Raw genomic sequence first — 135,559 nt, 5'->3', positions numbered from 1 at the left:
CAGGCTCGAGGGGCCAAGTGGCCTATTCCTGCTCTGATTTCTTTTATGTTCTTGAAAATTTGATGCTGAGCCACATAAGATATTGGGTCAGGTGACCAAAAGCTTGGTCAAAGAAGGAGGTTTTAAGGAGCGTCTTAAAGGAGGAGGAGAGAGGGAGGTTCAGGGAATTAATTCCATTCAAATCTTGAGGTTCTCGCCAGCCTCGTACAAAGACAGAGATTGTGACTCCTGCCCCCCCCCCCCCGCCCCACCCCTCAGTTTAGCTTCAGTAAGTGGCCGTGTGCGGGTATTGGCGTCTGAATGCTTAATAGGTTAGTGCCAAATTATATCGGCCGCTGAACGGCAATATTTCTACAAACCTGCACATTGGACCAAAAATTCAAACTTTATACGTGGGAAAGGATTGATTTTGTACCCCAACTGGTGAAGTTGGAAGGTGTGGAGTCACTGAGCATCGCTTAACTCGAGGGGACAGACCGTACAACTGATGCTCATCAACGAGGTTTGCAATGGGCCTTTCGCACTTGGTCATTTTATTTTATTACAGGAAACTTTCTGTTATCCGGCATGGACGGGACCGACGTGGTGCCGGTTCATCAACAATTCCGGATAACCGAACGCTATAGTAAAAGATACGGAGCTCAGAGCGCCGTATAAAGCAACAAACCCTGTTGCAGCTTCAGAACAATCGGCACAAGTTGCAAGCGTCTCTGTAGCTTAACAACAGCTTCAGCTACACCCTTGCACAGCAACAAATGGAGTAATAAAAGTAAAAAAAAGTTACCTGAACCGACTCCTGAATTTTGCCGGTTAACCGACATTTCCGGTTATTTAGGGGCCGGTTAATTGAAAGTTTCCTGTACTGTCTGATTCTAACAATATAATTAACAGTGTGACCAGGGTTTTTATCCATGGAAGGCAACTAATTTCAGTTATCAAAACTGGGAGGGCAAAGCCAGAAGTAAAGCACAATGGTGTGAATGCAGTGAGCGAGTGCAAGGGGAGAGATTCGGCTTCACTCTGCAGCCTCTCCAGGAGGTGTCTTCTGTACATCCTGGAGGGGATCCTTGCTGCTGATGGAGGCGGTGCCTCAGAGCCATCTGGGGGCCGATCTGGAGCGCTGACGAAGGAGATGGGGTGGTGGGAGGGGGGTAAATCAGAGGGACGGGGGAGTTCCTCTTAGCCGAGTACCACTGCACACTGAACGATAACGAGCTTTCTTGGAGCAGTTCCTGGGTTGGGTACGGTGGCATAGTGGTAATGTTACTGGACTAATAATCCAGAGGCCTCGACTAATGATCTAGAGACACAAGTTCAAATCCCACCACGGCAGCTGGGGAATTTAAATTCAGTTTAATTAAATAAATCAGGAATGAAAAGCTAGCGTCAGTAATGGTGACCATGAAACTACCGGATTGTCGTAAAAACCCATCTGGTTCACTAATGTCCTTTTAGGGAAGGAAATCTTCCGTCCTTACCCGGTCTGGCGTATACGTGACTCCAGACCCACAGCAATGTGGTTGGTTCTTGACCGCCCTCTGAAATGGCCCAGCGAGCCACTTATTCAAGAAGGTGACTCACCACCACCTTCTTGAGGGCAATTAGGGACGTGCCATAAACGCCGGCCTTGCCAGCGATGCCCACATCCCGAGAATGAATTAAATTGGCCTCCAAGCTGCCCTGAAAGCGATACTCGTCAGTGGAGCCAGACACGGATGCACTTTAGATTCACACAGCACAGAAGGAGGCCATTCGGCCCATCGTGCCTGTGCCGGCTCTTTGAAAGCGCTCTCCAATTAGTCCCACTCCCCCCTGCTCATTCCCCATAGCCCTGCAAATTTTTCCCTTTCAAGTCTTTATCCCATTCCCTTTCAAAAGTTACTATTGAATCTGCTTCCACTGCCAATTTCAAACCATAACTCGCTACGTAAAAATAATTTCTCATCTGCCCCCTGCATTAGTTATATAGTTGGGGTGGGAAGCAGAGAAGCAAAATGTTATCAGTGAGGAGAAAAAGTCCAAGAATTTTGAAGATGTTTAGTACAAAATGTGTGGGTTTTTTGGGAAGCGCGAGATGATAAAGGTGGGGGTTTAGTACTTTGAAAGTACTCTCCAGGCAGGTTCCTCCTGCCAACAGAATTTACTCTTGGTCTCGCGATGCCTGGTGCTGTTTGTCTCTGATCCCCCACCCCCGTCTTCCCTTTCTCCCGTAGGTTTCTCCCTTACTGAAAGGCTTCCTGGACCGACTGCTGGTGCGCGACCCCTCCCAGAGGGCCATGGCGACAGAGTTGCTGAAGCACCCCTTCCTGAGCAAGGCTGGGCTTCCGTCCTGCATCGTGCTACTGATGAGAATGAATCGCGTAAAGTGAGCGAGCCGTTTTTGCATGTTGCTCCTCGCAGCAGAGGGAGAGAAAAGAAAAAGAAATCTGTGATTTAAAAACTTTGAAGCGTATATCTCATAAATAAATCATTTGGCATTTACAAGAACAGGGTCATTTGCTGTCCGCTCTGAGCCTGTGAGAGATATGGCTTCTACCTGCGGTGAATTGTTGCCTCGACAACACCTGTTTCAACTGGATCTGAACTTTGACAGTACTGTTTCTAAGGGGCCAGAACCACAAAGGAATATAGATACTACTGAACACACAGACTTTCCTTTTTGATTTGTGAAATGTAACTTAAAAAAGACTGCTAAAGAGTTGATTAATGCAGTTTATACACAGAACAACTAAGAGGATCTACACTGGAATTTTATATATATATGTATATTTCACTACTTTCAAATCACGATTTGATTTTAAAACACTGTTAGATGTAGCGACTGCACCAGTATGAAGCATGCATCCGGGGTGAGGGCAGGGGGACTACCTGTGAAATGATCTTCTGACCTTTGACTTGGCAAAGACTGCTGGGATATTGGCGGGGCCCGAGAGCAATGATGCTCGTGTCCAGTGCCCCTTTTTTTGCGCACCGCATTGGACTTTCGACAGCGGTCATGCATGTTTATTTTTTTTCCCAGTAGGTCAGTTTAAAAAAAAAAAAGAGAATGTGTGCACAGTTATAACTAACTGTGTGGAGAGACGGAGCTAGTTGTGTGGAGAGACTGGACTAGTCTAAAGTTTGGACGATTCCGTTCCGCGTTTTGTTCGTCGCCGGTGCTGGCATTGCAAGCGACAATGCCCTGAAATCACGTCAGGCATGGTATACGGGGGAGATAGATGCACGTTTTAGTGGGCACTGTAAGTTACCAAGCATTAAGCACCCCATTATAGTAAAGGAAGACACTAACTAGACAAGATGAAGTAGGGCAGGTGTAGTAGGTGAGGCCTATGCTTGGTACCAAGGTAACGAGATACTGTATCCCAACAGGGAGACTAACCTGTTGCATAAAACTTAAGTTTCATCTACAAGAATATTCCGATGCTTGAATATTCTGGCTCTTGAGATGAGGCTGTTTCTTTGACGTTGCTTCATCTTAAACAAGAAAAAAAAGTTGTAAAACACTAATTATATAAGGCCTGTTTTCCTCAGAATCTTGCCAGGTGTAAGGAGTTATTGATGCACTTTTCATATGCAGGTCAGAAGGATTAGCTGAGGGAAGGTATTTTCCTTTAGCACTGTTTACTCTGCATACTAATACATTTTTAGCAATGATTGAGCAGTGGGTGTGGTTTCAAAACTCAAAGGCTGCACATTCAGGGAGGGCAGCAGATAACATGGAGTGTAAATTGGGAGGTGGTTTATCGAAGAATCCCCGCTAGTTCTTTAATATCCTGACAGCCTTGCTCCCATTTAAAAAAAAAACCTTTAAAGACCATTACAGCTGCATGGTAGCAATGACTCCCATTCTTTTACCAGTCAATATTGCTGCTCAGCATTGCTGTGGTAAAGGTTACGGGAGGAGTACAAGGTTAATGTGAAGGGGATCTTTTTAACACACATCTCCCACACAAGGTGGTTTATGTCCCTTTTTGAGAGCGGCCCTTTTTTTTTGGCCTCTTCATAGGCGAAGTGCTGAACAGTCCCTGGCGGGTGCCACGCTCCTGAGATTCTCTCCTGATCAAGGATTGGGTTAACGGTCAGTGCAAGGGAAATGGCCACTGGCCAAAACTCACCAATGACTCTGTCTGGTGCTGATTACGATTCCCGGGGGGGGGGTTAAGGGGAGACCAGACCGGACCCCACCTCTGGTCTGTTCACCAAGGGCTGGCCCTGACATTCCCCGGCTTTAGACGGTCGCTGTGATAGCTAGACCACAAAATGGACAGCGGGAATTAAACAAGCCCATGTAGAAGGTCGCAGCTGAAATAGGCAGGTTGCTCGCCCCAAGGTCAATATCCCAACAGCTCATTGCAGTAATGTCCTTGAGTTTGAGCCAGTGTCTGGCATGCAGCTTCTGTCTGGATGGATGGAGTGACTACTGAATGGCTTTGCCTGGTTTTGTTTAAGGATATTTATATTGTAATTTTTTTGTAACACAATACAGTATTTTTTTTTGAGAATGCAACACCTTATTTTCTTGAGTAGCTCCTTTACAATGAGATTTACTGTTTTAAAAAAAAGTGTTTTTTCATTGTGCCAAGAGGTTGAACTTATAAGGTTTTTGAATTTTCTAATTACAGATTAGAAAACCATTTTATATGGAGTTTTCTGTCTCTGTTGTGTTTCGTGCTGTGTGTGTGCGCAGATGATTTTGTTTCTGTAACACTGAATCCTCATAAAATGCTGATCAAAATGGAAAACTGCTACTGAAGTTCCCTCTCCCGATCTCGCGCGCGCTCTCTCACTCTCACTCCCTTCCTCGCTCTGTGACTCCGTTCGTAGCATTCTCGTCCAGGTCAGGAGGTTTGTTTGTTCACACCCCACTCTGACTTGATCAGGTACACCGAGCTGACAGGCCAGTGTAATAATGTGAGGGAGTGCTGTGTTGTCGGATGAGGCGTTAAGCAAAGGCCCCGTCTGCCTGGTGGATATTAAAGATCCCACGGCGCTATTGAAAGGAGAGCAGGGAGTTGTGCTGGTTTGGCCAAAACTGATCATTCTTCTCGCTGCTGTTTATGGGATCTTGCTTTCTACAAAATGGCTTGTGTGAAGTGAAGGTGAAACAATTTAGAACTTCTGAGTTGATGCGCTATACAAATGCAAGTCCTTTTGACTGATTATAAACCTTTTTATTTAACTTCCCCCTCCCCTATAACAAGGACACTTGCAGGCATGTTAATAAAAGGTAATATTGCTAGAAAGTCCCACCCCAAAGTCTAGTGGCAGGTGTTGGATCCGTGATTCAGAGGATATGCTGTTATTAAATAATCACACGGATGCTGGAATACTGCACACCGCACCTGGAATACTGCATACAGTTTTGGTGTCCATACTTAAGAAAAGACATACTTGCTCTCGAGTCAGTACAAAGAAGGTTCACTCGGTTAATCCCGGGGATGAGGGGGTGGTCATATGAGGAGAGGTTGAGTAGATTGGGACTCTACTCATTGGAGTTCAGAAGAATGAGAGGCGATCTTATTGAAACATATAAGATTGTGAAGGGGCTTGATCGGGTGGATGCGGTGAGGATGTTCCCAATGACGGGTGAAACTAGAACTAGGGGGCATAATCTTAGAATAAGGGGCTGCTCTTTCAAAACTGAGATGAGGAGAAACTTCTTCACTCCGAGGGTGGTAGGTTTGTGGAATTTGCTGCCCCAGAAAGCTGTGGAAGCTACATCATTAAATAAATTTAAAACAGAAATAGATAGTTTCCTAGAAGTAAAGGAAATTAAGGGTTACGGGGAGCAGGCAGGAAATTGGACGTGAGTCTCGGTTTGGAATGGTCATGGCCCTGTGGGTAGTGGAGTGGGCCCAGGGGCTGTGTAGCCTGGTTCTGCTCCTACTGTGTTCTAATTCTGTTAGATTTCAGGAGATGGTTTTATTCCTGTTCCTGGCTGGGGTGGAGATCGCCTTTACAGAAGGTAAGTACTGTAGAAAATATAGGGACAGAGTGATCTCCTGGAAGAATTTCGATCGCCTAGATGGGTCAGAGGAATTTCCCAGATTTTTTTCTCCCAAATTGGCCATTGGGTCTTTTATCTGGTTTTTCGCCTCTCCCGGGAGATCACATGGGTTTGGGTGGATGGAGAGTGATAGAAGATTTGAGGTTAGGATCAGATCAGCCATGATCTTATTGAATGGTGGAGCATGCTCGAGGGGCCGATTGGCCTACTCCTGCTCCTATTTCTTATGTTCTTATGCTGTACATTAACAATAAACAGGTCTTTACTGGGGGGAGGGTAGTCTCAAGACAGGGGGTACAGAGGCATGCGCAAAGCTTATATACCGGTGTGGTCACTGCCGGTACTACATTATACAGGAGCTGTAAAAGTAGTTCTGACTTAAAGGCACATACACTACAATTCCTCCCCTTTTAGATTAGTAGTACCCCTAATATTCAAATAACAATTAACATTTCAACATGTACATTAAACAACAAAAGTCCATTTATAGATTCAGTCTTTGGGGCGGCTTCCTGACCCTTTCGGGATAGCGCCATTCCGGAGGTTCTTGTTCTTGGTGCAGAGGCGATTCTGACCCCTTTTCATCGGGTAGTTCATCGGGTTCCACTGCTACTGGGTCTGAAGTAGATGCTACCGGTATGTCGGGTTCATCCCCAGGTACTCGAGACATGGGGTTGACGCGTTCCTGTGACGCTAAGATCTGATCGACGTGGCGTCTCACAATGTTCTCCCCGACATCCACTGTGTACATTAATGGTCCCTGCCTTGTACATATCGTTCCGGGTTGCCATTTCTCTGTTCGATAGTCACGGGCCAAGACGGGTTGCCCTACATTGAAGCTCCTTGTCGGCTTCTCATTGATGTGCTGGAATTGTTTGTCCTCAACATTTCTTCGCACATTTGGTCTGAGCAAGTCCAGACGAGATCTCAACCTTCGGTTAAAGAACATCATGGCCGGGGTCTGGTTGGTAACTGCATGTGTCGCGTTTCGGTAGGCGAATAAGAAATTGTCCATCTTATGCTGTAGTGGAATTTCATCGTCGCACATGGCCTTTATCGCCTTCTTAAAGGTTTGTACGAACCTCTCGGCCAGTCCATTTGTGGCTGGATGATACGGGGCGGATGTGTAATGCCTTACCCCATTTCTTCTCTCAAATTTTTGGAACTCGTCGGACACAAACTGTGGTCCATTATCAGAGCAAATCTGCTCTGGCAAACCGTTTCTGGCAAATATGGTCCGTAGGACTGCAATCGTTTTCTCTGTAGTGGTTGAAGACATTTTTATCACCTCAGGCCACTTTGAATGAGCATCCACTGCTATTAAGAACATTGAGTCCATGAATGGACCAGCGAAATCAATATGCACCCGTTGCCATGGAGAGGAGGGCCACTCCCATGGGTGTAGAGGGGCATGTGGTGGTGCATTTTGGACCTTCTGGCATCCTGAGCAGCTCTTGGTTAGGTCTTCGATTTGTTGATCGATTCCCGGCCACCACACATAAGCCCTAGCAAGGCTTTTCATTTTCACTCCCCCCAGATGACCTTCATGTAGCTCATTTAGCACTCTCTCCCTTAACTTGGGTGGAATCACCACTCTGGATCCACACATCACTGTCCCCTGGCATACTGACAGCTGTTCTCTTCTGGATGAGAATGCTGGCAACAGTGAGTCACCATTTGTTGGCCATCCCCTCACTGTCAATTCATATACCCGCGACAGCGTCGGATCATTGCGGGTCTCCTTCTCTATATCCGCGTTTGTTACTGGCAATCGTTCAATTATTGACGAATAAAATATCTCGATAGGGTCCACTACTGGTGCTTCCTCCACAGTAGGCAGTGGCAGGCGCGATTGCCCATCAGCGTTCCCATGCTGTTTCGTGCCTTTATATTCTATTTCATATTGATTCGCCCCTAGAAACAGGGACCATCTTTGTAACCGCTGTGCAGTCATCACTGGAACGCCCTTCTTAGGATTAAAGATGGAGACAAATGGTTGGTGGTCAGTCAGCAAGGTGAACTTCTGCCTATGCAGATAGTGGTTGAATTTTTTTACTCCCCATACTAGGCTGAGGGCCTCCCTGTCAATCTGGGCGTAGTTGCGCTCGGCTGAGGTTAGTGACCGAGACGCAAAGGCTACTGGCCTCTCCAACCCGTCTGGCAATTTGTGCGACAGCACCGCTCCAATACCATAGGGTGATGCATCACATGCCAAACGAATTGGTAGTGCTGGGTTGAAATGGGCCAACACCTCTTTTGATGTGATCAATTCTTTACACTTCTGGAAAGCTCGTCTACGTTCGTCATCCCACTTCCATGGTACCCCTGTTTGCAGTAGGGTGTTCAGTGGGTGTAATACCGTAGACAAATTTGGTAAGAACTTGTGGTAGTAGTTTACCAGCCCGAGGAACGACCTCAGTTTTGACACATTTTCTGGTGCTGGAGCCTTGACTACTGCCTCAATCTTGTCAGGGGACTTATGTAACCCCTCTTCATCGATGACGTGGCCACAATACGAGATCTGTTTCTGGAAAAACTCGCACTTGTGGCGATTTAGCTCGTAGCCCATAATCCTTCAATCTGGTGAGCACCTTCTCCAAGTTGGCGAGGTGATCACTCTCATTTTCGCCCGTGACCAGGATGTCGTCCAAATAACACTGGGTCCCTGGAATCCCTTGCAGGACTTGATCCATTGCCCTTTGCCAAATAGCCGGAGCTGATGCTACCCCGAACACCAGCCGGTTGTATTGGTAGAGACCTTTATGAGTGTTGATCGTGAAGTACTGTTTCGAGGCTTCTTCTACCTCCATTTGCAGGTACGCCTGGGCCAGATCAATCTTAGTGAAGCGTTTCCCTCCAGATAGCGAGGCGAAAATATCTTCAATCCGCGGAAGCAGATATTGTACCGTGTGAAGGACTGGGTTCACTGTCACCTTAAAGTCCCCACAGATGCGAACCTTCTTTGGTTCCCCAGGCGTAGTACTCAACGACCTCTTCATTACAAGAACGATGGGTGTAGCCCACTCGCTCCAGTCCACTTTGGATAGCACTCCTGAACGTTCCAAACCTTCCAGCTCTGCTTCGACGGCTGGACGGATCGCATAAGGTACCGGTCTGGCCCTTTGGGCTTGCATTTTCCTCTATTTTGATCGTTGCCGTTATGCCTTTTAGTGTTCAGAGTCCCTCCTGGAACACTTCTTGTGCGTCAGTTAGCATTTTTGACAGTCGTCCCGGTGTGACGTCGTCATCCTTTTTGGCATCTACAGTCAGTGCTTGTATGGAATGCCAATCTAGCTGTATCTTCCGGATCCATTCACACCCTAGTAGTGGCGGTCCTCCATCTGGCAATACATATATGTCCATTTTTGGTGTTTCCTTGCCGTTGTATATCACGTTCACCCTTATTTTTCCTTTGGGGTAGACTTTTTGCCCCGTGTACGTCTTCAAGACAATCTCTATCTCTCAAGGGTATATGTGAGAATAGCCGCTTGTAGTCCCTTTGGTTTATGACTGTTAGGGCTGATCCTGTGTCCAATTCCATTTTCACTTGGACTCCGTCTATCTTGAGCGTGACCCAGATAGTCTGGTGATCCTCCATTTTGATTACATGTAGTTTCAGACAACCCAGCTCCTTGCTTCCGGAGTCTGTATCACTTTTCTGTTCGTCTGAACTACTCTCCGTCACCTTATGTACCTTTTTGTACTTCTCCTGTGGAGATTTCTTGCTGCTGGTTTTTTTTCCCGACCTGCAGACACTTGCTCTGTGTCCTACTTTTCCACACTGTCTGCACACTTGGTCCTTGAACCAACAGTCCTTGTGGTCGTGTGTTGTTTTGCCGCAGCGATAACACTTCACTGCTCCATATGACATTTCATTTGTGCCATATTCTTGCGATCTCCATTGTATCTCTGCAGCACCCCGTGTGGCTGCTTCGTGTGATACTGCCATGCTGAAAGCCTTGTCCAGCGTAAGATCCTTTTCTGATAGAAGCCGTTTCTGGGTTCCTTCACTTAGAAGCCCACACACAAACTTGTCCCTTAAAGTATCTGCTAGTCCCGTTCCAAACTGGCAGTGTTTCGATAGTTTGCGCAGTTCCGTTAAATACTCAGCATTACTTTCGTCTTTATGCTGGTTCCTTTTGTGAAACTTAAATCTTTCGGCTATCAGCAGCGGTGTGGGGTTTAAGTGGTCCTGTAGGATTCCACTATGCTTTCAAAATCCTTTTCCACTGGCTTCTCTGGGGTTATTAGGTTTCGCAGTAAGCCGTACGTTTTTGCACCCATGGAATTCAACAATACCAGTGCTTTCCTGGCATCTGGCACTTCATTCGCCTTGCAGTACACTTCTACACGTTCTAAACATGTTGCCCAATCTTCGACTTCATTGTCGAACGCTGTGACACTGCCACTCTTCTGCATCCTTGGGTGTGGTTAGACTGGCTAAAAATGGCGTCTCCCGCACTCTCCCTTCGCCGCCGGCTCAAAATGGCGTCTCCCGCGCTTCTTTCCTCCCCCGCGGACGCTGCTCAGCCCTTGAAACCCCGGCCGCGCTCTGCATGTTTTCCCTTCTCTCGTTGACGCCGCTCGGTCTTCAACCCCAGCTGCGCCCTGTGCGCTTCACCCTCTCTTACCCCGTCGATGCTGCTCAGCCTTTTTGTGTGCCGTCGATCGGCTCCAGCCGCTGCCGTCTGGGAAGGGTCTGCGCCGTACCTGCTGCCAGCCCGCTGTACTGGATCGTCTCGACTGGGGAACCAAGCCCAGCTCTCCACAGCCTCCTCTGCATGTTCAAGTCCTCTCCAGATGGTCGACGCCCGCACTGGTGGAATCGGCCGCCTTTTACAGAATTGCAGGTAGGTTCGAATCAACTCGTCGTTACTGTTGAATCCGTGAATGTTAATGTATGGCATTCTTCAATAAATCGACAGAGACTGCAGAGGAACAATTAACAGGTGTTTACTGGATGCAGGTTACTCAAAAAACTAAAGTACAGATCCCTACTCGGTTTATATACCGGTGTGGTCACTACCGGTACTACAGTATACAGGAGCTGTAAAAAGTAGTTCTCCCCTTAAAGGTACATACACTACAGGGAAGAGCATAACTGGAGGCCATCAATATAAGATTGATTTCCACCACCCTTTGTGTGAAGAAGTGCTTCCTGACATCACCCCTGAACGGCCTGGCTCTAATTTTAAGTTTATGACCCCTTGTTCTGGACTCCGCCCCCCCCCCCCAAAACCAGAGGAAATAGTTTCTAATAGTTATTGATTGCCCAATATATATATCCCTCACCTTTATATATTACAAACAGAACAACAATTTGCATTTACATAGTGCCTTTAACGTAGTAAAACGTCCAAAGGCGCTTCACAGGAGCGATTATAAAAGAAAATTTGACACCGAGCCACAAGGCGATACTGGGATAGGCGACCAAAAGCTTGGTCACAGAGGTAGGTTTTAAGGAGCGTCTTAAAGGAGGAAAGAGAGAGGCGGAGAGGTTTAGGGAGGGAATTCCAGAGCTCGGGCCCGGCCCAGGCAGCTGAAGGCACGGCCACCAATGGTTGAGCGATTAAAATCAGGGATGCTCAAGAGGGCAGAATTAGAGGAGCGCAGATATCTCGGGGGGGGGGGGAGGGGGTTGTGGGGCTGGAGGTGGTTAGAGATGGGGAGGGGCGAGGCCATGGAGGGATTTGAAAACCAGGATGAGAATTTTAAAATTGAAGCGTTGCTTAACTGGGAGCCAATGTAGGTCAGTGAGCACAGGGGGTGATGGGTGAACGGGACTCGGTGCGAGTTAGGATGCGGGGAGCCGAGTTTTGGATGACCTCAAGTTTACAGAGCGTAGAATGTGGGAGGCCGGCCAGGAGTGAATAGAATGGAGAATGAACAAAAGAAAGGGAAAAACATTTAGTTAAACCGTCACTCAGCTTTGCTGCTCTATTGAATTAGAAAGGTAGACAATATCGACCCTCCTGCCAGTGGAAACAATTTCTCCTCATTTACGCTATCACTTTAAATGCAAAAGACATTGCTTGAAAACACAGACTTTACAATTAAGTCAACCTCCCCATCTCGGGTTGTGGAAAAAAGGTAACCTTTAGCCTGAATTTAATGCAGGAAATCCGAATTGATTCCGTGTTTTACAAGCTCAGCGATGCTCAGAACTATGCTGAGTAATTAATTGGTTGATTGCAACATGCAATTGACAGCGAATTTAAAATGACCATTGAGCTGTTTTATACTGCCCCGGGCACAAGGATCGGAGAAAATAACGACTGCAAAAGTAAATTCAGTACCGCAGTTTATTTATTATCTCACCAATTAACAAACCTTAACTGAAAAAAAAAAACCCATCATTTGAACTAACTTCTTTCCCCAGAGAGTGGTGAGAATGTGGAACTCGCTACCACAGGGAGTGGTTGAGGTGAATAGTATAGATACATTTAAGGGGAAGCTGGATAAACACATGAGGGAGAAAGGAATAGAAGGATATGTTGATGGGGTGGGAGGAGGCTCGTGTGGAGCATAAACACCGGCATGGACCAGTTGGGCCGAATGGCCTCTCTGTGCGGTAAATTCCGTGTAATGGGGGATTGGGTGCTCTTCAGCATTGCCAGTGCTGTGTTGAATGTGATGCTGCCACCTCGTGGAGATGAGGTGCAAGAACCGGTTTCTTCATCTGCATCAGTGGCAATATAATTCATTATAGCCCAGGAATGGGCGGTATCTTTAGAAAAGTTTGAGAATTAGCAGTAGGCGCTAATGCTTTAGACTGCACGCAAAATTCATTCTCGCTGCTCAAAGAAATGATTGGGGCACTAAATCAAGTCTTAAAGGTCTAACTCAGTGGTGTTTACGCTCAAAGGGTGGACCAATATCCGGTGCAGTCTAATCGCAACTCATCATTGCCACGGGCTTTTCCCAGTACTTAAAGGGGAGGTTCATTGATGCTACAGCACCTCGTTCTCCGCATTGCTGGCTGTGCAGCTGCCTCGGCAAGGAGAAGCACAACAAAGAGCTGGAGGACTGAAGCAGGTGTGCTCATGGCAGATCCACCTCAGTTGGGTGGTCAGGTGAGAGAATGCTTCAACAAATGCTGCATACCACCATCTGTACCACAGGCTTCACACACTGCCCAAAGCACCAGACTCCCAGCGCTCACCCACCAACAATCTCCACCTACCAACACTCGCACCCACATCTCACACCTTGCACACAAAGACAGCTATTCAACTATGGCAGGCACAAGGGCCATTAGTTGTTAGAATGAATGTGATATGTTTATGCTTAAATTTATTAATGGAGTTTGCAATATTTTGTGGTCTCTCTCATTTCACCTTTGCGCCCAGGAGGACGCTGTGATATGGCACGACACAGAGCTGGTATGAGGGGCATGTGGTGAGCAAAAGGGATCTGGGGTTTAAGTCATCCAGGTGTGAGGCTGGAGGTCTGTTTGGAGGAGGTGGCAGAGTTCTGTGACCACCACCTTGATAATATGGAGCCGTCTGATCCACTGCTCCTCGCTTAATTGAAGGTAGGAGAAGTGCTGTTGGAATACCCTTGGAGGGTAAGGCCTTCTGGTGAGATACCCTGATGTCCCTCCTCATTCCTCTCCGCACATGTTCCCATATTTCTCGCTGCCTACGCTCCCTCCGCTGTAGATCCTGGAGGGCGAGGTGACATGCCAGTACAGCCCCCATTAATGTTGCCAAGTATAGCAGTTTGAATCTATGAGCAATAAATGTAGCTACTTTGCACTTGCCAGAAGACTGCTGATACAAAAGAAGCTTGAAATTACTCATACAAAAACTGTTCTACTGGGTGAAACTGAACCAACCATCGAAACTAACTTGCCCTGACAGCTGTGAGTGATTAATGCTGATGCCTTTAAATAACGTCGCTGATGCCGGCTTCCTGCAGCTGCACGCCAGCTCTCCCTGTTGCTATCTGGTCGAGGCGCTAAGGTAAGTGGTGACGATGAGTTTTCCAGATAGGGCGCCCAGGGAGCGTTGCACGCTTACTGACGTCACGATCTGCCTGACGTTGAAGTCCCCGGCAGTACCTCGTACCGGTGACGCAATGGGGGGGGGGGGGCGGATTTGCCATGCGGCGCTGGATTCACCTCGCCCCCAATGCGACTGCATCAGTGCCCCGTTACTGCCATCTGCAGGCGCTAATAGGAGGCGCTAAGCTACCGAATCTTTCCCCCAATCTTCTCTCCTACATGTCCGGGTGCAGATGCAGATGCATCAGCGGCTCTGGTGCTTTGCCCAGGTGCCCATTCTTCATGGCTGAGCCTACATATGGAGCGTTGGCACTGCAAGGCAATACAGCCAAGATAGCAGAAGTAACCAAGAAAGACTTGCATTTCTATAGCACCTTTCACTGCCTCAGGATGTCCCAAAGCGCTTTACAGCCAATGAAGTACTTTTGAAGTGTGGTCACTGTTGGAAATGTAGGAAATGCAGCAGCCAATTTGCACCCAGCAAGATCTCACAAACAGCAATGTGATAATGTTTTTTGTGATGCTGATTGAGGGATAAATATTGACCCAGGACACCGAGGAGAACTCCCCTGCTCTTCTTCGAAATAGTGGCCATGGGATCTTTTACATCCACCTGAGAGAGCAGACGGGGCCGCGGTTTAACGTCACCTTCGACAGTGCTGCGCTCCCTCAGTACTGCGCTGGAGTGTCCGCCTAGGTTATGTGCTCAAGTACTCATTTCGTGTAGGACTATTACAACCAGAACAGAGTGGAGACCTTGATTCCATCGGTCTGGATTCAAACCCATAGGTGAAAAAGACATTGTACAAACTCACTGCACCACCCAGACCTCCTTGCGGTGGCCCCTTTAAATGGTCACATAATATATAATATAACTGGGACCAAGATTGTTATTTCCACACATGTGATCATTTTTATTTTCATAATAAGAGTACCTGAGAATGAAAATAACACTGACATGGATACAATAAATTATTAAAAATATACAGCACAATAGGTGTGATATTTTGCTTATAGTCTAAAGGAACATAGGACCACAATGCACAAGTTTGTATACGGCCATTTGTCTTATGACGAAAGGTTGAGCAGGTTGGGCCTATACTCATTGGAGTTTAGAAGAATGAGAGGGGATCTTATTGAAACATAAGATTCTGAGGGGGCTTGACAGGGTCGATGCAGGGAGGATGTTTCCCCTCGTGGGGGAATCTAGAACTCGGGGGCACAGTTTCAGAATAAAGGGTCGCCCATTTAAGACGGAGATGAGGAGGAATTTCTTCTCCGAGGGTCGTGAATCTTTGGAATTCTCTTCCGCAGAGAGCTGTGGAGGCGGAGTCGGTGAATATATTCAAGGCTGAGATGGACAGACATTTGAAAAACAGAGTCGTCGAGGGTTATGGGGAACAAGCAGAGGCCAAGATCAGATCAGCCATGATCTTATTGAATGGTGGAGCAGGCTCAAGGGGCCGAATGGCCTCCTCCTGCTCCTATTTCTTATGTTCTTATGTACCTGTACCCAGACTTTACTGCTCCCTCCAGTACCTTGACATTATTCTGTTTGTAATTTTTGCACACCCCAGGAGCTCTTCAAATCCCTCCACTCCTCCCCTCCATACCTCCACTCCTCCCCTCCATACTCTCTGTTCCACTGGCTCAGGCCCCTGGTGGATTCCCGCTACCCTTCGCTCCATCATTGACGGCCGTGCCTTCAGCTGCCTGGGTCCCACCCTCTGGAATTCCCTCCCTAAACCTCTCCGCCCCTCTCTCTCTCCTCCTTTAAAAGACCCTCCTTAAAACCCGACTCCTTCCTCTCCCAATCCCTCCTTTGGTGTGGAGGCTGTTTCCCTGCCTTGGGATTTTTTTTCTGTATTAAAGGCACTGTTTAAATTCAAGATGTTGGTGCTTTGGCAGGCCACTTCTTTGAGTGAGTGAGATTGTGATCTAAAGTAATGTCCATTGTTCCACGTTTTTTTTGATGTCTAAAAATGAAAAGCTTTTAAATTGATAAAAGAACTGAGCTGTGGCAATCACATTTGGAATTATGATCAGGTTCTTGTTCACCTGCCGCGGGATCTCCCTCTACTTACATGTTTTTGTTATTCACTTGCCGAGGTGAAAGTCAGAGACCAATACTGCAGGACACCTCCAAGGCTGCGGAGAGTGACAACCCCCCCCACCCCCCACAAACTCCTGAGGTCGGTGCTTTCTGTGTAATTCACGACATGCTAGATGACCTCCTGCGGCATTGCTCGCCGTTTGGAGGGCGGTTGCGGAGTTTAACTGTCGTGTGCCTGCCCCTTTAAGACCTCTGCTCAGGCGCCCACTCTGGTCGAAGCAGGCGCATCCTGAGGTAAATCAAACGGCCAGTGCAGCTGCTTATGAATCCTTGGCTGCTCCACACTGGGTGATGCCAGGATATCAAGGTCATAGAGTCATACAGCACAGAAAGAGGCCCTTCGGCCCATCATGTCCGCACCGGCCATCAAGCCCTGTCTATTCTAATCCCATTTTCCAGCACTTGGTCCGTAGCCTTGTATGCTATGGCATTTCAAGTGCTCATCTAAATGTTTCTTGAATGTTGTGAGGGTTCCTGCCTCTACCACCCTTTCAGGCAGTGAGTTCCACATTCCAACCACCCTCTGGGTGAAAAAGTTTTTCCTCAAATCCCCTCTAAACCTCCTGCCCCTTACCTTGAAACTATGCCCCCTGGTTATTGACCCCTCTACTAAGGGGAAAAGTTCTTTTCTATCTACCCTATCTATGCCCCTCATAATTTTGTACACCTCAATCAGGTCCCCTCTCAGCCTTCTCTGCTCTAAGGAAAACAACCCCAGCCTGTCCAGTCTCTCTTCATAGCTGAAGCGCTCCAGCCCAGGTAACATCCTGGTGAATCTCCTCTGCACCCTCTCCAATGCAATCACATCCTTCCTATAGTGTGGCGACCAGAACTGCACACAGTATTCCAGCTGTGGCCTAACTGGTCAGAAAAAAACCAGTGTGAGATGACTGGCTTTCATTATTACTTATACTTTGGACCCTTTGAAGGGTGATACCTGGCGTGTGCCAAACACATACTAACGCCAAAGCCTTTAAATCTATAGATGGGTGAGGGCAGATGAAAGCTGCCCAATGATCTTTGTTTGCCAGCACACTTTAACACAAGAGTCAGGTTGCACCCTGTTAAACAACCATAACAACTTGCATTTATATAGTGCCTTTAACATAATAAAATGTCCCAAGGCTTCACAGGAGCGATTATCAGACAAAATTTGACACCGAACCATATAAGGAGATATTAGGACAGGTGACCAAAAGCTTGGTCAAAGAGGTCGGTTTTAAGAGGTGTCTTAAAGGAGGAGAGAGAGGCGGAGAGGTTTAGGGAGGGAATTCCAGAGCTCGGGGCCCAGGCAGCTGAAGGCGCGGCCGCCAATGGTGGAGTGATGGGAATTGGGGGATGGGCAAGAGGCCAGAATTGGAGGAGCGCAGAGATTGTGGGGCTGGAGGAGGTTACAGAGATAGGGAGGAGTCGAGAGGCCATGGAGGGATTTGAACACCAGGGTGAGAATTTTAAAAATCGAGGCATTGCTGGACCAGGAGCCAGTGTAGGTCAGGGGTGATGGGTGAATGGGACTCGGTGCGAGTTAGGACACGGGGCAGTGAGCACAGGGGGTGATGGGTGAACGGGGCTTGGTGCAAGTTAGGACACGGGGCAGTGAGCACAGTGGGTGATGGGTGAACGGGACTGGGTGTGAGTTAGGACATGGGGCAGTGAGCACAGGGGGTGATGGGTGAACGGGACTTGGTGTGAGTTAGGACACGGGGCAGTGAGCACAGGGGGTGATGGGTGAATGGGACTCGGTGCGAGTTAGGACACGGGGCAGTGAGCACAGGGGGTGATGGGTGAATGGGACTCGGTGCGAGTTAGGACACGGGGCAGTGAGCACAGGGGGTGATGGGTGAATGGGACTCGGTGCGAGTTAGGACACCGGGCAGTGAGCACAGGGGGTGATGGGTGAATGGGACTCGGTGCGAGTTAGGACACCGGGCAGTGAGCACAGGGGGTGATGGGTGAATGGGACTCGGTGCGAGTTAGGACACGGGGCAGTGAGCACAGGGGGTGATGGGTGAATGGGACTCGGTGCGAGTTAGGACACCGGGCAGTGAGCACAGGGGGTGGTGGGTGAACGGGACTGGGTGTGAGTTAGGACACGGGGCAGTGAGCACAGGGGGTGATGGGTGAACGGGACTGGGTGTGAGTTAGGACACGGTGCAGCGAGCACAGGGGGTGGTGGGTGAACGGGACTGGGTGTGAGTTAGGACACGGGGCAGTGAGCACAGGGGGTGATGGGTGAATGGGACTGGGTGCGAGTTAGGACACGGGGCAGTGAGCACGGGGTGGTGGGTGAACGGGACTGGGTGTGAGTTAGGACACGGGGCAGTGAGCACGGGGTGATGGGTGAACGGGACTGGGTGTGAGTTAGGACACGGTGCAGCGAGCACAGGGGGTGATGGGTAAACGGGACTGGGTGTGAGTTAGGACACGGGGCAGTGAGCACAGGGGGTGGTGGGTGAACGGGACTGGGTGTGAGTTAGGACACGGGGCAGTGAGCACAGGGGGTGATGGGTGAACGGGACTGGGTGCGAGTTAGGACACGGGGCAGTGAGCACAGGGGGTGATGGGTGAACGGGACTGGGTGTGAGTTAGGACACGGGGCAGTGAGCACAGTGGGTGATGGGTGAACGGGACTGGGTGTGAGTTAGGACACGGGGCAGTGAGCACAGGGGGTGATGGGTGAACGGGGCTTGGTGCGAGTTAGGACACGGGGCAGTGAGCACAGGGGGCGATGGGTGAACGGGGCTTGGTGCGAGTTAGGACACGGGGCAGTGAGCACAGAGGGTGATGGGTGAACGGGACTGGGTGTGAGTTAGGACACGGGGAACAGAGTCTCAGCAGACCCTCCAAGATGCACAATGCAACATCTGTACATTACATCAGTTGCTGGACAATGGTGATCATGAAGATGTTAAGAAAATAATGTCCTGCAGAAAGTCTTTCTTTCCCCCATGTCCCTCAGTCCCAGCCGGTTTCATCCATTGCTTTGGGTGAAATCAAATTCACCTTTGGCTCCGCCGACACTGGGTTTCCCACCAGCCCGGAGAGCTTGCCACGAGTTTGGGAAGGTCTCGGAGCGGGACAGCTTCCCGCCCCTGTCCATGTCTCCCGCAGCCTGCCCCTCGAACCCCTCCTGGGCCTCAGCGGGGGTCTTCAGCTGGGGGACCGTGAACCTGCGGAAGAGCCGGAGCATGCGGAAGGGGTGGCCGGCCTTGGGCGCGGGCTTGCTCCGTGTGGCAGGCGGGCGCGTTGGGTTCTTGGGCTTCCTCCCAGGGGTGCAGGAGCCAGCGGGCAAGCTGCTCCTCTTCCTGTAGCAAGTGTCATCCAACACCTGCAAGCCCTCCAGCTCACAGTCACTCAGCTTGAGGATCAACTCCAGCACCTCATCCTCTGGTCTACAAATTTCACTCAACATGCTGTCGATGTCCCCGGGAAACGCAAGGTTGGTGGTTGATCCTGCAGCCGGCTGGGTGTCTGGACATTGAGGGGCGACTGGGGGTAAAGACACAACAGCCTCACTGTTGGGGATGCCAGTCTGAACATAGCTCAAGCACATTTTTAGTTCTGATTCAAGACCCGAGGTGCTTCCTTGACCCTCAATGTTCCCCATTGAACCAATGTACACATGTGAGGACCTCAGTCCACAGCCCCCAGTGATCGGGACCAAAGTATCTTCTCTGAAGCAGCTGGATAAAGATGTCACATTATGGATTTCTTTCTTGTGTATCTGTGGTGTAAAGGGGGATGATTCCTCTTTTCCAACAGTGGGCAGGGCGATGGAGTTGCCCATGTGAGACCACAATGACAGTCCGTCCAGACACCCAAGAGTCTTGTCCTGTCCTTTATCCCGACGTTGTGACAAAGCCTGAGGTCCTTGCACGCATGTGTTTGAGTCCTGCTCACCGCGGATGGGCTGATTCTCTGCCTCTTTGTCCAGGGCTCTGATGTCCCGGGGATCTTCAGAGTGACCTTCATTCACCTTCTCTTTAACTTGGACTTCCCTGCAACTTTTGGACAAGGCTGGAGCGGATTCGGGGGACCCCCGCTCTCTAATGAACATCACAGAATTTAGATTGTCCCCATTAATCTTGGGGATCTTGAGTCTTTGAGTTTCAAGCTGTCCCTTGCAATCTGCACTGATTTTGTCCCCTTTGGCCACCTGTGGTAATAAAAGCTCCTGACCTTTCCCTTTGAGTCCATGGGATGAGTTCTCCCATTCCCGTCTAACAGGGGATTCAATGAGTTGAGTCAAATTGCACAATTGTTCATCAATGTCTGAGAACATTGCGAAAGCCTTTGGGAAACAATTAAGGTTAAGGGAGATATCATGGCCGCCAATACAGGAACGGTTTGGTGGACCTCCATCGTATTGGAGGGATTGTGTGCCGCATTGACACTTTCCCTCTGGTGCTTTGCCATTGGAGACTGTGAGTAGCTCTTGGGCTCTCCTCACTCTTTCTCTGTAACGTGTAATCGAAGGACCTTGGTTCTGCCCATATGGGCTTCCCTTGAACGTAATGTCTTCAAGAGGATCCCCATTGCTCGGCTCCCCATCGGACCATTTCCTGCCGTGGCTTACCAAAACACGGACACAGTCCTGGTGCCCCAGGTATTCGGCGACCTCCATGGCTGAATTGCCGGCTAAGTTGGCTCTATTGAGGTCCAGCCCCAACCGCTTGAAGGACCTCACCAGAAATTCGACCACAAGCGTCTGCCCGGCTAAAGCCCCATAAATCAGAGGACTGTTGCCCCAAACGTCCACGATCTCCGGGTCCGCGTTGGACTGGACCAGAAGTTTGACCACCTCGACAGTGCCGCACTCGCAGGCGTGGCTGAGGGCGGTCCTCCCGTGCTCGTCCTGACAGTTCACCTCGGCGTTTCCCCCCAGCAGCAGTTTGACGAACCTGAGCCGGTGCCAGACCTCGGGTAACAGGGCAGCCCGCATCAGGGGAGTCCTCCCACACTCCGTCCTCTCGTTCACAATGCTTCCGTCCAGGGCCTCCAGGACCAACCTGGCCAGGCGTATCTTACCTTGCTCCATGGCCTGGAGGAAGGTCTCTGCCCCCGAGTCCTCCTGTCTGGCCCTTTCCGTAACTTTCGACATCTTTTCCCTGTTAAACCAGGTGCTTCTCTCTCTCTGGTGCTCCAAGCAGCTGCATGGACGGTGCTTTATAGTCCTTGAGTGATTCCGTAACCATGGTGAGCCACAACAACCAACTGTGCTCACACGAGTTTCATGTAAAGATAGAACTGAAGACAGAATATATTTCCGCCCTCTTTACAGAAAGGAATAAAATGGAACAATTAACAAGAGGTTGCAAAGTGGATCGCTGTTGACAAGTTGTTGAGACTTTGTTTGCAATCTGTGGATACAGGTTCACCATTGTGCTTCGATCTCTCAGCTGAATCTTGCTGGAGATACAGTTCCTCGACCCTCTGCTGTGCCCGATTCGTCACGCGGACTGATGTTTGGGGAACACAACCACTGAGCAAACCTGTGGGACGGACACCCGTGTAGGGCAGGTGGAGGTGAGACTGTGGGGTAGGTTAGGACGGGCTGAATGGCCATCTCCATCCACAGTTCTGGTCCCCATGTTCCACAAAGGATATCGAGGCACTGGAGAAGGTGCAAAATAAGATTTACAAAGATGATACCGGAACTGAGAGGTTCTACCCATCAGGAAAGGCTGAACAGGCCGGGGGCTCTTTTCTCTTGAAAGAAGAAGGTTGAGGGGTGACCTGATCGAGGCCTTTAAAATTATGAAAGGGTTCGATAGGGTAGACATAGAGACGATGTTTACACTTGTGGGGGAGACCAGAACTAGGGGCCATAACCAATGTTCCCTCTTATTGTTTTTTGGGTGCGCGAGCCCTTTAACCGGCTGCGCGGCCCATTCAGATTTCCGCTTACACGCAAGAGCCAATGAACGGCCTGCGCGGGATCTCAAGACTGCTGTGCAGCCTCACAGCTTAACAGGAATATTGGTCATAAGCCAGTTACTGATAAATCCAATAGGGAATTCAGGAGAAACTTCTTTCCCCAGAGAGTGGTGAGAATGTGGAGCTCGCTACCACAGGGAGTGGTTGAGGTGAATAGTATCGATGCATTTAAGGGGAAGCTGGATAAACACATGAGGGAGAAAGGAATAGAAGGGATATGTTGATAGGGTGAGATAAAGAGGGGGTGGGAGGAGGCTCGTGTGGAGCATAAACACCGGCACGGACCAGTTGGGCCGAATGGCCTGTTTCTGTGTTGTAAATTCTATCTGGTGATCCGATCCAAATGAGTTAAATAGCCAATAATAACATCACTAGTGGATCATCCTGTGCACTGTAGCAGCCGTTTGATTATATCCTCCAGTTAATTTGCCTGTGTTGATTATTCCAGGTGCAAGTCCAGCGTTTTATAAATTTCAATTATTTTTTAATATACAAATAATAAACCGGGTAATGTACACATCATGCTGGACGATCAAATCACAAGGTAGGGAGGGGGTGAAGTGGGCCACAGAAGAGAGAGGGAGAGGACTAAAGAGAAAATAATTAAATAAAGGCAAGATTTAACCAACAAAAACAGCAACTTTATTTATATAGCGCCTTTAATGTAGTAAAACGTCACAAGGCGCTGCACAGGAGCGATTATCAAACAAAATTTGACACCGAGCCACATAAGGAGATATTAGGGCCGGTGACCAAAAGCTTGGTCAAAGAGGTCGGTTTTAAGGAGCGTCTTAAAGGAGGAGAGAGAGGCGGAGAGGTTTAGGGAGGGAATTCCAGAGCTTAGGGCCCAGGCAGCTGAAGACACAGCCACCAATAGTGGAGCGATGGGAATCGGGGATGCTCAAGAGGGCAGAATTAGAGGAGCGCAGATATCTCGGGGGGGTTGTGGGGCTGAAGGAGATTACAGAGATAGGGAGGGGCGAGAGGCCATGGAGGGATTTGAAAACAAGGATGAGTAGAACAACTACAGTACTAAGATCTTCGTATTAGGACATTTGCTAGATCTTGATTGTAGCTTTACCAGTATGAGAATGCTTACCTGCAACAAAAGCTGTTGTTTTCAATATTAAAAGTGCAGTAAAAGTTTTATTATATATTAAATGATATCCGTAATATTGCCCGTCTCCGCCCCACCTCAGCCCAGTTGCTGCTGAAACCCTCATCCCTGCCTTTGTCACCTCCAGACTCCGACTATTCCAACGCACTCCAGGCCGGACTCCTATCTTCCACCCTCCGTAAACCTGAGCTCATCCAACACTCTGCTGCCCCGTGTCCTAACTCGCACCGAGTCCCGTTCACCCATCACCCCCTGTGCTCACTGCCCCGTGTCCTAACCCGCACCAAGTCCCGTTCACCCATCACCCCCTGTGCTCACTGCCCCGTGTCCTAACCCGCACCAAGTCCCGTTCACCCATCAACCCCTGTGCTCACTGCCCTGTGTCCTAACTCGCACCCAGTCCCGTTCACCCATCACCCCCTGTGCTCACTGCCCCGTGTCCTAACCCGCACCAAGTCCCGTTCACCCATCACCCCCTGTGCTCACTGCCCCGTGTTCTAACCCGCACCAAGTCCCGTTCACCCATCAACCCCTGTGCTCACTGCCCTGTGTCCTAACTCGCACCGAGTCCTGTTCGTCCATCGCCCCCTGTGCTCGTTGCCCCGTGTCCTAACTCGCACCAAGTCCCGTTTGTCCATCACCCCCTGTGCTTGTTGCCCCGTGTCCTAACTCGCACCAAGTCCCGTTCGTCCATCGCCCACTGTACTCATTGCCCCGCGTCCTAACTCGCACCGAGTCCCGTTCGTCCATCGCCCACTGTACTCATTGCCCCGTGTCCTAACTCGCACCAAGTCCCGTTTGTCCATCACCCCCTGTGCTCACTGCCCCGTGTCCTAAATCGCACCAAGTCCCGTTTGTCCGTCACCCCCTGTGCTTGTTGCCCCGTGTCCTAACTCGCACCAAGTCCCGTTCGTCCATCGCCCACTGTACTCATTGCCCCGTGTCCTAACTCGCACCAAGTCCCGTTCGTCCATCGCCCACTGTACTCACTGCCCCGTGTCCTAACTCGCACCGAGTCCCGTTCGTCCATCGCCCACTGTACTCATTGCCCCGTGTCCTAACTCGCACCGAGTCCCATTCGTCCATCGCCCACTGTACTCATTGCCCCGTGTCCTAACTCACACCAAGTCCCGTTCGTCCATCGCCCACTGTACTCACTGCCCCGTGTCCTAACTCACACCCAGTCCCACTCACCCATCACCCCCTGTGCTCACTGCCCCGTGTCCTAACTCGCACCGAGTCCCGTTCGTCCATCGCCCACTGTGCTCACTGGCTCCTGGTCCGGCAACGCCTCAGATTTAAAATTCTCACCCTGGTGTTCAAATCCCTCCATGGCCTCTCACCCCCCTCACTATCTCTGTGACCTCCTCCAGCCCTACAACCCCTCCGAGATCTCTGCGCTCCTCCAATTCTGGCCTCTTGAGCATCCCCGATTATAATCGCTCAACCATTGGTGGCTGTGCCTTCAGCTGCCTGGGCCCTGAGCTCTGGAATTCCCTCCCTAAACCTCTCTGACTCTCTCTCCTCTATTAAGACGCTCCTTAAAACTGAACTCTGTCTAAGCTTTTGGTCACCTGCCCTAATATCTCCTTAGTTGGGTCGTTCTTACGTGAAATAAAAGCAAGTTGTGCTTATTCAGAGCTAGATTACAGGCACCATTTGTTACATCCAATCGCTCCTTTCTGATGGAATCCTCACTCCTGCCGCAGTATTTGGTACAACTCATGTCCTTTCATGTCATTTGTTGTACCGCAATACTCACTGCAATCCGTCGCAAATATTTGAATCAGTTTCTTTCATTTAAGAACAGGAGAGCATGTTTCCCACATTACAACAGTGACTACACTCCAAAAGTACTTCATTGGCTGTAAAGCGCTTTGAGACGTCCGGTGGCCATGAAAGGCGCTATAGAAATGCAAGTCTTTCTTTCTTTCTTTGATCCTTGATTCGATTGGTTTACTGATTTAACTTCTTGGTGGTCGCATCAATTGTAACGAGCAAAGTTTCTGCATTCTGTCCAAACCGATTGTCCGCAGGGAATTTCTTGTTGGTTTTAGACAACAAACCGACTTGTCTGGAAAGTGGCACTGTGAAGACACGACAGAATATTCTTGCCAATTAGGTCTCTTGAATCCTATTAAGATCTCTACCTTATAGTGATATTTGTATGGAATATCGTTGAATTTATTTGAAACCTGACCTCAAAAAAATTAGTAAGTGAAAAGATAGAGATTGCTTCAGTTCTGGTGCCTGGTTGGAGACACTCTCTGTATGAATTCCCTTCACATTATAAATCCAAATGATGCTTCAATACCGAACGTGGTGTGAAAGGATAAACCAGGTAGAATTTGCAAAACGTTTTCCAACAAGTGTCAGAACTTTATTTCAAAGGGTAATTGACCCATTGCACACTTTTGTATTTCTGTTTATATTTTACACAGTTAGTGCTGAGACGTTAAACCGAGGCCCCGTCTGCTCTCTCAGGTGGACGTAAAAGATCCCAGGGCACTATTTCGAAGAAGAGCAGGGGGAGTTCTCCCCGGTGTCCTGGGGCCAATATTTATCCCTCAATCAACATCACTAAAAAACAGATGATCTGGTCATTATCACATTGCTGTTTGTGGGAGCTTGCTGTGCGCAAATTGGCTGCCGCATTTCCTACATTATAACAGTGACTCCACTTCAAAAAGTACTTCATTGGCTGTAAAGCGCTTTGGGACGTCCGGTGGTCGTGAAAGATGCTATAGAAATGTGAGTCTTTCCACTGGCCCAACTTTTGTGTTCATTACACTATGTAACTACTGTACACTAGTTGGAATATGTAAAAACTGATCTGAGTTTAGCATTTTCATTTGAAAGTGAGTTTGGCTATGAGACAACATTTAGATTAGTAAACAGATTACTGCGGGTAATTATGGGTCACATATGCTGCGGAAGTAGATTATTGGACAAGGGTTCAAGAGAAAAATAAGAAAGACTTGCATTTCTATAGCGCCTTTCACAACCTCAGGATGTCTCAAAGTGCTTTACAGCCAATGAAGTACTTTTTGAAGAGGAGTCACTGTTGTAATGTAGGAAACACGGCAGCCAATTTGCGCACAGCAAGCTCCCACAAACAACAATGTGATAAATGACCAGATCATCTGTTTTTGTGATGTTGATTGAGGGATAAATATTGGCCCCAGGACACCGGGGAGAACTCCCCTGCTCTTCTTCAAAATAGTGGCCATGAAATCTGAGGGAGCAGACGGGGCCTCGGTTTAACGTCTCATCCGAAAGACGGCACCGCTGACAGTGCAGCGCTCCCTCAGTACTGCACTGGGAGTGTCAGCCTAGATTTTGTGCTCAAGTCTCTGGAGTGGGACTCTGCCTTACTGGAGCTGCTGTTGAGAGAGAACGTGGTCCTATAAACATCTCAAATTGTCGCAGAAGGTTTATATTAAATATGCTGGCTTCTTTATTTGTCAAAATGTGTTTTCTGTTAAGGCTGTTGCACTCTCCCCTTACTTTTGTGATTTGGGAATTGTGAATCTTGAATGGAATTTGCACCATCAACAGGAACTACAGGCTATAACATACAAACTCTGCTTTGTTCACAGGTTTCCAAGTCCTCAGTTTGACATTAACAAATTTCAGAATTTGCCAACAAATGTGTCAGCCAGTGGCCCAGTGGGCAGCACTCTCTAGGTGGGAGGGGCTAGGAGTGAGCCAGGTGTGACTGGTTGCCTAATTGCAGCTGGGTGTTGGAGGAAGTTTTGTAAAAAGTTGGTGGAGGGTTTTGTTTTCAGGTTTTAGGGCCTTTTTGGCCCACAAAAAACAGCCAGATGGCTGCTGAGGGGTCCGGAGTGCTGGGCCCCTCAGAGGACAATATTCCCGAGAGGAATTTTATTAGGGAAGAAACTGTGGTGGGAAGGGGAAAAAAAAGGCCCAAAGATTTGGGCCGGGACCTCAGGAGGTTTGGTAAAGAAAATACGGTGGTGGTACAATGTGAAGATAAGAAGATTCGAGCCTGGGATATAATCCAGGTGGTTCATGAGGACTGTGGTGAGGGAAGCTGTTTTGCCTGCCGACCAAAACCAAATGTGGAATTTGAGGTGACGGTCAGTGGCCGTGAGGAGGTGGAAAAACTGCTGCTCAGTCTGAAAGTTGGGGAGAAATTTTTGGAGGTGACTCTGCTATATTCAGAGGAGGTGGTGGTTTCATTTTTGAACTTGCCTGTGTACATCGAGGACGAAGTGCTGAGCAAAAAGTTGGAGTCGTGGGACATTAAAATCTGTTCCGAAATAAAGAGGAGGTACTATCCGGGAACACGGGTAGCAGACGGAACCCGGTATGTAAAGGTACGGTTCCCAGAGGGGGTGAGGTCTTTGCCTTACAGTATGAAGTTTGAGACACTGGAAGGAGTACAGTACTTTCGTGTGCTGCACGATAACCAAGTAAAGGTATGTTACTATTGTCTGGGACATGACCATCTCGTAAGAAGCTGTCCTGATTTGTATTGTTACAATTGCGGTGAGTCGGGACATATCGCGCGGAGCTGCAAGGCGGAGAGCTGTGGGGTGTGTCGTAAAGGCCCCGCCCGCTGTGAGTGTGTGGCAGAAGGGAGCGAAATGAGTGATGAGGAGATGGGAGAAGGAGCAGGAGAGGAGTGTGGAACGGCCGGAGGTGCGGTGCAGTCGGAGGACACAGCCGGTAAAATGAAGGAAAAAGGAGCACAGGAAGAGGCAGAGGTTGGCAGAGCGGAGATCGAGTTGGAGATGGCGGAAAACACGGCGAGTGCTATGGAGGGGAACAAAGACAGCAGCGGGCAGCAAGGGTCGAGTGCAGACTCGAGCCTTAGTGCAGTTCGGCTCCCCCTGGGGAGTCTGGTGTCTGCGGGGGGAGAGGAGGCAGGAGCGGGGTGTGTGGTGGAAGTGAGTGCTCCGGGGAGAGGCGGGAAGTCGGATATTTTGGTGAGCGGGAGGGGGCATGGCGGGGAGAGGGTGCAGGAGGCAGAAGCCTTAAAGGGACAGCAGAATGGGATCGGCGAGATAGAGACGTCAGAAGGGAACAATTTAGGTGCGCCATTGTCCCATGGAGTGAGGGAACAAGGTGCAAGGGTCAGAGGTAGAGACGTGGTCGAAGGGGGCGGCACAGTGGGAGAAACTGCGATAGCAGGAAGACTCTCTATGGGAGATGAAGTATCTGACGGGGAGCAGGATTATGTATCTGACGGGGAGCAGGCACAGGGGTTGCAGAAGAGCTTGAGTGTGAGGAATTAGAGGGGGACAGAGACATGGAAGTCGGGGGTGGGGTGGCAGAAGGAGGGAGAAAGGGCAGCTCCTGGATCCAAACTTAAGGCAAGGAAGAGGCTGAAACAGCAGGGAGGGGTCAAACAGGAGGGGAAAAAGAGCCGGAGGCTGCAGGAAAAAGCAACAGCTGCCTGAAAAGTTGAGAAGGAGCATGAGAGGAGGGAAGAGCCAGAGATTAAATGATGGGGAGATTATTGGGCATACTTCCCTTCTTTGGAGCCATGATTACATTGGTCTCGATCAATGTGAACGGACTGAGGGGTGAGAAGAAATTGCAGCAGTTGTTGCAGGGTTTTAAAGGCACGGACTTGTTGTGTCTGCAAGAAACCTTTTGGGATGAGGATATTCTAGAAAGAGTTCAGAAGGTTTGGAAGGGAGAGGTGTTTGCAAGTTGTGCAAACAATAACCGTAGAGGGGTGGCTGTTTTGGTGAGTCCGTCCATAGAAGAGAACGTTGCCTTGGTGGACAAGGACACTGAGGGGAGATTTTTATGGCTAAGGGTAAAATTGGAGGGATTTAATTGCGATCTTTTTAATATCTATGCACCGAACGACCATTGCAAGCGTCGCGAGTTTTTTCGGGGGTTATTCACTGAAGTGGCAGAGGTGGAAAATCCTTGTATTGTGGGGGATTTTGATGTATTTTTATCCTGGATGGACATTTCAGCCCAGATGACCTTTAAAGAGGATAACTCCAGAGGGATGATTATAAAAATGATGGCAAATTTAAATTTGAGAGACTTATGGAGGGACCGGAACCCCATAAAAAGGGAGTTCTCCAGAGCAGGTTGGGTGGGTGATGTTTTAAAACAGAGCCGAATAGATTTTGTGTTAATGCGGGAAGGGTTAAGTTCGGAGGTGATGGAGATTTATTATAAAAAAGTATTTTTTAGTGATCACTCGGCTTTGGTTCTTAGAATTAGGAACAGCAGAGTTAAGATCGGTTCAGGGGTGTGGATTTTAAACAATCAATACCTGAAGGAAAGTGCTTATAAAGAAGGGATTATACATATAATAAAGAATGCTCGGAAGGAACTTTTGTTCTTGAAAGAAAGAAGAGTTTGGTGGGACAGTTTCAAATATGAGGTAAAAGTTTTTTCGGTACGTTATGGGAAAAAGAGGGCGGCAGCTAACCGGCATCGAGAAGAGAATATAAACAAAAGGTTTACGGATGTCTGTAAAGCAGTTGACGGAGGGGATAAGGGAGCTGAGACTAAGTTCCGGGTGCTAAAGGAAGAGTGGGAATTATTGCAAGCTGAAAAATGCAAGGGGGCCATTCTCTGTGCAAAGGCTAGAGATGCATTGGAGGGCAAAAGATGCACTAGATATTTTCTAGCGCAAGAGAAGCTGCGACAGAGATTATTGTTAATTGAGGAGTTGAAGGTTGGGGAGAAGATCATTCATGAAAGTGGGGAGATTTTGGAGGCGGCTAGCAGCTTTTATCAAGAGCTATATACAAAAGAAGACATTTCCAATTTGGAGATGGAGAGGGTTACTGCTTTTATTGAAAAGGGTTTAAAGGAGGATGAGAGAAGCATGTGTGATAAAGAAGTAGGATTAGCAGAAATAAAAATAGCAATAAGTGGAATGAAGGGGGGGAAAAGCCCAGGGTCCGATGGACTAAGTGCAGAATTTTATAAGGAATTTTTTGAGATTTTAAGTCCATTGCTCTTAGAAGTTTTTAAGGAAATTAAAATTGAGGGAAGCCTGGCCCCATCTATGAGGAGAGGGATCATAAGCTTAGCTTATAAAAATAATAAAGGGGATAGACGGGATCTGAAGAATTGGAGGCCCATCACACTATTAAATGTGGATTATAAGATCTTGGTGAGGGTTATGGCAAATCGTTTGAAGGAGGTGTTACCGGAGATAGTTTGGCCCTCTCAGTCCTATGGAGTCATAGGTCGGGACATCGCAGACTCTGTGGTCTCAATCCGAGATGCGATAGAGCTCATGGAAGAGAGTGGGAGGGAGGCTTATGTATTAAAGATAGATCAAGAGAAAGCCTTTGATAGGGTCTCTCATGAGTTTTTATGGAAGGTTTTGGAAGCATTTGGTTTCAAGGAAAATTTCATTCAGTGGATAAGGATTTTTTATTCAAACATATTTAGCTGTGTTAAATGTAATGGTTTTTTATCTAAGTATTTTCCGATACAGAGATCAGTGAGACAGGGTTGTCCGCTGTCCCCACTGCTGTACACATTGGTAGCAAAACCATTAGGGTACATGATGCGAAAGAAACAAGGTGTAGTTGGGATTGTGGTACCCAGTTCCGGGCTGGTGTCGGTGATACACCAATATGCAGATGGCACAACCTTAACATTGAGAAATGGGGAGTCAGTGAGGAAAGCTATGGAGGTAGTGGAGGAATATTGTAGAGCTTCAGGTGCCAGAGTGAATTATAGTAAGTCCCAATGCCTGGTTGCAGGGAGGGGTAGGGGGGAATGGTTGGGGGAATGTCTCTTTAAGGTGGTGGAGGTTTTGGAAGTTCTGGGGGTGCATATGGGGTGCAAGAAAGACAGGGAAGAAGTGGATCGATTAAATTGGGAACCGAAGGTTGTGAAAATTAAAAAGATTTTGGGAAGATGGGAAAGAAGGTGGTTGAAAGTGCAAGGAAGAGCGACAGTGGTGTCTGCTCTCCTGCTATCTAAGCTGTGGTACTTATTGACGGTGGAGGATATTCCTGAGTGGGCAGAAAAGTCCATCCGAGAGGCTTGTGTGAGGTTTTTATGGGAAGGGAAACCAGCCTTGGTGGCTTACAATACCATCATTGGACGGAGAAATCAGGGAGGACTCAACTTCCCAGATATTGATTTGAAGAAAAGATCCTTTAGAATCAAATGGGTGAAAAGATTTCTTCAGAAGTCAAATTCAAGCTTTTGGAAGAGTTGTTTTGAGCATTTTTTAAAACGAAGTGGGATAAGAGGGCAGGGGATATTGTATATGGAATACAATAATATGTTTTTGAAATCAATTAAGCTTCTCCCTAGGTTTTATAAGGGAGTTGTAGAGACTTAGGCTCAATTTTTAAAAAGTGTGCAGTTTACGCCCAAGGGGGCTGAGGAATTTTTAGAACAGCCTTTATTTTTGAACAGGTGGGTCAACATCGAAGGAGAGGTTTTATTTAATCAAGCTTTTATAAAAGCTGGGATTATATCTGTGAAAAATGTATTATACGAGGTGATTCCAGGTTGGTTGCCGGAAGCGATAGTGAGGGACATGGTGTGGGAGGAGGATCAGGAGGTAGAAGGAAAAGCAATAGAAATCATGTATGAAAAGATTGTGAGGGCAATGCCACAGGATTGGATGGAAGAAATAAATGCGGAAATCTCCAAAGGAAGTAAAATGCGTCCTGCTTTTCCAAGCTTTGTACTGGAGAAAGGGGGAGAGTTAGTCCAATTTGACAACTGTAATACTCGAGATTTCTATGAGGTATTTAGAGAATGGAGATTCAAGACACCTGCTGGTCAGGAGTTTTGGCAGAGTATATACCCACAGCTGGACTTCAACAGGATTTGGAAGGGAGCGTGGGCGAATTTTAAATGCCCAGAATGGATTGAACTGGATTTCAAATTGGCTCATAACTGGATTTTTACCATGACGGTCTTGTGCAAGATTGGACGAGTGGAGGCGGCAACTTGCCCAGTGTGTGGGACACGGGATGAGACTCTGTCCCATTTACTGGTGTTATGTCCGCAGTTAAATGACTTTAAGTACTATGTTCGACAGTTGTGTGAAACTTTTTTGCTGGGTGGGGACCGAACAGCAAGAATGGGAATCCCGTGGGACTCAATTTTGAGATGGGGATTGCAGGAGAGTCTGCCCGAGTCTAGCGGAGCGGCAATTAATTTACTGTTCAGTTTGGCTAGATTCGTGATTGTGCAAAGAAGGAATGCTCTGTTTTTTAAGGGGAGGAGAATCAATCTAAAAGAGTATTTTAAATATAAGCTAAAAGACCATTATAAGGCTCTGTGGATGTTTTATTCAGAAAGGAATTTAAGGACAGTATTTTACAACCAATTTTTAAAGTACAATCAATTAATATATGTTACAGGTGACAAATTAAACTTCAGGTTTTGATGTTAAAATGTGGTGGCGGAATGGCTGTGCAGGGTGGTGGAATTGATTCGTATCATACAATGTAATGATCACGATGTTGTAAATGTTCTTAAAGTTCAATAAAGTATAATATAAAAAAAAAAGTGGGTAGCTCCCTCGCTCTCGGAGTCAGAAGGTCGTGGGTTCAAGTCCCACTCCAGGGACTTGAGTAAAAAAATCCAGGCTGACACTCCCAGTGCAGTGCTGAGGGAGTGCCGCACTGTCGGAGGTGCCGTCTTTTGGATGAGACTTTAAACCGAGGCCCCGTCGGCTCTCTCAGGTGGACGTACAAGATCCCACAGCACTATTTCGAAGAAGAGCAGGGGAGTTATCCCCGGTGTCCTGGGCCAATATTTATCACTCAATCAGCATCACTAAAAACAGATGATCTGATTGCTGTTTGTAGGAGCTCGCTGTGCACAGATTGGCTGCTGCGTTTCCTACATTACAACAGTGACTACACTTCAAAAAGTACTTCATTGGCTGTAAAGCGCTTTGGGACGTCCTGAGGTCGTGAAAGGCGCTATAGAAATGCAAGTCTTTCAAGAGATACAGGGGGGGACGTGAGGGAAAACTTTTTTACGCAGCGAGTGGTGATGACCTGGAACTTGCTGTGGAAGCGGAGACACTCAATATTTTCAAGGGGAGACTGGATAGGCACTTGAGGGAAATAAACTTGCGGGGCTACGGGGACAGAGCGGGGAATGGGGCTGACCGGATTGCTTTACAGAGAGCTGGCGCGGACTCGATGGGCTGAATGGCCTCCTGACTTAGAAGTATATCGGCCGATCCTTCATCGTCGCTGGGTCAAAATCCTGGAACTCCCTCCCTAACAGCACTGTGGGAGTACCTTCACCACACGGACTGCAGCAGCTCAAGAAGGCGGCTCACCACCACCTTCTCGAGGGCAACTAGGGATGGGCAATAAATGCCGGCCTTGCCAGCGACGCCCACATCCCATAAAAATGAATACAAAAAAAGATTTGAGAAAACATCAAGGAGGAAATGGTGAAGAAATATAACTATTTTTAAAAACCCACTATGGTGAAGTTTCAGTGTCTGAGGAATTTAAGTTTGAAGGGTTGAGTGGATGCAAAGGTTGATTTCTCCAAGGCAGCGCTCCCTGCCTCTGACTGAATTCACTGTAACTTTTAAGTGGAAAAAAATATAAGTCAATGAGGATGATGGGCAGGCACGGTGTTTCAAACCCTGTTATTTGCAGGATACAAAAAGGACTTCAATTTCCTTAATGCAACTCTCCTGTTGCCTGACCCTTCCCACACAAGTGAACTCTGCCCTCTACCCCATCACCATGACAACTTGTCATTCTCCTTGGCTCGTTGTGACATTCAAAGCGTTTCCTGTAACAGATAAAAATAGCAGCTCACCGCAGCATCTATCCAGTAATTGTGAAAATATTAAGAGCTGGAATGCTGTGAAGACCAGGAGTTGGGCGGTTTCCCAGAATCCGACTGACAATACTTTGATCCCATTATCGTTGCTTCTGTCAGAACACATGAAATCTATTATAAATATTATTACTCATACAATAACCCATACATCTGAAACTACTTAAACCTCTCATACATGTATTTTTTTAACAATTTTCTAGGACAAGGTTTTCTTCCTATTCTCCTGACTCTTTGCTCAGGTACAAACCCAACCAAACACTGGTGACCAGCCTCTGGGGACCTTCGTAGGCCACTCCAACCCTGCTCTCACCTGCACCACACCCGCACCACACCAACACACTCACACTCACACCCGCACCACCCCCCAACACCCCAACACACCAAACACACCAACACACCCCAACACACACTCACACTCGCACACCCGCACACACACCCCAACACACCAACACACTCACACACACACACTCACACACCAAACACTGGTGACCAGCCTCTGGAGACCTTCGTAGGCGACTCCAACCCTGCTCTCACCCGCGCCACACCCCAACACACTCACACTCACACTCACACCCCAACACACCAAACACTGGTGACCAGCCTCTGGAGACCTTCATAGGCCACTCCAACCCTGCTCTCACCCGCACCACACCCGCACACACACCAACACACCCCAACACACACACTCACATTCACACACACACCCCAACACACACACTCACACACACACACACACCCCAACACACACACTCGCACACACTCACACTCACCCGCACCACACCCGCACACACCCCAACACACACACTCACACTCACACACACACCCCAACACACACACCCAACACACCCCAACACACACACCCAACACACACCCGCACACACACCCCAACACACACCCCAACACACACACCCTCACACACACACTCACACCCTCACACACTCACTCACACACCCAACACACACCCGCACACACACACCCCCCAACACACACCCGCACACACCCCAACACACTCACTCACACACACCAACACACTTATTCACACACACCAACACACACACACACACACTCACTCACACACCCCAACACACTCACTCACACACACCAACACACTTATTCACACACACCAACACACACACACACTCACTCACACACCCCAACACACTCACTCACACACCCCAACACACTCACTCACACACCCCAACACACTCACTCACACACCCCAACACACTCACTCACACACACCAACACACTTATTCACACACACCAACACACACACACACACACTCACTCACACACCCCAACACACTCACTCACACACCCCAACACACTCACTCACACACACCAACACACTTATTCACACACACCAACACACACACACACTCACTCACATACCCCAACACACTCACTCACACACACACACACCAACACACACACCCCAACACACTCACTCACACACACCAACACACTTATTCACACACACCAACACACACACACACTCACTCACATACCCCAACACACTCTCACACACACACACCAACACACACACACCCAACACACTCACTCACTCACACCCCAACACACTCACGCACACCAACACACACACTCACTCACGCACACCAACACACTTATTCACACATACCAACACACACACTCACTCACTCACACACACACCAACACACACACACACAACACACTCACACACACACCAACACACACACACCCAACACACACACACACTCACTCACACACACACCAACACACACACACCCAACACACTCACTCACTCACTCACACCAACACACACACACACTCACTCACACACCCCAACACACTCATGCACACCAACACACACACTCACTCACACACACACACACACACACACACACTCACACCAATTCACAAACACTCACACTCACACTCAAACCTCCCCAACCCATCAGTAACAGAACTTCCAGTGATTATTCTGGGGGGAGGGGTGGGTGGTAGACTTTATGTGGGGCTCCTCCTGAACTCCTGCCATAACTTCAGTGGAGGGTCAGCGGAAACCCTGGAGAAACAGCATAAATTAGTTGGGAGACGCCTGTCCAATCCCCATCAGAAATCCTACCCCATAGAGCAGTGCCTGAAAGCTCTGCCTCTGATGGGGTGGGGAGGTGGAATAGTGGAAAGCACATGGGGATCACAGAGACTAGGTGGAGCCAGATCATGGAGGGATTTGAAGACCGGACCAATTTGAAGCTGTGAGACCCCCGCCCCCCCCCCCCACACTGAAATTCTACCCCCGAACCTCTCCCCTTCCCACCCTCTCTATCTTCATTCCAACGCTGCGACCTCCTGCTTGCTGCTCCCTCTGTTTTTTGTTATATGAAACGTTGTTGTTGAATCAAAGGCTGCGGTCGATTGTCTTGTTTTGAGCCTTTATGATGAACAGCCTGTACCGTTCATGGGCGCTCTCCTCTCCGCTGTGAAAGGTCACACGTGTACAGGAGAGCTTCTGCCAACATCTTCCCTGGGTCATGTTGCTGCACAAGAGTGCTCCTGATTCTGGTTACTCGGCAACGGTTGTGCGTGCTTTGTTTATTTTTTAGCAAATACAATAAGTTGTGACTCAGTTATGCCTCGTTTTCTTTTGGGTACATGTTGACATTCGTGAATAAAGAACAACAGCCCTGAACGCCACTTATGGAGTCTCGCTCTCAGCGCCCCTCGACGGAAAACAAATACAAATTACGCTAAACCAACAACTAGTAGCAATTTACACTTCATCTAGAGCCATCTTTTGTTTCTTAACTTGTCCCATTACCATCTCCTTTTGCCTTGAATATCTCTCAATGGGGGCAAAATTCGGTATCGCCCCATTTGGGGCACCGTTGTCGGCCGTGCGCAAAGTTTAGCGCCTGGCGCTAATTATCACCTCCGACAGCAAACTTGGCTTTTATCGCCCCTGGAGGTGATTGGGGCGCTAAATCAGGCGCTTTACACCTGTCTTAAGGCACAAAGGCCGAGGAGCGAGGCGCTACCTCAGAGCGCTGGTGAAGCAAGGAAGGGCAAATCAAAATAAACCCGCAAAGTGCTGCTCAATACTCAAAACTCCTCCACACAGCGTTGAATCTCTCCAGAAGTCTCTCTCTCTTTCTCGGACTGCGTGGTGCAAAAATGTCACAGACAAAAAAAGGCAGGAAGCGGTCCTTCATTCTGCCAGCGCAATTCACACTCCATCTCGAGCCATCCTTTGCCTCTTAACCTGTCCCATTACCATCTCCTCTTGCCTTGAATATCTCTTAATCTCTCTTAACTTCTCCTGCCTTCTATCCTATCACAGACCTTCCCTTTTGTTCTTTCGTCCCCTCCCCCCTTTCCCAGCCCCGACACTTGCTTAAAAATCTGTTCCATTTCCTGCTTTTTTCCAGTTCTGACGAAAGGTCATCGACCTGAAACGTTAACTCTGTTTCTCTCTCCACAGATGCTGCCTGACCTGCTGAGTGTCTCCAGCATTTTCTGTTTTTATTTCAGATTTCCAGCATCTGCAGTATTTTCTTTTCGAACTAGTAGCCCCTTCGGGTAGAAGACGTCTCTGAGCATTTTACGTGGTGCGGAGGAGATGGGAAAGATTTAGGGGAGATGGGGACCCAAATGTGCGATCGAAGAGGCCGGATTGTCAGAGAGAGTTTTGAAAGAAGTGGATATAGTGAGTGAAATAAATGCTTGAAGGAGAAAACACTGCAGGGATGTGGGGAAAGAGCGGGGGAGTGGGACGAACTGGATTGCTCTTCGAGAGAGCCGGCACAGACCCGATGGGCCAAATGGCCTCCTCCCATGCTAGACTATTCTCTGATTCTACGATTCCTATTGTATCTTTAACTAATTCTCTTGTTTTATGAATACAGTCCCCATTGCCTCACACCGTCCACACTGATCACAGGCACAACCGCCTATATCAGGCAAGTGGCGCTAACCATCTGCCAGTGCCATAGGAGTTCATTACATGGACACAGGGCTAGACAGACTGGATGCAGGGAGGATGTTTCCCCTGGCTGGGGGGTCTAGAACGAGGAGTCACAGTCTCAGGATACGGGGTAGGACATTTAGGACTGAGATGAGGAGAAATTTCTTCACTCAGAGGGTGGTGAACCTGTGGAATTCTCTACCACAGAAGGCTGTGGAGGCCAAGTCACTGAATATATTTAAGAAGGAGATAGATAGATTTCTAGACACAAAAGGCATCAAGGGGTATGGGGAGAGAGCGGGAATATTGAGATAGAGGATCAGCCATGATCATATTGAATGGCGGAGCAGGCTTGAAGGGCCGAATGGCCGACTCCTGCTCCTATTTTTTTTCTATTACAAAGGCTCCACATATAACCTATTAAACACGCCGGCTATTTCGGCCAGTTCAATAAGTTTTTTGTACCTCATTAATCCCCCCTGTATTTAGCCGATTTACACTCCGCTTCGCAACACACCCTGCTATCCATACCATGATCGTCTTTTATGAACCGAATACTCTGTGACTGAAAGAATGAACTTGCATTTCTATAGCGCCTTTCACATCCTCCGGACGTCCCAAAGCGCTTCACAGCCAATGAAGCACTGTTTTGAAATGTAGTCGCTGTTGCAATGTAAGGAAATGCAGCAGCCAATCTGTGCACAGTAAGCTCCCACAAACAGCAATGAGATAATGCTCGGATCATCTGTTTTAGACGGGGCCGGCTGTGAATAATAAAATCCACACTGAGAAAAACAAAGCTCAGCTCTCAGGCTACATGGCGTTGGCTAAATGTTTCGCTAGCGGCAAACAGCAGCGGAAAACCGTATTCACTTCTTTCACCACTGGAAGCAACGCGAGCACGGGGTTTTGTTTCTGGTGGTCCTATAGCCATTGTAGGGGGGAGGTGGGCACAGGACCTAGAGTTCAGATCCTCGCATTGAGCGATAAAAAGAAAGAAAGACTTGCATTTCTATAGTGCCTTTCACGACCACCGGACGTCTCAAAGCGCTTTACAGCCAATGAAGTACTTTTTGAACTGTAGTCACTGTTGTAATGTGGGAAACGCGGCAGCCAATTTGTGCACAGTAAGCTCCCACAAACAGCACTGTGATGATGACCAGATCATCTGTTTTTAGTGATGTTGATTGAGGGATAAATATTGGCCCCAGGACACCGGGGAGAACTCCCCCTGCTCTTCTTCAAAATAGTGGCCGTGGGATCTTTTACATCCACCTGAGGGAGCAGACGGGGCCTCGGTTTAATGTCTCATCCGATAGACGGCACCTCTGACAGTGCAGCGCTCCCTCAGCACTGCGCTGGTGTGTCAGCCTAGATTTCTGTGCTCAAGTCTCTGGAGTGGGACTTGAACCCACAACCTTCTGACACAGAGATGAGAGAGAGTGCTGCCCACTGAGCCACGGCTGACCCAGCGAGCTCTGCAAACCCCTCGAACTGGAAAGCAGAGTGTGTTTTTTGAATATTAAAAATCAGTAACGGTGACCCCGTCTCCCTTTTGAAATGGTAGCTGAGTGGAGCTGACTCATAACTGACTGTGGAGAGACATACATAAGAACATAAGATGTAGGAGCAGGAGGAGGTCATTTGGCCCCTTGAGCCTGCTCCGCCATTCAATAAGATCATGGCCGATCTGCATAGTGTCTTGTGCTCCTTCACTGCCACTGATGTCGCACCTACCTGCAACTATTGAGAATGCCTCTTAATCTGAGACTAGTCTGTAAACAATTGCAATAAGAACCTTGAGCCAATGGAAAGGCAGATAGATTAACAATCATCTCTGACTGCAGGGAATCAAGGGATATGGGGATCGGGCGGGAAAGTGGAGATGACGTAGAAGGTCAGCCATGATGCTGTTGAATGGCGGAGCAGGCTCGAGGGGCCGTATGGCGGAGCAGGCTCGAGGGGCCGAATGGCGGAGCAGGCTCGAGGGGCCGTATGGCAGAGCAGGCTCGAGGGGCCGAATGGCAGAGCAGGCTCGAGGGGCCGTATGGTGGAGCAGGCTCGAGGGGCCGTATGGTGGAGCAGGCTCGAGGGGCCGTATGGCGGAGCAGGCTCGAGGGGCCGAATGGCAGAGCAGGCTCGAGGGGCCGTATGGTGGAGCAGGCTCGAGGGGCCGTATGGCGGAGCAGGCTCGAGGGGCCGAATGGCCTACCCTAGCTCCTAATTCTTTTATAAGACTGCACCATGATCTGTGGACGCCAGTAACATCACTCAGCTAAACCCAAGTGCAATGCTGACCAGGCTTATTGATGCCTGTTACCTCTGTCTTGTCTTGCTAAACCCCTCTGCCAACATTATCCCAGGTTTACTCAAAACATAGAAACATAGAAGATAGGAGCAGGAGTAGGCCATTCGGCCCCTCGAGCCTGTTCCACCATTTAATGAGGTCATGGCTGATCATCCAAATTCAGTACCCTGTCCCTGCCTTCTCCCCATATCCCTTGATCCCTTTAGCCTTAAGAAATATATCTAACTCTTTCTTGAATATATTTAATGAATTGGCCTCAATGGCCTTCTGTTGTAGAGAATTCCACAGGTTCACCACTCTCTGGGTGAAGAAATTCCTCCTCATCTCTGTCCTAAATGGCTTACCCTTTATCCTTAGACTGTGACCCCTGGTTCTGGACTCACACCTCAGTGGTCACTAACCTTACCCTCAGTTCCTGCTCAGTGTCCAATTCCCTGCCTTCTCCCCGCCCCCCCCACCCCCACCCCGCCCTTTCCAAAGCACAGTGGGAGGCTTTGCTACATTCGAGGTACAAGTTCTGACACTGCGCTGCCCGAGTCATTGAATGTGATTCTTGGGCTGGAGTTGCTTTTCTTAGCAGGGATTGCCAGAAGAAACATTCATGTATTGAAGAGGAACAGGAATGATCCCAAGTGTAAAGTGGATGAACTTTGAGAAGAGATCGGAGAAGTTTAATTGCTATATCGCTGGAGGTTAAGCAGGACTGACCTCACTGATGTCCAAATAATAATGAGTGGGACTAGGTAATCCGATAATATTGATTTGTTGGATCAGGCCAGTGGAGCAAGAGGAAATACATTTAAATTAGAAAGAGATATTAGGGCAGATGATCAAAAGTTTAAGGAGGAGAGAGAGGTGGAGAGGTTTAGGAAGGGAATTCCAGAGCTTAGGGCCCAGGCAGCTGAAGGTACGGCCGCCAATGGTGGAGCGATTAAAATCAGGGATGCTCAAGAGGGCAGAATTGGAGGAGCGCAGAGATCTCGGAGGGTTGTTTCCACTGGTCAGTGAGAGGGTAATGAGCGGACACAGGATCATTGCGAAAAGAATTAAAGGCGATTAAAAAGTAAAAATGTCTTTTGCACTGCGGGCGATTAGAATGTGGAATTCTCAGCTACAAACTGCTGTTGAAGCACGGCCCATAAATTCTTTTAAAAGTAAATTGGTTGAAAAAGCGGAATATTAAAGGATACGGGGAGCGAGCTGGAGAGTGGCATTAGACTAGGTGGCTCATACAGCGAAAGGCACACATTTGGTTGGCCAGATTGTGCCGTCTCAAAGAATATTGGAATACAGAGTAGAATTTCTAAATTTGTCGATGTCACCAAACTTGGGGGTGTGGCAAACAGCGAGGATGACACCAATCGACTGCAGCAGGACATTGAAAGGCTAGCAGAATGGGCAGACAAGTGGCAGATGGAATTTAATGCAGAGAAGTGTGAGGTGATGCATTTTGGAGGAAGGAACAGGGAGAGGCAATATACACTTAATGGCACAGTTTTAGAGTGTGTGCAGGGACAGAGGGTCCTGGGAGTTAATGTGCATCGGTCCCTGAAGGTGGCGGGACATATTGAGAGAGTGGTTAACAAAGCAAATGGGACCTTGGGCTTCATAAATAGAGGTATTGAGTACAAAAGTAGAGAAGTTATGCTGAACCTTTAGGAAGGATGTGAAGGTCCTTGAGAGGGTGCAGAGGAGATTTACCAGAATGGTTCCGGGGATGGGGGATCTTAGCTACAAGGACAGGTTGGAGAAGCTGGATTTGTTTCCATTAGAGCAAAGGAGGTTGCGGGGTGATTTGATAGAGGTGTACAAGATTATGACGGGTTTGGATAGGCTAGACGGGGAAAGGCTGTTCCCACTAGTTGATGGTACAAGGACTAGGGGTCACAGATTTAGGGGGAAAAATTGGGTTGCTTTGCGCCTCTCATCAGCGCCCTAAGAGGGTCCTCAGCTGGACCCCGGGTCACACTGCGCAAGGCACTTCCCCTTTAAGAAGGGGAGGAAGACCTGCAATGCCACGGCGCGACCTCGCAGTGCCCCAAGAGGGTAGCGGGACGCTGCCAGTAGCACCCCGCTACCCTCTTGGGGAACTACCACTCAATTTCCGTCAAGGGGGCGCTAGTTTTTCTGGGGCGATAAAAGGGGGCGCTACTCAATTTTTAGCCCTTAAGGTTTTGGGCAAGAGATACAGGGGGGAACGTGAGGAAAAACCTTTTTACGCAGCGAGTGGTGAGGACCTGGAACTCGCTGCCGATGGAAGTGGTGGAAGCGGAGACACTCAGGGCTCGACTTTCCAAGCCCCGAGGAGGCGGGTTCGGAGGCGGGAGTGGTGGGAAAATTGCAGAATCGGGGGGCAGGAACCCATCCCGCCCCAACCCGCCTCCGTGCCAATGTCCCAGGAGGCGGGGACCCGCCCTGTGCTGGGAGCCGCCTCCCCGAGGCGGGAAGGGGATTAGTGCCAATTAACTGCCTGTTAACAGGTGAAATGTCAATTGCTGACGTCACCAGTAACCAGGTGTCCCTTAATTGGCCTTCTGAGCCCGCTGGGCGGGCTTAACAAGGTCAATCGAGGGAAAATAGCGTGGGTTGGCCACAAGTCGATGGAGGTGGGACTACAACCCAAAAAGTGTGAGTCCCACCTCCAAAAGCTCCCCATTGATAAAATCGAGTCCTCAATGTTTTCAAGGGGTGACTGGATAGGCACTTGAGGGAAATAAACTTGCAGGGCTACGGGGAAAGAGCGGGGGGAATGAGACTGACTGGATTGCTCTACAGAGAGCCGGCATGGACTTGATGGGCCGAATGGCCTCCTTCTGTGCCGTTATGACTCTATGGCCCCGATTTTCCCCGAGCCGTTGGGCGGGGTTACTGTTGTATCCGTGTGTTAATGGAGACACGGAATGCAGGAGTTGGTTTACAGGTGTTTACTGAACAAAGTCTGGAGGTGAACTAAAAGATACAAGACACTATACAGGCTTATATAGCCTGAGTGGCCACTACTGGCATTACAGTACACAGGGGCTCTTAAAGGTACATACACCACAATTCCTTCCCTTTTAGACAACCAGTACATAACATTTTAAGTAATCATTAATTAACATGTTTACAAGAACAATAATCTACACATTTGCTGCAGTTAATCAATTATAAGTCAGTCTCTCTGGAGGCTTCCTGACTCGGTCCGGATAACGCCTCGGTGGTGTAGTAGTTTCTGGTGGTGTAGTAGGTTCTTTTGGCAAGGTCGATTCGGCTTGAATGCCAGTGTCGGGTTCATCTGGTTCCAGTATCACCGGATCGGAGGTAGGTACTATGGGTATCTCTGCTTCATCATTAGGCATATAGAGTTGTGGTGTAGGTTGTCCCTTTTCGGATGACTTTATGATCTGGTCAGCATGGCGCCTTATTATGCTTTCTCCAATGTCCACGGTATACATCAGCGGTCCTAGTCGTGTGCAAATAGTTCCAGGCTGCCATTTCTTGGTACGGTAGTCCCGGGCCAAAACTTGTTGACCTATCTGGAAGGTTCTAGTTGGCCTTTCATTCATGCCTTGAAATTGCCGGTTCTCTACGTCCCTTCTGATGTTTGGCTTGATCAAATCCAGCCGGCATCTTAGTCTTCTATTGAAAAACATCATGGCGGGAGTTTGGTTTGTAACCACGTGTTGCATTCCTGTATGCAAACAAGAAGTTATCTACCTTATGTTGTAGATTTATGTCTTCATTACCCATGGCCTTTATGCCTTCTTGAAGGTCTGGACAAACCTTTCAGCTAATCCATTGGTGGCGGGATGGTATGGGGCGGACGTGTAGTGCTTAACCCCATTGTTTTTTAAGAACTTCCTGAATTCTTCGGACACAAATTGCGGTCCATTATCAGAACAGATCTGTTCAGGCAGCCCATTCCTGGCAAATATGGTCCTTAATACTGTGATGGTTTTTTCCGTGGTGGTGGAGGACATCTTTATTACCTCCGGCCACTTGGAGTGTGCATCAACCGCGATTAAGAACATTGAGTCCATAAATGGACCAGCAAAGTCGATGTGTACCCTTTGCCATGGAGATGAGGGCCACTCCCATGGATCTAGAGGGGCTTGTGGTGGGGCGTTTTGGACCTTCTGGCATCCTAGACAGCTCTTGTTCATTTCTTCGATGTCTCCATCGATACCTGGCCACCACACAAACGCTCTGGCTAGGTTCTTCATTTTCACTCCACTCAGATGCCCCTCGTGAAGCTCCTTTAGCACTTTATCCTGGAGTTTGGGTGGAATCACCACTCTGGATCCACACATCAAGGTTCCTCGGCACACTGACAGCTGTTCTCTTCTTTGCGAGAATGCTGGCAACAGTGGTTCGCCATGTGCTGGCCATCCCTTCACCGTTAAATCATAGACTCGTGAGAGAGTCGGGTCATTTCTCGTTTCCTTTTCAATGGTAGAATTTGTTACTGGTAGACATTCCACTATGGTTGAGTGGAACATCTCCACTGGGTCCACTGTAGGTGCCTCTTCTACCATTGGCAACGGTAGGCGTGATAAACCGTCAGTATTCCCATGCTGTTTTGATCCTTTGTATTCTATGTCATATTGGTGTGCCCCTAGGAAAAGGGACCACCTCTGTAGCCTTTGTGCTGTCATAATGGGAACGCCCTTTTTAGGGTTGAATATGGAGACGAGGGGCTGATGGTCAGTCAACAAGGTAAATTTTTGTCCGTGTAGGTAATGGTTGAATTTCTTCACTCCCCATACCAGGCTGAGTGCTTCCCTGTCGATCTGGGCATAGTTACGCTCAGCTGAGTTCAATGAGCGTGACGCAAAAGCTATCGGCCGCTCCGAGCCATCAGGGAATCTATGTGATAATACCGCTCCTACGCCATAAGGGGATGCATCGCACGCCAGTCTGATTGGCAGTGATGGGTTGTAATGAGCCAACACTTCCATGGACGTGATCAAGCCTTTGCATTTATGGAAGGCACGTTTACAGTCTTCGCTCCATTTCCAAATTACTCCCGTTTGTAGCAGTGCGTTAAGAGGGTGCAGAACAGTTGACAAGTTTGGTAAAAATTTATGATAGTAATTTATCAATCCCAGGAACGACCTTAATTGTGAGACATTTTCAGGTGCTGGGGCTTTTATGACCACTTCAATTTTTTCAGGTGACTTATGCAACCCTTCTTCGTTAATTATATGGCCACAATATGATATTTGTTTCTGGAAAAATTCGCATCTGTGGGGACTTCAAGGTGACTATAAACCCGATCCTTCACATGGTACAGTATCCTCTTCCGAGGATAGAAGATATTTTTGCCTCACTATCCGGAGGGAAACGTTTCACCAAAATTGACTTGGCACAGGCATATCTACAGATGGAGGTTGAGGAGGCCTCTAAAAAGTATCTCACGATAAACACACACAAAGGCCTGTACCAGTACAATCGACTGGTTTTCGGAGTAGCATCAGCTCCAGCTATCTGGCAAAGAGCTATGGAGCAAGTCCTGCAAAGGATTCCGGGGACTCAATGCTACCTAGACGACATCCTTGTAACAGGAGAAAACGACAACGAGCACCTTGCCAATTTGGAGCAGGTGCTCACTAGGCTGAGAGAACGGGGCCTATGAGCAAATCGCCCCAAGTGCGAATTTTTCTCTGTTCTTCAGATTTATCATTATTCAACATTTTCTTCATGACCGGGACGATGGGTGTTGCCCACTCGCTCCAATCTATCTTGGACAACACACCTGCCTTTTCCAAATTCTCCAGCTCTGCCTCGACTGCTGGACGAATTGCGTATGGCACCGGCCTTGCCTTACAAAACTTGGGAATTGCCGCATCTTCCACTTTTATTGAGGCGGTGACGCCTTTCAAGGTTCCTAGTTCCTGTGGAAACACTTCTTTGGCGTTGGCCAAGATGTCTTTTAATCGTTCAGGTATGACGTCATCATCATTTTTTTTCTTACTGGTTACCGTCAGTGCCTGAATGGAGTGCCAGTCTAAACGTATCTTCCTGATCCAGTCACGTCCCAACAGCGGTGGACCACCATCTTGTAGAACTAGGGTTGCAAAGGGGTGGAAAGTTTCTGGTAAATTTCCGGTAAATTTCTGGAAATTTTCCACGGGAAGTTTAGCTTGGGAATTTTGGGAATTTTGCCCAAAAAAGCACATGCTAGCATAATATTGTTTTTTTTGTATTTCTTTCTTTTTTTTCCACAGGTCCTCTCTGAAAATTACTAACAGAGATGGAATCTTAATTATTAAGGAGTTTCTTAATCAATATATGTTTATCTTCTTACTTGGCTTGTTTTAATAATTACAAGTTTTGTGTGTGACTGTGAACAAATGTATCCTGATTGGTTGGATGAGTGGATGAGCGATTAGCTCCCTCTATTTGTAATATTTGCATATCGAATTGTGATTGGCCTGCAGGCATCTGTAAGACTGCTATAGTTTTTTTAAGATCCAGGTTAGGGGTCCTGAGGGAAGTCATTTTGTTTTCTGCTGATGTTGTGATGATGCAGTAAGTAAATCAGACTTTATACCAAATAAACCAGTTACTTGTTGAACTCTGTTGTCCTTCAATTTAAAATATACAAAATAATACACTATTGGTGATGTAGCATCGTGTGTGTACAGGTCATGCTTCCATCACATGGAGCATCAGCAAAAATGTACTCACCCCGTTGCAATCGTGCTGATCGACCGCAGTTCGACACAGAGATGAATGCCCTTTATTTCTCTGCATAGAACAATGCCACGTTTACCGTCGGATGTGTGGAAGCATTTTACCCCAGGCATTAAAGATGGAAAGACTGTGTACATGTGCAAACACTGTAGAAAGCCATATGTAAAGAATGCCACAAAGATGCAGCAGCATTTATCCAAATGCAACAACTTCACTCAAAGCTCACAGCAGTCAGCCCAGAGTTCCTCTGCTTCCATTCAAGAAGATGATGGTTCTCATTCAGCATCAGGCTCCTTATCATCAGCAACTCCTGGCCCACTTAGAAGGTTCTTTGATACAATGGATAACCATAGCCAGAAGAATGCAGATGAGTGCCTTGCTCGAGCTGTATATGCAACAGGCTCACCCCTCATGCTCACAGCCAATGTGTACTGGAAGAGATTTTTCAATGTTATTCACCCTGCATACTGTCCTCCCACCAGACATGCTTTGTCTACTTATTTGCTGGAGGCTGAGTATAACAGAGTCCAAGGAAAGCTCAAAGAAATGATAGCGATGGCAGACTGTGTTGCAGTTATCTCAGATGGGTGGTCAAATGTACGAGGGGAGGGCATCATAAACTACATCGTCTCCACTCCTCTCCCAGTGTTCTTCAAGAGCACAGACACGAAGGACAACAGACACACAGGCACATACATTGCTGATGAGCTGAAAGCGGTCATCAACGATCTTGGATCACAAAAGGTCTTTGCAGTAGTTACTGACAATGCTGCGAATATGAAGGCTGCTTGGGCTCAAGTGGAGGAGGCCTACCCTCCTATTACGTCTATTGGGTGCGCAGCTCATGGGCTTAACCTGCTCCTCAAGGACATCATGGGTTTGAGAACCATGGAAGCACTGTACAAGAGAGCCAAGCAAGTTGTTAAGTATGTCAGGGGAAAACAGGTAGTTGCAGCAACCTACAACTCCAAGCAAATGACAAAGAACAAGAACACCACACTGAAGCTGCCCAACAACACTAGATGGGGTGGTGTTGTCATAATGTACAACAGCCTTCTGGAGGGTAAGGAGTCGCTGCAAGAAATGGCAATATCCCAGTCTGGGGATATGGAAACCACCATCAAGAAAATACTGCTGGATGATGTGTTTTGGGAGAGAGTGGTTAGCAGCCTTAAACTACTCTCACCAGTAGCATCTGCAATTGCTCAGATTGAAGGAGATGACGCTGTCTTGTCAGATGTTCTCAGGCTTTTTACTGATTTAAAAGAACAAATCAGCATTGCCCTACCCACATCCCTGCTGCTCAAAGCAGAGGAGAAGGCAATTGTTCAATTCATACAGACGCGTCAAGAATTTTGTGTCAAGCCGATTCATGCTGCAGCATACATGCTGGACCCAAAGCATGTTGGGAGACCAATACTTTCTGGAGAACAGATCAACAGCGCTTACAGTGTGATTTCTACCCTCTCACACCATCTCAATCTGGATGTGGGCAAAGTTCTGGGAAGTCTGGCAAAGTTCTCTACCAAGCAAGGTCTTTGGAATGGGGATGGGATATGGGAATCATGCAAGCATATCAGTGCACATACCTGGTGGAAGGGACTTTGTGCATCTGAGGCCCTGTCACCTATTGCATCGGTGATACTCCAAATCCCACCTTCATCAGCGGCCTCTGAACGAAACTGGTCACTTTTTGGGAATACGCATACAAAGGTGCGCAACAGGCTGACTAACAAGAGAGTGGAGAAACTGGTGGCTATCCGGGCGAACCTACAACTTATTGAGCCAGATACAGAAGTGTCCACCACACAGCTAGACACTGACACAGAGGAGGAAATGGACACGTCAGAGCCAGAGTCAGAGAATCAGGAGGAGCAATGAGGAGTAGAAGACTCAGAAGACTCATGAGTAGAAGACTCAAAGGGACAAAATAAGGACAAATTACAGGCTAAATAAGCTGACGCTCTTTTTATTTTATTTTAGATGGGTCTTTTTTGTGGGGGTTCAATAAAGTTCAAAATTATAACCTAAATAAAGTTTTGAAAGCCTGTTTTTATTTGTATGGAACAGTATGTCTATTTTGACGACAAAGATTATATAAGGGTCAGAGACAAAAACCATCAGTGTGCAAAAAAACTCAAAATTCCCATAAATTCCCAAAAATTCCCATGGAAAGTTTCCTCTTTTAAAAATTCCCAGAATTTTGCAACCCTATGTAGAACGTATAAATACAACTTCTGTATTTCCTTGCCGTTGTATACAACAGGCACCCTTATTTTCCCTCTGGGGTATACTTTCTGCCCCGTATATGTCTTCAAGATAATGGATGTGTCTTTCAAAGGTATATGCGGAAATAGCCGCTCGTAATCCCATCGACTTATGACGGTCAGAGCTGATCCTGTATCTAGCTCCATTTTAACTGGGGACCCCGCTATCGTGAGGGTAACCCAAATGGTCTGGTAATCTTCTTTGGCAATTACATTATGTAATTTGAGACAGCTTAGTCCCTTGTTTCCGGAGTCGCTATCGCTCTTCTGGTCTTCGGAGCTACTGTCCATCATCATTTGTACCTTTCTGTACTTTTCCTTATTGATTTTTTTTCAGTCAGTGTATTTTTTGTTTCCAGATCGGCATACATGTGCAATGTGTCCCACCTTTCCGCATTGCCTGCATGCTTTGTCCTTGAACCAGCAGTCCCTCTGGTCATGGGTGGATCTGCCGCAGCGATAACATCTCTCGAAACCCCGTGTAATTTCATGGGTGCCGAAGTCCTGTGGCTTTTGCTGTATCTCTGCAGCTCCTCTTGCTGCTGCTTCGTATGATACAGCCACACTGAAAGTCTTGTCCAGTGTCAAATCTTTCTCAGAAAGTAGCCTTTTTTGTGTTCCTTCACTTAGGAGACCGCAGATGAATTTGTCTCGTAGAGAATCTGCCAGTCCTGCCCCAAATTGGCAGTGCTTTGACAGCTTTCTTAATTCGGTGAGGTAATCAGTGTTACTTTCATTCTTGTGCTGATTCCTCCTGAAGAATTTGAATCGTTCCACTATCAGCAGCGGTGTTGGGTTTAAGTGCTCCTGTAGGGTATCAACAATCTCCTTAATATTCTTGTCCATCGGTTTGGCTGGAGTGATTAAGGTTCGTAACAGCCCGTATGTCCTTGCGCCCATCAGATTTAGAAGTACCGATGCCTTTTTATCATCCTCTACTTCATTCGCTGTGAAATATACCTCCACTCTTTCCACATATGTGGTCCAATCCTCTATATCACTACCGAAAGCAGTAATATTGCCAGTCTTAGGCATCCTGAAAATCAAAAATGGCGCCTCCCACGCTTTCCTTTCTTCCCTGCCGAGAAAAAATGGTGCCTCCCGCGCTTTCCCGCCGCTGCCGCTGCTGACAACGCTGTTCTCCGCGGTTTTTATTTACACAGATATTTTTAATAGTTGGAGACTCGTTCCCGCCGGACTCTCTCGGACTTTTCCCTCCCTCTGCTTGTTCCGAACGCCGACCTGCTTTGCAGCGCCGGCCGTCTCCCGAGTGCTCCACCCTCCGTCTCCATTTGCCTCCGCCTTCCGACTCGCTGCTTGGCCCCGCTGCAGAGCCACCCGATCGAGCCCCAGCCTGCCGCCCAGGAAGGACTAATGCAATACCTGCCACCAGCCCGGCTAGCTGGTGAAACCACAGTTTTGTTTTGTTTTTTTTGGGGTTTTTTTTCCGACCTTCGTCTGAGGAATCGATCTCCTTGAGGTGCTGCCGAATTGCAGGTAAGTCCGTTTCCAATTCGTCGCCGCTGTTGTATCCGTGTGTTAATGGAGACACGGAATGCAGGAGTTGGTTTACAGGTGTTTACTGAACAAAGTCTGGAGGTGAACTAAAAGATACAAGACACTATACAGGCTTATATAGCCCGAGTGGCCACTACCGGCATTACAGTACACAGGGGCTCTTAAAGGTACATACACCACAGTTTCAGGCGTGTGGGGGGGGAAATCCCAAATTTCGGGGTCCCGACACCACCCCGCCCAAAACCCCGCCCCACGCAAGTTTCAGGGGCGGCGGGTACCTGCCCCGCACTGGGACCCGCCGTAACCAGGCGGGAAGGGATTAGTGCCAATTAACTGCCTGTTAACAGGTAGTTAACAGGCAGTTTTTAGCCTAATCCCTATTTTGAGGGGTTTCGTGTGGGATTCCCGACGGCTCCAAACCACGCCAGGTTGAGCAGGCGGGCCGTCGGGTTGAAGGAGTTGGAGGGGTCGCGATGTCGGTGCTCAGGTGAGTGATGGGTGCATGAGTGCAAAGGTAAGTGTGTTTGGTGTGTCTAAAGTGTGTAAAGAACTTTTACTTACCTGTACTTACCTTAACAGCCTTTCTTCCTGTAGCCGTCGGGAGCCCATCACTCAGCCGGCACTTAAAGCTGAACGGCTGTGATCTGTGAAAAGTGACAGCCTTCAGCTTTGAGTGCTGCTGAGATTTCTAACTGAGTCTGTGCAGAAGGACTCATGTTAGAACTCAGAATGTCAGTGTTTCACAGCTTCAAATAGCTGTCAAACGCTGATATTTCATCTGTCAAGAAATCTTGACAGATGAAATTGCAGTCTGTGACATCACCTGTTGCCGGGTGGCCCTTAATTGGCCTGCTGAGCCCACTGGGCGGGCTTAACAAGGTCAATCAAGGGAAAATCGCGCGGATTGGCCGGACGTCGATGTAGGCGGGTCAAAAACCCGAAAGTTGAAGTCCCGCCTACTTCCCGACAGGTTCGGGAAAATCGACCCCTATGACTCTATGACTGCATCATCTATGTACAATATACCTGTCGAGGACCTCAACTGGAAGGTTTGTGCTCTTACAATACTCATTACTACCACAAGGTGGCATTTGGAAGTCTTTGCACAGAAACCTCCGATTGGCGACATCAGCAATTTCGATCAACGCAGATACAACCTTTGACAATCAGAATTATATTTTTTTATTTGCTTTTAGTCTTTTGAGGACAATTTCTCCCGACCAATGTTCCCTGTAATTTGGTCAGGCAGCATTTGTGGAGAGAGAAACGGAGTTAACGTTTCAGGTCAATGACCCTTCGTGACGAAAGGTCACAGACCTGAAACGTTAACTCTGTTTCTCTCTCCACGGATGTTGCCTGGCCTGCTGAGTGTTTCCAGCAATTTTCTGTTTTTAATTCAGATTTCCAGCATCCGCAGTATTTTGCTTTTGCATTCCCTGTAATTTGTTTTGGGGATGGGCGGCCCCTTTAACAAGCTGCGCGGTCCGTTCAAAAGTCGGCGCCTGAGCATTTTCTTTCAATTTAAAAACCGGCTGCGCGGGACCCCTGGAGCTTGTGCGGCCGTGCAGCTTAAAGGAAACATTGCTGCCAACATCAAGCTACTCCTCGCTGCAAGATCTTGAAGTCACAGGCTATACAAACATACAAACATGCATTTCTATAGCATCTTTCGCGACCTCAGGACACCCCAGAGCGCTTTATAGTCGCTGTTGTAGTGTATATAATCACTGTTGTGATATATGCTCGTGCCTGTTCACACTAATGACACAAATGTGGCTGAAAGGAGTCGAGCCACAGTCGCCTCCCGTTCCCTTTCACAGCCTGTCTGGCTGTGAGGATTCTGAGCGTGTTGCAATAGCCTCGGTGTTACTGGGGAAACAGTTATATTTCTTCCAGTGTTCTATATGTAGTTGAATTTTAACTTCAAATTCTGTTAGTCCGGGTGAATAAGTGAATGAGTGTATTTGTTCACGGTGGAGCGGATCAGTTAAAGATTTCTAAAGTTTAATTATTCATGTGATTTTTATTTGTTTCAAATGTTACTGGATATTGCAGCTCTTTGAGACGTTAAACCGAGGCCCCGTCTGCTCTCTCAGGTGGACGTAAAAGATCCCACGGCCACTATTTCGAAGAGGAGCAGGGGGAGTTCTCCCCGTGTCCTGGGGCCAATATGTATCCCTCAACCAACATCACTAAAAACAGATTCTCTGGTCATTATCACATTGCTGTTTGTGGAAGCTTGCTGTGCGCAATTGTCTGCTGCGTTTCCCACATTACAACAGTGATTACACTTCAAAAGTACTTCATTGACTGTAAAGCGCTTTGAGACGTCCGGTGGTCATGAAAGGCGCTGGAGAAATGCGAGTCGTTCTTTTTCTTTGCTTTGGCAATCTAAGTCTGGACTCGCCCATTCTGACAGTGGTTAGACGATGATTAACTGGGCTAACCTCACTGCTCAGGCTGGTGGCATGCAGCCTTGCCGTTCTGCATTGAGCTTTCTACCAGCCATCCAGTTGGATGCCAACACCATTCCTGGCCAACATTCAGCCCTCAACTAACACCACCAAAAATAGTCTCATTGCTGTTTGTGGGAGCTTGCTGTGCGCAAATTGGCTGCTGCGTTTCCTACATTACAACAGTGACTACACTTCAGAAAGTACTTCACTGGCTGTAAAGCGCTTTGGGACGTCCTGCGGTTGAGGAAGGTGCCAGTGCTTCTTTTCTTTGCTATTGAAGGCAGTGATTGTGTTTTCTATTTTATATTTCTCCTAAAACCCTGGACTACCAACCTGCTTCTTCCTTTTAGTCAGCCGTGGCTCAGTGGGCAGCACACTCACCTCTGAGTCAGAAGGTCGTGGTTTCAAGTCCCACTCCAGAGACTTGAGCATAAAAATCCAGGCTGACACTCCCAGTGCAGTGCTGAGGGAGTGCCGCACTGTCAGAGGGGCCATCTTTCGGATGAGACGTTAAACCGATGTCCTGACTGCTCTCTCAGGTGGGTGTAAAAGATCCCATGGCACTATTTTGAAGAAGAGCAGGGGAGTTCTCCCCAGTGTCCTGGGGCCAATATTTATCCCTCAACCAACATCACTAAAAACAGATGATCTGGTCATTATCACATTGCTGTTTGTGGGAGCTTGCTGTGCGCAAATTAGCTATCACGTTTCCTACATTACAACAGTGACTACACTTCAAAAAGTACTTCATTGGTTGTGAAGCGCTTTGGGACATCCTGAGGTTGTGAAAGGCGCTATAGAAATGCAAGTCTTTCTAGTTCATTTCTTTGCATTTGGCTATCACTATCCCAGGGCAGTACAGACACATGATTGAGTGTATAGAGAAAGCTGTGTTATCACACCCATCTCTTGAATAAATTCACTGTTCCCCAGCATGGTCTGTGGCAATCAGTCTTGTTGCCAATTTATGGAGATGAATCTAATTATGCAGCAGAACTGTCAAAGATGAAGCATGCTGCCAGCGCAAAGACCGAGAAATGTCACCTCCCTCCGGGGTGACTTTCAGCAGTGTTAATGTACCACATTCACCAGCCCAGCATTGACTTCCTCTGCTGAGGTGTGCCGTTACGTGAGTCATGTGGATATGACCAAAGTATCAAAAGATAAATAAGGCACAATCCTTGACTCCCGGGCTGAATCTGATGGGTGTGAGAAATGGAGGGAAACACTGTGGGGAGAAGAAGCTTCGTAGAATATCACAGTATAGAAGAGGCCATTGGGCCCTTCGTTCCAGGGCCAATGCTAGCTCTACAACTGCTGCTGCCTCCTCGAATCCCATTTCTGTTAAGATGTTGGAGCCTTTCCTCGCCTCCTCTATCTCCATTTCTGGGGATAGGCTGTCGAGCAATGTCGACCCACCAACTCCCATAGCTACCTGGATCACACTTCCTCCCACCCCGCTTCTTGTAAGGACTCGATTCCATTCTCCCAGTTTCTCCGTCTCCGCCGCATCTGCTCCGATGATGCCACCTTCCACATCGATGCTTCCGATATGTCTTCCTTTTACCTCAGCCGAGGATTCCCCTCCACCGTGGTTGACACGGCCCTCGACCATGTCCGACCCATTTCCCGCACTTCTGCCCTCACCCCTTCTTTTCCCTATCAGAACCACAATAGGGTCCCACTTGTCCTCACCTTCCACCTCAGAGTTCTCCCCGGTGTCCTGGCCAATATTTATCCCTCACTAAATCAGATTATCTGGTCATTATCACATTGCTGTTTGTGGGAGCTTGCTGTGCGCAAATTGGCTGCTGCATTTCCTACATTACAACAGCGACTACACTTCAAAAAGTACTTCATTGGCTGTAAAGCGCTTTGGGACATCCGGTGGTCGTGAAAGGCGCTATAGAAATGCAAGTCTTTCTTTCTTCTCTCTTTGCATTCAATGGTTCATCCACCATTTCTGCCACCTCCAGCGTGATGCCACCACTAAACACATCTTCCCCTCCCCTTTCAGCATTCCAAAGGGACCGTTCCTTTCCCGAAACCCTAGTCCATTCTTCCAGCACCCCCAACACCCACTCTCCTTCCAATGGCACCGTCCCGTGCAAGCGCAGGAGATGCAACACCTGCCCTTTCACCTCCTCCCTTCCCACCATCCAAGGCCCCAAACATTCCTTCCAGGTGAAACAGCAATTTACTTGTACTTCTTCCAAATTGGTATACCGTATTCGTTGCTCACAATGTGGCCTCCTCTGCACTGGGGAGACCTAGTGCAGGTTGGACGCTCACTTTGCTCAACACCTCTGTTCAGTCTGCAAACGCGACCCTGAGCTTCCGGTCACTTGTCTTCCCCGCCCCCCACACAGACCTCTCTGTCCTCGGCCTCTTACACTGTTCCAATGAAGCTCAACACAAGCTCGAGGAACAACACCGCATCTTTTGATTAGACACTTTACAGCTTTTCAGCCTTAACATCGAGTTTAACAACTTTAGCTCTTAACCAATGCTGCCATTTCCCCAGACAGCAGGTGCTGGTAGTGGAGGATGGCTCTGGGAGTGGAGGAGGTGTGGGCTGGTGCTTGGGTTGGGGGAATCCCATCTTGGTACATAACTGGCAGGGTGTTCTGCATCCCTGGGGGTCTGTCCACCTTTTTCCATCACATTCCCAGGCCACTAGAGCGTCCTCCTCTGCCAAATATTCCGTACTTCTCTCCCCCTCTGCTATTCTGCCATAACTATTCACCAACCCCCCCTCCCTCCCCTGGACCCATCTTCTGTTTCTTTATTTATGTCGCCCTTTTGGAACTGAGATGAGGAGGAATTTCTTCTCTGAGGGTCGTAAATCTGTGGAATTCTCTGCCCCAGGGGGCTGTGGAGGCTGGGTCACAGAATCACAGAAATCACAGAAACCCCACAGTGCAGATAGAGGCCATTTCGGCCCATCGAGCCTGCACCGACACATATCCCACCCGATCCCCGTAACCCCACGTATTTTAATCCCCCTAACACTAAGGGTCAATTTATCATAGCCAATCAACCTAACTCGCACATCTTTGGACTGTGGGAGGAAACCGGAGCACCCGGAGGAAACCCATGCAAACACGGGGAGAATGTGCAAACTCCACACAGACAGTCGCCCGAGGCCGGATTCGAACCCGGGTCCCTGGCGCTGTGAGGCAACAATGCTAACCACTATGCCACCGTCATTGAATATATTTAAGATGGAGAGAGACAGATTTTTGAACGATAAGGGAGTGAAGGGTTATGGGGAGCGGGCAGGGAAGTGGAGCTAAGCCCGAGATCAGATCAGCCATGATCTCATTGAATGGCAGAGCAGGCTCGAGGGGCCGAATGGCCTCCTCCTGCTCCTATTTCTTATGTTCTTATATTCTTATTTATCTCATTACCACCTCCTTTTGCCTTGCGCCATCTTCCCTTTTGTCACTTAGTCACTCCTGCCCTTCACTCTATCACAGACCTTCCCACTTTGACAAGTACAAAACAAAGTGTTCAGTTGCTCTTACATTATCAATAGAAGCAGGAAATGCTAAATAAAAATCCAGAGGTAACCTGTATAAAGACAAATTGTTAGCACTCTTCAAAAATGGTGCAGTGGTTTATAATATACAGATAATTATTTTTATAGCTTTTCCCTGCCTTGCTTAAAAACAGTTCATCTTTAACATCATTCCATTCTGATGAAAGATCATCGACCTGAAACGTTGACTCGGTTTCTCCCTCCACAGATGCTGCCTGACCTGCTGAGTGTTTTCAGCATTCTCTGTTGTTATTTCCTATTTCCAGCATCTGCTGTATTTGGCTTCTGTATTTCAATCTCCTCTTCTCACCTCCTAACCTGGAGTACAGTTCCACACCTTGTCCAAGTTATTCCACCAACAAAGCCACATCATGGCCAACCCTGAACCAGTCCTCGCCCATGGGGTGGGGATAGGGGGGGCAGTCAATGGATAGAAGTTGGGAGCAAAAACCCTGTCTGGTTTTCCCGTCTCTAATCCCAGACTGCTGTGATCAACCGTTGTGTCCTTACCACCATCCCGGCAGGGCTCAGCTCACTTCAGGCCTCGACTGAAACCGAATTAAATGGAAAATGTAACTGTCAAATCTTGTCAGAATTTCTTTCGCAATGATGTCACATTGTCGGTCAATTGTCTTCCTCTTTTATAAGGCTGAAAACTTTTCCTTAACTTTGAAACTTCCTAATGAAGCATTGAAAGAGATGGTGTCATCTTGACTAGCTGATCCATCAGGAATCTTTTATAGATTGTAGAGTTTGGGTGTTTTACTGCAATATATTGCGTTTTCCAATCAACCATTTCATTTACCCACTTATTTTGTTTGTTCCTTGTCTTAATTACTACAACACCAAGTAACAAAACAGCTAAAATAGTGCTTAATCCTAGAATATTAAGACCTTGAAATTAACTGAATTGTGTGAGTACTAGTATCCAAGTGGTCTATCTTCTTCTTAGGCAGTCCCTTGGAACCGAGGATGACTTGTTTCCACATTAAAAATGAGTTCGCAGGTGACTGATGAGTCCAATGCGGGACCTACAGTCTCTGTCACAGGTGGGGCAGATGGTGGTTGAAGGGACGGGTGGGTGGGGTGCTTGGGTTGACGTGCGCTCCTTGCGCTGCCTGCGCTTGGCTTCCGCTTGCTCCCGGCGAAGAGACTCAAGGTGTTCGGCGCCTTCCCGGATGCTTCTCCTCCACTTTGTGCGGTCTATATGTTCGTATGAAATCCCTTGCCTGCTATTCTGACAGAGGCTTAACACAATCAGGCAACACTTCCATTAGAATAACAGTAAAAGGAATTTGATATGAAGGCGTTAAACATTCGAATATTATTATTCACACAGCCTCATTTCAAAGGCATTACTCTGATTTTGAAATTTGCACCAACCTAATAACCAGAATATCAATTAGGCCTCTGAAATTCCCTATTGATGCATTCGACACTTTAACCTGGAAACTATACTGTGCAGGATGTATCTTTTTTTTAATTCATTCATGGGCTGTGGGCGTTGCTGGCAAGGCCAGCATTTATTACCCATCCCTAATTTCCCTTGAGAACTATGTTGCTTAACTGTGTCCCTCTCTCTCTCTTACAGTTTTTAGACAAAATCTGGATGAGGGAAATGATGGGTCTGATTCTGACCAGCCGTGAAACTGACATAGAAGCACCATGGGGAAGAGGGAGATTTCCTCTGGTCCCTACACAGAAGGAAGATTTCCTACATTTGCTGTTTCACGAGAAATGAGAAAAGCATTATAAAAATATGCAGTTATGAGCTCATTAGAAACAGCAATCAGGGAATTCTGTCCCTCTATGTCTGCAGTATTCCTGATCCATGGCCACAGGGGAAATCTATCCCCCAGAGAATTCAATGAGCCAAGAGCAGCTGAAACTAAAGGCACTTACCCTACTGCAGTCGCATGCTTGGCAGTATTTCAACTCATTTGAACACACATTATGATCAGGGAAAATATGTTGAAAGAACAATTTATAATTTAGATGTTTAATACAGTTTAAACAACAACAACTTGTATTTATATAGGGCCTTTAACATAATAAAATGTCCCAAGGTGCTTCACAGGAGCATTATAAGACAAAAAATTGACACTGAGCCACATAAGAAGTTAGGGCAGATGACCAAAAGCTTGGTCAAAGAGGTAGGTTTTAAGGAGCATCTTAAAGGAGGAAGGAGAGGTAGAGAGGCAGGGAATTCCAGAGCTTAGGGCCCAGGCAACAGAAGGCACGGCCACCAATGGTTGAGCGATTATAATCAGGGATGCTCAAGAGGGCAGAATTTGAGGAGCGCAGATATCTCAGGGAGGTTGTGGGGCTGGAGGAGATTACAGAGATAGGGAGGGGCGAGGCCATTGAGGGATTTGAAAACAAGGATGAGAATTTTGAAATCAAGGCATTGCTTAACCAGGAGCCAATGTAGGTCAGCGAGCACAGGGGTGATGGATGAACGGGACTTGGTGCGAGTTAGGACACGGGCAGCCGAGTTTTGGATGACCTTAGTTTATGTAGGGTGGAATGTGGGAGGTCAGCCAGGAGTGCGTTGGAATAGTCAAGTCTGGAGGCAACAAAGGCATGGATGAGGGTTTCAGCAGCGGATGAGCTGAGGCAGGGGCGGAGACGGGCGATGTTACGGAGGTGGAAGTAGGCAGCCTTAGTTATGCTGCGGATATGTGGTCGGAAGCTCATTTCAGGGTCAAATATGACACCAAGGTTGCAACCAGTCTGGTTCAGCCTCAGACAGATGCTAGGGAGAGGGATGGAGTTGGTGGCTAGGGAACAGAGTTTGTGGCAGGACCCGGAGACAATGGCTTCAACCAGTCAACAAAAGGGGGAGATGCAGTTTAGAAATCTTTCCAAAAATGTTACCTTAAAAATATTACAGCTGAATTATTTTGAGTGGTTATTATTGCACATTGCATGATTAGAAAATGTTTTATATTCTTGCAAAATATACTTTTTCATACTTTCTATTCTGCTGTGGTTATAGGGGGAGTCACTATATTTAGCTACATTGTGAATGTGTTGGTCAATATTTTTAGTGAAATTGTAAGGACAAATATGTTCACCATTGGCCAGAAATATCGACCAGAGGAAGTTTTCAGGAGTGCAATTGTGATATCATTACACACAGAGATCAACCTTCCATTACTCAATCTCCGATGCCATTGCTGATGGGGAGTCCAGACCACTGCAGTCTTCAGATGGATGGGGAATAATTGGAACTGGGCATGTAGGCGTAATTCAGGTCCCATCTTAACTTCATACATTCTGTTCTCATTTTTATACATTTTCACTATAAATGACTATGCTCATATTTATCATGGAAATTGCCTATTCAACCTTGTCACACTGTAATTACATCAACCTGCAATGGTGGTGCTGCACTGCCTCCACTGGTGAAAGGGTGTAATTACAGCGTGACGACTTTACATAGATAATTCCCATTATAAATGTGGACATGGAAATTTTTAATGGAAAAAATATTGACAGGAAGCGTAGATAGCTGTAAGACTTTTAATATATTTTCGATTTGTAATACAAAATATTTTAAATGCATGATATTAAAACTACATTAAAAGAAGCATGTAAAATGATGCATTTTGAAGCACAGTAGTGTATCGCAAAATATTTTGGTTAAATAAAAGCTGTTGTGTTTTCCAGTTTTGTAACTTTTTTTTAATGCCATTTTTGACGCAAAAGGGGGAAATGCCAACAAGATTATTATAAATTAAAATATATTGCAATATATATATATATATATTTAAAGTTAGTTAAAATATATTGCAAATATCTTTCTTCTAAGATAAAAAATATTTTAAGGGCAAAGCTATGTTATTGGGAGTGTTGGCAAAGAATTAGTTACTGTATTTGTATATGTGTCCTCTGCACCAGCCTGGCGTTCCTTCCAAGTGGGAGATGACTGTTCCTTATCCTTTACGTGGCTTTGTAGGACATGGTGGGTTTCAGGGTCAGATGTCCCAGTGTGACCCGACTCAGTGTTGGTCCAGATCTCTGCTGCATTGCTAGGGCCAGAAGATGACAGCCCTGGCTTGTGAGTAACGGTCCTTGCTGGCTTGTCGGTGGGCAATTGATCCACTCTGTCGCCGTCTAACCCAATGGAAAGATCACTTTCTTCTCTCTTAGGGGTTGTGTCCAAAATCCTGAGCGTAGCGAGTACATTTTGTATCCCTGTCGGGTTGTCAGTGCTGGCTTTGTAAGAGTGCTGATAGTCCAACTGGCTATTCCTCACCCTAGTGGGGGCAGCGTTAAACGGGCCTGGGTCTGTTGTGGGTTTGGATGTACCCAGAATTTTCTCAATTCCTTTGGATCTGCTGGAAGAGTGTGCGTTCGACCTCACATCGTCATCTTCATCCATTTTCATTCTAGTTAGCTCATCCTGTAATTCATGAATTGCATCTGTTGATATGACCATTGCATGGGTGGTCGCCACATCACTCGAGTGGGACGTGCCAGAAAAGCCACGTCCTGATCTCATCGTTGCTATTCTGTCCATTTTGATGTTCTCCAATCTGCTGTCAGTAGCACTTTTTACACGCTCTCCATTCATCCCTGGCAAACCCGGTGTATTTCCCAAATCCCCTGCCTTGGCGGGGCTGATAACCCACCGTTTGGCTCCCACGGTTGCTGCATTGTCCTTGTCGGCTTGATTCGGGTCGTGAGCAACACCGTTTGTTGCCTTCTTGTGGCCGGCTGCCTGGGGCATTTGCAGCGCCGGAGCCCGGCTGCCGCCGCCGCTGTCCAAGGTGCTGAAGCTGGCCATGGTGCTGTCGCTATCCAGGGTGCTGAAGCCCACTCTCTCGGCAGGCGTGCGCTCCCTCACACTCCTGCGGGTGGTCGCCCTGAGCTGGCCGCTGTCCATGGTGCTGGAGCTGGCCATAGTGTTGGATCTGGCCATAGTGCTGGAGCTGGCCAAGTCTCTGGGGCTGTCCATGGTGCTGGGGCTGGCCAACGTCCTGAATTCTCCTCGCTCGGTGGTCGCACTCTTGCTGGTGCCAGCCCTGCTCTCTCTGTTGCCGAAGCCGGTGGCGGCACCGTCCACGGCCCCGGAGCTTTCCCTCCCGCTCTCCCCGTTTATAAAATCGCCATCCCCACCGTTTGTGCTTCTTAAATGGCTCCTCTCGTATCGTGGCTTGTTGAAACCTTTCAGACTGCTTCTCCCAGCGTTGGAAGCGCTTCTCCGCCGGTGCTCGGAGCTGGAGTTGCCCGATTCTATGTTAACCACCGTTAAGTTGCTGTTGGAAGGTCCTGGTTTCGTTCGAACCGGCTCCCAAATCAAAGTGTAATAAATGACCAGTATCACAGCAGTCAAAGAGACACAGAGCAAGTAAGCAAAAACCGTTGCAAGTCTCACCCACGTCTTCTGGGTCTTGGCTGTGATTTTTATTTTCTTGTCTCCCTTGAAGCTGGGACCCCTGATCTTCTTTCCAATCCCATCGGATGCCCTGTTTTTCATCTCGGCCTTCAAGCTTTCCGAAGCAAAACAAAGCGACGCCACTTAATTTCTCGGAGAAAAAAAATGCAGGGCTAATTCTTCATTGCTAGCAAGTCCTCAGACCTCAATTATTAGCCCGTTTTATCTTTTCAGCCTCTCCGGCGAGACTGATATAGAAACATGCTTTTGTTTACAGCGCTAGCCCGAGTGCTTGTCCCGCCCCCGAGATCCACCAGTTGGCTACTGTCAACATGAGAACTCTTTCATTAGCCAGGCAGCAGGTAATTTAAGATGTTCCAGCCCACCACCGACTGGCTAAACAGAAATGCAGTGACTGATCTTAAAGGGCGATTGCCTTCCCAAATATATATCTATTTTTACAAATGGCAGACTTTGTTTGTGTTTATGCAAATCTATGTTTTGGTGCCACTGGTAATTAATATAACTGCCCAACGCATTACCGGCACCCGGCTACCGACCATAGAGCACATATACCAGAAACGCTGTTTACGGAGGTCATGGTCCATCATCAAAGACCCTACCCACCCCAGCCACAGTCTGTTCGCCCTCCTGCCATCTGGGAGACGCTACAGATGCATTCGCACCCGTACGACCAGATTTAGGAACAGCTTCTTTCCCAGGGCTGTCATCCTACTGAATTCCACAAATAAACTCTAAAGCCTGCACATCTGCCAATGCACTTTATTATGCTTCTGTTTATGTTAATGTATTACAAGCCAAATGTATGTTGAATGTTTAAATGTCTTAATCTAAATGTACACTCTCGGGAGCCGCAAGCCTACATTTCGTTGTACTGCACTTGTGCACTAACAATGACAATAAAGTTGATTATTATTATTATTATTATTATATAGAATCATAGAATGATACAGCACAGAAGGAGGCCATTCGGCCCATCATGCCTGTGCCGGCTCTTTGAAAGAGCTCTCCAATTTGTCCCACTCCCCCTGCTCTTTCCCCACAGCCCTGTAAATTTTCTCCTTTTCAAGTATATATCCAATTCCCTTTTGAAAGTTACTATTAAATCTGCATTTGATCTCCATCTGATGAGGAGGAATTTCTTCTCTCAGAGGGTCGTGAATCTATGGGATTCTCGGAGAGCTGTGGAGGCTGGGTCATTGAATATATTTAAGGTGGAGATAGACAGATTTTTGAACGATAAGGGAGTGAAGGGTTATGGGGAGCGGGAGGGGAAGTGGAGTTGAGGCCAAGATCAGATCAGTCACGATCTTATTGAATGGCGGAGCAGGCTCGAGGGGCTGAATGACCTCCTCCTGCTCCTACATCTTATATTCTTATGTTCCATTGCGCTTTCAGGCAGTGAATTCCAGATCATAACTCGCTGAATCAATTTTTTTTTCCTTCATGTCGCCTCTGGTTCTTTTGCCAATTACCTTAAGATTTGTGTCCTTTGGTTACTGACCCTTCTGCCACTGGAAAGTTTCTTATTTACTCGATCAAAACCCTTCCAAGATTTTGAGCATCTCTATCAAATCTCCCCTTAACCTTCTCTGCTCTAAGGAGAACAAACCCAGCTTCTCTAGTCTCTCCACATCCCTGGAACCATGCCAGTAAATCTCCTCGGCACCCTCTCCGAGGCCTTGACATCCTTCCTAAATTGTGGTGCCCACAACTAGACACAAGACTCCAGCTCGGGCCTAACCTGTGTTTTATCAAGGTTTAGCATAACTTCCTTGCTTTTTGTACTCTACCTCTATTTATAAAGCCAAGAATCCGTATGCCTTTTTAACAGCCTTCTCAACTTGTCCTGCCACCTTCAAAGGCTTGCCTACGGAGCCCCCCAGGTCTCTCTGTTCCTGCACCCCCTTTAAAATTGTACCATTTAGTTTATATTACCTCTCCTCATTCTTTCTGCCAAAATGAATCACTTCACATATCTCTGCATTCAACTTCATCTGCCATCTGCCTGCCCATTTCACCAGTCTGTCTATGTCCTCCTGATGTTTGTTACTAACCTACATTTACTATATTTCTGAGTTTCGTGTCATCTGCAAACTTTGAAATTAGGTCCTGTATACCCAAGCCCAGGTCACTAATATATATATATATATATATATATATATATATAATAAAGTATACTTCACTTATCTGTTGTAAACAACGTTATTTTCTAGCTTAAAATTCATGCGTTCTTGAAGATCTAGCTCTCAAATTCACAGAAAAACACTGCTATCTTAGAATCATGCCTAAGGTGATTCATTAAAAGGGTTCCTTTTTAATTATTATTTCTACTTATGCAAAGCGTGTTTCTCTATAGCAGATTCCGAATTTCCATCTTTCACCGAGTCTTGCTAACACTATGGGAGCTGGTTGGCTGATTGATTTTGCAGCAACTCAGTTCTATAATTTAAGATGAAAGCACAAAATAGTCTTGTGCAAAGCGTGGAGTGAGGCTATTACCCAGTCCAACTGCTGCAGGCATCTTTAGATGATTTCATTGCTTTAGTGAATGAGGTAGAGACAATGAAGATTTTGTTTTGCTTAAAAGATGGAAAAATGCTTCTTGGAGCGTCGCAACAAAGATACCATTTTCCACTTCCAGTGAATTAATTTTGGGGCATAAGACAGCCACAACAGGTCAACGATTCTGAGCCAGGTCAATGATAATATTTAAACATAAAGGAAATAATTCAGCACCAAACTAATTAATTAATTCTCACCAATCAGAATGTTTTTATATTCAACCTGGCTTGGGCTGATAAGTGGCAAGTCACATTCGTGCCACACAGTGCCAGGCAATGACCATCTCCAACAATAGAAACATAGAAGATAGGAGCAGGCCATTTGGCCCCTCGAGCCCGCTCCGCCATTTAATGAGATCGTGGCTGATCATCCAAATTCAGTACCCTGTCCCTGCTTTCTCCCCATATCCCTTGAACCCTTTAGCTTCAAGAAATATATCTAACTCCTTCTTGAATATATTTAATAAGTTGGCCTCAACTGCCTTCTGTGGTAGAGAATTCCACAGGTTCACCACGCTCGGTGAAGAAATTCCTTCTCATCTCAGTCCTAAATGGCCTACCCCTTATCCTTAGACTGTGACCCCTGGTTCTGGACTCCCCCGCCATTGGGAACATCCTTCCTGCATCTAGTCTGTCTAGTCCTGTTTGAAACTTATAAAACTCTAGCGAATATAAGCCTAATCGACCCAATCTCTCTTCATACATCATTCCTGTCATCCCAGGTATCAATCAGTCTGGTGAATCTTCGCTGTACTCCCTTCATGGCAAGAACATCCTTGCTCAGATAAGGCAACCAAAACTGCACACAATACTCAAGGTGTGGTCTCACCAAGGCCCTGTACAACTGCAGCAAAATATCCTTGCTCCTGTACTCGAATCCTCTCGCTATGAAGGCCAACATACCATTTGTCTTTTTAACTGCCTGCTGCACCTGCACGCTTGCCTTCAGTGACTGGTGCACAAGGACACCCAGGTCTCGTTGCACTTCCCCTTTTCCCAATCTATTGCCATTCAGATAATAATCTGTCTTCCTGTTTTTGCTACCAAAGTGGATAACCTCTCATTTATCCACATTATACTGCATCTGCCATGCATCTGCCCAATCACCCAACCTGTCCAAATCATGGAGTTTCTCTGCATCCTCCTCACAGCACACACGCCCACCCAGCTTTGTGTCATCTGCAAACTCAGAAAAAGACTCACTTATTCCAACTCTTTGCTTCCTGTCTGCCAACCAGTTCTCTATCCAAGTCAGTACCTCACCCCCAATCCCATGTGCTTTAACTTTGCACACCAATCTCTTATGCGGGACCTTATCGAAAGCCTTCTGAAACACCACATCCACTGGTTCTCCCTTATCTATTCTACCAGTTACATCCTCAAAAGATTCCAGTAATTAGTCAAGCATGATTTACCTTTTGTAAATCCATGTTGACTTTGTCCGATCCTGTCACTGTTTTCTAAGTGCTCTGCTATTACATCTTTTATAATGGACTCTAGCATTTTCCCCACTACCGATGTCAGGCTTACCGGTCTATAATTCCCCATTTTCTCTCTACCACCTTTTTTAAATAGTGGGGTTACATTAGCTACCCTCCAATCCATGGGAACTATTCCAGAGTCTATAGAATTTTGGAAGATGACCAGCAATGCATCTACTATTTCTAGGGCCACTTCCTTAAGTACCCTAGGATGTAGATTATCAGACCCTGGGGATTTATCGGCCTTCAATGCTGTTAATTTCCCTAACAATACTGATTTAATTCAATTCCTCCCTCTCATTAGACCCTATGTTCCCCGACATCTCTGGAAGGTTATTTGTGCCCTCCTTTGTGAAGACAGAACCAAAGTATGTATTTAATTGGTCTGCCATTTCTTTGTTCCCCATTATAAATTCCTCTGATGCTGACTGCAAGGGACCTACGCTTGACTTCACCAATCTTTTTCTCTTCACATATCTATAGAAGCTTTTACAGTCAGTTTTTATGTTCCCTGCAAGCTTACACTCATATTCTATTTTCCCCCTCTTAATTAATCCCTTTGTCCCCCTTTGCTGAATCCTAAACTGCTCCCAATCCTCAGGTTTGCTGCTTTTTCTGGCCAATTTATATGTCCTCTCCTTGGATCTTATGCTATCCCTAATTTCCCTTGTTAGCCACGGTTGAGTCACCTTTTTGTTTTATTTTTACGTCAAACAGGGATGAACAAATTCGGTAGTTCATCCATGCGATCTTTAAATGTTTGCCATTGCCTATCCACCATCAACCCTTTAAGTAACATTCCCCAATCCATCCTAGCCTCATACCATCATAGTTTCCTTTATTTAAATTCAGGACCCTAGTCTCTGAGTCAACTACTTCACTCTCCATCTTAATGAAGAATTCTATCATATTATGATCGCTCCTCCCCAAGGGGCCTCGCACAACATTGCTAATTAAACCTTTCTCATTACATAATACCCAGTCTAAGATGGCCTGATCTCTAGTTGGTTCCTCAACATATTGGTCCAGGAAACCATCCTGTATACACTCTAGGAATTCCTCCTCCACAGTATTGTTACTAATTTGGTTAGCCCAATCTATATGTAGATTAAAGTCACCCATGATAACTGCTGTGACCTTATTGCACGAGTCTCTAATTTCCCATTTAATGCCATCCCCAACCTCAGCATTACTGTTTGGGGGTCTGTATACAACTCCCACTAACGTTTTCTGCCCCTTGATATTTCTCAGCTCTACCCATACAGGTTCCACATCATCAGAGCTAATATCCTTCCTTACTATTGTGTTAATCTCCTCTTTACCCAGCAATGCTACCCCACCTCCTTTTCCTTTTTGCCTGTCCTTCCTGAATATTGAATACCCCTGGATGTTGAATTCCCAGCCTTGGTCACCCTGAAGCTATGTCTCCGTAATTCCAATTACATCATATCCGTTTACATCTATTTGCGCAGCCAATTCATCCACCTTTATTATGAATGCTCCTCGCATTAAGACACAAAGCCTTCAGGCTTGTTTTTTTTAACACTCTTAGTCCTTTTAGAATTATTATTTACTGTAGCCCTGTTTGATTTACACCCTTGATTTCTCTGCCTTCCACTTTTGCTTTTCTCCTTCCTGTCTTTTGTTTCTATCCTTGCTTCCCTTTCCTCTGTCTCCCTGCACAGGTTCCCAACCCCCTGCTATTTTAGTTTAAACCCTCCCCAACAGCACTAGCAAACACTCCCCCTAGGACATCGGTCCCAGTCCCGCCCAGGTGCAAACCGTCCAGTTTGTACTGGTCCCACCTCCCCCAGAACCGGTTCTAATGTTCCAGGAATTTGAATCCCTCCCCCTTGCACCATTCCTCTAGCCACGTATTCATCTGAAATATCCTTCTATTTCTGTGGTAAACCACTGTTATAACCTGTCTGTGTCTGTATGTGTATTCCACTAGGTACAGGTCTGGACATGCCTCGGCTGACTCCTCCCACTATTCCAGGTATATAAGTGACTACCTCCCAGTCCCTTAGTATTCTGGACGGGTCGACCACTCGAGACAAGACCTTCATTCTTTAGTTAATAAAAGCCTGATTGTTACTCGCTCAACCTCAGTCTTTTGAGTAATTGATGGCGCATCAATTTCTCCTCTGACTAGCACATGGCACTGGTAGCAATCCTGAGATAGTGAGCCTACCCACCTCCCCATGACATTACCTTGATGGAGTCTCCCACCCTCAACGTTCTGCGTGTCACCATTCACCAAACTCAACTAAATGCTGTGGTTACTAGAGGTCAGGGGATGGGTGATCTGCAACGACTGACTCACCCCAAAGCCTCTCCACCACTTACACAGCACTTGTCAGGAGTGTGATGGAATACTCTGCACTTGCCTGGATGGCTGTGTCTGTGCCAACCTTCAAGAAGCTGGACACCATCCAGGGGACAAAGCAGTCTGCTTAATCAGCACCTCATCCACTAGCATAAACATCCACCCCCTCTACTACTGACATACTGTGGCAACATCATGTACATGATGCACTACAACATTGGCTTAAACATCCATTCCTTCCTCCACCAGCATACCATGGCTGCAGTGTGTACTATCAGCAGGATCCACTGCATGTCAGGATGTTAGATAGACAATAATACGATAGCAAAATACTGCGGACGCTGGAAATCCAAAATAACAACAGAAAATGCTGGAAAAACTCAGCAGGCCAGGCAACGTCCGTGGAGAGAGAAAAACAGAGTTAACGTTTCAGATCGAAACCCTTTGAAGGGTCATTGACCTGAAACGTTGACTCGGTTTCTCTCTCCACAGATGTTGCCTGGCCTGCTGAGTTTTTCCAGCGTTTTCTGTTGTTATTGTTAGACAGACAAGTTTGCTGAATCTGGAAACGAAATCACAATCTTGATCTTTCTTTTCTCTTGTCTAGAGTTTTATCTGTAAACATAAAAGCAAAGCTGTATCATTGAGTTAGAGAGGGAGCTAAAATGACACTGAAAGAAGACAGAAGCTGTTGCGTTATCACTGCAGAGGTGCAGGATGAATACGGTGGAAGAACAGATTCCTTTTGCAGTTCTCGAGTGAATTGTAAAGAGTCTTTAACGTGGTTTAAGTGGAGACCTGTACCCTACAAGAACTCTGCTCCCATTTGTGCTACTCATTCCTATCGAGACTGTTGAAAGGGTTTCCCTGCCACTGAAGGAGCTGGATGTTGCTCCAAGTGCAGAGTTCACCTATTGATAATGAACTACTGGTGACGGGGACAATATGTTGCCTACTGTACATAACAACTTGGCATTTATATAGCGCCTTTAATGTGGTAAAATTTCCCGAGGTGCTTCACAAGAGCGTTATCAAACAAAATTTGACACCAAGTCCGATAAAGAGATATTAGGACAGGTTAGCAAGAACTTGGTCAAAGAGATAGATTTTAAGGAGTGTCTTAAAGGAGGGGAGGCAGACAGGGAGGGAATTCCAGAGTTTAAAATAATGAAAAGATGGGATAGATAGAAGCAGGCTTACTGAGAAGTGAGACTCTGATATACATTCTAACAAGATCAGAGTTATTTAAGCAAATCAATGCTCACTTACAAATTAATTTTGGTTTTTGTACCTTCCTCGTGTTTACTGTTATAATAGGTTTCATTCTATGCCCGGAGCTGGTAGGAATGCATTTGTGAAATGTTAATGAATCAGAAATTCCTAGCACTAGGCTGGCCCTTGGGAATCTTGTACTATCCGACTGGCTGTCCATTTAGTGGCACAAGTCATGAGTTGCCACGGCACACTGGTGTGACAGAACCATGAATACAGAAGTGCACGTTTCACTTGTCCACATTGTCATCGACTAATCTGCTCCTTTCCAATCGGAAGAATGTAGAGTTTCAGTAACAGGACACTTCAAAACAAATCAGGTAATCTGATGCCGAACTGGCCCTGGGTGGGGGGGGGCTACGAGAACAACAGGACAGAGATGTTGAGCAGTCAGTTACACAGGATGGGTATTTTTAATCTTGATGTCAGAGTGGCACTCGCTCGAGTGCACACATTTCACTTCACGCATGGTCTGATGTCATGTCATCCTCCGTCTGACACTACCAGAGGCCAACCACATTTCACAAGGAGAAATCAGGAGCAAGCAGCTGCCAGCCTGTGATGGGTTACACATGGGGACACTTGCACAATGTTAATCTGTCCTGCATACTTTGCAAAACTAGAGAAAAAAAAAAGATTGAGATATAAATTATACAATTGGATGCATTTGTTATGGAGCCAAGGCAGATGGATAGAGTTAAGATACAGATCAGCTATGATCTCACTCAATGGCAGAACAGGCTCGAGGGGCTGAATGGCCTCCTCCTGTTCCTCTAAAAATTGTGGGGAGGGCAGGAGGGACAAAGATAGAAAGAAAGGAAGAACCTTGCACTGCAACAGATCCAGCATCAGACAACGCAAATAAGCGACAGCAGAGATTTCTGTGCACTGAGTGTGCCTGAGACGTGGCCCCCTGCAGTATTACTGATTGCAGCAGAATAGAAAAGAGTGACACTGGAGGGGAAACATTGCAACATACAACGGTCTTGGTGCAAACATCTCCACAACTTCCACCACCTCGAAGGGCAAGGGCAGCAGGCAGCTGGGAACACCACCACCTCCAAGTTCCCCTCCAAATCACACACACCATCCTGACTTGGAAATATATTGGCCGTTCCTTCATCGTCGCGGAGTCAAAATCCTGAAACTTCCTCCTCTAACAGCACTGTGGGAGCACTTTCATCGCACGGACTGCAGAGGTTCAAGAAGGCGGCTCACCACCACCTTCTCAAAGGGCAATTAGGGATGGGCAATAAATGTGAATATATCGAACAAAACATTTATGTGGAATATGATAATTATATCCGCTAAAGGAATATCATCTTCAAAAATGCATTCAGCAAATCTTTTCCTCTGCCAAGCATTCATCAGAAGAATGCAATTTGGTCCAGAACGTGTTTATTATAGAACTGCAATATAACTGCAATGCTTAGTGTTACAGAAAATGTACAACTCTCACAGTTACTCTCTCCCCACAGCAAAAGGCACGCCTCTTTAAATCTAATTTGTTACATTTTTGTGGTGGGGGAGAGGCTGCAGTTTAATTTGCAAGCAATTGGAAAAAAATATATAGTTCTCAAAATCCTTTGGTGTAAATATAATAGCCATTCCTGATGACGTTTAAAGAATTTCCAATTTGACCCTTCAACCCGAGGCCCACTAATTGCTCGCACCCTACGACGCTGCCGATCAGATTCCCACAGCCTCTGCTCGGACTAGTTCTGAACTCATTTGAATGGTGCATTTCGAGACGTCGTCAATCGTCTTTCCACTGGCGATTCTCCTCCTGGGCCGAATGTCTTCGCTCCAGGAGCCTCGGTCAACCTGCAAGTAACATGGACACCGGGTCAGTGGGAAATGCAACAAACCAAAAACTGTTTCTATTTTCACAACAACCCATTAATTGTCGCAGAAAATTCAACCTCCACTCAAATCAGGGTTCCCCCATCTCCTGTTCCGCCATCCCAGATACCCACAGGCAGAAAATTGATGCATTTCAGGAAAGCCATTTGGCTTATTGCAATCTATTCATTCTGAAAGAACCTACACATCCCCATCACGGTGTGGGTTTCTTGAAGGATTCCAGGGTTTCTGCCAGTTATGACCCAGAAGTCCATCACACTGTATGAAACTGCAACAGTCCTAAAATTGAATCTATGCCCCTTTATCATACTGTCAGTTTAACTTGAAGTAATGTTCCACATTAATGTTTAACTTGTGGTGTTCCACATTTCAATACCATTCACTCTCTTGTACACCTTTATCAGCCACACACACACACAACCACAGTAACTCCCCCGAGTTTATCGTTTTTTTTCTCTTCAAATTAATAGTCGGAATAAGTGAAAGGGTGCAAGATTCTTTTTTTGGCCTTTTGAAGAAAGCTGCAGAGAGTAGTCTGGCTACAGCCAGCTTGCAATAACCTGCATTAAATAAGGACTTACATCGCATGGAACTGGATAAACTAAAATGTCACCAGCAAAGATATTTGTCACTGTCTGGAATGAAAAGAGAGCCTGTGCTCCCAATCCTGCGGTAAGCCACTTTTCCAATCTACTGCTTGTAGATCTTTCTAACTCACTCCAAATGGCTTTGAATTGCTCATGTGGAGCATTCCCAATATCGCCAATAACCAAGTTCCAGAATGGTGAGGTGGAAATCAGACCCAGGGAGCTCTTCTGGGGAGCGGGCAGGGAAGTGGCTTTGAGCCCAAGATCAGCCATGATCTTATTGAATGGCGGAGCAGGCTCAAGGGGCCAAGTGGCCTATTCCTGCTCCTATTTCTTATGTCCTTACATTCTTCCCTTTTAAGTGGGTGTCCTCATTAACGGGGGGCCCGTATAATTGATATGGACTGCCCCCACTTAATGTAGAGGGGTCATGTTGTTCTCTGCATCTGAATGTACTGGCTCACCATTTATATTGACCTCTGCCGTGACCCAGTACGGCACTGCACCTTTCCTGCCAGCACAACAGTGTCTCCTCGAGAGCTTCAGATGCAACAAAACGGCAAGAGTCTCTTACAGGTCAGAGGTCAGCTCTCGGAGCATTACAGGACAGCAGCACCAGTCACTCCCTCCACCCTCATACACAGCAACGCGACAGAACGAGGGAAGACAACCCGCCTCTTCATCAAGTTTCAACCAGGTTACAAGCCTACGAACACGATGGACAGGAAAAGAGCAGCTGGTCCCTCAAGCCTGCCCCACACCACCACGATGGAGCCAACAATGGAAGACTCGCGATCTGAATTTCACTTTTGAAATGTGTTAAAATTTTGAAATGTGTTAAACACAGTTATGACCAGCAGCTGCAGTAGTTGACCCATTAAGTAGCCGAGACTACTAGGGTCAATCAATGCTCCAGTGTCCACACGGACACACACGCGCGCACGCACATTAGGCAAGGGTATTAAGGGTTATGGAACCAAGGTGAGTAGATGGAGTTAAGATACAGATTAGCCATAATCTAATAGAATGACGGAACAGGCTCGAGGGGCTGAATGGCCTGTGCTTATGCTCCTGCTACTGGTCACTATCCAGCAAACCCCTGCTGGAGGTTTTGCATGTGTGTGGCCACCAGGCTCAATCGTGATGCCACACCAGGGTTGAATAGCCTGTGGACACGCCACCAAGCTTCAAACTTGGAAAAATGGCCACTGAGGCAATCCAGCAAAGGGTCCCCGTGGAACACAACTCTGCACAAGTCAACTAGAGTGTAGAAAATCGACAGGGTGCGGGGACGAAAACAACCCCCCCCCCCCCCCCAACAAATGACTTGACCGAGAACCCCCTCGAGCAACTGGAGGGGTTTTGGAACAAGCAGATTTTTTAATATCCATTTGTTCAGAAAATGCAAAAACCACTTGTCCGTGAAATAAATATCTGGAATAAAAAAAAGAGTCCAAACAACAATGTAGTTATCGTACAAATAGACAAGCTCATTGAAACATGATGCACTATTTAGAGAGACCCCCACACTGGCCTGGATGTCACGGTTATTTGCTGTGAGCGTATTCGCTTGCGTTACAATAGCAGAGAGAGAAATATCACACGGGCTTGTTAAGCATTTGCACAATATCCAGGTTATAGAAAGCCTTTAATAGAAAAGATATCTTCAATAAAACAGCAACCCTGCGTTATGGGCTCAGTGCCTTATTTCAGCGCTATGGCCCACCGTGATCGCCAATTGTGTGTTTTTTTTTTATATAAAGTTGCTGCACAGATCCGTCGAACATACAAACATTAGCATTTATAAATCCAGCAGTTGGAATGTTTGAAAAAGTTCCCTTAACAGTCACAAGTATTTAAAAAAGTTCTTCATGAACCGGTTGACAATTTAATTCGACAATGCCAACCAAAAGAAATGAGCCCATAGCAACCAGCGCAACTCTGCTGCCCCTCCCTCCCAATATTTGTAACAGTACGAGTTATATTTTGATTAAAAGCTCATCAAAAATATCTCAAAAGTCTTAAGTAACCTGTGGCTGTTCAGTTAATGTAAACGCTGATGAGATTCCTGCGTGTACAAACATTCACGTAAATATTAACCCCCAACTGTAAGGCGCTATCTAGCAGCAAATCATTTGGAGTAATCAGAAGCAGTCCTTTCCATAACTGCAACTAGACTGAAAGGGCGGTGGAAGCGGATTCAATAACAACTTTCAAAAGTGGATCTATACTTTAAAAAAAAAGGAAACATTTGCAGGGCTACGAGGAAGGAGAGTGGGACTAATAGGACAGCTCTTTCAAAGGGCCGGCACAGGCAATGATGGGCTGAATGGCCTCCTTCTGTGCTGTATTATTCGATGAAAGAACTAAACTGGTTATTTTTAAATTACTCTCTCCCAAGGACACCAATTCCCGCCGGGACAGTTCTCCAGGTCCTGAATGATTGTTCTTTATGCGAGTATCGTAGATAGGGAGCACTGCCAGGCTATTCAACTCTGGTGGGTATTTATAGTCGAACCCCACTCCGGTCCCCATCCACATACACCCACATTCTTATTGGCAATCATTGGATTAGGATCAGCAATCCTGCACACACGTTGACCAGCTCTCCTGCATTTGGCGGGCGATTCGTCTGCGAGATCGCAACCTCCTGCCCTCCAGTCGAAGCGTCGCAGTCTCCCACGAGCGTGCACTGCGTGGATAAATCTCAAGCACTGCCTCACACGGTATCAGCCGTGGCTCAGTGGGTATCGCTCTCGCCTCGGAGTCAGAGGTCGTGGAATGAGGTCCTGCGCCAGAGACTTGAGCACAAAAATCTAGGCTGACGCTCCCAGTGCCGTGCCATGGGAGCGCTGCACCGTCGGAGGTGCCGTCTGAAATGATTCAGTCATTCATGAAAGAAAGACTTATGAAATAAAACTGAGCGGCCTGTGGGTGGAGCTGTCCAGGGAGAGTATAAATACTCGGGCATGGGCCCAGCTTGCGCAGGACATTCTTAACAGGAACTAGTGAAGGACACAACTAGACCTCCATGTTGTAAAACAGTTGATTAAAGCTTTGTTTAATGCTTAGGCCAAGTGCCTAGTAGTTTTCTTACATCACCGTCTTTCAGATGAGACTTTAAACCGAGGCCCCGTCTGCTCTCTCAGGTGGACACCAAAGATCTCCTGGCCACTATTTCGAAGAAGAACAAGAGGGAGTTCTCCCTGGTTTATCCTTGAACCAACATCATTAAAACAAACAGATTATCTGGTCACTTAATGTGGATTTTGCTGTGCATAATTGCGGCCGCGTTTCCTACATTACAACACTTCAAAAAGTACTTTGTTGGCTGTGAAGGGCTTTGGGACATTCCAAGGTCTTGAAAGGCACTATAGAAATGCAAGTTCTTTCTTTCTTGGTCTCTCGCATTGGAGAGAGAAAAAGAACACGATGGAGAGGGGGGTATCCCAGCAGTCACGGCAGACACGAAAGCCCTCGATTAAAACTACTGGGGGCCTGGGCAAGTCCCACAGCCAGGCAAGGCTATTAAAGCTGGGTGGGAGTAGAGGGAATACCCCTTGGATGTCCACAGTGGCCGAGACGATGGATTCAAGTTGCCGGGTCAAGTGAACGCCACAGTAGACGGAAAATTCCAAAAAAGAGAAACACTTTGAATCTTTGCACCGTCAATACTTCCGTGTTCATATATTGTATAAATAGAATATAATAACACGTTTAAAGTCAAATGCAGCTCTTTAAGTTTGTGTAATGGGAACTACCCCAGACACATCCGAAATGAAAAAACAAACAAAACACTGCAACTTCGAGGAAAACAAAAACGACTGAATGCCAAGTGGCAGCAAGCTCGCAAAACCGACAGGGGGGAGAAAAAAAAAAACCCCTGGGCTGCGCGGCTCATTCAAAACGTCACACTGCGCGAAATCTCCCATTGGAAAATGCAGACCCGGGCTGCGCAGGACCTCCAGACAGCTCGGCGGGCATGCTGGCTGTAACCCAATATTCCAAGCATGACCCACCTGCCCCGGACGAAAGAGGGACACACTGACACCCTCCCCTCTTCGGCTTTACAGCTTCATAGTCACCTTATTGCCAAGATCAAATCTGGATACGAGACAGGATGGGAACAGGGCAAAGGGGAGTTAGGAAAAAAAAAAGGCTTGCGTTTCTCCAGCACTGTTCACGACCACCAGACATCCCAAAACACTTTACAGCCAATGAAGTACTTTTTGAAGTGGAGTCACTGTTGTAATGTGGGAAACGCAGACCACAATTTGCACACAGCAAGCTCCCACAAACAGCAATGTGATAATGACCAGATCATCTGCTTTAGTGATGTTGATTGAGGGATAAATATTGGCCCCAGGACACTGGGGAGAACTCCCCTGCTCTTCTTCAAAATAGTGCCATGGGATCTTTTGAATCCACGCGAGAGAGCAGACGGGGCCTCGGTTTAACGTCTCATCCGAAAGACGGCACCTCCGACAGTGCAGCACTCCCTCAGCACTGCACTGGGAGTGTCGGCCTGGATTTTGTGCTCAAGTCTCTGGAGTGGGACTAGAACCCACGACCTTCTGACTCCGAGGCGAGAGTGCTGCCCACTGAGCCACAGCTGACACTGTTTATGGTTCGAATTCCATGTTTGCTTTGCCGAGAAGCACCTCAATAATTAACTAACGTCTGCACATCATAAGTCACAGAAGTAGTAAAAATGTGAATGACATTTTCTGCTTTTAACAAAACAATTTTTTTTTTTTTTTTTTTTTTTTTTTTTTAAATCAGACATTTGGGGTCCAGTTTACGTTTTAGAAACTTCCAGACAGTCCACTGGAAGTCCAGACTGTCCAATCCAAACCCAAACACATGACGACTGAATCCAACACAGACAGAAATCCCGTCCATTTCCTCAGCAGAGTGTTTCCATTGTTCAGACAGGAGAATAAAAACGGAAGTGCAGGATGCAGAGGTGCAAGAAAGGGAGAAATCTCACAAGCACATGCAGCCCATGCTTTCTCGAGGGAGAGAGAGAGAGAGAGAGAGAGAGCGGAAAGAGAACGGAAGTTAAGACAAGAAGAGCGGAGAGCAGGAATTTGCAGTTCAGAGTAACAGTCGTGGGTTCGGTCCCAAATTGAGTCCCAGGCCTCGGCCTAGTGCTTCAGTGGCCGAGCTGTTAATGTTAGTATCCAGCAGCTGATTACCGGTTTTGCCCTTTTGGTCAGGGCTGTAGGAGGTTAGAGATGTTAGGCGCATTTGCCTAGTTCGGTTAAGCAAGGGCTTTGAGGTTAGACAGCATGCTCGAGGGGGAGCTTAGCCCAGAGTGAGAGGAGCCTTACGGAAACAAACAGTCTCGTAGCTAGTGATTCGAACTGCACCTGAGATGGGTTCACATTCTTCCACACAATCTGTGCTCTGTGCTGTCCTTGTGGTGGGTCCAAAGGTTTCACCTTTAGAGAGAGAAAAACACATTTTTTAAAAAAAAGGCAAAATCATTTGCAATGTCCATTTTGCAAGCAACATTACTGTTTAAGAACTAAAGATGAGAGAGAATAAGGTGTCCTGTTCTGGGTGCTTTACTTTAGGAAGAACTTCAAGACCACGGAGAGGGAGCAGAAGAGATTCACTCATTTGATTGCAGGGAGGAGAGGCTTTGCTTATGAATGGGGCTCTTTTCATTAGAACAAAGAAAGTCAAGTGGAGATCTGCAAAAGTAAGAGGTTTTGATGAAGCAAAATCAGGGAAAAACTAGAGGGGCATCAATTTAAGGTCAGCACTGAAAAAGGACAAAAAGGTTAGGGGAATATTTTCTTTTAAATATAAAGCAGAGAGTTGCTAGGACGACAGTGGCGGAAGCAGAAGGCGTATAAAAAAAAAGCCGTTAAAAGGGAAAAGTAAATGTTTAAAAGGCGTCTGGGGAAAGGGCACAGTACTGGGATTGGGTGGGTAGTTCTGTCAGGGAACCAGGACAAGCGCGAGGGGCTGAACGGCCTCCTCCCGTGCTGTAGAACTCAATGACGCTCCTTACACACACAGGACAATGGAAAGAGAAAAGACTTCACATATATTTGACATATGGGAAAATCACTGCTGTGAAACATTAAAAATCGATAAACTAAAGCCGAATATCAAATTACGAGACAGCGTTGCCAGAATCGCAAGGTCCCCACTGACAATTTAAAATAAATGGACCAATCAAATCAGCAACTCGATATGTGCACTTCACAGCAATAACAGAACATCTGGAAATAGAGCCACAGTCAAAGTCAACAACAGGGAAAACACAGATTATGTTCTCCCCACCAAATGCTGACTGACCAATGGCATAGTTCCAACTATTTCCCCATTTTGTTTATTTCAGATTTCCAGCTCTTGCAGTATTTTCCCTTCTTATTTTAATAATAAAGGGTTGAGATAACGCACTCATTAATAAATCACGCTGCATGTATTGGATAGTCGATGAACTGCAGAACATAAGAAATAGGAGCAGGAGGAGGCCAATCGAGCCCCTCGAGCCTGCTCCGCCATTCAATAAGATCATGGCTGATCCAATCTTGGCCTCAACTCCACTTTCCCGCTCTCTCCCCTCGACTCCCTTGTAGTTCAAATGTCTGTCAATCTCCGCCTTGAATATTCACTGACTCCGCCTCCACAGCTCTCTGGGGAAGAGAATTCCAAAGATTCACGACCCTCTGAGAGAAGAAATTCCTCCTCATCTCCGTCTTAAATGGGCGACCTTTTATTCTGAAACTATGCCCCCTAGTTCTAGATTCCCCCACGAGGGGAAACATCCTCTCAGCATCTACCCCATCAAACCCCCTCAGAATCTTATATGTTTCAGTAAGATCACCTCCAATGAGTATAGGCCCAACCTGCTCAACTTTTCGTCATACGTCAACCCCTTCGTCCCAGGACTCAACCTCGTGAACCTTCTCTGCACTGCCTCCAATGCAAGTATATCCTTCCTTAAATAAGGAGACCACAACTGTTCGCGGGGAAAGCATAAATCAGTGCCTTGCAAAATGTGTAACAGCCCCGCCGTCAGACATACACGTCACCTCTGTATTGAATTCCTTGGGTTAGATGCCTTGGCAGAAACTGGGAAATGTTTACAATGGAGAAAAGGCATCGCTTGTTGAAGCATTCTGAATTTTAAGGGGGTATAGATGAATTCATTGCATGTTTGACAGAATCACAATGGGGCAGGGAGTCCCGCAAAGCCCACCCTGCGGCAACCGAATCCCAGATCCCAAAGTGGGAAAACAGGATCGATCCCAATCCCCCCGCCCACACGATAAAAGGGAAACTGAAAAGGGCTTGCAATTTCGATTGAAGATGTGCGTACAGTGCACAGATATCACTGACCTGCTCTCTCATTGGCCTCTTGTTGTTTCGGCCCCTCTTTCGTGGTCACTTGTGTAACTATGATGGTGGCGGTGTCACCGGTCCCATCACCGTCAGCGGTCTCCGGTTCCGTTCTTTCTCCCAGGATTTCGCCGGCAGAGCCGCTGCTTCCACTCCTGTCTTGCGGAGGCGCCTGCTCCTTTATAGCCGCAGGCTCCTGCCCGGCCTGAGCATCCGAGGCCTGCCGTTCACGGTCGGCGGTGCCCTCCCCGGACCCCACCGTCGCTGCAAAAAAAAAGAAAAACCACTGCTCGTTAACTCAAACTGCTGAACTACCCAGGAACACGGGATATGGGGGATCTCCGGAATGGGTAGAAGTCTTGCCCTGCCCAAGGTGCGTCCCAATGGGAAAAGCCAAGGTGCCTCCCAATGGGAAAAGCTGGCCCTGAGCACCAGTTCAGGCATTGGGATAGGTTTCAGCTCCAGAGTCTCTTTACTCACTTAGTACAAAAGTGGGGGGTTGGGGGGGGGGGGGGGGGTGCTGTGAGGAAGGTATTTAACCATAGTCGTAAAAAATGAAAAAAATATTCGGTTTTTCAAAGAAAAAGGGCGCAGTCGTTATGAAATGATCTCCAGGCAGTTTTTTCCCCCCATTCTCAGCTTTTGACGCATTGTGCTGCCTGAGATTTAGGAGCTGGTCATTTGAGTTGGAGATAAGCACATAAGAAATAGGAGCAGGAGTCGGCCATTCGGCCCCTCGAGCCTGCTCCACCATTCAATAAGATCGTGGCTGATCTTCGACCTCATCTCCACTTTCCTGCACTATCCCCATATCCCTCGATTCCCTTAATATTCAAAAATCAGGTTGGAAAAAGAATCAGGTGAGAAACACGGATCAAAATGGGGATAAATAGAAACAGGTTCAGCTGCTCTCCTCCACACTCTCCATGAGGACTTTGCCCTCCAGTCTTACCTTTACACTCCTCCAGAGAATCCTGATTGGCGTTAGCCGTTTGCAAGGGGCTCTGCTCCACGTTGCTTCTTGGCGATGCTGTTTCCATCTCCTCTGCCCAATCTTTGACCGGGTGGTACCCATCGAGCGAGAAAGGGCTCAGGGGCTTCGATTCCGTTTCTGCAGGCTCCGCCGCCACATCCCTCGGAGGAATGTGAAGTTTGGGAGCCTCCCGGGACCTCCTGGCTCGTTGCTCTTTGGCTCCAACCTCTGGGCTTCTGTCGGTGCGCTGCACCTCCTTCGCCCCCGTCACCTCCTCCTCCTTCGTTCCGCCATCAGCTTTCTTCTCCTCCACCTCCTCGAGCTCCTTTGTCTCCTCCACCTGGTCCTCACTGTCCGACACATCATCTCCCACCATTTCCTCTTCCTCATCACTAGCATCTTCCCATTCATCATCGTCTCCCTCATCTAGATCAGCCTCATCTTCATGTGACTCATCCATATTAGCCTTGGCCACATTGAGCTTGGCATCTTGAACATAGTTTTCTTTAAGTTCCTTTTCCTGTAATGATCAAATAAAGAGGATGAGTTTAGAAGAATGAGGCGATCTCATTGAAACGTATAAAATTCTAACCAGGCTAAGCAGACTGAATGCAGGGAGGATGTTTCCCCTGGCTGGGGGTGGGGGGGTCTAGAACGAGGGGCCACAGTCTCAGGATACGGGGTAGGACATTTAGGACTGAGATGAGGAGAAATTTCTTCACTCAGAGGGCGGTGAACCTGTGGAATTCTCTACCACAGAAGGCTGTGGAGGCCAAGTCACTGAATATATTTAAGAAGGAGATAGATTTCTAGACACAAAAGGCATCAAGGGGTTTGGGGAGAGAGCGGGAATATGGTATTGAGATAGAGGATCAGCCATGATCATATTGAATGGTGGAGCAGACTCGAAACGCCGAATCCTGCTCCTATTTTTCTATGTTTCTATGACATTCAGCCTGATGGTTCTTCACAGATAGACAATTTGAAGCCAATACTAGTAGCTCCGCTACAGTTGGAATGCATTTAATCCAGATTTATGCTGAGCTGTTGCAGTGAAGCATCTTTTTCTCAAGTGCGAGTAGCTACAACACAAGTATTACCTTCTTAACTGGGCAATTAGAGTTAAACTCCTATGTACACAGGTTGATTCTGGTACAGGAAACCCACCATCGTTAGCCAGGTCATTGGTGGAGGGTCAGCAGTGAGCAAATGGACAACCTTTCACTTTAATCACTGAGCAGTGTCAGCCAGTGGCTCAGTGGGCAGCACCCTCGCCTCGGAGTCAGAAGGTCGTGGGTTCAAGCCCCACTCGAGACTGGAGCACAAAAATCTAGGCGGACACTCCCAGTGCAGTGTTGAGGGAGTGCCGTACTGTCAGAGGTGCCGTCTTTCAGATGAGACGTTAAACCGAGGCCCCGTCTCAGGTGGACGTAAAAGATCCCACGGCATTATTTCGAAGAAGAGCAGGGGAGTTCTCCAATATTTATCCCTCAATCAACATAACAAAAACAGATTATCTGGTCATCGTCACCTTGCTGTTTGTGGGAGCTTGCTGTGCGTAAACTGGCTGCCGCGTTTCCTACATTACAACAGTGACTACACTTCAAATAGTACTTCATTGGCTGTAAAGCACTTTGGGACGTCCGGTGGTCGTGAAAGGCGCTATAGAAATGCAAGTCTTTCTTTCTTTATTAGATCCCAGGTCTTATTGAATAAATATAAACGTTGGCTACAAGTCTGAATGTGCAAAGCCAATCACTAAATGACTCCGTGCCCACACGGTCACCATGTTGTAGGCCAGGTTTCCATCTTTGGCCTCCTGCTCTTCATTTCTCCCTTAGTGACGTCTTATAGAAACACGGGGGTCAGTTTCCACACGCTCACAGGTGCCACTCGGTTCCTGCTCCACCTCTGATGAAACGGTCTGTGCCCCATCGCTCCAACTACCCGTGTTATTAGGAACTAGGTGTTGGCAAAACTAAAACCATCCACTTTGGCTCCTGGCAAAAACACCTGCCCACCACTGGCGCTGCCAGAACGTCGGCGCACTGCCAACCTCGAGTTCCCTCCCCTTACATCGGATCCATCCCCCAAGACAGCCATCCATCACCGGTCGCATCTCCTGCCTCCACCCCAACATCCCAATCTGCAGCCAGAAACCCTTCCATCCACGTATTACCTCAAAGCTCAACTTCTCCAACACTCTTGCTGTCGAGTCACATCTGGAATGCCGTGGCTCGCAACCTCACCTGCATCCAGTGACCCTACCATCCAAGTTCCACTGGCTTTCTGTGCCCCAGTGATTTGACCAACACCCACATCCTCATCATTGAATCCCTCCACGTCCCACCATACCTCGGTGTTTTCCTTCAACATGGAGCCTGCTCCTTGTTACATAGAAACATAGAAGATAGGAGCAGGAGTAGGCCATTCGGCCCCTCGAGCCTGCTCCGCCATTTAATGAGATCATGGCTGATCATCCAAATTCAGTACCCTGTCCCTGCTTTCTCCCCATATCCCTTGATCCCTTTAGCCTTAAGAAATATATCTAACTCCTTCTTGAATATATTTAATGAATTGGCCTCAACTGCCCTGTGTGGCAGAGAATTCCACAGGTTCACCACTCTCTGGGTGAAGAAATTCCTCCTCATCTCAGTCCTAAATGGCTTACCCCTTATCCTTAGACTGTGACCCCTGGTTCTGGACTCCCCCACCATTGGGAACATCCTTCCTGCATCTAGTCTGTCTAGTCCTGTTAGAATTTTATAAGTTTCAATGAGATCCCCTCTCATTCTTCTAAACTCCAGCGAGTACAAGCCTAATCGACCCAATCTCTCCTCATACGTCATTCCTGCCATCCCAGGTATCAGTCTGGTGAATCTTCGCTGAACTCCTTCCATGGCAAGAACATCCTTCCTCAGATAAGGTGACCAAAACTGCACACAATACTCAAGGTGCGGTCTCACCAAGGCCCTGTACAACTACAGCAAGACATCCCTGCTCCTGTACTCGAATCCTCTCGCTACGAAGGCCACATACCTACGTTTGTTCCACCAACAGCGATTCTGTCCTCAGCCTCTGCGCACCCATCTCCTGCCCCGGTCCTCCAGCCTGGCCACCTCCCCTACCACCCTTTCACCTCCCTCCCCCATTGTTGCTTTGCTTTCCATCTCCTGCTCAGTGTCCACCACTGTGTAAAGTTCTGAGACATCTCTCGCCACACGAGGAGCATGGTGCAATCCCAATTTGTTGTTAATCCCCCCCTCCCCCAAAAGTTAAGCTGGTTTTGTTCAGCCTTCATTGCACCCCATCGCATCCTTGTACACCGCAAGAGTTTCCCACTAGCCCATCTGTTGCTGTTGACTTACTTGCTCCTCCTCGTGTTCTGCCTCACACTTTTCCCACCGATTGTCGTGCATGCTACAGAGAAAGAATGGGAAACACATTTCAGCACTGGAGGATCAAGCGTACAAAGCCAGTCCACACAGGGAGGTGCTTAAAGGTACATTTCCCCACGTCCCTCTCCAGGCAGTTCCTGGTACACCAAAGGAACCATCTTCATTCTAAACTCCCTCCTTGTTACATTACTGGACGGTGTTGGACAGGACGTAGCATATGTTACAGGACGAGCTTTTAGAAAGTGTGCCCTGGGGGCAATTGTTAATCGAAAAGTTTTTATTTTGCTCCTCCTGAAATCTTTCCCCCGCCTACAGGCACACAAACCAGCCTTGCTGAATTTCTCTCTTCCTCTCTCGGGGCATTAAGAGCCTGATTCTACCACCCAAGATACTGATCCTGGCCAGACCAGGGGTTGAACCTGGGACCTTCCAGTCTGCGGGGGCCTCAGCATCACATCACGTGGGCCATCAGGAGAACTTCCTCTCCACCTCCACCCCTATTTTAAATTTTTTTTTTTTTTTTTTTTTAAAAAGGGGCCTGGGAAAGATTGTCTGCCTTGTTATCCACTTCTTCGCCCTCCTGCGCCAAGCCAGGTGGCCAGGTGAGATGATGAACAGGTGACTCTGTCCATACCACTCAAATGACCATTAGGGCACACGTGGAGATAAATAATGAATTTTGGGATAAGTAGCTAGAATTTGTCACCGTCATATCATTGGGAGCCAAAGCCTTCTCAAAACTAGCTTGGCAATCAGTTTTCAGAAAGCCCAGCAACTCCATAAACTCGCTGGGAAGAGACCCTGTACCTTGTGTTGGCTGATGTTCAGAAGTACGTTTTTCTTCACATTAGTCTTTTGAATTGACAGGCTTATGAACGAAGCATCAATGTAGCCACTCATCAGTACAACTATAAACCCGACCCCTGGTTACGTTAGTCAGAGGATCGCACACTAGGAGGGTCACTGGGTCAATACACCAAGTGCAGTATTGGAGAAGGAACAAGGATAGGACATCAAGGGCTGGATTTTATCAATGGAGGCGTGTAGGAGGCGGGACTACAACTTTTGGGGTTGTAGTCCCGCCTCCATCGAGTTGTGGCCAACCCACTCGATTTTCCCTTGATTGACCTGGTTGAGCCGCCCAGCGGGCTCAGCAGGCCAATTAAGGGCCACCCGGCAACAGGTGATGTCACAGATTGACATTTCATCTGTCAAGAGCTTTTGACAGATGAAATATCAGCGTTTGACAGCTCTTTGAAGCTGTCAAACACTGACAATCTGTACACTAAGTTAATTCCTTCCTCTCAGGCTGATTTAGAGATCTCTCCAGAACAGAAAGCTGAATGCTGGAACTTTTGACAGCTCGCGGCCATTCTGCTTTCTGTGTCGGTGAGATGAGGGACTCCCGAGACCTGAAGGAAGGAAGCCTGCATTAGTAAGTAAAGGTAAGTAAAACTTCTTTAAACACTTTACAGACACCAAACACACTTACCTCTGCATTCATGCACCCCTCACTCACCTGAACACCGGACATCTCGAACCCTCCAAGTCCTTCAGCCCGACGGTCCGCCTCACTAACTTGGCGTGGTTTGGAGCCGTCGGGAATCCCACACTTCAGGGATAAAAATAGGGATTAGGCTAAAAACTGCCTGTTAACAGGCAGTTAATTGGCACTAATCCCCTTCCCGCCTCAGGGAGGCGGCTCCCAGCACAGGTCGGGTACCCGCCTCCTGTGAAACAAGCATGGAGGCGGGTTGGGGGCAGGATGGGTTCGTGCCCCCCGATTTCGTGATTTTAACCCCCCCACACGCCTCCAATCCCGCTTCCACGGCCCAATGAAATTCGAGCCCCAAATGTCCGTCCAATCCCGCCCTCATCTGCCATCTACCCTGGAGCACTGTGCACGGTTCTGGTCTCCATCCTACAAAAAAAGGATATAGAGGCACTGGAGAAGGTGCAAAGAAGATTTTAAAAAGGATGATACCAGAACTGAGAGGTTATAACTATCAAGAAAGATTGAACAGGCTGGGGTTCTTTTCTGTAGAGAAGGCTGAGGGGTGACCTGATAGAGGTCTTTAAAATGATGAAGGGGTTCGATAGGGTAGACGAAGAGAAGATGTTTTCACTTGTGGAGAGTCCAAAACTAGGAGCCGTCAATATAAGATAGTCACTAATAAATCCAATAAGGAGTTCAGGAGAAACTTCTTTACCCAGAGAGTGGTGAGAATGTGGAACTCGCTACCACAGGGAGTGGTTGAGGCGAATAGTATCGATGCATTTAAGGGGAAGCTGGATAAACACATGAGGGAGAAAGGAATAGAAGGATATGGTGATGGGGGGAGATGAAGAGGGGCGGGAGGAGGCTCGTGTGGAGCATAAACACCGGCATGGACCAGTTGGGCCGAATGGCCTGTTTCTGTGCTGTGAATTCTATGCAAGGCCTGTGAGCATTTTGCAACAGGAGTCACTGGGTAGCAGTTGAGGTAGGGACCCTGGCTCTGTATCGTTCTCCTTCCTCCCCTAGTCCAGGGGCACTATTGCCACCTTCACAGACCAGTTAAACCAGCTCCAACCAGGCATTGAGAGAGACCCTCCACAGTCCAGCAATAAAACAAAAGTAGCAAAGATGATCAACCAATTAGGCAAGATTGAAATGCAGTTCCTACCTGTAATTTTTATCTCCGCGTTTGTCTCTCCCTCTTCCGGAATCCTTACTTCTGGATTGAGAAACAAAGTCTGAAATCGTTGGTGGTTTGGGAGGTCTTCGGTCATCTGAAAAGGGAAAGCAGATTACCAGCTGCCGACAGTTAACGAGGGCCCATCCTCACCTCTGCTCGACGGAGAGAGCGGCCTCGCTCAACAGCTTTTTCATTCCCGTTTTTGCAACATGCTGGGAGTGAGCTTCATAGAAACATAGAAGATAGGAGCAGGAGTCGGCCATTCGGCCCCTCGAGCCTGCTCCGCCATTCAATGAGATCATGGCTGATCATCCAAATTCAGTACCCTGTCCCTGCCTTCTCCCCATATCCCTTGATCCCTTTAACCTTAAGAAATATATCCAACTCCTTCTTGAATATATTTAATGAATTGGCCTCAACTGCCTTGTGTGGTAGAGAATTCCACAGGTTCACCACTCTCTGGGTGAAGAAATTCCTCCTCATCTCTGTCCTAAATGGCTTACCCCTTTATCCTTAGACTGTGACCCCTGGTTCTGGACTCCCCGACCATCGGGAACATCCTTCCTGCATCTAGTCTGTCCAGTCCTGTTAGAATTTTATAAGTTTCAATGAGATCCCCTCTCATTCTTCTAAACTCCAGCGAGTATAAGCCCAATCGACCCAATCTCTCCTCATACGTCATTCCTGCCATCCCAGCTCCTCAATAACACCTCGTTACAATCAGAATTCCCTGAAAACTTTCCTGTTGTCATCTACAGTACCGACGCGCTCAAAGCGTTCCTCCAGGCGGGAGGCAACACTTTCAGAAAGAAAGGGAACGATAAACAAAGGACTTTTACGTTCCGTCATATTAAAGCAACTAAAGTGTCAGCTTGACTCAGCTGATGGAACTCTTGCATCGGTCAGAAGGCCATGGGTTCGACACCCCCTCCAGGATTTAGCCCATAATCTAGGCAGATATTCCAGTGAAAAGAAAGACAGACTTGCATTTCTATAGCGCCTTTCACGACCTCAGGACGTCCCAAAGCGCTTTACAGCCAATGAAGTACTTTTTGAAGTGTAGTCACTGTTGTAATGTGGGAAACGTGGCCGCCAATTTGTGCACAGCAAGCTCCCACAAACAACAATGTGATAATGACCAGATCATCTGTTTTTAGTGATGTTGGTTGAGGGATAAATACTGGGCCAGGACACCGGGGAGAACTCCCCCTGCTCTTCTTCCAATAGTGGCCGTGGGATCTTTTACGCCCACCTGAGAGAGCAGTCGGGGCCTCGGTTTAACGTCTCATCCGAAAGGCAGCACCTCCGACAGTGCGGCACTCCCTCAGCACTGCATGGAGGCGTCAGCCTAGATTTTTGCGCTCAAGTCTTTGGAGTGGGGACTCGAACCCACAACCTTCTGACTGAGAGGCGAGAGTGCTGCCCACTGAGCCACGGCGGACATAAACCAGTGGAGAGATGCCAGAATTCACACTCACAAAGCAAACACATGCAGAGGGAGTGACACAGCAAACCTGTATGCTTGGCACTCAGATTTGATTTCTTAAAGTTCTTCAGTCCTACAGACAGAAAGATAGTCACAAAAAAAAGATAGAAATAGTAAGAAAGAGGAAAAAGCAAAATAACGAGCAGACTTAAATATGCAAAACGATAATACGCAAAAGTGCGTGAACCAATCTGAGCAGTTAAAATGGTCAGCTGATTACTAGCCAATTACTTGCCCAACATGGATACTAATTTGATAACATGTTCTCTCCCTCAGAAAAAGAGTAAAAAGGATGAAGACTACACGCTGCACTGTGCCTGGATACATGCAGACACAAGGTAGGAGAGACCCCCCACCCCCCCCCAAGCCTCTTCCGTTTTGCGGAGATACTCCAGCCTCCATTGTCAGGAAGCACCTCTTCACACACAAAGGGGAGTGGGAACCGGGAACTCTGCTCCCCCTGCCCCCACAAAAAGCCGTCGAGGCTGGGGGGGGGGGGGGGGGTCAGTGGGTCAATTGAAAATTTCAAAACGGATATCGGTAGAGATTTGCGAAGGGTGTCAAGGGAGATGGAACCAAGGCAGAGGTAGATGGGAGTTAGGATACAGACCAGCCGTGATTTAATTAATGGCGGAACAGGCTAGAGGGGCTGAATGGCCTCCTCCTGTTCCTATATTCCATTACCTTACTCGCAGGACCATTTCTACAACTTAAATCGCTGACCCATTTATTTTACAAGCGCTTTGCAATGATCCAAATAGCAGAAAAAAGGGCACTATAAATTAGAAAGATAGTGGACTTTATTCCCGTTTTTGCAACGTGCTGGGAGTGAGCTTCAGCTCCTCAATAACACCTCGTTACAATCAGAATTCCCCGAAAACGTTCCTGTTGTCGTCTATGGTACTAAGAAAGTTAGTTGTACTAAGCATTCTTTTCTTCAATGGCAACAGAGGCTTAATGCTGCAGAGGCACTAAAACCTTGCTGGAGGGCAGCAGGGGTGGGTGGGTGGGTGGGTACCTCTGATGGCTGGGTGGTGGGGGCGCAAAGCAGTCACTCCACCCACCCCCCCACACCCCCCCGGCCAGACGAGGAATGCGATCGTGCACTCACTTCACAGGCACACGTCTTCCTCAAAGACTTGCATTGCTATAGCGCCTTTCACCACCTCAGGACGTCCCAAAGCACTTTACAGCTAATGAAGTACTTTTTGAAGTGTAGTCACTGTTGTAATGTAGGAAACGCGGCAGCCAATTTGCGCACAGAAAGCTCCCACAAACAGCAATGTGACAATGACCAGATCATCTGTTTTTAGTGATGTTGATTGAGGGATAAATATTCACCCAGGACACTGGGGAGAACTCCCCTGCTCTTCTTCCAAATAGTGCCGTGGGATCTTTTACATGAGAGGGCAGACGGGGCCTCGGTTTTAAATCTCACCCGAAAGACGGCACCTCCGACAGTGTGGCACTCCCTCAGTACTGCCCCTCCGACAGTGCGGCACTCCTCAGTACTGACCCTCCGACAGTGCGGCGCTCCCTCAGTACTGCCCCTCCGACAGTGCCGCACTCCCTCAGTACTGCCCCTCCGACAATGCAGCACTCCCTCAGTACTGCCCCTCCGACAGTGCGGCGCACCCTCAGTACTGCCCCTCCGACAGTGCGGCGCACCCTCAGTACTGCCCCTCCGACAGTGCGGCGCTCCCTCAGTACTGCCATTCCGACAGTGCAGCACTCCCTCAGTACTGCCCCTCCGATAGTACAGCACTCCCTCAGTACTGCACTGGGAGTGTCAGCCTGGGTTATGTGCTCAGTTGCCAAACACCTGTGTGCAGTATAACTGGAATGCCAGAGCTGCTGCTGTTGGGGGCTACAAGCAGAATAAACAGGTTCCAACCTGAAAGATTTTCCACTGACTCGAGATGCAGCCAGCGAGTGAGTGTAGGAGAGATGGCTCGACGACCTTCAAATCGCCAGACTGCGAGGTCAGACTGCTGGCTAAACGCAGACTGAACATAAAAACGGCTTTCTTTTTTAGAGAGCTTTAATGCTCTCGCTCAGCGAGGAAACAGTTTGGAACTTATGTTTACCCCGTGCAACAGCGGGTGGCTTTGCTTCACTGTTCTGTCACCTCGGTGACCTGGGCTTGAACCCAACCCAGACTGGTGATAAAAGGCTTCTCTCCTCTGCACAGTTTCTACGTGAAACGTGTCTGGGGAAAAAAAAGAGTCTCAACTCGGCTCCTAATGGCTAAGCTAGTAGCTGCATTGGCAGAGGCCACCCAGGACAGCAACCGAGGGGAACCAAAGACAGTGCCAGGGAAGCTCTTTGGTTGGTGCTTAGGCATAATCAATACTCACCAACGTCTCACGGAGGGGAGGCAACGCTTGGATCCAGCGCCCGAATTATCAGTGCGTCGAGCTCAGAACCACAGAATCTCTCAGCACAGGAGGAGGCCATTCGGCCCATCGTGCCTGTGCCGGCTCTTTGAACGAGCTCTCCAATCAGTCCCACTGCTCTTTCCCCAAAACCTTTCAAAATGTTTTCCTTTTCAAGTATTTATCCAATTCCCTTTTGAAAGTTACTATTGAATCTGCTCCCTCCGCCCTTTCAGGCAGCGCGTTCCAGATCACAACAACTCGCTGCGTAAATAAAAAATGTCTCCTCATCTCCCCTCTGGTTCTTTTGCCAATTATCTTCACTCTGTGTCCTCTGGTTACCGACCCTCCTGCCACTGGAAACAGTTTCTCTTTATCTACTCTATCAAAACCCTTCATAAATTTGAACACCTCTATTAAATCTCCCCTTAACCTTCTCTGCTCTAATGAGAACAACCCCAGCTTCTCCAGTCTCTCCACGTAACTGAAGTCTCTCATCCCCGGGACCATTCTCGTAATTCTCCTCCGCACCCTCTCCAAGCCCTTGAGATGCTTCCTCAAAGTGTGGTGCCCAGGATTGGGCACAATACTCCAGAGGAGGCCGAACCAATGATTTGTTAAGGTTTAGCATAACTTCCTCGCTTCCAGAGCAAACCGCACCCATAGATCTGGGACCCTCCAGTCAGCAGAGACACCCCCTCATTTAACCACTACTGAGAGACGGCGATTGATTGGACCACAACGAGAACGGGAGTTAAACCAAGACGTCAGCCCATTGTCGGGAGCGGCGCTGGGAAATTCCCAGTGTGGCGGAGCCCAATCGAGAAGACAAATTAACAAAAAAAAATACCACACACGCAAAAGGTGAACGAGGTGCAGGCCTCACATCCAGACACAACCAGAGTCTGTGCCCAAAAACCACAGGAATAGACGCCAAGTACTGGATCCATAGAAACAGAAACATAGAAACATAGGAGCAGGAGTCGGCCATTCGGCCCTTCGAGCCTGCTCCGCCATTCAACATGACCATGGCTGATCCTCTATCTCAATACCATATTCCCGCTCTCTCCCCATACCCCTTGATGTCTTTTGTGTCTAGAAATCTATCTATCTCCTTCTTAAATATATTCAGTGACTTGGCCTCCACAGCCTTCGGTAGTAGAGAATTCCACAGGTTCACCACCCTCCGAGTGAAGACATTTCTCCTCATCTCAGTCCTAAATGTCCTACCCCGTATCCTGAGAGTGTGACCCCTTGTTCTGGACCCCCCAGCCAGGGGAAACATCCTCCCTGCATCCAGTCTGTCTAGCCCTGTCAGAATTTTATACGTTTCAATGAGATATCCAACGCCATAGATGTTAATTCCAAAAAGGTGGCTGATGCGCGGAATTGAGATGAAGGGGTTGTCTTATGAAGAAAGGTTGAACAGGTTGGGTCTTTACTCATTGGAGTTTAGAAGAATGAGAGGGGATCGTATTGAAACACAAGATTCTGAGGGGGCTCGACAGGGAAGATGCAGAGAGGGCGTTTCCCCTCGGGGGGGGGGAATCTAGAACTAGGGGGCATAGTTTCAGGATAAGGGGACGGAGAGGAGGAGGAATTTCTTTTCTCAGAGGGTCGGGAATCTTTGGAATTCTCTTCCCCAGAGAGCTGTGGAGGCGGAGTCATTGAATATATTCCAGGCGGAGATAGACAGATTTTTGAAAGGTAACAGAGTCAAGGGTTATGGGGAGCGGGCAGGGAAGTGGAGCTGAGGTCGAAGACCAGATCAGCCATGATCTCATTGAATGGTGGAGCAGGCTCGAGGGGCCGAATGGCCGACTCCTGCTCCTATTTCTTATGTTAATTAATTTTTTTAAATTTAGAAACTTCTGACAGAACACTTTTTGACAATTCGTGACCCTAATACTCTCACCTTCCATTTTGAGGAAAACCTGATGGGAATTGAATATTTCGGAGGGTTGTATTCCGAATTGCCTCCCCCCCACCCCGCTACACGAAGGTCATAACCCCCAGCTTCCAATGAGGTACTTACCTCTCCTGCTGTCTCCTTCGAAGCTACCAGTGGAACCTGGATTATCTTTGAACCTGGGGAGGGGGGGGGGGGGGGGAAGGAGGTAAAGAAAAACAAAAGATTAAGACTCATCTTTTCTCTTTAATAGAGCAGAAGGGACTAGATGGAGCCTGCAGTGAATCAAAGGTCCAGGGCTTCATCTACAAGCTTCAACACCGGTCAGGATCACAGAGAAATGACAGGCCCCTTTTAAGAGTTGAGTAATTAAATAGACTTCTTACTAGGAGCTGGGAGAGAATGATCGAACAGCAATAAATTGCTCAGTTGAGTTTGGCTGATCTGGCTGGAAGTGAGAGAATAAGCTGGTGTCTGATGGAAGGATGCAATATTAACCGTAGCTTGCTCACACTCCATCCACCACCTTAAACATTCACTCCCTCCACCACCGGCGCACCGTGGCTGCAGTGTGTATCATCTACAAGATGCACTGCAGCAACTCACCAAGGCTTCTTCGGCAGCACCTCCCAAACCCGCGACCTCTTCCACCTAGAGGGACAAGGGCAGCTGGCGCATGGGAACACCACCACCTCCAAGTTCCCCTCCAAGTCACACACCATCCGGACTTGGAAATATATTGGCCGATCCTTCATCGTCGCTGGGTCAAAATCCTGGAACTCCCTCCCTAACAGCACTGTGGGAGCACCTTCACCACACGGACTGCAGCGGTTCAAGGCAGCTCACCACCACCTTCTCAAGGGCAAATAGGGATGGGCAATAAATGCTGGTCTTGCCAGCGACGCCTACATCCCATGAATGAATTAAAAAAAAATTAAAGTGGGGGTTGAAATTAGAGACACGAGATAATAACTTGGCAGCGCACACGTACATGGATTCCGTCTTCTCAGCATCCCACTCCCGCTTCCACTGTCCCGTCGCGTTGCGATGCCGGGCGAGCCTCTCCTGGTCGATCTGCTCCCGCTCCTTCTTCCAGCGCATGTACTCCGCCCTCTCCCGGCCGGTCATCGACATCGTCATGTCGACGGAGCCCTTGGGACCCGACCGCCTGCCCTGTGGGAAGAGGGGCTAGCCGGATTATTCACCGGGAGGAGTCACCGCGACGTACGAGGGTGAAACATAGAATCACAGAAAGTTACAGCGTGGAGGGAGGCCATTTCGGCCCATCGTGTCCGCGCCGGCCAACAAAGAGCTATCCAGCCTAATCCCACTCTCCAGCTCTTGGTCCGTAGCCCTGCAGTTAGAGCATCCCAAGTGTACATCCAAGTACTTTTTAAATGTGGTTAGGGTTCCTGCCTCTACCACCCTTTCAGGCAGTGAGTTCCAGACCCCCACCACCCTCTGGGTGAAGAAAGTTCCCCTCAAATCTCCTCTAAACCTTCCACCAATTACTTTAAATCTGTGCCCCCTGGTTTTTGACCCCTCTGCTAAGAGAAACAGGTCCTTTCTATCCACTTTATCTAGGCCCCTCATAATTTTATACACCTCAATAAGGTCCCCTCCCCCCTCAGCCTCCTTTGTTCCAAGGAAAACAGACCCAGCCTATCCAGTCTTTCCTCATAGCTAAGATTCTCTACTCCCGGCAACATCCTTGTAAATCTCCTCTGCACCCTCTCGAGTGCAATCACATCTTTCCTGTAATGTGGTGACCAGAACTGCACGCAGTACTCTAGCTGAGGCCTAACTAGTGTTTTATACAGTTGAAGCATAACCTCCCTGCTCTTGTATTCTATGCCTCGGCTAATAAAGGCAAGCATTCCGTATGCCTTCTTAACCACCTTATCTACCTGGCCTGCTACCTTCAGGGATCTGTGGACATGCACTCCAAGGTCCCTTTGTTCCTCTACACTATTCAGTGAAACGTAACGGATATCAGCAACGGGTGTAACGCCTCGCCGGGGGAGGGGGTCTGCTCGATAAAACCCCGGTTTCTCAGCGAGAGACTGGACGAGGCCACCTGTTGATCGATCCTTATTGCCTTCGGAGAACCGACGCCTTTGTGAAAAATTGCTTGCACAACATTCGTTAATTTCTCTCGACAAATGCGCAATATCTTATTGTAAATTACGTCACCGTGTGTCCAAAGTGGTGCTTCTTGCACCAGACAGTGGCTGAAATAACAGAATAAAAGGGGTCGGCCATTTATGACTGAGATGAGGAGAAATTTCTTCACTCAGAGGGTGGGGAATCTTTGGAATTCTCTACCCCAGAGGGCTGTGGAGGCTCAGTCGTTGAGTATATTCAAGGCGGAGATCAATAGATTTTTGGATGTTAAGGGAATCAAGGGATATGGGGATCGTGCAGGAAAGTGGAGATGGGGTAGAAGATCAGCCATGATCTTATTGAATGGCGGAGCAGGCTCGAGGGGCCGAATGGCCGACTCCTGCTCCTATTTATGTTCTTATACAGTTCCACTTCCACCTCAACTGTTGCAGATCCCATTAAATCTCAAATAAACTCCAAAATGCTGGAAAGCTGCCGGGTCAGTAACCGGAGAGGAAACACGGATTAGGATTACGGGCAGAGTCTCTTGGTGAAAACTGAAATGGGAAGCTAGGCAAAAAAACTGTTCATATTTGATAGAAAGGTTCTCCCATCCCTCAGCGTTAATCTGCGATTTCTCTTTATAGAGTGTGTCTCTGGGCCCACTTGCCAGCAGTTTTTTGTCTTTCAGATTTTTAAGCATTTGCCCCTTTAAATCTCCCTTCTCATAGATAACGCAACCCCCTTTAAATCCTCCTCAGAGGAACACTATAGACCAGTTAGCCTAACCTCTATCGTTGGGAAAATGCTGGAGTCCTTCATTAAGGAAGCAGTAGCAGGGCATTTAGGAAAAACATACTGCAGTCAAACAGAGTCAACATGGCTTTAGGAAAGGGAAATCATGTTTAACAAATTTGCTGGATTACTTCGAGGATGTAACAAGCAGGGTGGACAAGGGTGAGCCAGTAGATGAGGTGTATTTGGATTTCCAGAAGGCATTCGATAAGGTGCCACATAAAAGGTTACTGCATAAGATAAGAGCTCACGGAGTTGGGGGTAATATATTAGCATGGACAGAGAATTGGCTAACTAACAGAAAGCAGAGAGTCGGGATAAATGGGTCATTTTCTGGTTGGCAAACGGTAACTAGTGGGGTGCCACAAGGATCGGTGCTGGGGCCCCAACTATTTACAATCTACATTAATAACTTGGATGAAGGGACCGAGTGTAATGTAGCCAAGTTTGCGGATGATACAAAGATGGGTGGGAAAGCAAGTTGTGCAGAGGACTCAAAGGGTCTGCAAAGGGATATAGACAGGCTAGTTGAGTGGGCAAACATTTGGCAGATGGAGTTTAATGTGGAAAAGTGCGAGGTTATCCGCTTTGGCAGGAAAAATAAAAAAGCAAACTATTATTTAAATGGAGAGAGATTACAAAATGCTACAGTTCAGAGGGACCTGGGGGTCCTTGTGCACGAAACACAAAAGGTTAGCATGCAGGTACAGCAAGTAATCAAAAAGGCAAATGGAATGTTGGTCTTTATTTCAAGGGGGTTGGAGTATAAAAGCAGGGAAGTCCTGCTACAACTGTACAGGGTATTGGTGAGACCACACCTGGAGTACTGCGTACAGTTTTGGTCTCCTTGTTTAAGGAAGGATATACTTGCATTGGAGGCAGTTCAGAGACGATTCACTCGGTTAATTCAGAGATGAGGGGGTTGACTTATGAGGAAAGGTTGAGCAGGTTGGGCCTATACTCATTGGATTTTAGAAGAATGAGAGGTGATCTTATTGAAACATATAAGATACTGAGGGGGCTCGACAGGGTAGATGCAGAGAGGATGTTTCTCCTCGTGGGGAAATCTAGAACTCGGGGGCAGTCTCAGAATAAGGGGTCGTCCATTTAAGACGGAGATGAGGAGGAATTTCTTCTCTCAGAGGGTCGTAAATCTGTGGAATTCTCTGTCCCAGAGAGCTGTGGAGGCTGGGTCATTAAAATACATTTAAAGGTGGAGATAGACAAATTTTGGCAAGATAATGGAATGATGGGTTATGGGGAGTGGGCGGGGAAGTGGCTTTGAGCCGAAGATCAGCCATGATCTTATTGAATGGCGGAGCAGGCTCGAGGGGCCAAGTGGCCTATTCCTGCTCCGATTTCTTATGTTATCAACACAGGACCTGGTTTAAAGCTCCCTCCTCACAGGCCCCTTTAAATCCCCCTCAGAGTTAACCAGGACCCCTTGAAGTCTCCCCCAGTAGAGGAAACGCACTGTAGTTCATCTTTTAGGGGTCAGGAGTCAGGAGGAATGAAGGCCCATTTCGGTTCCTCATGACTGGGCCAGTCCATGTGAAAAGCGAAGGAGTTGCACAGACATTCCGACGCCCCCACACACCCCTACCTGCCAGTCCTTGTCCCGATCCACGCCGGTCTTCACCTTGTCGAAGTCGGGGCCGCCCCAGTTCCGGATGTGCCGGCGGCTGCCATCTTTACGGTCGGCGTCAGGAAGGGAACCCAAGCGCCGCGGGTCATCCAGAAAGTTCCGCACTGGGTTTTTCTCCCCAGCGCCGCCCTGGAAACGAGAACCAGGCCCGCTTTCAAAACATGGCATCACCAAACGACTTTATAAAATACCGACCGGTCAAATCTCGTGCTGTCCAGCGCCTACACAAAAAGCCCATATAGTGTGGTCAGTCGTGGCTCAGTGGGCAGCGCTCTCTCTCTCGCCTCGGAGTCAGAAGGTCGAGGGTTCAAGTCCCACTCCAGAGACTTGAGCACAAAAAGCCAGGCTGACACTCCCAGTGCAGCACTGAGGGAGCGCCGCACTGTCGGAGGGGCGGTGCCGAGGGAGCACCGCACCGTCGGAGGGGCGGTGCCGAGGGAGCGCCGCACCGTCGGAGGGGCGGTGCCGAGGGAGCGCCGCACTGTCGGAGGGGCGGTGCCGAGGGAGCGCCGCACTGTTGGAGGTGCTGTCTTTCGGATGAGACGTTAAACTGAGGCTCCATCTGCTCTCTCAGGTGGACATAAAAGATTCCACGGCCACTATTACGAAGAGTTCGCCCCGGTGTCCTGGGGCCAATATTTATCCCTCAACCAACATCACTAAAACAGATGATCTGGTCATTATCATATTGCTGTTTGTGGGAGCTTGCTGTGTGCAAATTGGCTGCTGCTTTTCCTACATTACAACAGTGACGCCACTTCAAAAAGTACTTCATTGGCTGTAAAGCGCTTTGGGACGTCCTGAGGTTGTGAAAGGCGCTATAGAAATGCACGTTCTTTCTTTCCTTCACTCTCAGTGTAGGGCAAGCTGAAATATACAAAACATAGGAACAGGAGGAGGCCATTCAGCCTGTTCCACTATTCAGTGAGATCACGGCTGATCTGTAGCTCAACTCCTCCACCTGCCTTGGCTCCATATCCCTTTATACCCTTGGCTGGCAAAAATCTATCGATCGGAGATTTAAAATGATTAATTGAGCTGGCATCTGCTGCTGTGTGTGGGCGGGAGAGTTCCACACTTCTATCACCCTTTGCCCGAAGAAGCATTTCTTGACTTCTCTCCTGAAATTGTCTCGGTACAGTTCTAACACTTGCATAACCTCAACACAGCAGGACAACTGGACTCAGCGCCCCTGGGATTGGCAGGGTTGAAGTGGGTGCAAGGGGCGATCAGTATCCGATACCCCCAGGAGGGAGGGAGAGAAATAAAATTGGCACAGAATACCTGGGGAGGTGGAGCGGTGGGAAAGGGAATGCTCGGTGGGAGCGCACACACTCCTGGCAACCTCATCGCACAAATGGGCACCACTCCCTGGGCAAGGGCACTGCAAACACGCAACACTTCAACCCTCCCTGGCAGGCATCAGAGGAACCCGTGGCACTGTTTTTGGAGGAGATTGCTCCAGACTGCACTGCAGCAACTCGCCAAGGCTTCTTCGGCAGCACCTCCCAAACCAGCGACCTCTTCCACCTAGAAGGACAAGGACAGCAGGCGCATGGGAACACCACCACCTCCAAGTTCCCCTCCAAGTCACACACCATCCTGACTTAGAAGTATATCGGCCGATCCTTCATCTTCGCTGGGACAAAATCCTGGAACTCCCTCCCTAACAGCACTGTGAGAGCACCTTCACCACACGGACTGCAGCGGTTCAAGAAGGTGGCTCACCGCCACCTTCTCAAGGGGCAATTAGGGATGGGCAATAAATGCTGGCCTTGCCAGCAACGCCAACAGCCCATGAACGAATAAAAAAGACTCTTATTTTTTTTTATTGAATATTTGTTCTTTGGGATATGGACGTCGCTGGCAAGGCAGAATTTATTGCCCATCCCTAGCTGCCTTGAGGGTGCCTGGAGTCAACCCCATGGTGTGGGACCAGTCATGTGTCGGCCAGACTGGTCGGGGAGGGGTGAGCGACATATTCCCTTCTTCCCTGCTGGACATTGATGGAGCAGTTGGATTTTTTTTTTTGTAAAGATAATCAGACAACTTTCGTGCTCCAGTATTCCTGGCGTTGGCCCACAACCCCTCAGATTTATTCAATTCAATTCAATTCCCCAAGTTGGAGCAGTTCCAAGAACTGAAATCACCGCAATGCGATAGCGGCGATATAATCAGGGCCGGTGATCTGATCACTCGGGGCTGCTCAGAGACTGGCAATTGGTGCCCATTTAGGGGGTCCCCCTGCAGCCCTTGATGCTAAGTGTACAGATTCCTGGGTATGTGGGGGCTGCATCAGATCGCACGCTCTAAGCAGAATACCTCATCGACACGGAAGTGAAGATCTAACACAGGATTGCAACAACTTACTGGGTGTTAATTCAGGGGTTAGTGCGTGGAATGGGAAGCGAGGAAGAGCTCCTTATGCAGGTCGACCTCAGGGACAGTCTCCAACAGCCGGCTCGTTTCTCGGCAACAATCCCCATCCTATTATTTGGCGAGAGAGTTTCCTGCACCATCGTGCCAAACACCTCTCCTTCCGATCGTCAGAGGTGCCGTCTTTCAGATGAGACGTTAAATCGAGGCCCCGTCTGCTCTCTCAGGTGGGTGTAAAGGATCCCATGGTCACTATTGCGAAGGTGTGTGTGTGTGTGTGTGTGTGTGTGTGTGTGTGTGTGTGTGTGTGTGTGTGTGTGTGTGTGTGTGTGTACCACCCCCCCCCCCCCCCTGCCATTCAACTAGGCCCATTAGTAAAGAGTTCATCCATGTAGAATAGGGCTCATTAAACACAGCTGTGCGCTTGTTAATAAAGAAACACGATCGCCTCCCCGGAGATATTTCACTAATACGCAGGAAGCAAGAGGCAGTCATCAAGGACAACAGGTGTGTTAACAAGGGAGGAGGGCACACTGCACCTCTGCCCCACGGTCACGTCGCATTCTAATCAATCTGCCCCGCCTCCCCAGAGCGTTAACCCTTGCTGGAAAACAGTTCCACTGGCCCCCTGCCGCTCTACATCACCACATCCATTGTTGACAACTAAGTATGGACCTAAACGAGGAAGATCAGCAGGTTATTTTGAACGAGGAAGAGGGGGAGGCCATTCAGCCCCTCGAGCCTGTTCCGTCATTCAGTTAGATCATGCCTCATCTATACCTCGACTCCATTTGATCCATATCCCTCGATACCCTTACCCAACAAAGATCTATCGCCCTCAGGTCATGAACGCTCCAGTAGCGGGAACGGTAGCACAGTGGTTACGTTACTGGACTAGTAATCCAGTCATCCGGAGACACGAGTTCAAATCCCACCACGGATTAATTAAATAAATCTGAAATTTAAAGCTAGTGTCAGTAATGGTGACCATGAAACTACCGGATTGCCGTAAAAACCCATCTGGTTCACTAATGTCCTTTTAGGGAAGGAAATCTACCGCCCTTACCCGGTCTGGCCGCTATGTGACTCCAGACCCACAGCAATGTGGCTGATTATTAACTGCCCCTCTGAAATGGCCTAGCGAGACACTCAGTTGTTCAAGGGGCAATTAGGGATGGACAATAAATTTGCCAGCGACGCCCACATCCTGTGAACAAATAAAAAAAAACATTGACCCCCCAACCTCGACAGCTTTTGGGGGGAGAGAGTTCCAGATTTCCACCACCCTTTGTGTGAAGAAGTGCTTCCTGACATCACCCCTGAACAGCCTGGCTCTAATTTTAAGGTTCTGCCCCACCAGAGGAAACAGTTTCTCTGCATCTACCCTATCGAACAATTTGATCATTTTAAACACGTTGATTAGATCACCCTTCAACTTTCTACACTCAAGGGAACTCAAGCCAACTTTATGCAACCTGTCCTCAGTTTAACTCTTTTAAGCCCTGGTGAACACACACACACACATTCAATTAAATCATTGCTAATCTATAGCTTAACTCCATTTACCTGCCTTTTCACCATGTCCCTTTCCTACATCTATCATTCTCAGACTTGTCTACCCGTCTGTAAAGATGGTCAAGCTGATATACCAGGCTGAGGGATAGTCTTCAACTGAAGATATCCTCAAAGATTTAGAATAGGCTAAAAAGCAGCCATAGTTAAAAATAGAAATAGAACATACAGGAAATGCACAGCAAGTCAGTCAGTATCTGCAAGGGAAAGATATACCACGGCTTCAAGGCAAGGTATGATCGAGCTCATGTGGCAGGTTCTCCAAGTGGCTTGCCTTTCTCGGAGGCAGACTGACCCGCTGAGCTTCTTCGGCAGCACCTCCCAAACCCGCGAACTCCACAACCTAGAAGGACAAGGGCAGCAGGCGCACGGGAACACCACCACCTCCAAGTTCCCCTCCAAGTCACACGCCACCCCGACTTGGGCATATATTCCTTCATCGTCGCTGGGTCAAAATCCCGGAGCTCCCTCCCTAACAGCACTGTGGGAGCACCTTCACCACACGGACTGCAGCGGTTCAAGGCGGCGGCTCACCACCACCTTCTCAAGGGCAATTAGGTGATGGGCAATAAATGCCAGCCTTGCCAGCGATGCCCATATCCCAAGAATTAATTTTGAAGGGAAGCTTCCAGCATTTGCTGTTCCCGTTTTAGATTCCCAGTGATCGCGACACATCTTATTTACCCCAGCATTGCTCTTCAATTCGAGGAGGTTCAGTGCCCATGGGGACTACTGGAAATGGCGAGCACCTCGCCTGGCTCGCGGGTCCACTGAGCGGATCATTAACTGTTGCTGCCTCAGATAGCATGAGTCATCGCTAATGGACAGAGATTCTCCATTAATCCGACCTGCCGCTGATCCCTTTCAATAGGCCCCAGTGTCCCGTCATCGGGCAGTACTGCTGAGGGAGCCACTTGCTCCCCTCCCTCAGCAACACACATCATACAGCAGGCACTGCGACAGAAACCGGACTGCAACTCAATCGCCACAAATCATCAACTTAGCACGGGCCTCTCCTAATGCCATTTAGAACTGAAATGAGGAGGAATTTCTTCACCCAGAGAGTGGTGAACCTGTGGAATTCTCTACCACAGAAGGCAGTTGAGGCCAATTCATTAAATATATTCAAGAAGGAGTTAGATATATTTCTTAAGGCTAAAGGGATCAAGGGATATGGGGCGAAGGCAGGGACAGGGTACTGAATTTGGATGATCAGCCATGATCTCATTAAATGGCGGAACAGGCTCGAGGGGCCGAATGGCCGACTCCTGCTCCTATCTTCTATGTTTCTATGTACTCGATCAGCTCCGATGGACGGGCCACATCGTCCGCATGCCCGACACGAGACTCCCAAAACAAGCGCTCTACTCGGAGCTCCGACACGGCAAGAGAGCCCCAGGTGGGCAGAGGAAACGCTTCAAGGACACCCTCAAAGCCTCCTTGAAAAAGTGCAACATCCCCACCGACGCCTGGGAATCCCTGGCCCAAGACCGCACAAAGTGGAGGAGAAGCATCCGGGAAGGCGCTGAACACCTCGAGTCTCTTCACCGGGAGCAAGCGGAAGCCAAGCGCAAACAGCGGAAGGAGCGCACGTCAACCCAAGCACCCCACCCATCCGCCCCTTCAACCATCGTCTGCCCCACCTGTGACAGAGACTGTAGGTCCTGCATTGGACTCATCAGTCACCTGAGAATTCATTTTTAATGTGGAAGCAAGTCATCCTCGGTTCCGAGGGACTGCCTAAGAAGAAGACAATGACTTTACACAATAAAACTAACTTTCCTTCTACAAAAAAGGAGTTTGCTACCATGGATTGTATTTTTTTTTTTTATAAATATAAATTACATAAAGATTTCCCCCTCTCCTGATTTTCTCCCTCGTCAATGTTCAGCTCTAGCTGGGGTACGTCCTTGGGCACTGACAGCCTTCCTGCATCCTGTCCATGCGGCCAGTCTTCACATCGGAGTCTACACAGCGAGAATCAGCAGGCTCTTTAACCATGGAGGGCATCACAGCGCAACCCAATCCTTTCCTGCATCCATTTTATCAAATATCTTGCAGCCGTGCGCAAGTCCTGTCCACAAACCTTACCTCCTGCTGTCACAATTTTTGATCACGCTTTTGTGTCAACATTTCCCATTCAATTTTGCTATGTCAACTGTCACAGTGTAATTGCAGGCTCTAACCACTAGGTGGCTCTGTGGAGTGTGTTTCTGCACTCTCGCTTGCAGCTCATTCAGCATCTTATAAATAATGAAAAAGACTTGTATCCAACAACTAACTGTGAACATCATCACAGGCAGGTTACTAATATCTACAATATTATAAAGATCCTTGTGTTCTTAACATACTCGTGCCCCTCCAGTACACTGTGTGCCAGCCGGGGCTCAGTGGGTAGCACTCTCTCTCTCGCCTCTGAGTCAGCAGGTTGTGGGTTCAAGTCCCACTCCAGAGACTTGAGCTCGAAAATCTAGGCCGACACTCCCAGTGCAGTACCGAGGGAGTGCAGCACTGTCGGAGGTGCCATCTTTCGGATGAGATGTTAAACGGAGGCCCCGTCTGCCCTCTCAAGAGGACGTAAAAGATCCCATGGCCACTATGTCGAAGATGATTGTGGAGTTCTCCTGTGTGCTGGCCCAATATTTATCCCTCAATCACCATCACCAAAAGAGATGATCTGGTCATTATCACATTGGTGTTTGTGGGAGCTTGCTGTGCGCAAATTGGCTGCTGCATTTTCCACATTACAACACTTCAAAAAGTACTTCATTGGCTGTAAAGCGCTCGGTGGTTGTGAAAGGCGCTATATAAATGCAAGTCTTTCTTTCTTAAAATCAATGGGTGACACTGCAAAGGTAAGGCCTGTTATTCTTACTTGCACCACAGGTGGCAGTATAACCTCTCCCTGCCTGTTACAACAAACAGCGACCCGGAGCAGGAACCCTGGCTGACTTTGCACCCATCCAACACCGTGAAGACCATCGTAGGGATCCCAACAACTGATCTGCCCGAGTTCAGTCAACCGATCACAAACCTAGGACCTCCCAAATAAAAACACCCGGACCATGGACGACAAATATAAACCGGAACGATGGGCCGAATGGCATCCTTCTGTGCTGTATTGTTCTATGATAATCCCACTGATGGATTTCAACTGATCCATTCGGGCTCTCAGCTTCTTCATTCTCTATCTAGCCCATGAAATTTGACTTTTCTTCTTCCATCTGATCTAGTCTGCCTCTCCACTTCCTGAAAAAGTTCAAATCGGCTTTAAGGAGGCTCAAACTCCGAGCTGCAGTTAGGAGCTCAAGACCAGCAAAATGGACATTCCAGGGTTAAACCGAGGACGCGACCTGATTAACTGCACAGCCTCACCATCTGGCCCCTCTCATATTCAGCAATCTTCTCCATTTCTTCATTCATTTTCTCAATGTTCTGTCTTCGCTTTTCTTCCCATTCCTGTTAAAAGAAATGACCTTGAAAATTTGCCCATTTTCCCCTTTACACCCCCTCCCAATGTTGCAGCACTGATACTGGGAAGGCCCCAGCCCAGACTCCGCCGAGTTATGGTGCGGGTGCACAGGGTAGATGCCGAACGGCAGTTTCCCCTGGCCGGAGAGTCTCGAACCAGGGGTCATAGTCTCAGACCAAGGGGTTGGCCATTTAGGACTGAGCTAAGGAGGAATTTCTTCACTCAGAGGGTGGTGAATCTTTGGAATTCTCTGCCCCAGAGGGCTGTGGAGGCTCAGTCGTTGAGTATAGTCAAGAGAGAGAGCGATAGATTTAGAGACTCTCGGGGAATCAAGGGATATGGGGATCAGGCGGGAAAGTGGAGTTGAGGTCGATGATCAGCCACGATCTTACTGATTGGTGGAGCTATGGCCTACTCCTGCTCCTATTTCTTATGTTCTTAATTGACCTCAACGTCCCTGTTACAACAAACAGTGATCAGGAGCAGGAACCCGGGCTGATTATCCACCCATCCGTCCAACACCATGGAGACCATTGTAGGGGGTCCCTGGGAGTTGAAAATCAGCCACAGGCCCCTCTTAGGGTCACTATGCAAAGACCCCTGTTGGCCAAACTGTAAGACTGTGTTGACATTGGGTGACAAGAAGATTGGACCTGGTTGCAAAGCCCCAACTTTCCAAATAAGCTGCCAACAAGTGTTGAATTGGCCATTTGGGCTGTTGACCAGTTAGCACTTTAGTGTCAGCTTGGCGGAGTTGGTAGCACTCTCATCGGAGTCAGAAGGTCGTGGGATGAAGCCCCACTAAAGGACTCAAACTCATAATTCTGCCAGCATCAGAGACAGGAGATTACATCCAAACCTTCGCCTGCTCTGAAAACATTAACCCGTCTTTCCAATGAAGGGTCCACACCAGAAACGCGAACATGTCTTCCCTCTTTCCAGATGCTGGCAGATCTGTCGGGTATTTAAAGCATTTTTATTGCTTTGGTTTCAAAGTTTAGTCCACGCTAACTTTTTAAGAGTTCCAACAAGGATTTTTGCACGAAAGGAATGAGAGAGCATGCTACGGTTCCAACGGTCACATCATGGAGCTCTCTCCTGGGTCCAATCAATAAAATTCACTCCATTATTGAGAAGCCGTTCTCACCCCAGTGCCCCGAGCCTCCGGGAACTCCAGGCTCACTGCAAATAAAGGCAAGTTAATCATCAGCCAATTCTTAGCTTCCTTGTCAACCTGCAATACTTAGACAGGTCGAGTCCCAGTTTCGGTCAAATTTCCACAACGGATTCCAATCCAGAAACAGTCTGTAGTGGAAGAGTCGCTCCGCACCAGGGGAATCCTGCAGTGCGGTGGACTCGAGACCCACTGCAGGACAAGGCAGCTGTGCATGGGTAGCTATTTACAAACAACATTTTTCTTTTTTTTTCAGGAAACTGCCTGGTGGATGGATGACATCACATCACCGTGTAGCCAGCACAATCTTACATCCGGGTCCTCGGTAACCAAGGGACACAGATTCAAGGCAACTCGCAAAAGAACCAGAGGGTTGTGGTGATCTGGAATGCGCTGCCTGAAAGCGCGGTGGGAGCAGATTCAATAGTAACTTGCAAAAGGGAATTGGATAAATAATTGAAAGGGAAACGTTAGCAGGGCTCTGGGGAAAGAACAGGGGGAGTGGGACTAATTGGAGAGCTCTTTCAAAGAGCCGGCACAGGCACGATGGGCCGAATGGCCTCCTTCTGTGCTGTATAGTGTGCAAGACATTTAGGAGAAATTCTTATGTGTGGGGGTTTATGAACTTAGCCGATATGGTCCATTGTAATCCATGATTGAAAAAAAAAAAATGATTTCAGAAAGGTCAGTCTTTCAAAGATCAGCCACGATCTCATTGAATGGTGGAGCCGGCTCGAGGGGCCGAATGGCCAACTCCTGCTCCTATTTCTTAAGTTCTTATGAAAAGAGAAGACTGAGGGGTGACTTGATAGAATTTTGAAGGGAGGTCCTGCTCCAACTGTACAGGGTATTGGTGAGACCACACCTGGAGTACTGCGTACAGTTTTGGTCTCCTTATTTAAGGAAGGATATACTTGCATTGGAGGCAGTTCAGAGAAGGTTCACTCGGTTGATTCCTGAGATGAAGGGGTTGTCTTATGAAGAAAGGTTGAGCAGGCTGGGCCTATACTCATTGGAGTTTAGAAGAATGGGAGGTGAACTTATCGAAACATAAGATACTGAGGGGGCTCGACAAGGTAGATGCAGAGAGGATGTTTCCCCTCGTGGGGAAATCTAGAACTCAGGGGCACAGTTTCAGAATAAAGGGGTCACCCTTTTAGAACTGAGATGAGGAGGAATTTCTTCTCTCAGAGGGTCGTAAACCTGTGGAATTCTCTGCCCCAGAGAGCCGCGGAGGCTGGGTCATTAAATACATTTAAGGTGGAAATAGACTGATTTTTGCAAGATAAGGGAGTGAAGGGTTATGGGGAGCGGGCGGGGAAGTGGCTTTGAGCCCAAGATCAGCCATGATCTTATTGAATTGCGGAGCAGGCTCGAGGGGCCAAGTGGCCTATTCCTGCTCCTATTTCTTAATGATAGGGGAGATGTGAAGAAGACATTTCCACTTTTGAGTAATTGAGGTGAATAGTATAGATGCATTTAATGGGAAGCTAGGTAAACACATGGAGAAAGGAATAGAAGGGTTTCTTGATAAAGTGAGATGGGGCAGGGGTGGGAGGAGGCTCGCGTGGAGCAGAAACACCGGCACGGACCAGTTGGGCCGAATGGCCCGTTTCTGTGCCGTACATTCACCGTGCGCCCTTCTCAAACCAAGCCGTCTCCCAGTCTTACCAACCTTTACTCTTCTGTCCTGGGGTGAAGCACCGCCAGTTCCGCTGACTCCTCCTCCTCCTCCTCCGTCGACTCCTCCTCCGCCTCCTCCTCGGCCACCACGACCCCGTCTGCCGCGACCCCCTCGTTCGCCCCAGTTGGTGTTCTCCCCGCCGGGGCTCTCGTGCCCGGAGAAGCCTCGGGGGCTCCGGTCCGAGCGATCCGCCCACATCATCCTGTCGGGCCGGTTGCCGAGAGCGCTGGGGTGGCTGCCCCGGTGCGCCGCCTGCCTGGGGCCCGGGGAATTGGGGCTCGGCGCCCACGTCCGCCTCCCGGGAGACTCCAGGTTGCTGCGGGGGGAGTTGACTGGCTTTCTGTCATTGACCATTCGCCTCTCCTGCGGGTGAGAAAGGGACGGCGCTTTTAGGCAGCGTACGGAAAAACCTGTTTAAACCTCAACACCGTCACTCACTGTCATTTTGGTTCAGAAATACAACGGGTGATGTGCTTTAGAGCCGGGAAGGTGAACATTGTATTCTTAATCTGCCAAACTCAGCAGTCCCACTCTAGAGACCGGAGCCCAAATTCTAGGCCGACTCTACTAGTGCAGTACCGAGGGAGCGCCACACTATCGGGGGGGGGGGGGGCAGTGCTGAGGGAGCGCCGCACTGTCGGGGGGGCCGGTGCCGAGGGAGCGCCGCACTGTCGGGGGGGCCGGTGCCGAGGGAGCGCCGCACTGTCGGGGGGGGGGGGGGCGGTACCGAGGGAGCGCCACACTATCGGGGGGGGGGCAGTGCTGAGGGAGCGCCGCACTGTCGGGGGGGCCGGTGCCGAGGGAGGGCCGCACTGTCGGGGGGGCCGGTGCCGAGGGAGGGCCGCACTGTCGGGGGGGCCGGTGCCGAGGGAGCGCCGCACTGTCGGGGGGGCCGGTGCCGAGGGAGCGCCGCACTATCGGAGGGGTGGTGCCGAGGGAGCGCCGCACTGTCGGGGGGGGGGGGCGGTGCCGAGGGAGCGCCGCACTGTCGGAGGGGTGGTGCCGAGGGAGCGCCGCACTGTGGGGGGGGGGTGGGGGGCCGGTGCCGAGGGAGCGCCGCACTGTCAGGAGGGGCGGTGCCGGTGCCGAGGGAGCGCCGCACTGTCGGGGGGGCCGGTGCCGAGGGAGCGCCGCACTGTCAGGAGGGGCGGTGCCGAGGCAGCGCCGCACTGTCGGGGGGGCCGGTGCCGAGGGAGCGCCGCACTGTCGGGGGGGCCGGTGCCGAGGGAGCGCCGCACTGTCAGGAGGGGCGGTGCCGAGGGAGGGCCGCACTGTCAGGAGGGGCGGTGCCGAGGGAGGGCCACACTGTCGGGGGGGGGGGGGCCGGTGCCGAGGGAGCGCCGCACTGTCGGGGGGGGGGGCCGGTGCCGAGGGAGCGCTGCACTGTCAGGAGGGGCGGTGCCGAGGGAGGGCCGCACTGTCGGGAGGGGCGGTGCCGAGGGAGCGCCGCACTGTCGGGAGGGGGGGGGGGGCAGTACTGAGGGAGCGCTGCACTGTCGGAGGGGCTGTCTTTTAGATGAGACGTTAAACCGAGGCCCCGTCTGCTCTCTCAGGTGGACGTAAAAGTTTCATGTTGGAAGAGGAGTTTTTTTACTCACAGTTGGGGATTTACTAGGATCAGAGCCTGCCGCGATCTCCTTTTCATTCCGTTTGCGGTCGTGTTCCGCTTCGTGTTTGGGTTTCCGAGTGGTCACAGAGACTCCATCCTCTTCCGCCTTCTTCCGATCTTCTTCAATTTCCTATTTTTTTTTTTTTTTTAAAAAAAAGCTTGTTTCATCAGGTCAGCCATCTTGAGAATAGGACTCGAGGGAAAACTAGCGCAGAGCAGAACCATCATCTGCACTGGTCAGGAGCCAAGACATGCTAGCATTCCTCGGTGATGTGTTTTGAGGGAACGACGAGTGGGAACCCGGGTCGATGGCTTCCCCTCCCTGTCCTCGGGACGGCTGCAAATGGTCACAATAGCCTTGGGCTAGAGGAAGAGACGATCTGCTAGGGTTTCCATCGATGGTTATCCAATGGTCCCTATGGGTAGCGCACGTGAGGACAGGATCCATCTCGGACCCGGCTCGCCGGGATCGGCAATGGGCCGGACCCAATTGGTTCCGATAGCCTGCAAGTTAGATAATTGCCAACACTGACTGCAAAGGCTCCCACGTTATTCTAATGCCGCGAACTCTGCCTCACCTGATATCTCTTCATCAGCGCCTCATTCTTCTTCCTCAACGCTTCGATTCTCTTGTCCAGCTCTGCATCTTTCTCCTCCCGCGTCTTCAAATTGGGATCTACTGTCGTCGACTGAAAGTAGGAGAGAAGGGACACCTTTAATACACGGCTCAGTCCCCTGCACATTTTATAGAGCTGGGAGACATTGTGCCCAGTTAAGTGACAACAACCTGCATTTATATAGCACCTTTAATGTAGTAAAACGTCCCAAGGTGCTTCACTGGAGCGTAAATCAGACAAGAATTTGACCCCGAGCCACATGAGGCGATATTAGGGCAGGTGACCAAAAGCTTGGTCGAAGAGGTTGGTTTTAAGGAGCGTCTTAAAGGAGGAGAGAGGCGCGGAGAGTTTTAGGGAGAGAATCCCAGAGCTTTGGGCCCAGGCAGCTGAAGGCACGGCCACCAATGGTGGAGCGATGGGAATCGGGAATGCGCAAGAAGCCAGAATTGGAGGAGCGCAGAGATCACAGAGAGTTGTAGAGCTGGAGGAGGGTTACAGAGATAGGGAGGGGGGGGGGGCGAGGCGACCTTAAGAGGGAACTGAACACAAGGATGGGAATTTTAAATTCAAGGCATTGCCGGACTGGGAGCCAATGTAAAAATAAGAGATAATAAAAATCCCCCTCACTAGGAACAGCAACATTTAGAAAAACAAATCTCAATCGGCCAATAAAAATAGTAACCAGCTCCCCTGGTGTCTCAGTGCAATGCCCAGTATTGTACTGAGCTGTACAGAGCAGGGAGGTCCCAGGTCTATCCTAACTGAGTTGATCTCAGGTACGTGGCAGTTGCCATTCTCAACCGTCCCCCCTCTCCCACTCCCAAACCAACCGACCATTAACTTTGACCCTTCCCCTCCTGAACAAGCCCAGAGATGCCAATCAGGGCTCCCAGTCCCGATCACCAGCTAGTCAACTCTCCTGGACAGTGCATGGGCTTGGGATTGGCTGTGATGAACCCCAAGGTCAAATAGGCCACCGACACTCATCGTCTAGGAAAGTCGGGGATGTGCAAGAGGCCAGAGTGGAGAGGGTACAGGAGAAATTTACTAGAATGGTTCCAGGGATGAGGGATTACAGTTACGTGGAGAGACTGGAGAAGCTGGGGTTGATCTCCTTGGAGCAGAGAAGGCTAAGAGGAGGTTTGATAGAGGCGTTCAAAACCACGAACGGTTTAGATAGAGTAAATAAAGAGAAACTGTTTCCAATGGCCGAAGGGTCGATAACGAGAGGACACAGGATTTAAGGTGATTGGCAAAAGAACCAAAGGCGCCATGAGGAAAAACGTTTTTACGCAGCGAGTGGGTTAGGATCAGGAATGCTCTGCCTGAAAGGGTGGTGGAGGCAGATTCAATCGCGGCTTTCAAAAGGGAATTGGATAAGTACCCGAAGGAAAGAAATTTGCTGGGCTCCGGGGAAAGGGCGGGGGAGTGGGATTGCTCTTTGAAAGGGCCGGCACGGACTCAATGGGCCGAATGGCCTCCTTCTGTGCTGTACGATTCTGTGATTCTATAAGGGGAAAGAGGGAATACAAGGCTGGAGGAGTGAATTGAAAAACCAGAATAAAAGAGGCATTCACACAAGAGAAACACATACTTAAAGCATCAATTGTGAGGCAAGACTGGAGGCAAATTAAGTTTTGTAGCATGGTACGAAAGTCTGTGCACTCACCATCGCAGCTTGCAGGGTGTTGCCAATAACCCCGAGCTCTCTTCTCTAAAGCTCCTGCAAAATGTTAAAACAAAATTGGTCAGAAATTTATAAAGAACTTGCAGGAGCAACTGCACAACAAACAGTCAAGTAACCCAAGTTTGTACTAGTTAGAGGGAAGGCAGATTGCTCAGCACTGTGGGACGGTGCTGAACCAGTTGATCACAGCAGGGACTGGGAGAGCAGCTGAGAGAGATATTAAAGAGGCCATCTTGCCCAGCTCACATGGTTACTGAGGTCAGTCATTTAAAGGGGCATCGCACCCCCGATATTTTGGTGGTGGTCCCGGGTTTGATCTGGCCAGAGTTCGCTGATTTCATCTTTAGAAGTATTAAGACTGGCCTCAGCACACCCGGGTTAGCAAGGAAAGCAGCGCAGCGAGGGATCCGGGGCCTTGTCTGGTGGGAATGTGTGTTTGAATGGGGTGAGCTGAAATGCTCTCAGTGGCCACAGTGTCTAGGCTGAAAAATTCTCTCTTGGGCAAGGGCCGAGGGGCAGCTGACACCCAGGGAACAGTGCCCCACGGAACTGTGCCCCATGGAACTGTACCCCACGGAATTGTGCCCCACGGAACTGTACCCCACGGAACTGTACCCCACGGAACTGTGCCCCACGGAACTATACCCCAGGGAACTGTGCCCCATGGAACTGTACCCCACGGAACTGTACCCCACGGAACTGTGCCCCATGGAACTGTACCCCACGGAACTGTACCCCACGGAACTGTACCCCATGGAATTGTGCCCCACGGAACTATACCCCACGGAATTGTGCCCCACGGAACTGTGCCCCACGGAACTGTACCCCACGGAACTGTGCCCCATGGAACTGTACCCCACGGAACTGTACCCCACGGAATTGTGCCCCACGGAACTATACCCCACGGAATTGTGCCCCACGGAACTGTGCCCCATGGAACTGTACCCCACGGAACTGTACCCCACGGAACTGTACCCCACGGAACTATACCCCAGGGAACTGTGCCCCAGGGAATTGTGCCCCAGGGAATGTGTCTCACGGAACTGTGCCCCATGGAACTGTACCCCACGGAACTGTGCCCCACGGAATTGTGCCCCACGGAACTATACCCCAGGGAACTGTGCCCCAGGGAATTGTGCCCCAGGGAATGTGTCTCACGGAACTGTGTCCCACGGAACTGTACCCCATGGAAATGTGCCCCACGGAAATGTGCCCCAGGGAACTGTGTCCCACGGAATTGTGCCCCAGGGAACTGTGTCCCACGGAACTGTACCCCATGGAACTGTACCCCACGGAACTATGTCCCACGGAACTGTACCCCACGGAACTGTGCCCCACGGAACTGTGCCCCACGGAACTGTGCCCCACGGAACTGTGCACCACGGAACTGTGCACCACGGAACTGTGCACCACGGAACTGTGCACCACGGAACTGTACCCCAAGGAACTGTGCCCCATGGAACTGTACCCCACTGTGCCCCATGGAACTGTGCCCCATGGAACTGTACCCCACGGAACTGTACCCCAAGGAACTGTGCCCCAAGGAACTGTACCCCACTGAACTGTGCCCCATGGAACTGTGCCCCAAGGAACTGCCCCAAGGAACTGTGCCCCATGGAACTGTGCCCCATGGAACTGTGCCCCACTGTGCCCCATGGAACTGTGCCCCACTGTGCCCCATGGAACTGTGCCCCATGGAACTGTGCCCCACAGAATTGTACCCCACTGTGCCCCATGGAGCTATGCCCCACTGTGCCCCATGGAACTGTGCCCCATGGAACTGTACCCCACTGTGCCCCATGGAACTGTGCCCCGAAGGGGCTGCTGACAAGCACCCAACTGTACCCAGGATTTTGACCCAGCGACGACGATATATATCCAAGATCGCCAGGGAATTGGATAAATAGTTGAAAAGGAAATAATTCACAGGGCTTTGGGGAAAGAGCAGTGGGACTGATTGGAGAGCTCTTTCAAAGAGCCGGCACAGGCACGATGGGCCGAATGGCCTCCTACTGTGCTGCAAGATTCTATGATCAGCGAGTATAGAGCCAGCACTATGGTGAGAAGCTGAATAACGCTGTGTTAATGGCTCTTGATGTGCGGGGCCTCGTGCAAACTACATTTTCCAGATTCGCTCGGAGGCAGCTGCTCGAGAAGACCCAGATTTTTTTATCTTATGAAGCACAGCAGTAGCACTGCACTTAACTCGATCTAACTGCAGCTTCCAACCTCATTAAACTCGTGCAGCTGCCGAGCTCTGGGTTCATCAATCAGTATATCGAAGTCCTTCATCAAACTCGACATCAAAGGATGTCTTCGTTATGATTCTAGCCAGGAAATAGGGGAGGGTCTAAGCAATAATTTCAGATTGTAAAGCTAGTACAGCTCACTGGCCACGCTGGACAATCGGAACAGGAGCATATTTAGAATTTTCAACACACAATTTCCACCATCTACAAGGCACAAGTCAGGAGTGTGATGGAATACTCTCCACTTGCCTGGATGAGTGCAGCTCCAACAACACTCAAGAAGCTCGACACCATTCAGGACAAAGCAGCCCGCTTGATTGGCCCCCCCATCCACCACCTTAAACATTCACTCCCTCCACCACCGGCGTACCGTGGCTGCAGTGTGTACCATCTACAAGATGCACTGCAGCAACTCGCCAAGGCTTCTTCGGCAGCACCTCCCAAACCCGCGACCTCTTCCACCTAGAAGGACAAGGGCAGCAGGCGCATGGGAACACCACCACCTCCAAGTTCCCCTCCAACTCACACACCATCCTGACTTGGAAATGTATCGGCCGATCCTTCGTCGCTGGGTCAAAATCCTGGAACTCCCTCCCTAACAGCACTGTGGGAGCACCTTCACCACACGGACTGCAGCGGTTCAAGAAGGCGGCTCACCACCACCTTCTCGAGGGCAACTAGGGATGGGCAATAAATGCCGGCCTTGCCAGCGACGCCCACATTCCATAAATGAAAAAAAACACAAAGCATATGCAGAAATGATATTATTACCCTAACTCGCACCAAGTCCTGTTCACCCATCACCCCCTGTGCTCGCTGACCTACATTGGCTCCCAGTCCGGTAATGCCTCGATTTCAAAATTCTCATCCTTGTTTTTAAATCCCTCCATGGCCTTGTCACTCCCTATCGCTGTAACTTTCAGCCCTACAACCCCCCAAGATCTCTGCGCTCCTCCAATTCTGACCTCTTGCGTATCCCTGATTCCCATCGCTCCACCATTGGCGGCCGTGCCTTCAGCTGCCCGGGTCCTAAGCTCTGGAATTCCCTCCCTAAACCTCTCCGCCTCTCTCTCCTCCTTTAAGTTGCTCCTTAAAACCGACCAAGCTTTTGGTCACCTGTCCTAATATCTCCTTGCTGTCAAATTTTGTTTGATAATCGCTCCCGTGAAGCGCTTTGGGACGTTTTACTACGTTAAAGGCGCTGTATAAATGCACGTTGTTGTTGTCGACAAATTCTTAGTTTGTTCCTCGTATAACGGAAGCATCTCCCGGCACTTAATGGAGGAAAAAGTGGCCACTGAACTGATGTGAAAACCCGGGGGCTAATTCCACTCCTGGGCCACATTGACACAGTCCAGGCCCGACTCCCGCCTGAACCCGTTGGGAATGCCGAGGAGGCCCGGGGGGGTGGGAGTGGGACGAGCGCGGAGGGTCTCGGCAGTCAGGTCAGCGGATCGGAGGGTCGGTGCGGGGGGGGGCTCAGGCTTTCCTGGCCTTTCCCGCTTCTCCGCCGCCCGGTGTTCCTGGCGAGGCCGACCGTGGGCGCCAAAACACGCGACAGGAAGTAGAAATAGCGTCGGGGGTTCCGAATTACGCCAACAGGCCCCAACCTTTGCACGTCAGTGAGGCTCTCGCCCGTCTGGGCGCTGACCGGAACACACCTGTTAAAGTGGTGTGAGACCCAGAGAAGAAGACGGTGAGCGCAATTTTAACCCACCCCCCCACCTCATGCCCCATTTTGCCAGGCCTGGGGAGTTAAAATTAGGCCTCAATTCAACAGTCAAGTGAACCTGTAGACACAACAGGTGTGAAATTGGTCTCAAGTCGCGCAGTAATGGACGACAGCGAACCGTTCACCCGGGTCACATCCTGCCCAATACTCTTATTCGTCGGCCAAAGACCGATTTAACCCCGAATGGGGAAAGGGACGAGGTGTGAAACCGACTAAACCTCACAAAGCTCTTCCCCTACCCTGCCCCCCCCCCCGGCTGAAGGAAATCCCGACTCAGGAGATTAACTGGTTGACCCTGTCAGATCGCAGTGATCAGCGGAACACTGCACCTGCTGCCGGTGATTATCCTGTCAGCAGATCCTCGCCCTCGCTGTGTGACCCCAAACACGCGCAGATTCCTTAAGGAAAATGAAACCACGAAATAGGCTGCCTGGGGCCCGAAAAATTGGCAGCAGGGTGAGATAGCAGGGCTGCCAAGCACCCGTGAATTACTTCGAATGTACAGCACAGAAACAGTCCATTTGCCCAACAGGTCTGTGTTTATTCTCCACACGAGCCTCCTCCCACCCTATCACCATATCCCTTCTATTCCTTTCTCCCTCCTGTGTTTATCTAGTTTCCCCTTAAATGCATCGACACTATTCGCTTCAACCACTCCCTGTGGTAGCGAGTTCCACATTCTCACCACTCTCTGGGTAAAGAAGTTTCTCCTGAATTCCCGATTGGGTTTATTAGTGACTATCTTATATTGATGGCCCCTAGTTTTGAACTCCTCCACAAGTGGAAACATCTTTTCTATCTACCCTATCGAATCCCTTCATCATCATTTTAAAGCTCTATCAGGTCACCCCTCAGCCTTCCTCTTTTCAGAAAGGTCAGGTACAAGAGTGGTACTTGGCAAAAGGCAGCCAGTTCGATATAGGTACAGAAACAAATAGCAAAGTACATGCAAGGGTTAGATTACAGGCCTAAGCTGAGTGTGTCTCACAATATGCATCAGTTGCCTTTAAGACCCCTTAGCAAAGCACTCCGAAATGTTAGTCTTCCCCACCCTGTGCCCTTCGAACCTCTTTCGTGACAGGCGATCGCTCAGTTGAACTGCTGACTGCCTTAAACTGGACACAAGTTTATCCAGCGTGGATCATGGCCTTGTCCCTGTTACTAACTGCACCCTAGTGCCGGCCGCAAGACTCCCAGGTCAAACCCACGGAGCTGGGGGAGAACTCAGCAGGCCATAGAAGGAGCTCCCGCTGGTCGCTCTGCTCCGCCTGTGTGTGTCACCTGCCAGTACCTCGCGGTGTCTCTTGTGTTCTCACAGTCTCCACATTCCCCACAGCAGCCCAGTGTCTTACTTCAGGGCTGCAAAATCCTGCTCCACGCACACTCACTTCCTGTGGATAGAGGCCCACGTTTCCTGCCAGATACTGAGCACTCACTTCCCTTAAAGGGGTCAGAAGAGTCTCTCGGGCTGTGCCAAAGAAGCCAGATTTCTTTTTTTTTTAAAACCCCGTCTGAGGGGAACGTACCAGCCACCCGCCGTTGACCTCTCTCTCTCGCTCGGTCTTTTCATGAAGCTCGAAGCCTTTTGCTTCAGTGCAGTCAGGCAGAAAGAAGGTTAGCTGGCCAGATTAAAGGGGAAACTGTCTTAAAGGCAAAGTCCCTGAACTGAATTTGTGTCTGCATAGAAAAATAAGGTGTAAAGAAAAATACCCAACCATTTTTTTTGTTTCTTCCTTGAAAAGATTTGCTGCTTGCATTGATTCTCGAAAATCCTTACACAAAGGCCCCTCAGTAATTAATTTAGTATTTCATTGGCTGTAAAATGCTTTGGGACGTCTGGTGGTCGTGAAAGGCGCTATAGAAATGCAAGTATTTCTTTCTTTTAGGGCAAAGGGCTCCTCTTTAAGGATTTGTTTCTTGTAGTTTTCTCATCCCTTCCTTTCTTGAATCAAAGCTCTCTCTCTGCCACGCCAGTATTCTGCTGTGTGGGAGTGTATAGGCCGTCCAGCCCAGCTGTAATCCGTCCTTTCCTGGTGTCCACACACATGTATTTGAGGTGTCAGCCAGTGGCTCAGTGGGCAGCACTCACTCGCTTCTGAGTCAGAAGGTCGTGGGTTCACGTCCCGCTCCAGAGAGTCGAGCCCGTAATCCACGCTGACACTCTCAGTGCGGCTGAGGGAGTGCTGCACTGTCGGAGGTGCTGTCTTTCAGATGAGACGTTAAACCGAGGCCCCGTCTGCTCTCTCAGGTGGATGTAAAAGATCTCGTGGTACTATTTCGAAGAAGAGTAGGGGAGTTATCCCTGGTGTCCTGGGCCAATAATTATCAATTGAGTGTGCAAGAGAGTATGAGTGTGTGCATAAGTGTGTGTGCACAAGAAAATGCGTGTGAGAGAGGGAGAGTGTGTGTGAGAGAGAGTGTGGGAGAGAGAGAGTGAGTGTGTATGAGAGTGGGAGAGAGAGAGTGAGAGTGTGTGTGTGTAAGTGTGTGTTTGTGACAGAAGCACTCAAACAAATCCACATCTATTGTTTCTTGAGATTCACCCACAGTTACTCTCTGACAGGGATCACTGGATAGGGATCATTGTGAGAGTTCAAGAGAAATTATTATTGATTTAAACTCGGCGTTTAATTCCACCCACCTTGGAGCATTGTCATCCCTAGCAGGCAGTGTGTCGGCCACCAGAAAGTTTGGTGAGTGGGCACGATTCAACAACAACAACAACTTGTATTTATATAGCGCCTTTAACGTAGTGAAACATCCCAAGGTGCTTCACAGGAGCGATTATGAAACAAAAATTGACACCGAGCCACATAAGGAGATAATTAGGACAGGTGACCAAAAGCTTGGTCAAAGAGGTTGGTTTTTAAGGAGCGTCTTAAAGAGAGAGGCGGAGAGGTTTAGGGAGGGAATTCCAGAGCTTAGGGCCCAGGCAGCTGAAGGCACGGCCGCCAATGGTGGAGCGATGGGAATCGGGGATGGGCAAGAGGCCAGAATTGGAGGAGCGCAGAGATCAGCGATGTGGGACTTGGTTTGTGTTTATCCGCAGGGATATTTCTTGTCACGAAGGCCCCATAGTTGAAGATTTGAGGCGCACTGTCCCTGTTCAGTTCAAGAGTGGTTGAGAAATGTCCAATTACAACGAGGCCAGTTGAAACCTGGTTGACGGTCTGTAGGATCGGAGATGATATGGTGATTTATAGGAGCATCTGCTGTTCACTCTTCGCACCCGTGAGCTGGTAGAGAGAAGTCAAGGAAATGAGGAAAGGTTGGCTATATTAGAATCACAGAATCATAGAATGGTTACAGCACAGAAGGAGGCCATTCGGCCCGTCGAGCCCGTGCCGGCTCTCTGCAAGAGCACTTCAGCTAGTCCCACTCCCCCGCCCTTTCCCCTTAGCCCTGCAAATATTTACCTTCAGGTATTTATCCAGCTCCCTTTTGAAAGCCGCGATCGAGTCTGCCTCCACCACCCTTTCGGGCAGTGCATTCCAGATCCAAACCACTCGCTGAGTAAAAAAGTTTTTCCTCATGTCGCCTTTGGTTTTTCTGCCAATCGCCTTGAATCTGTGTCCTCTGGTTCTCGACCCTTCCGCCAATGGGAACAGTTGCTCTCTATCTACTCTGTCTAGACCCTTTGGGTGTCTAGAAGAGAGCCACGCTGTTAGTGAATGGAACAACTCAAGAGTGAATTGGCAACATGGTTTCGTCACAAAGTCTATTCACCATTTTTGCTACCACGTCTGAAAGACGGAGATGTGGAGGAGATATATTGCTGAGGACTGGTAATCATGGGAGGTGAGCAGGGCTCATTGTCCCTGGCACAAGACACATAGTAGCGGGCAGTTGAGTATCCACCAGCTTAGTGTGCGGTGAGCGAGCGCAGACGGGAGAGCAGTATTCTGCAACTGAGTAGCAAACTACGAGAGCAGGTGAGTGTCAAGTGGAGGCACTTGGCAAGTGGAGGCGATCAGGTCATTTTAACAAGAGACAATTCATTTACAGTACTTTGTCTCCTCCTTGTGGCTTGTCATAAAATATACTTCATGCTTTCTTCTTCTTAGGCAGTCCCTCGGAACCGAGGATGATTTGCTTCCACATTAAAAATGAGTTCTCAGGTGACTGATGAGTCCAATGCGGGACCTACAGTCTCTGTCACAGGGTGGGGCAGACGGTGGTTGAAGGGGCGGGTGGGTGGGGTGCTTGGGTTGACGTGCGCTCCTTCCACTGTTTGCACTTGGCTTCCGCTTGCTCCCGGCGAAGAGACTCGAGGTGTTCGGCGTCTTCCCGGATGCTTCTCCTCCACTTTGTGCGGTCTTGGGCCAGGGATTGCCAGGTGTCGGTGGGGATGTTGCACTCTTTCAAGGAGGCTTTGAGGGTGTTCTTGAAGCGTTTCCTCTGCCCACCTGGGGCTCTCTTGGCGTGTCAGAGCTCCGAGTAGAGCGCTTGTTTTGGGAGTCTCATATTGGGCACACGTATCGGGATTACTTCATGCTTTATACTGTAAAGCGCTTTGGGACGTCCTGAGGTCGTGAAAGGCGCTATGGAAATGCAAGTCCTGCTTTTATATATAGACATAGGTACACAAACACCGTAAAATATAGCTGGACAGGCTCAGTTAGTAAATGCCTGCTGCGATATTAAACCATACAAAACAGACAGTCTCAGTCAGTCTCACCTGGGTTAAGCAGAGGCAAAATCAACTAGGATTTGGATTCCTGATTGCTAATTCTGTTCTTGCACAGCTCCCAGCACCCAATGAAGAGTGTTTCTCACAGAGTCCTGCGGAAGGGTGAGAAAACATCGTGCTTTAGGGAAAGCTAACGGCAAGAAGTAATATAATCAACAGAGGAGGCTGAGAGGAGACCTAATTGAGGTGTATAAAATGATGAGGGGCCTAGATAGAGTGGATAGGAAGGACTTATTTCCCTTAGCAGAGAGGTCAATAACCAGGGGGCACAGATTTAAAGTAATTGGTTGAAGGATTAGAGGGGAGTTGAGGAGATTTTGTTCCACCCAGAGGGTGGTGGGGGTCTGGAACTCACTGCCTGAAAGGATGGTCGAGGCAGAGACCCTCATCACATTTAAAAAGTACTTGGATGTGCTCTTGAAGCACCGTAACCCACAGGGCTACGGACCGAGAGCTGGAAAGTGGGATTAGGCTGGAGAGTTCTTTGTCGGCCGGCACGGACACAATGGGCCGAATAGCCTCCTTCCGTGCAGTAAATTTCTATGATTCTATAATTCTACTAGCTGTACTGCAGTGTCGACGAGAATCGATCACACACTGACTCGCGGGTTAGAGCGGCTGATACTTCTCACCACTAGGTGGCGGCAGTCACTGCATTTGGCTCCAAAGTGGAGCCCATCAGCTCCCTGTAAACTGCCAGACAGAAATAATCCAATAAAAACTGGGTTTAGACAGCGCCTAATCACCTCAAACTATCGGTCCTGCCATTCATACAATGCATTGCTCTTTGAAGTGAAATGACTGTTGTGAATTAGGCAAATGCTGCAGCCACTCTGACCAACAACATCCCACAAACAGCAAACCGATCAATGGCCAGCTCGTAGAATCATGCGGCACAGAGGGGAGGCCGTTCGGCCCATCCTGCCTGTGCTGGCTCTTTGAAAGAGCTCTCCAATTAGTCCCACTCCCCCCCTGCTCTTTCCTCAGAGCTCTGTGAATTTTTTTTTCCCTTCAAGTATTTATCCAATTCTCTTTTGAAAGTTACGATTGAATCTGCTTCCACCGCCCTTTCAGGCAGCGCGTTCCAGATCACAACAACTCGCTGCGTAAATTTTTTTTTCCTCATCTCCCCCTCTGGTTCTTTTGCCAATCACCTTAAATCTGTGTCCTCTGGTTACCGACCCTTCAGCCAATGGAAAAACAGTTTCTCCTTATTTACTCTATCAAAACCCTTGATGATTTTGAACACCTCGATTAAATCTCCCCTTAACCTTCTCTGCTGTAAGGAGAACAAGCCCAGCTTCTCCAGTCTCTCCATTTGATAATTTGTTCTTGATGGTATTGAGCAGGGGGCGGGAATGGCGACCAGGACCTCGGGAGAACTCCCTGCTCCATTTCAAATGTTGCCGTGGGATCTTTAACATCCACCTGAAGCAGCGGAACAGGTTAATGACTCATTCAGAGGAGAGCAAAATGATGGGGAGAAGAGTGAGGGTTAGAGAGAAATAACAACAGAAAATGCTGGAAAAACTCAGCAAGTCAGGCAACATCCGTGGAGAGAAATTTGAGTTGACGTTTCGGGTTTGACCCTTCTGTCACATTAACTGCAAGGGCAGGGTCACAAGGTCACGCCCACATTCCCTCGCAGCGTCTAGCGCAGTTAAAAATGAACATAACGGTTGGAGTGACTTCAACATACCTACAGGGGAAGGGCAGTGGGCCCTCAGGAAATATTGAATTTGGAAATACACTAATGTCTCCGTCAACACTTCACCACCTTCTCCTACTCTAACTCATGGTAGGTCCGCCCGAGGTTTGGAACTCTTCACCTCCCTCAGCCATTCCTGCCTTGGTCGAGGTGTCAATCCAGGCTGACACTCCCGGTGCGGTGCTGAGGGAGCGCTGCACTGTCAGAGGTGCCGGCTTTCAGATGAGACGTTAAACCGAGGCCCCGTCTGCTCTCTCGGGTGGATGTAAAAGATCCCAGTGGCCACTATTTCGAAGAAGAGCGGGGGGGGGGAGTTCTTCCCAGTGTCCTGGGCCAATATTTATCCCTCAACCAACATCAAAACATAAGATTCTTCTGGTCATTATCACATTGCTGTTTGTGGGATCTTGCTGTACGCAAATTGGCTGCCGCGTTTACAACAACAACTTGTATTTATATAGCGCCTTTAACATAGTAAAACGTCCCAAGGCGCCGCACAGGAGTATTATAAGACAAAATATTTGACACTGATCCACATAAGGAGAAATTAGGGCAGGTGACCAAAAGCTTGGTCAAAGAGGTCGGTTTTAAGGAGCGTCTTAAAGGAGGAGAGCGAGGCGTTGAGATTTAGGGAGGAAATTCCAGAGCTTAGGGCCCAGGCAACAGAAGGCACGGCCACCAATGGTGGAGCAATTATAATCAGGGATGCTCAAGAGTGCAGAATTAGAGGAGCGCAGAGATCTCGGGGGGTTTGTGGGGCTGGAGGAGATTACAGAGATAGGGAGGAGTGAGACCATGGAGGGATTTGAAAACAAGGATGAGAATTTTGAAATCGAGGCGTCGCTTAACCGGGAGCCAATGTAGGTCAGCGAGCACAGGGGTGATGATGGGTGAACTACATTACAACAGTGACTACACTTCAAAAAGGTTATTAAGGGTTACGGAACCAAATGGAGTTAAGATACAGATCAGCCATGATCTCATTGAATGGCAGGACAGGCTCGAGGGGCTGAACGGCCTCCTGCTGTTCCGATGTTGATATATAAAGTCCTTTCCTTTTCGCCTCCTACAATCTTGCTGTCATCCAATCAGCTCTTCAATCTTGGTGCAGCCGTTCGGCCTGGAATCCTCAATTTCTTTAAAAGGATCCGGTGAATATCCCGAAATTAACTTCACTAAACGCAACCCATCACCTGCCTTCCAGTTTCGTCCCCGCCTCGCCTGAAGGAGCAGCCTCCTGGCCGGGGTGTGCGCGCGATTCCACAGGCGTCAGCAGCCGTCCGGTGCCTAGACAGCCAGCGTTGGGCACGGTGGGCGGTGGGGGTGAAGCTATTTGGCCATGAAGGGAATCACGATTCTGTGCTCACCCCGCTCACACGCTTTTCCCAGGAGTTGCCGGACATCAGTAGTGGGGGAAGCGTGACTAGCCCAGGATGTGTGGGGGCTGAGGGGGTATGGGGGGAGGGGGCGCAGGTGATGGCGGGAAGGGGGGGCAGGGCAGTAACTGAGAGGGTGCAGAGGAGATTTACCCGAATGGGTCCAGGGATGGGGGATCCTCGCTACAAGGACATAAGAACATAAGAAATAGGAGCAGGAGTCGGCCATTTGGCCCTTCGAGCCTGCTCCGCCATTCAACAAGATCATGGCTGATCTTCTACCTCAACTCCATTCACCGGCCCTATCTCCATATCCCTTGATGCCCTTACTAGTCAGATATCTATCGACTTCTGTTTTGAATATACCCAATGACTGAGCCTCCACAGCCCTCTGGGGCAGAGAATTCCAAAGATTCACCACCCCCTGTGTGAAGAAATTTCTTCTCATCTCAGTCCTGAATGGTCTACACTTTATCCTGAGGCTGTGGCCCCTGGTTCTAGGCTCCCCAGCCAAGGGAAACACTCTCCCAGCATCCACCCTATCGAGCCCTGTAATAATTTTGTATGCTTCAATGAGATCCCCTCTCATTCTTCTGAATTCAAGAGAATACAGGCCTAGTTTACTCAATCTCTTCTCATACAACAGTCCCGCCATCCCAGGAATCAATCTCATGAACCTTTGTTGCACTCCCCCTATGGCAAGTATACCCTTCCTTAGGTAAGGTTGGAGAAGCTGGATTTGGTTTCATTAGAGCAAAGGAGGTTGAGGGGTGATTTGATCGAGGTGTACAAGATTATGACGGGTTTGGATAGGCTAGACGGGGAAAGGCTGTTCCCACTAGTTGATGGTACAAGGACTAGTGGACACAGATTTAAGGTTTTGGGCAAGAGATACGGGGTGGGGGGGGATGTGAGGAAAAACTTTTTACGCAGCGAGTGGTGAGGACCTGGAACTTGCTGCCGACGGAAGTGGTGGAAGCGGAGACACTCAGTGTTTTCAAGGGGAGACTTGATAGGCACTTGAGGGAAATAAACTTGCAGGGCTACTGGGATAGAGCGGGGGAATGGGACTGACTGGATTGCTCTACAGAGAGCCGGCACGGACTCGATGGGCCGAATGGCCTCCTTCTGTGCCGTTATGACTCTGTAACTGGATCGCCTCAAGTGCTGTCCCAACTGAGATCAGCGAACTCCGCAAAAAAAACTGGGAAGCGAAGCCAGCGCCTCTGTGGTCTGTGCGGCCCGTCAGGTCAGGGGGAAACACTTCAATCCGCCTGCCCATTACAGCGTACACCAATCTAAGGTTGTTTACTCAATTGTCCAGCTCGTGCCCACTTGACCATTCCTGGGACTGTACTTCACATCAGAAGCAGCTGACGACATGCGGAAAAGAAAGGCCATGCCTGTGCTCACTGCCTCCCCCGAATCCTTCAAAGAAATTCCATATCCCACTTATCAATCTTAATTTGTCCCGATATAGCAACATGTAAGTCTCTCAGACACACGAGTGTCAGCTGCGAGTCAGTTGTAGACCCAGCCCGGGGCTGCTGCCAATGAGGTCTCGCATTCACAGCGTAACTGTGGTCGGACCAGCTCCCCGCTCAGAGAGACTGGCCTCGGCATTTCAGGGAACGGCGTCCCAACCTTTCAATCAGTTCCAACCTTTCATTCGTTCCTTTTCAGAACAAAAAAGGGGGCCTGTTTTAGATTTAGTTCCCAAGCCCGCCCGTTCTCTCCCTGCCTCCCCCGTAAGGCACTGAGTCTTGCTGTGTGGGGGGGAGTAGCGGGATGGCGGGGGGTTACAGTTCCACCAACACTGGGTGCCCCCAAGTGGCCATTCTTCATTGTGGGAGTGCAGTGTCGCCCGGCTATTCGACTGTGGGAGTTGCATAATGGCCAAACCCAATCATGTTCTCACTCGATGTCAAGTGGGGGAGACACTGGACTGATGTTTCAAGCAGGAACCCAGACTGATTCTCCTCTCCCCCACCCAAGTACACAGCTGCTAACGACCCTTTCCTGCTCTGCATTCCTAACCTTAAAGGGTGTCCTTTGCTTCTTGACCCCTTCGTCACAGCTTTGCTTGGATATATTTCGTTAATTCCTTTCAATTTCAGAGCATCATTAACCGAGCAAGTAGGCAGGTCCCCAGATTATTTTCCACTCAGTAAGGATTGCACCCACACCCCGCTCCCGGCTAATGTTCTATCCTCCTCTCCTGAAAGCGGCTCAAGCCCTAATCCAGAGACTTGAGGACATAATCCAGGCTGACGCTCCCAGTGCCAGTACTGAGGGAGCGCCGCACTGTCGGAGGGGCAGTACTGTGGGAGCGCTGCACTGTCGGAGGGGCAGTACTGAGAGAGCGTTGCACTGTCGGAGGGGCAGTACTGAGGGAGCGCTGCACTGTCGGAGGGGCAGTACTGAGAGAGCGCTGCACTGTCGGAGGGGCAGTACTGAGGGAGCGTTGCACTGTCGGAGGGGCAGTACTGTGGGAGCGCTGCACTGTCGGAGGGGCAGTACTGAGAGAGCGTTGCACTGTCGGAGGGGCAGTACTGAGGGAGCGCTGCACTGTCGGAGGGGCAGTACTGAGAGAGCGCTGCACTGTCGGAGGGGCAGTACTGAGGGAGCGTTGCACTGTCGGAGGGGCAGTACTGTGGGAGCGCTGCACTGTCGGAGGGGCAGTACTGAGAGAGCGCTGCACTGTCGGAGGGGCAGTACTGAGGGAGCGCTGCACTGTCGGAGGGTCAGTACTGAGGGAGCGCTGCACTGTCGGAGGGGCAGTACTGTGGGAGCGCTGCACTGTCGGAGGGGCAGTACTGAGGGAGCGCTGCACTGTTGGAGGGGCAGTACTGAGGGAGCGCTGCACTGTCAGAGGGGCAGTACTGAGGGAGCGCGGCACTGTCGGAGGGGCAGTACTGTGGGAGCGCTGCACTGTCGGAGGGGCAGTACTGAGGGAGTGCCGCACTGTCGGAGGGGTAGTACTGAGGGAGTGCTGCACTGTCGGAGGGGCAGTACTGAGGGAGCACCGCACTGTCGGAAGGGCAGTACTGAGGGAGTGCCGCACTGTCAGAGGGGCAGTACTGAGGGAGTGCCGCACTGTCGGAGGGGCAGTACTGAGGGAGTGCTGCACTGTCGGAGGGGTAGTACTGAGGGAGTGCTGCACTGTCGGAGGGGTAGTACTGAGGGAGTGCTGCACTGTCGGAGGGGCAGTACTGAGGGAGCACCGCACTTTCGGAAGGGCAGTACTGAGGGAGTGACGCACTGTCAGAGGGACAGTACTGAGGGAGTGCCGCACTGTCGGAGGGGCAGTACTGAGGGAGTGCTGCACTGTCGGAGGGGTAGTACTGAGGGAGTGCTGCACTGTCGGAGGGGCAGTACTGAGGGAGCACCGCACTGTCGGAAGGGCAGTACTGAGGGAGTGCCGCACTGTCAGAGGGGCAGTACTGAGGGAGTGCCGCACTGTCGGAGGGGCAGTACTGAGGGAGTGCTGCACTGTCGGAGGGGCAGTACTGAGGGAGTGCTGCACTGTCGGAGGTGCCGTCTTTCGGATAAAACGTTAAACCGAGGCCCCGTCTGCTCTCTCGGGTGGATGTAAAAGATCCCATGGCCACTATTTCGAAGAAGAGCCGGGGAGTTCTCCCCGGTGTCCTGGCCCAATATTTATCCCTCAACCAACATCACTAACAATCATTATCTGGTCATTATCTGTTTGTGCGCAAATTGGCTCCCACATTTCCCACATTACAACAGTGACTACACTTCAAATAGTACTTCATTGGCTGTAAAGCGCTTTGGGAGGTCCTGAGGTTGTGAAAGGCGCTATAGAAATACAAGATCTTTCCTCTTTCTCGTAAGCCTCCATTAATCATGTGAGCCTGGACAGTGAATGATGGGAGGTCCATTGCCCTGAGGAGCATTACAGTTGAGCCTGATCGTGTTCATACTCAATCCTCGCAACAGCGCCTTGTCTAACTGGCACCACTGACAATGATCAGGAACAGGAAAGCTGTACGATTTCTCCCTCCTGTCGCACCCCAATCAACAGCCGGCTGAGAGTAGCTAACTCAGCACAGACTGGGAAATGAACCTGAGATCTTCCCGGCTCCATGCCTTATCTACTCACCTCCGAGATCTCTGTAACCTCCTCCAGCCCCTACACCCCTCCCTATATCTGTAACCTCCTTCAGCCCCCTACACCCCTCCCTATCTCTGTAACCTCCTCCAGCCCCCTACACACCTCCCTATCTCTGTAACCTCCTCCAGCCCTACAACCCTCCCTATCCCTGTAACCTCCTCCAGCCCCCTACAACCCCTCCCTATCTCTGTAACCTCCTCCAGCCCTACAACCCTCCCTATCTCTGTAACCTCCTCCAGCCCCCTACAGCCCTCCCTATCTCTGTAACAACCTCCAGCCCCCTACACCCCTCCCTAGCTCTGTAACCTCCTCCAGCCCCCTACAACCCTCCCTATCTCTGTAACCTCTTCCAGCCCTACAACCCTCCCTATCTCTGTAACCTCCTTCAGCCCCCTACACCCCTCCCTATCTCTGTAACCTCTTCCAGCCCCCTGCACACCTCCCTATCTCTGTAACCTCCTCCAGCCCTACAACCCTCCCTATATCTGTAACCTCCTTCAGCCCCCTACACCCCTCCCTATCTCTGTAACCTCCTCCAGCCCCCTACACACCTCCCTATCTCTGTAACCTCCTCCAGCCCTACAACCCTCCCTATCTCTGTAACCTCCTCCAGCCCTACAACCCTCCCTATCTCTGTAACCCCCTCCAGCCCTACAGCCCTCCAAGATCTCTGCACTCCTCTAATTCTGGCCTCTTGCGCATCCCCGATTTCCATCGCTCCACCATTGGCGGCCGTGCCTTCAGCTGCCTGGGCCCCGAGCTCTGGAATTCCCTCCCTAAACCTCTCCGCCTCTCTCTCCTCCTTTAAGATGCTCCTTAAAACCGACCTCTTTGACCAAGCTTTTGGTCACCTGTCCTAATATCTCCTTATGTGGCTCGGTGTGAAACCTTTGCTCCTGTGAAGCGCCTTGGGACGTTTTACTACGTTAAAGGCGCTATATAAATGCAAGTTGTTGCTGTTACTGTATCACGGGGGAAAAGGGGAAGTGCCATTGTGTTTTTAAACTGTGCAGGAAATGAGGGAATTTCCCCATGAACACAGATGAGTTCACTGCTGAACCCTGAGACCAGGAGCATTCCTTTAATATTTCTAAAAGGTGACCACACCCTGACCTTCTGAAGGGAAACTCCAGAGAAACAAAGTGTGGGGCAGGTCACTGACATCACCATCAGATCCGCGCTATCCTGAGAGCGTTGGTTCTTCACTGACTGCAGAGCTGCCAACTCCGGTTAGACATGTCAGTTGGAAGTTTCATCACATGACCTCCCACCTCCAACCAGAGGTGCCGACATTAGGGCCGGAATTTTGCCTATCTCGGCTGGGCCGGTGCGGTGCGGGCGGTGGCCACGGCGGGTCGCGACCCCGCTGATGGCCCCATCCCGCTGCTGAAAGTGACTTTCCCTTAATACGGCCTATTACGCCCGCCCAGCGCGTTACTTGGCCCAATTAAATGGTGCGGGTCTGGTGATGTCGTTCATGATGCGGTTTCAGCCAGGATCCTTAAAGGGGCCGTGGCCACATTAGGTTTGAGGCAATAGATGAAGTACAGATGACAGAAACATTTTATCAATGGTGAGAAAGTTATCAGCCTGGAAAGTTCCAGTCCAGGAATCAATCTAGTGAACCTTCGTTGCACTCCCTCTAAGGCAAGTATATCTCATCAAAAAAGACGGCACCTCTGACAGTGTAGCACTGAGAGAGTGCCGGAGCGGGACTAGAACCCACAATCTTCTGACTCACAGGTGAGTGTGCTACCTATTGAGTCACAGCTGACACAGTGTAGCACTGAGAGAGTGCCGGAGTGGGACTTGAACCCATAACCTTCGCAGTCAGAAGTCAGAGTGCTACCCACTGAGCTACACTGGCACTTAGAGATGTTTGAACATGCCTTTCTATGGAAACTTATGTATATTAATTTCACTGTTTGAAAGAAAGAACTTGCATTGATATAGCACCTCAGGATGTCACAAAGCACTTTGTCCCAAAATCCAGGCTGACACTCCCAGTGCAATGCTGAGGGAGTGCCGCACTGTCGGAAGTGCCGTCTTTCGGATGAGACGTTAAACCGAGGCCCCATCTGCTCTCTCGGGTGGACGTAAAAGATCCCACGGCCACTATTTCAAAGAAGAGCAGGGCAGTTCTCCCCGGTGTCCTGGGGCCAATATTTATCCCTCAACCAACATCACTTGAACAGATGATCTGGTCATTATCACATTGCTGCTTGTGGGAGCTTGCTGTGCGAAGATTGGCTGCTGCGTTTCCTACATTACAACAGTGACTACACTTCAAAAAGTACTTCATTGGCTGTAAAGCGTTTTGGGATGTTCTGAGCTTGTAAAAGTCGCTGTAGAAAGTATTTCTTTCTATCTTTGCCAGGTCATTGTGACAACAGCACTGGGACTTAGCTTCAATGCAGCACAGAGAATGAATAATCGGGTGAAGTACCAATGGGAGCCCAGTGCTTGTGGAACAGTCCTCGAGCAAGAGTCGCTGACTCCCAGAGAGAGAAGGGGGTGGGGGAGGAGGGGGGTGGTGGTTGGTGAAAGAAACTGGTGGGAAAAGAATAAGAAAAACACGGTGACAGGCGCAGTAAAGCACTAACGGTCACAGAGGTCGCGCTGCCCACCTGTTGCTAAGGGAGATCCTGTGGGATGGGATGGGCCTCCATGATGGCGTCACGTTTAGACAGAGACTGAGTTTGCACAGACACGCCATGTGTTCTGCAGCTTCTAAATCCAGCGCCAGACACAGACAGTGACATTCCCACAGATGCTTCGCCCCAGTCTGTGCTAATCAAAAAATAAAGTCGGACAAAACTGGTCTCTCACAGCTACAGTGAGCAGAATCGCTCCCGGTGTCCCCACACTGCTTGGGATTAAACGGCGCTATCGTCGAGTCTCGGGACAGAGGGGCTTCCGCAAGGTCTGTGCCAGATCAGCAGTGGCTCAGTGGGCAGCACTCTCGCCTCTGAGTCAGAAGGTTGTGGGTTCGAATCCCACTCCAGAGACTTGAGCACAAAAATCTAGGCTGACACTCCCAGTGCAGCACTGAGGGAGCGCCGCACTGTCGGAGGGGCGGTACTGAGAGAGCGCCGCACTGTCGGAGGGGCAGTACTGAGGGAGTGCTGCACTGTCGGAGGGGCAGTACTGAGGGAGCACGGCACTGTCGGAGGGGCAATACTGAGGGAGTGCTGCACTGTCAAAGGGGCAGTACTGAGGGAGCGCCACACTGTCGGAGGGGCAGTACTGAGGGAGTGCTGCACTGTCAGAGGGGCAGTACTGAGGGAGCGCCGCACTGTCAGAGGGGCAGCACTGAGGGAGCGCCGCACTATCGGAGGGGCTGTACTGAGGGAGTGCTGCACTGTCGGAGGGGCAGTACTGAGGGAGCGCTGCATTGTCAGAGGGGCAGTACTGAGGGAGCGCCGCACTGTCGGAGGGGCAGTACTGAGGGAGCGCCGCACTGTCAGAGGGGCTGTACTGAGGGAGTGCTGCACTGTCGGAGGTGCTGCCTTTCAGATGAGACATTAAACTGAGACCCCGTCTGCTTTCTCAGATGGACATAAATGATCCCACGGCACTATTTCAAAGAAGAGCAGGGGAGCTCTCCCCGGTGTCCTGGGGCCAATATTTATCCCTCAACCAACATCACTAAAACAGATCATCTGGTCATTATCACATTGCTGTTTGTGGGAGCTTGCTGTGCGCAGATTGGCTTCCACGTTTCCTACATTACAACAGTGACTGCACTTCAAAAAGGACTTCATTGGCTGTAAAGCGCTTTGGGACATCGTGAAAGGTGCTATAGAAATGCAAGTTCTTTCTTTTAGATCTGGTAATGGGGCCATCAGGGCAGGTCTCGTTGTTACTGCCCCTGGGCTCAGAGCACCGGTGGACAATGGACGGGCAGGATCACACAACGTAACTCAGCTTGCCTGATCTCCCGGTTAAAGAAAGACCCACATTTCATGGAGAAAATAAGGATGAGGTTTTTTTTAATCGAGGCATTGGCCGACCGGGAGCCAATGTAGGTCGGCAAGCACAGGGGGCAATGGGTGACCGGGACTTGGTGCGAGTCAGGATAAGCCGGAACCCCGGGTAGTTTAGAAACATAGAAACATAGAAAAATAGGAGCAGGAGTCGGCCCTTCGAGCCTGCTCCGCCATTCAGTATGATCATGGCTGATCCTCTATCTCAATACCATATTTCCGCTCTCTCCCCATACCCCTTGATGCCTTTTGTGTCTAGAAATCTATCTCCTTCTTAAATATATTCAGTGACTTGGCCTCCACAGCCTTCTGTGGTAGAGAATTCCACAGGCTCACTACCCTCTGAGTGAAGAAATTTCTCCTCATCTCAGTCCTAAATGTCCTACCCCGTATCCTGAGACTGTGACCCCTCGTTCTAGACCCCCCAGCCAGGGGAAACATCCTCCCTGCATCAAGTCTGTCTAGCCCTGTCAGAATTTTATACATTTCAATGAGATCCCCTCTCATTCTTCTAAACTCTAGTGAATACAGGCCTAGTCGACCCAATCTCTCCTCATACGACAGTCCTGCCATCCCAGGAATCAGTCTGGTGAACCTTCGCTGCACTCCCTCTATGGCAAGTATATCCTTTCTTAGGTAAGGAGACCAAAACTGCACACAGTACTCCAGGTGTGGTCTCACCAAGGCCCTGTATAACTGTAGTAAGACATCCTTGCTCCTGTACTCAAATCCTCTTGCAATGAAGGCCAACATACCATTTGCCTTCCTAACAGCTTGCTGCACCTGCATGTTTGCTTTTCGTGACTGGTGTGCAAGGACACCCAGGTCCCTCTGTACATCAACATTTCCCAATCTATCTCCATTTAAATAATACTCTGCCTTTCTGTTTTTCCTACCGAAGTGGATAACTTCACATTTATCCACGTTATACTGCATCTGCCATGTATTTGCCCACTCACTCAACTTGTCTAAATCGCCTTGAAGCCTCTTTGCATCCTCCTCACAACTCACAATCCCACCTAGTTCCGTGTCGTCAGCAATTTATCTTCCCTCGTTGAGCCCAGGGGTGCTGAGGCCAATCGTAGCAACCCTGGACAACCCCTCCCCCACACCCTGGACAATGTCTCCCCCACACCCTGGACAATGTCTCCCCCACACCCTGGACAACCCCTCCCCCACACCCTGGATAACCCCTCCCCCACACCCTGGATAACCCCTCCCCCACACCCTGGATAACCCCTCCCCCACACCCTGGACAACCCCTCCCCCACACCCTGGCCAACCCCTCACCCACACCCTGGACAACCCCTCCCCCACACCCTGGACAACCCCTCCCCCACACCCTGGACAACCCCTCCCCCACACCCTGGCCAACCCCTCACCCACACCCTGGACAACCCCTCCCCCACACCCTGGAGAACCCCTCCCCCACACCCTGGACAACCCCTCCCCCACACCCTGGACAACCCCTCCCCCACACCCTGGACAACCCCTCCCCCACACCCTGGACAACCCCTCCCCCACACCCTGGACAACCCCTCCCCCACACCCTGGCCAACCCCTCCCCCACACCCTGGACAACCCCTCCCCCACACCCTGGACAACCCCTCCCCCACACCCTGGACAACCCCTCCCCCACACCCTGGACAACCCCTCCCCCACACCCTGGACAACCCCTCCCCCACACCCTGGACAACCCCTCCCCCACACCCTGGCCAACCCCTCCCCCACACCCTGGACAACCCCTCCCCCACACCCTGGACAACCCCTCCCCCACACTCTGGACAACCCCTCCCCCACACCCTGGACAACCCCTCCCCCACACTCTGGACAACCCCTCCCCCACACCCTGGACAACCCTTCCCCCACACCCTGGACAACCCCTCCCCCACACCCTGGACAACCCCTCCCCCACACCCTGGACAACCCCTCCCCCACACTCTGGACAACCCCTCCCCCACACCCTGGACGACCCCTCCCCCACACCCTGGACAACCCTTCCCCCACACCCTGGACAACCCCTCCCCCACACCCTGGACAACCCCTCCCCCACACCCTGGACAACCCCTCCCCCACACTCTGGACAACCCCTCCCCCACACCCTGGACAACCCCTCCCCCACACCCTGGACAACCCTTCCCCCACACCCTGGACAACCCCTCCCCCACACTCTGGACAACCCTTCCCCCACACCCTGGACAACCCTTCCCCACACCCTGGACAACCCCTCCCCCACACCCTGGACAACCCTTCCCCCACACCCTGGACAACCCCTCCCCCACACTCTGGACAACCCTTCCCCCACACCCTGGACAACCCTTCCCCACACCCTGGACAACCCCTCCCCCACACTCTGGACAACCCCTCCCCCCCACACCCTGGAGAACCCCTCCCCCACACCCTGGACAACACCTCCCCCACACTCTGGACAACCCTTCCCCCACACCCTGGCTTAGACTCAGCAACTCATCACAGCCTAGGATCGAACTTGGTGCTTTCCTGCTCTCTATGACTCAGTACCTTGGGAGCGGTCAAAATCTATTATTTCTCAAGCTCGAAATAACAAAGATAGCGAACAATCGAAGAAGAAAAAAAACATCTTCCTGCTTTGGTAAAAATTTCCGCAAAAAAAAAGGGGAACTGACCTAGACTGAGAAATATAGCTCAGGGTGGGTGGGTGCATCAACATGACATAAATATAACCCTTGGTAGCTTAAAAATAACCCCGTGGGCATCTCAGACATAATCTCTCAGTCTCCAGGCTGTATGGAGCTGATCAATGCTGAGGTGGCCAACATCAGCAGAGGGTATCTGTAGGGGCTTCGATTGACTTCAGCGTCAATAGAACAATAGGTCTTGAATCTCTACAGCACCTTTCACAATCTCGGGGCGTCCCGAAGCGCTTCACAGCCCGTGAAGTACTTTTGGAAGTGTGCTCGCTGTTGTAATGTGGGAAACGCGGCAGCCAATCTGCGCACAGCAAGCTCCCACAAACAGCAATAAATGACCAGATCGTCTGTTTTCGTGAAACCAAAAGGGGAGACCAAACGCAGATTGGGTGACCGCTTTGCGGAACACCTCCGTTCAGTCCGTAAGGGGGACCCCGAGCTTCCGGTGGCCTGTCACTTTAATTCACCGCTCCATTCCCACTCAGACCTCACCGCCCTCGGCCACTTGCATTGTTCCACGGAAGCTCAGCGTAAGCTCGAGGAACAGCACCTCATCTTCCGATTAGGCACTTTACAGCCTTCCGGACTCAATATCGAGTTCAACAATTTCAGATCATAATCTCGGCCCCCATCATATATCCACACTTTTTGTTTGTGCCTCCTGTTCTTCTCTCCCACATGGCAGCTGTCTCTCACTCTGCCAGTGCAATTCACACTTCATCTAGAACCATCCTTTGTCTCTTAACCTGTCCCATTACCATCTCGTCCCACCTTGAATATCTCTTAATGCCTCTTAACCTCTTCCGCCTTCTATCCTATCACTGACCTTCCCTTTTGTTCTTTCCTCCCCTCCCCCCTTTCCCAGCCCCTACACTTGCTTAAAAATCTGTTCCATTTCCTGCTTTTTTCCAGTTCTGACGAAGGGTCATCGACCCGAAACGTTCACTCTGTTTCTCTCTTCACAGATGCTGCCCGATCTGCTGAGTATCTCCAGCATTTTCTGTTTTTATTTCAGATTTCCAGCATCTGCAGTATTTTGTTTTTGTATCTGTTTTAGTGATGTTGGTTGAGGGATAAATATTGGCCCCAGGACACCGGGGAGAACTCCCCCCCTGCTCTTCTTCGAAATAGTGCCATGGGATCTTTTACATCCACCTGAGAGAGCAGACGGGTCTCAGTTTAACATCTCATCCGAAAGACGGCACCTCCGACAGTGCGGCACTCCCTCAGCACTGCACTGGAGTGTCAGCCTGGATTTTAGGCCAAAGTGCTTTGTGACATCCTGAGGTGCTATATCAATGTAAGTTCTTTCTTTCAAACAGTGAAATTAATATACATTAGTTTCCATAGAAAGGCATGTTCAAACATCTCTCAGTGCCAGTGTGGCTCAGTGGGTAGCACTCTGACTTCTGAATGCGAAGGTTATGGGTTCAAGTCCCGCTCCGGCACTCTCTCAGTGCTACACTGTCAGAGGTACTATCTTTTTGACGAGATCACAGAAATCACAGAAATCCCCACAGTGCAGATAGAGGCCATTTCGGCCCATCGAGCCTGCACCGACACATATCCCACCCTATCCCCGTAACCCCACGTATTTAATCCCCTAACACTAAGGGTCAATTTATCATAGCCAAATCAACCTAACCTGCACATCTTTGGACTGTGGGAGGAAACCGGAGCACCCGGAGGAAACCCACGCAGACACAGGGAGAATGTGCAAACTCCACACAGACAGTCGCCCGAGGCTGGATTTGAACCCAGGTCCCTGGCGCTGTGAGGCAACAGTGCTAACCACTATGCCACCGTGTCCCCCTTGCCCTGGGATCTTTTCGCAATCCACCTGAGCAGGCAGATGAGGCCTCGGTTTAACGTATGAAATAGGAGCAGGATATACTTGCCTTAGAGGGAGTGC

General features: G+C 49.0%; 3 protein-coding genes and 1 pseudogene across 12 annotated transcripts in view; 1 reads left to right on the top strand and 3 right to left on the bottom strand.

The window, feature by feature from the left end:
- LOC147096668 (serine/threonine-protein kinase PAK 4-like) overlaps window positions 1-4,742 on the top strand; it is a 60,825-nt pseudogene extending 56,083 nt beyond the window's left edge. The window contains exon 6 of the transcript XR_015074517.1: window positions 2,214-4,742. The product of XR_015074517.1 is annotated as a serine/threonine-protein kinase PAK 4-like (transcript). The remainder of the gene's footprint in view (window positions 1-2,213) is intronic.
- Window positions 4,743-18,756: 14,014 nt separating this feature from the next.
- ankrd63 (ankyrin repeat domain 63) lies at window positions 18,757-21,246 on the bottom strand. The gene has a single exon (XM_085973148.1). The coding sequence runs from the start codon at window positions 21,224-21,226 to the stop codon at window positions 19,097-19,099; it is 2,130 nt and encodes a 709-aa protein (XP_085829274.1). The 5' UTR covers window positions 21,227-21,246; the 3' UTR covers window positions 18,757-19,096.
- Window positions 21,247-60,209: 38,963 nt separating this feature from the next.
- LOC147096666 (uncharacterized) lies at window positions 60,210-62,471 on the bottom strand. The gene has a single exon (XM_085973147.1). It carries the CDS (start codon window positions 62,173-62,175, stop codon window positions 60,529-60,531), a length of 1,647 nt encoding a protein of 548 aa, XP_085829273.1. The 5' UTR covers window positions 62,176-62,471; the 3' UTR covers window positions 60,210-60,528.
- Window positions 62,472-71,121: 8,650 nt separating this feature from the next.
- On the bottom strand, window positions 71,122-116,680 carry LOC147096665 (uncharacterized). Of its 9 annotated transcripts, none has more exons than XM_085973223.1 (16): window positions 116,610-116,680; window positions 111,085-111,138; window positions 109,377-109,487; window positions 108,788-108,928; window positions 107,181-107,552; window positions 104,235-104,318; window positions 96,870-97,040; window positions 93,360-93,541; window positions 92,495-92,547; window positions 88,077-88,157; window positions 86,587-86,692; window positions 83,891-83,942; window positions 80,502-81,042; window positions 79,550-79,813; window positions 77,524-77,634; window positions 71,122-71,564 (listed from the first exon to the last, which is right to left on the bottom strand). In XM_085973223.1, the coding sequence occupies exons 2-16, from the start codon at window positions 111,085-111,087 to the stop codon at window positions 71,560-71,562; spliced, it is 2,277 nt and encodes a 758-aa protein (XP_085829349.1). In that variant the 5' UTR covers window positions 111,088-111,138; window positions 116,610-116,680; the 3' UTR covers window positions 71,122-71,559. The 9 variants fall into 9 exon arrangements, with proteins under 9 accessions (XP_085829349.1, XP_085829350.1, XP_085829345.1 ...); XM_085973224.1 differs by lacking the exon at window positions 116,610-116,680 and adding an exon at window positions 116,365-116,561; XM_085973219.1 differs by lacking the exon at window positions 116,610-116,680 and adding an exon at window positions 116,375-116,561.
- Between the last annotated feature and the right edge of the window lie 18,879 nt (window positions 116,681-135,559).

This window comes from Somniosus microcephalus, chromosome 34, assembly GCF_052327205.1.
Source record: "Somniosus microcephalus isolate GS21.2 chromosome 34, FLI_Smic_1.0, whole genome shotgun sequence".
NCBI classification, from domain to species: domain Eukaryota; kingdom Metazoa; phylum Chordata; class Chondrichthyes; order Squaliformes; family Somniosidae; genus Somniosus; species Somniosus microcephalus.
Note: the sequence above shows the minus strand (reverse complement) of the source record. Positions and strands in the feature narration are given on the sequence as shown.

Excerpts from the sequence above, each read along its gene's own strand:
- LOC147096665 (XM_085973223.1), bottom strand. Across the intron at positions 97,041-104,234 it reads AATATGAGAGGGGCCAGATG|GGCGGCGCTGGGGAGAAAAA; the intron begins GTGAGGCTGTGC and ends TCTCGTTTCCAG. Across the intron at positions 92,548-93,359 it reads GCTGAGAAGACGGAATCCAT|GTTCAAAGATAATCCAGGTT; the intron begins GTACGTGTGCGC and ends CCCCCTCCCCAG.
- ankrd63 (XM_085973148.1), bottom strand. The coding sequence starts at position 21,226 with ATGTCGAAAGTTACGGAAAGGGCCAGACAGGAGGACTCGGGGGCAGAG.
- LOC147096666 (XM_085973147.1), bottom strand. The coding sequence starts at position 62,175 with ATGAAAAACAGGGCATCCGATGGGATTGGAAAGAAGATCAGGGGTCCC.